This window comes from Bubalus kerabau, chromosome 1, assembly GCF_029407905.1.
Source record: "Bubalus kerabau isolate K-KA32 ecotype Philippines breed swamp buffalo chromosome 1, PCC_UOA_SB_1v2, whole genome shotgun sequence".
Classification (NCBI taxonomy): domain Eukaryota; kingdom Metazoa; phylum Chordata; class Mammalia; order Artiodactyla; family Bovidae; genus Bubalus; species Bubalus kerabau.
The window spans coordinates 224,745,355-224,889,533 of NC_073624.1; positions in this window are offsets into that span (position 1 = coordinate 224,745,355).

The following is a 144,179-nucleotide window of genomic DNA, read 5'->3' on the forward strand; positions in this document are numbered from 1 at the left end:
ACCCTGGCAGGCTACAGTCCTTGAGGTCATAAAAGAGCCAGACATGACTTAGTGACTAAACAATAACAACAATACTGAGTACCCCTAATAGGAAAAAAAAAAAAAAAAAAAAACAACTTTTAGGGAAAGGAAATATCCAGAACAAAATTTGATAATGTGACTTACAGGCCCCTCTATCTTCTTCCCCTTTCCGCATCTGTAACAAAAATTATTATTCAATTATATTAAACCTATTAACAGCCTCAGAATCTCTCTCAATATATGGCTTCAGAAAGCTAAATCAGTATATCATATCTGACTTGTGAGATGAGGTCTGTTTTTAGGCAAGAAGCTTAATTCCTATACTGCATAAGTGGCTATGATCTTGCGAGACTTCATTCACATTTAGGACAGATCTGCTATCAAGAGTTTTCTGACATTCTAGCCCACTTACAGATTTTTAATCTATCTTTCCTTAATACTTGTTCCTGTTTTATTTCCAAAATTCTCTCCTATCACTCACCCCAGCAATTTTAGATAATGAGATATTTTTGTTCATAGCAGTTTAGAGCCTTGTGCATAAATGTAGTGAGTGGCTGCCTACATAATGTGATGGAGGATAGGTATATCAAGTTATCTGTTCCATGTTTTTTTAATGATAACCAACAATTGCAGCTCTGTTCATTTGTGTTGATACGTTTTTACCATGGTTCGTATACCTGGCGGGCTACAGTCCATGGAGTTGCAAAGAATCGGACACAACTAAGTGACTTTTACTCACTCATTCACTCAGTGCTTTATAGTTTGATATTCCCTCCATTAATACACCTAAACTTGTAATATTGTGCCTTTTATAGTATGCTTCAAACCTACAAGTTTACCCTGGCCTCCTGAAGCAATGATGTTGGGAATACTGGTACCTTATGAACTTATTTTTCACTTGTCCACAGTGACTTTTTTCATCCCCATTCTATTAAATTAAAAGACAAGCAGCTCAACTCTCATACTGCTTAAGTGGCATGCTAAATTACAAGTGTCCCCACACTCTGTAAATAATTGTTTAGGACAGAAAATGCAGAACCTGTACTATTGATTCAGGAACTCAGGCTTTTTAAGCACAGTATAAAAAATCAAAAGGGAATCAAAGCCAATTGCTTTGGAAAGGAAAAAAAAAGAACAGTGAGTTGCCTCATCATTACAGACCATTTTGAAGGTTTTATAAAAGCTTTCTCCAAACTCATTTATGGTATTTGGATCAAGAGAATAAAAATGTTTACCACCATGAAGCAAATTTCATTAAGTGAATGTCAAATTTGTGGGGGGAACTAAGTCTCTATTGAAGCTGTTGCCCTGCTTCTTGAAAAGTTGCATGATGGTGTTCTGAAAGAAGATGCATATGGGCTATATTTTTAGAGTGCCACGTGCCCTCTCTATGTGGCAACAAAGTCAGAAACCACACTTTGTAGGAGATGAGATATGGTGGAGAGCAGTGCTTGGAAGAGCATTTTGGAAAAACCACACAATCCCACTTGTATCAGGCCTACACAGCGAGGCTGCTAGAGAGCTAATCATATCTGTGTGGTCGTTGTGGTGCTCCTGTGTTCAATGTATGCATAACTAGAAATATGAATTGAAAATAATGCACACACAAATGCAGGTGCAGAGTGAAAGAAAGGGAGGAGGGGGTGGGGAGGATTCTATAAGCAGAACATAAAACATAGGAGTAATGATTACATTTAAAAGAAATCTGAAAACAGGAAGTCTGTGATGGCAAATGAGAAAAATTAGCATTAAGACTAGCTTACATGGGTATAAGTAAGAGAACGTGTGTATGTATAACTAAGTATGTAGATTTCCAACCTACCACTGGTACTTAAGAGAATGTTTGGTTTATGTTCCTAGGCCCTAGAGGAAAGACCTGCAGTTCAGTGGAGAGCTCATTATATTGGGAATTAAGACTTTGAAACCTGTTCTACTTTTCTGCCATCATCCAGTGGTACTGTCATGGACCATGGTCTTTCTCACTCTGATTCTCAGCTTCAGTGTTGGTAAACTGAGATCTTACAGTTCTCACTGTCCTTTATAAGTTGAATTAGGTCTTAATTCAAAAACATGTGTGTTCACATATTTATATAGTCAAGCACTTAATGTGAAGCCAGTATCCTGGCAAAAGGATTTTTTAGAATTTCCTCATGTCATTCTCACAATCACCATTAGGGTGAGATGCTATTAGCATTCTCATTCTTCAATTTAGGAAACAAACTTGAATGGGCTTTGTTACCTTACTCATAGTTACTCTGTTACCAGAGAGTGCAGACAAATTTTAAACCCAAGTCCTTAACAGAGGAGTGGTGTTTCTAACTGTTACCTATTTCTGCCCCTGCAATATTCCATGATACTATAAAGGTGATTATTTTTATATGGTCCAAGCCTCTAAAATATTTTTTTGCACCATCGTAAGGTACATAAACAATTGGGGATAGATATCCTGGGCCTCTGTAGCTAAGGTGAGACAGATACTATATATATATATATATATATATATATATATATATATATATATATATATATATATATATATTTTTTTTTTTTCCCCCTCTATTTCTGGTTTGAATCTCTTAATGGGAAGAGTCAGAAAATATGGTCTTGTCATTCTGTGGTGGCAAGAGTTGGGGATGAGGAGGTCTTTAATGATCAGAGAATACTGATTTTCAGTTGTTAAGCCACATCACAAACACTTGGCTATCTGGATACACTGCACATACCTCTAAACAAGTATAGAGATGTAAACATAGAGAACAGACAGGTGGACACAGAAGGGGAAGAGGTGGGGCAGGATGAATTAAGAGATTGGGAGTGACACATATACACTAGGCCCTTGGAGAGTAAGGAGATCAAAATAGGGCTCGATAAAGGACAGAAATGTTATGGACCTAACAGAAGCAGAAGATATTAAGAAGAGGTGTCAAGAATACACAGAAGAATTGTACAAAAATGATCTTCACAACCCAGATAACCATGATGGTGTGATCACTCACCTAGAGCCAGACATCCTGGAATGTGAAGTCAAGTGGGCCTTAGGAAGCATCACTACGAACAAAGCTAGCGGAGGTGATGGAATTCCAGTTGAGCTATTTCAAATCCTGAAAGATGATGCTGTGAAAGTGCTGCACTCAATAGGCCAGCAAATTTGGAAAACTCAGCAGTGGCCACAGGACTGGAAAAGGTTAGTTTTCATTCCAATCCCAAAGAAAGGCAATTCCAAAGAATGCTCAAACAAATGCACTCATCTCACACGCTAGTAAAGTAATGCTCAAAATTCTCCAAGCCAGGCTTCAGCAATATGTGAACCATGAACTTCCAGATGTTCAAGCTGGTTTTGGAAAAGGCAGAGGAACCAAAGATCAAATTGCCAACATTCGCTGGATCATCAAAAAAGTGAAAGAATTCCAGAAAAACATCTATTTCTGCTTTATTGACTATGCCAAAGCCTTAGACTGTGTGGATCACAATAAACTGTGGAAAATTCTGACAGAGATGAGAATACCAGACCACCTGACCTGCCTCTTGAGAAACCTGTATGCAGGTCAGGAAGCAACAGTTAGAACTGGACATGGAACAACAGACTGGTTCCAAATAGGAAAAGGAGTACATCAAGGCTGTATATTGTCACCCTGCTTATTTAACTCATATGCAGAGTACATCATGATAAATGTTGGTCTGGAAGAAGCACAAGCTGGAATCAAGACTGCTGGGAGAAATATCAATAACCTCAGATATGCAGATGACACCACCCTTATGGCAGAAAGTGAAGAGGAACTAAAAAGCCTCTTGATGAAAGTGAAAAAGGAGAGTGAAAAAGTTGGCTTAAAGCTCAACATTCAGAAAACTAAGATCATGGCATCTGGTCTCATCACTTCATGGGAAACAGATGGGGAAACAGTGGAAACAGTGTCAGACTTTATTTTTCTGGGCTCCAAAATCACTGCAGATGGTGATTGCAGCCATGAAATTAAAAGATGCTTACTCCTTGGAAGGAAAGTTATGACCAACCTAGATAGCATATTCTAAAGCAGAGACATTACTTTGCCAACAAAGTTCTGTCTAGTCAAGGCTATGGTTTTTCCAGTGGTCATGTATGGATGTGAGAATTGGACTGTGAAGAAAGCTGAATGCTGAAGAATTGATGCTTTTGAACTGTGGTGTTGGAGAAGACTCTTGAGAGTCCCTTGGACTGCACGGAGATCCAGCCAGTCTATCCTAAAGGAGATCAGTCCTGAGTGTTCATTGAAAGGACTGATGCTGAAGCTGAAACTCTGATACTTTGGCCACCTCATGTGAATAATTGACTCATTGGAAAAGACTGATGCTGGGAGGGATTGGGGGCAGGAGGTGAAGGGGACGGCAGAGAATAAGATGGCTGGATGGCATCACTGACTTGATAGACATGAGTTTGTGTAAACTCTGGGAGTTGGTGATGGACAGGGAGGCCTGGTGTGCTGTGATTCATGGAGTCGTAGAGAGTTGGACACGACTGAGTGACTGAACTGAACTGAACTGAAAGGCAATCAATCCTGAAAACTCATTGGAAGGGCTGATGCTGAAGCTGAAGCTCCAATACTTGGGCCACCTGATGCAAAGAACTGACTCATTAGAAAAGACAAAGATGCTGGGAAAGATTGAAGACAGGAGGAGAAGGGGACGACATAGGATGAGATGGTTGGATGGCATCACTGACTTGATGGACATGAGTTTGAGCAAGATATAGATTTGGTAATGGACAAGGAAGCCTGGCATTATGCGGTCCATGGGGTCTCAAAGAGTTGCACATAACTGAGCAACTGAACTGAACACTACCATGTGTAACATAGATAGCTAGTGGGAACCTGATGTATAGCTCAGGGAGCTCAGCTCAGTGCACTGTGGTGACCTAGAGAGGTGTGAGGGAGGTCCAAGATGGAGGGGGATACATGTATCCATACAACTGATTTACTTCATTGCATAGCAGAAACTAACACAGCATTGTAAAGCATCTATGTGGGTGTGTTAGTTGCTCAGTTGTGTCCAACTCTTTGCAACCCCTTGAGCCCACCAGGCTACTTTGTCCATGGAATTCTCCAGGTAAGAATACTTGAGTGGGTTGCTATCCCTCTCCTCCAGGATATCTTCCTGACCCAGGGATTGAACCTGGGTCTCTTACATTGCAGGCAGACTCTTCCCTGAGTCACTAGGGAAGCCCCAAAGCAACTATACCCCAACTATATATATGATCTGTGTCAATTAAAAAAAAAAAAGAAAGTCTCTCCTCTAAAGTATATTAAAAGAAAATATCGCCATTAGAAAATGTTACACACATCATCCAATAATTTTTGTTTTTTCAATTACACTAGCAACACTAGAAAATTATGATGGGGACTTAGAGGAAGTGCTTAGAGCCTGAAAACAGGCTTTGCCAACACTGCTAACGAATTCTTCGTCCTCAAACATTTTGTCCCCATCCTTTCAACCTGTCACCATCACCATCACTACCATCATCCTCATGGTTGGTTCTTTCCACATCTGTTTAGTATATTGCTCTTGACTTAGAACTGCTGTTAGCTTAAATTCAACAAATGGCTATTAAGCACCAATTAAGTACAGCTTAATAGGAAACTTAATATAAAATACTTTTAGCTTCCACTAAAAGGTGAAACAAAGGTGAAAGGTGAAACAAAGTTATTGCTAGTTTTACTTATGGATTCAACTGGAAAAATACTATTAACTATTCAGGAGGAAATATTATCCAAATAATTTGATTTGATCAAGTAGTAAAAAGTTACCCTTCCTTTATAGAGTCAGCTAACATTCTCTGTTACTTTAACTCTCCCTTTCCTCTCTCAATTATCTTTTTTTCAAGCATATGTGGATATTTGCATGAAAATACTGATCATAGAAAATAGTTTGTCTTGTGTAAACTGTAAGAAAGCACAAAACCCAAATAGTTATTCAGTAGGATTAGGATCACAGTTATGGTTGCAATATTATCATGACTTTGCTGTCCTGATAGTAACCAACCAATCACTGCAGAACTAACTTCCTCATGGGTGATGGGGGTGCTAGCTGTGGTTTGAGATAGTGAAGATCCAGATAATTTGTGAGATCTGGAAAGCCAAGGGAGGGAAAAATAGTTATGGCTCAGTCAGTCTTATTTAAAAATTAACTTCAAAAACCCTATGCCTTAACCAAGTTGACAACATTAATGATGTTATGTCCTTCTCAAAAATGTTGTTGCTGCTAATTTGAAACAAGCACTTTCTTTAGGGCTAATTAAGCTGATGAATGACATTTCCAAAGACCACAGAGTTAACCTGTTCAGTGTACAGCAAAGCCAGGGATGTTAGTTACTATGACTTAGAATTTGCACTTCCAAAAATAACTACTCTCTTTACTCTGGGAAAGCACGGATTGGGTGAAAGAAAAAAAGAACTGCTTAATTAATGTTTTTATTTTGTTTTCTTTCGGCATTTCCCCTTTTTCTACCAAAAAAATGAATATAGACTTAACAGTTCAGTTCAGTCGCTCAGTCGTGTCTGACTCTATGACCCCATGAATCGCAGCATGCTAGGCCTCCCTGTCCGTCACCAACTCCTGGAGTTTACCCAAACTCATTTCCATCAAGTCAGTGATGCCATCCAGCCATCTCATCCTCTGTCATCCCCTTCTCCTCCTGCCCCCAAATCCCTCCCAGCATCAGTCTTTTCCAATGAGTCAACTCTTCGCATCAGGTGGCCAAAGTATTGGAGTTTCAGTTTCAACATCAGTCCTTCCAATAAACACTCAGGACTGATCTCCTTTAGGCTGGACTGGCTGGATCTCCTTGCAGTCCAAGGGACTCTCAAGAGTCTTCTCCAACACCACAGTTCAAAAGCATCAATTCTTCAGCGCTCAGCTTTCTTCACAGTCCAACTCTCACATCCATACATGACCACTGGAAAAACCATAGCCTTGACTAGACAGACCTTTGTTGGCAAAGTAATGTCTCTGCTTTTGAATATGCTATCTAAGTTGGTCATAATTTCCTTCCAAGGAGTAAGCGTCTTTTAATTCCATGGCTGCAGTCACCATCTGCAATGATTTTGGAGCCCCAAAAAATAAAGTCTGATACTGTTTCCACTGTTTCCCCATCTATTTCCCATGAAGTGATGGGCAGATGCCATGATCTTCATTTTCTGAATGCTGAGCTTTAAGCCAACTTTTTCCCTCTCCTCTTTCACTTTCATCAAGAGGCTTTTGAGTTCCTCTTCACTTTCTGCCATAAGGGTGGTATCATCTGCATATCTGAGGTTATTGATATTTCTCCTGGCAATCTTGATTCCAGCTTGTGCTTCATCCAGCCCAGCGTTTCTCATGATGTACTCTGCATATGAGTTAAATAAGTAGGGTGACAATATACAGCCTTGATGTGTTCCTTTTCCTATTTGGAACCAGTCTGTTGTTGCATGTCCAGTTCTAACTGTTGCTTCCTGACCTGCATACAGGTTTCTCAAGAGGCAGGTCAGGTGGTCTGGTATTCTCATCTCTTTCAGAATTTTCCACAGTTTATTGTGATCCACACAGTCTAAGGCTTTGGCATAGTCAATAAAGCAGAAATAGATGTTTTCCTGGAATTCTCTTGCTTTTTTGGTGATCCAGCAGATGTTGGCAATTTGATCTCTGGTTCCTCTGCCTTTTCTAAAACCCACTTGAACATCTGGAAGAGGGCATTTATTTGTTGCAACATTGACATCTATTAATTTTTCCCACCCAATAGTAGTTGTTTCTCTTGTAAGAAATTTACCCCATTCGTAGAATAGTTTCTGTGATATTGATCTCACCCTAAGCTTCAGGACTGGGTCCTGACTGGCTTAAGGCACTAGAAGAGTCTTAGTCTCTTGTGATTAAATCAGAAATAGACACATGGTCTAATTGGTGGCCATGAGCTAGTAAGACACAGATTGTTTCAGGAAAATGAAAGTTTACTTCTTTAGAAGGAACTATGACAGCATTCCACTCACTGGGTCCAGACAGGATCTTTTTATCATAAAGTGAAAGTGAAAGTCACCTAGTCATGTCCAAGTCTCTGTGAGGCCATGGACTATTCTCCAGGCCAGAATACTGGAGTGGGTAGCCTTTCCCTTCTCCAGGGGATCTTTCCAACCCAGGGATTGAACCCAGGTCTCCCACACTGCAGGCAGATTCTTTACCAGCTGAGCCACAAGGGAAGCCCAAGAATACTGGAGTGGGTAGCCTATCCCTTCTCCAGAGGATATTCCTGACCCAGGAATTGAACTGGGATCTTCTGCATTGCCCATGGATTCTTTACCAACTGAGCTATGAGGGAAGCCCTTTTTATCTTAAGGTATGATTGTATCTGTGAACGAAGCAGAAGCAGAGTGACTAAATGCAAAGTATGGCACGCGCGGGTAGGGGTGGGGGAAACCAAAAACACAACACTGGTTCTGATCTCAATGAGTCCTAAATTATTTTCTTCTGAAGAGGAACTGCTCCTGAACTAGACAGATCTGGAGCCAGTAAATTTATTTTCTTTATGTAGACAGTTTAGACAGATTTAAAGAGGTAGGAAGAGTCCTGATATAGTTAAACCACAAGGATCTGAAGAAGAAAGTGAAAAATTATCCATACCCCACTCACCCAGACATATCAATCATTCCAATATTGGTGAGATGTTAAGCTCTTTTGGATTCTTCCAGACAGATTAGAGGAAAAGTTAGATAATTATTTCTGTACTCTTGAGACAAAGGAGGACTTTTCAAGTATTTCACCGGAGCTGGAAACTATAATGAAAAAGGTCAATCTAACCTCATAAAAGTTTAAAACTTTTTATATAGAGAAAAGTAGTAGCAAAGTTAAAAGACATGATAAACTGGAAAAAATAAATGCAACAGTACATGTGTGTATGTTAGTCTCTCAGTTGTGTTCGACTCTTTGTGACCCCATGGATTGCAACTCACCAGGCTCTTCTGTGCATGAGATTCTCCAGGCAAGAATACTGGAGTGGGTAGCCATTTCCTTCTCCAGGGGTTCTTCCCAACTCAGGGATCAAACCCAAGTCTCCTGCATTGCAGGCAGATGCTTTACCATCTGAGCTACTAGGGAAGCCCTGAGCTAAAGGATTAATACTATTAATATATAAACAACTTTCTCAAATTAGTAATTACAAGTTGAATAAAAGTAAAAAGCATGGAAAAGAAATAGGTGATTCACAGAAGAAGAAACATATATGTGTATGCTGCTGCTGCTAAGTCGCTTCAGTCGTGTCTGACTCTTCCTGATCCCATGGACTGCAGCCCACCCGGCTCCTCCGTCCATGGGATTTTCCAGGCAAGAGTACTGGCGTGGGTTGCCATTGCCTTCTCTATATATGTATATATGTATCTCCAAATAATCAGCTCTACTCTGGCTAGCTTTGGGACTTTGAGCAATGAATCTTACTTCTCTACTTTGCACCTCCTTATTGGTTAAAACAGGGCTTCCCTGGTGGCTCAGATGATAAAGAATCTGCCTGCAATGCAGGAGACCTGGGTCTGATCCCTGGGTCAAGAAGATTCCTTGGAGAAGGGAATAGCTACCCTCTCCAGTATTCTTGCCTGAAGAATTTCATGGACAGAGGGGCCTGGTGGGCTATGGTCCATGGGGTCGCAAAGAGCTGGACATGACTGAGTGACTAACACCTTCACTTCACTTTTCATTGTTTAAAACAGGGATAAGGTCACCTGCTTCATAGCATTTTTATAAACTCAAAATGAAAAAAGATCATGTGAAATATTTTATAAATATGAAGAATAAGATTTAGGAAATGGCCTCCAAATTTACTTGTATGGTTGTCTTATCTCTTGTCATTTTGCTTGTGGAAGAAAAGGAGTAACCAAGAAGCCCTTGTGATTCAGAAAGTTCGTTTGCAACTTCTGATTGCTAAGTTTTGATCATAATACCATACCCTGTTTGGGTCAATGGATTCAATGACCAAAATAGTTAAGCTACAACTAGAGCAATAAGTTTAATGTGCAAGTGATTGATGTGTTGCTACAAAGTACTCATGGCCAAGACTGGGGAGGAAAACAGTTGCTACCATCAAGAGCCAATTCTAGATAGATATATTTTAAATACTTTTCAAGTGTTATCTCTGAATCTTTACAATGACCCTGTAAGGGTATTATGTAACCTTTTTTTTTTTTTTTTGGAAATTCTCACTCTCAAAGACTAAGTAACTTGCTTAACTAATAAAGAAGAGAGCCAAATAGTGGGTTCAGGTCAGAGTCACACACTCATGCTGCTCTTTTACTTCTAATGTTATAGTCAGGTAGTTATTTTGAATGAAAAAAGGTACTAGAATATCGGGATTATATATGCAACATTTTTCTTGTATTTTCTCTACTTTACATATATATTGGTGTCCCAACCTCAAATCAAGACTGGGTATGGAACAAATCTTTCAGAAGCCAATGAGTGCTAAGCACTATGCTTGATGTTGGAAAGTTTAAAAAATGAGATTAGGTGATGTTTCTGCCCAGAACACATTATTTCTTGTTTTCTCAGCTTATAGCACAGGCTGCTTTATTGTTAGGTACTCATTTCATGCATCACCATTTGCAATTGCATTATTAACCTCTCTAAAACTCAGGGCTATGAAGTTTAACATTCTTAGGTTGAAATCATCACTTTGCTACTTGCTCACAGCTAACTAGTTTGCTACTTGCTAACTGTATAACTCTGTTTAAGTTATAAACAAAGAACAGAAAGTATAAGCTTCCTCCTTATCAAATGAGGAGAATAACAACTTTTTGATAGCACTGATATGAGAATTGAGATACTTTACACTTACCAGAATACCTATACACAGTGAGCACCCAACAAATGATGCATTTGATAACAGTTATTATTATGGTGGATTTCTATATTCAAGTCTGAAGGTGGTGCATTTCAATGAAAAACTTTAGTCTACTTTGGTTTCATCAAAATCAGCAATGAGTTGAATTAATAGAGCTCTATATAGGGGACAATAATTTTAGTTTGACCTTTAGGACCTTCAAATTTCAGTTTTCATTATATTGATAAAAAGAAAAGCAATATATTTAACTGAATTCTACCACAGAGTTAGAAATTCTCATGAACTCTTGATGGGGCTAAAGTGCCCATGGATTTTATCTCAGGGCAAAGTCAGCAGCAGAGAACAGCAACAGTTGGAATTCTCCTAGGTCACAGTATTTTAAAAGATGTCTCATGGTCCATTGCATTCCAAATTGTATACATTTTTATTTTAATATTGAGATCTCTGACAACCTGACTGGTTCCCAGAGGATTCTACCCAGGATAGAGCAGAATCACATTGCACCTCTCCCCGAAATGAAAATGTCATCTGTTATTATATCAACATGACATTGTGTGCATTAGCATATTTCAGATATACACCAATTTACATAATGCTTAGAAAACCATCTTTCTGTGTTGCATAAAGCTTTCCATCTCTCCCCTTTATTTATTGCTGTTATTGGAGGCTGACACACCTATGCATAGGAGACTCTGTGTGCAAGTTAAATGTGACTGTGAGCAGTGGGAGTCTAGTACGGACTTCAACTCTGGCCAGACAGAAGCAGCCAGGTGCACTGTTCTCCCTAAAAGGACACTGGGGGACTCTTCATTTATTATGATCTGTGTCATTTTATGCATTTCCTATTTATTTCCACTATTCTGTAAATCTATGAACTTCTGGCAGCACTTAGAAGTATTTGAACATTATTTTCTATTGTTTTTATTGGTGGTAGATTTTACCTGTAAATAATTTTTAGAGAACTTTGGCTAAAGTTCGGTTCAGTTCAGTTGCTCAGTTGTGTCTGACTCTTTGCAACCCCATGGACTGCAGCACACCAGGTCTCCCTGTCCATCACCAACTCCCGGAGTTTACTTAAACTCCTGCCCATTGAGTCGGTGATGCCATCTAACCATCTCATCCTCTGTTGTTCCCTTCTCCTGCCTTCAATCTTTTCCAGCATCAGGGTCTTTTCTAATGAGTCAGCTCTTCGCATCAGGTGGCCAAAGTATTGGAGTTTCAGCTTCAACATCAGATCTCCCAGTGAATATTCAGGACTGATTCTCCTTAGGATGGACTGGTTGGATCTCCTTGCAGTCCAAGGGACTTTCAAGAGTCTTCTCCAACACCACAGTTCAAAAGCATCAATTCTTCTGTACTCAGCTTTCTTTATAGTCCAACACTCACATCCATACATGACTACTGGAAAAACAATAGCCTTGACTAGACGGACCTTTATTGACAAAGTAATGTCTCTCTTAGATATCTGTTTTTTCTGTGTCAGATTTTTCTCATCCCAGATGGAAATTGTTTCCAGATATGTCTTTGAGACTCCTGGGAAACAAACACTGAGATTGAATCAGGAGTGCAAAACATGTGTTTGGTAGAAAAACCTGTGGAAGGAAAAGGGAGCAGATAGGGTTGAGGAGGGAGACCTGGCAGACTGCAGTGCAGGTCTCATAAAGGCTATAGTAGCACAGAGGAAGGTTATCCATTAGAACATCCCTATGTTGGACAGAAATGGCTTGGGCCTTGTCCCATGGCTTTGCCCAGTCACCAGCTTAGGTTACTTATGGCTGAAAACGTGAGATGGACCCAGAGGAACTAACCCCTGGGAGCTGGCAGCTAACTAGTGTTGCCAGAGCTGGGTAGCAAGTCCTTTCTTGAAGTGGGATCTAAGTGCCTCTTTGGGCTTGTCACTTGGCTGCTGTCCTCTTACTGCAAAGCAGTATTTGTTTTCCCTTAAAATTGGAGGTTTGGAAGACATAAGTAAATGTAAGGAAACATGTGACTCTCCTCTCGTTCCCAAATACTCTTATAACTGTGAATTTTTAATGCCTATTTGTGGGCTGTTAGGGAAAAGGCTGATCACCACTGTTAGCTTGCAAGTCTTTGGGAGGCAGTGTATGGCATGGACAATTGCTGAATTTTCCTTTAGTCTTTCAAAGCCAAGTGGAAGCAAAAGTGGGTGCCTCTTGTTGTTCCAAAGAAGCTAATCACCAAACTGTTTTCACAGTTCATTTAGAATTTACTGCAGAATAATATTCATAAGTCATCAGAGATATTGAAACTTCTGGCCATGCATTTCAGGGAACTATCTAGCTATTAATCACTCAACAATCCCTGCTTGATTGGTGAAATTGAGTGTAAGGAAAATGGCACTATCTCTCAGAGGATAAATGTGTGTGTTTCTGTGAATGCTTGTGACATACGATACTTTCCCACAACTCATCTTCTTCCCACCTCCATACCTTGCTCTGAACAAGAAGTTTTTTATATGTGTGTTTATTACTCAGTGGATCACACTGTGGATCCAGCATTCTGTGTGTTCAGGTGGTATTTGGCATCTATCAGTTGCACTGTCTGCTTACAGATGTTCCCTATAATATTTCATTAGATAGTTGAGCTGACTCACTTGATGGTTCCTTTACAAATTGAAATGTTTTATTGCTTAATTATAGACATATTTAGAAATGCTGAAAATCCTGACTTTGGACTCAGAGTAGTTTTCATCATAAAGCCCTTGTCTCCTGGGCCATCTTCTTCTCTTTTTTATATTAGAAAGCATTCTGTAAAGACCCTTAAAAAAATATGTACTTCCATATTCCCCTTCCACTCGAGAGACTCATTCTTCATCTGTAAAATGATGGAATTGGACTAAGGGAATTTTAATGTCTCATGTAGGCCTGTACCCATGTGTTTCAAGGGAAATGCCTTTCCTCTCTGAAGACTAATAAAAAATAATGACTGGGCTGATTCTGCTAGACTCATTCCACTCACTGACATAGGTGCAATAAGGTACCAGGCTCTAGGAGGGAAAGAGAGGGCTCTTATATCCAGAGGCCTCAAGAAAGGTTTGACAATGTGACCTCTATAAGACAGCCTAGAAATAATAGTAGTTATTCCTCATTTTGTGCTTATAATGTGCCCCTATGACTAGTGTTTACATTTATAACATGGGTAAAAACCCTATAAGAACAGCATCACTGACCCCATTTTATAGATGTCAAGAATGAGTCTAAAAAGAATAAGCAACATGGCCATGGTTACTGGACTTTCAGGGCGCTGAGCAAGGTACGGACAAGGGTTCCACCTGACTCTGCTGTTCTGAGTCATCACACTCTACTTCTCTGATCATTTTATTGGTCCATTCATTCTATGCTTGGGATCAAGATCCTTCATCATACCAGGGCTGATCAAAGAAAGGGTGAAGATTTGGTGGGATGAGTCTGTGGTGGAGATGAGGAAGTTCTCTGTGTCCTTTGTGGATGAGATCACGTTGTGCTTCTGCTGCCAGTTCAGTCGCTCAATCATGTCTGAATCTTTGCAACCCCATGGACTGCAGCACACCAGGCTTCCCTGTCCATCACCAACTCCCAGAGCTTATTCAAACACATGTCCATCGAGTCGGTGATGCCATCCAACCATCTTATCCTCTGTCATCCCCTTCTCCTCCTGCCTTCAGTTTCTCCCAGCATCAGGGTCTTTTCCATGGAGTCAGTTCTTCGCATCAAGTGGCCAAAGTATTGGAGTTTCACCTTCAGCATCAGTCCTTCAGTGAATATTCAGGACTATTTTCCTTTAGGATGGACTGGTTGGATCTCCTTGCAGTCCAAGGGACTCTCAAGAGTCTTCTCCAACACCACAGTTCAAAAGCATCAATTCTTCAGCGCTCAGTTTTCTTTATAGTCCAACTCTCACATCCATATATGACTACTAGAAAAACCATAGCTTTGACTAGATGGACCTTTGTTGGCAAAGTAATGTCTCTGCTTTTCAATATGCTATCTAGGTTGGTCATAACTTTTCTTCCAAGGAGCAAGTATCTTTGAATTTCATGGCTGCAGTCACCATCTGTACTGATTTTGGAGCCCCCCAAAATAAACTCTCTCACTATTTCCACTTTTTCTCCATCTATTTGCCATGAAGTGATGAGACCAGATGCCATGATCCTAGTTTCTGAATGTTGACTTTTAAGCCAACTTTTTCACTCTCCTATTTCACTTTCATCAAGAGGCTCTTTAGTCCTTCACTTTCTGCCATAAGGGTGGTGTCATCTACATATCTGAGGTTATTGATATTTCTCCCGGCAATCTTGATTCCAGCTTGTGCTTCTTCTAGTCCAGCGTTTCTCATGATGTACTCTGCATATAAGTTAAATAAGCAGGGTGACAGTATACAGCCTTGAAATACTCCTTTCTCTATTTGAAACCAGTCTGTTGTTTCATGTCCAGTTCTAACTGTTGTTTCCTGACCTGCTTACAGGTTTCTCAAGAGGTAGATCAGGTGGTCTGGTATTCCCATCTCTTTAAGAATTTTCCATAGTTTGTTGTGATCCGCACAGTCAAAGACTTTGGCCTAGTCAATAAAGCAGAAATAGATGTTTTTCTGGAACTCTCTCGTTTTTTCCATGATCCAACGGATGTTGGCAATTTTATCTCTGGTTCCTCTTCCTTTTCTAAAACCAACTGGAACATCTGGAAGTTCACAGTTCATATACTGTTGAAGCCTGGCTTGGAGAATTACAAACATTTCTTTACTAGTGTGTGAGATGAGTGCAATTGTGCAGTAGTTTGAGCATTCTTTGACATTGCCTTTCTTTGGGATTGGAATGAAAACTGACCTTTTCCAGTCCTGTGGCCACTGCTGAGTTTTCCAAGTTTGCTGCCATGTTGAGTACAGCACTTTCACACCATCATCTTTTAGGATTTGAAATAGCTCAACTGAAATTTCACCACCTCTGCTAGCTTTGTTCATAGTGATGCTTCTTAAGGCCCACTTGACTTTCCATTCCAGGATGTCTGGCTCTAGGTTGATAATCACACCATCATGATTATCTGGGTCATGAAGATCTTTTTTTTTATAGTTCTTCTGTGTATTCTTGCCACCTCTTCTTAATATCATGTGCTTCTGTTAGGTCCATACTATTTCTGTCATTTATTGTGTCTATCTTTGCATGAAATGTTCCCTTGGTATCTCTAATTTTCTTGAAGAGATCTCTAGTCTTTCCCATTCTGTTGTTTTCCTCTATTTCTTTGCATTGATCACTGAGGAAGGCTTTCTTACCTCTCCTTGCTCTTCTTTGGAACTCTGCATTCAAATGGGTATATCTTTCCTTTTCTCCTTTGCCTTTCGCTTCTCTTCTATTCACAGCTATTTGTAAGGCTTCCTCAGACAACCATTTTGCCTTTTTGCATTTCTTTTCCTTGGGGATGGTCCCTGCCTCAGGGATCAAGACAGTCCTCAGGGCTGGACATTCCCAATATAGATAAACTCATAAAACTTTTTTTTTAAATTTAATTTAATTGTTTAACTTTACAATATTGTATTGGTTTTGCCATATATCAAAATGAATTCGCCACAGGTATACATGTGTTCTCCATCCTGAACCCTCCTCCCTCCTCCTTCCCCATACCATCCCTCTGGGTCGTCCCAGTGCATCAGCCCCAAGCATCCAGTATCGTGCATCGAACCTGGACTGGCGACTCGTTTCATATATGATATTATACATGTTTCAATGCCATTCTCCCAACTCATCCCACCCTCTCCCTCTCCCACAGAGTCCAAAAGACTGTTCTATACATCAGTGTCTGTTTTGCTGTCTCGTATACAGGGTTATTGTTACCATCTTTCTAAATTCCATATATATGCGTTAGTATACTGTATTGGTGTTTTTCTTTCTGGCTTACTTCTTAATTTAGCTGCTCTTAGTTAGGGCATACATCATGTGTTCCCCAGTCTCTAATATCTCTTATGGCATTATGCCTGGTTCTTGGGTATTTGGGGATTATTTTACCAACACTCCTATAAAAAGCTATGAGTTTATCTATATTGGGACTGTCCAGCCCTGAATTGATAACCATAGCCATTGGATTGCCCTAGATTATTGGCTCACTACTGAAGAACAAAAGTGTGAGAGGGTACCCAAGATTATATTATCAGGTAATTCCCAAGCAAAAGCATGTCTATTGTAGAAAAGAAAGACAGACTGAATGCTAAGAGGACAATAAAATAATTTTCATATATAATCATATCTATCACATATTTACATACAAATATATAATTTTAATGTATATACTATATTCTATTTATGGAGTGCTATTTTGCTCTTTAAAGCTGTGTTAACACCCCTATGAATTAGGTGTGATTGTTCTTACTGTACAAATAAGAATTTAAAGAGAAACTGAGCCTCAGAGAAGGCAAATAACATTCACAAGTTCATATAACTGGTAACAGAAATGGCTGGGGTTCTGATTTTGATGCCTTACTCTTACCCACTGCACTGTAACTACTTTGGCATAGAAGGTGGTGTCACCTATAACACCTATAGGTAGAGTGGGTCTGTTTTGCAGAGGAGAAATTGCTTTCAGCTACATGCCAGTCTTCTCCAAATTGCTGTTTAGCTTGCCTCTTAAAATTGTGTTAGCTTTATTGAATATTTGCCAAACATTTTGAGAAAATATTCCTTTTGCTTGATGCCAGTGGTACTAATGGGCAGGCTGTTCTTGCGGGATGCAGCAGACTCACTTCCCAGTCAAGGACTATCATTTGATGTTGAGCAGGATGATAGATAAAAGATTTTGGCTCTCAAAGAAAATTTAGAGGCAAAAGTCAAAAAGAAAAAGAAAAACAAACAAACCTGAACTTGTAAGTTAGCTTATCAAAGCAAGAGTGAATAAAATCAATAACAACACCAACAAATAAATTATGCACTCAAATTTGAGTTTTATCAGCAGAGAGATGCTGTGTAATGTCTTAAGATTATTTGAGTTCATGAAAGGATTGAGCATAAAGAGAGGACCAATGATGAAACTCTGGAACACTTCAATATTATGAAAGAGGAAGCCATCATATGGATCGATGAAGGAGGTTATCAGTAGAATAAGAGGAAAACCAAGGAACTGTGTAGCTCTGAAATCCAAAGGAAGGAAATATATCAAGAACATAGAACAACTGTGTAAAGTTCTGCTTACTAAGTCAAGTAAGATGAAGACTGAGAATAGAGTATAAAATTTAGCAACATGGAGATTGCCTGTGACCTTGATATGAACAGTTTCAACAAAGCCTGATTGGAATTGTTTTTAGAGAGAATGGAAAGTGAATAATCAGGGAAAATGTGTATAGAACTGTTTTTAGAAGAGTTTTGCCAAAGACAGCAAAGAAATGCGCAAGAAGCTGGCAACAGAAATTGGATAAAAAGAAGGGTTGCTACAGTGGGAGAAACAATAGCAGATTTGCATACTGACAAGAATGATGCAATAGTGAGCCAAACATAGATAATGTAAGGAATGTTGGTTTCTGAAGAGTTGTTCTTAAGTGGATGAAAGGAAGTAGAATTTAGTGTGCAAGTGGAAGGATGAGCTTTGAAGGGGATAATGGATACTTTGTCTGGTTAGAGGCAGAACGGCAGAGTATATAGATTCAGACACTGGCAGGTGGGGAGCTGTTGTAAAGGGCATCTGTGGAAGTTTTCTTATTGCTGCTTTCATTTTTCCAGTGATGTAGGACACAAGGGGAAACATTCAGTTCCCATACTATTTATACACCTTATAATTTCAAGCAAGTAATTCAGTCTGCTTGAATCTTAGTTTTTCCATCTGTGAAACTGGAAAATATTTGTCTCTATGGACCTCAGTGGTTAAGACTCTGCGCCCCCAATACAGGGGGCATGGGTTCAATCCCTGGTTGGCTAACTAAGATCTTGATTTCCTCATGGTGCAGCCAAAACAAACAAACAAAAAAACCCCTCATCTCTAAGTCTAGTAATAATGATTAAGTGTGACATTTATATAGAAAAAATACCAGCCTGGGAATCTGAACCATCAATTAATTTTGGCCAAACCTGACCTCGATATGAGCAAAAAAGAATTCGCATCTAAAATGGCATATGTCACCTAGATTTCACTTAGGAGGACTTGCTTCACTACAGGGAGGCAGACAGTAACTAACAAGAGCATGAACTGAAGGGGTTTGGCTTAATCGTTAAGAAGTACATTTATAAAAGACTTACTATGTCTGCCATCTGGTCTCTGACTGAGGAGAACTCACTAAAATGTTTAAGCCATAGTTCTTCTCCACACACCTATTGGTACCCACCAGACTGGAGTGACAGTGATCAACCGCACATGGGGAAAAAGCAAATGTCAGTGTTCAGTTTCCTGTCCCAGGCTAAGTGTTCCAGGCGTGTGAGATATCACCCTGATTAAAGTGTCAAATGCCCTCTAATCACATTAAAATGAAATGTGACCAGAGCGTACCAGGAAGTGGGGCATCCCTGTCACCTTTTCTCTTTTCCCTATAATAGCAATATCTATCTGCTATATACCAGATAATATGAATGTCTCCTCACATTTTAGGGACAATGAGATGACTTTCATTTGACAGATCTTATTATGCTGGAAATCAACTGCTCTGAAATTAACATGGGCTCTTATTAAAGTGATTATGTGAAATGTCTCTGGTTCCTGGGATTTTCACCAGGCAAATCCCTTCCTCTTATCCTTCCTCACTGATTTTTCTCTTTATGTATTTTTTAAGTGGTAATAATGCAGTGATGTATTACAGACATAACTAATTCCAAGAAGACTAAAATATTTATACACTACAGGTATTTACCATCATACATTGGGTGCCCATGATACTAGAGGAGTTAATATTGAAACTAAAGTTTGGAAGTCTGTGGTGCTTTATGAACAGAGCATTTTTCCTATTTTTGAGTCTATAAAGTCAGCACTATGAGAGTAGGGAAGGTTACATTATTCAGTGGTTCTTTTTTAGTCACTCAGAGTAATACCTAGTTTACAGTAAGTACTCCACAAATATCAGTTTGTTAAATTAGTATTAATAATTCTCTGATGAAATTAAGCCTGTCATTAAGAGTTGTTTATTAAGAATCATGGGAAAAATTGCAGCCCCTTAGGTTAGAATTTTTTCAGAACCTATCTCTAATAAGTATCTGAGAGTTACAATAAGAAGCCCAGACTCTGAACAATACATATTTTCTCTCTCTAAATCATAATTTAGGAGTAACTTCTCTTATATTTGACTGATTAAATTATGAAGAGGGTAGATGTCAAAAATATAAAATGTGTCCAAGATCTACTTAAAATCATGGGTGTTTTTAAGGTGCTTTTCTCAGTTAAATTCTTATATATGAACCTAGATTTTTTTTTTTCCAGTGAGAAAGATTAGGTTTGTCCTAATTTGGAATAGAGCACAAGTTTGAAATAACTAAAATGAAATAAGGAAACATAATATTATCTAGTGAATTCAATTTTGACATTTAAACGTGCCATTTCCTAACTTGAGTCAAGCAAGACTCTCAAGTGATTATCAGAAGGACAATGAGATGTATGATTTAAGCTAGAGATTATAAAATCAGATGCCTGCAGAGAGTAGACCAATGAATATGTGTGTGAGTCTGTGGGGGTAGGGAAATAGTTTGAGTTGAAAATGTGGTATACTGGCCCACAGCTTATTTAAAAGTATTCATATCAGTCTTTTTGTAAAAAATATTATACAGTGTGTCAACAAAAAACTTAATAGTCAATCTTTAAAAAACCCTACAAAATTGTATGTAAACCAATCTGAGTATTATAACCCAGGAGATAGTCCACAGAGGCCATATGTGTACCAGAATCTGGTACATATATGATTTTTGTGAGATGGTACATACAATCAAGTACACATCTCAGTAGAAAGTCACTGCTAATCACAAGGAACACACATCTTAGTTAATGGTTTTATTGCTTTTCTAAGGATGGGAAATGGAAGGATCCAGGTTCATAAAAAGTTTCTCTAAAAGTATCTTAACAATCTGAAGACCAGTTCTGCCAATTTTCTTAGAACACAAAGTACTTCCTCTTAATCTTTGCCCTGATCTTGTTTCAGGGTCTACGGTGTGTCATTGGCTGCAGTGGCTCATGACTTGTTCTTGTAGAACTGGATGATGGGCAACATTCTTTATTGTACAGTTCCTTCCTTTTTGATCTTAAAGTCCACCTAGTTTTGAGAGGCATTTCATGACCAATTTGTCTGACAGTGCTCGGGATGCTCATTCCCAGGTCAGGTGGCAGTTTCATTGGTAGGCCTCTCACTGTACTAACAAGACTAGGCCCCGTTAACAGTAGCCCTAAGCCTCTGGACTGCCTATCTTACTAGTCTGTTATTGTCCAGGAAATGGTTCCCTCTTGCTGCTTGTTCTTATATCTAGAATTCCACTATTAGAATCATTGAGTATATATAACAATCAGTATATATATGGGGCTTCCCAGGTGGCACTAGTGATAAAGAACCCACCTGGCAATGCAGAAGACATAAGAAATGTGGGTTAGATCCCTGGATTAGGAAGATCCCCTGAAGGAGGGCATGGCAACCCACCCGTCTTCTTGCCTGGATAGTATTCTATCCCATGGACAGAGGAGCCAGGCTACAGTCCATAAGGTCACAGAGTCAGGCATGAATGAAGCGACTTAGTGTGTGTGGACACACACACACACACCCACACACACCCACACAGTACATATTTGATCAATTGTTTCCAGTCATCTAATTATCATTAAGGTTTTCTGAGGCTAAGTACAACACTCAGTAATGCGAGAAACAATAATCTTGTAACACAGGCAGAATAAAAGTATTTGAAAGTATACAAGCTTAGAAAGTATTGTTGAGTGAACGAATGAATAAATCTACTCTTATTTCAAAGGAGAGACCTCAAGAGGGATGGTATGGGGAGGGAGGAGGGAGGAGGGTTCAGGATGGGGAACACATGTATACCTGTGGCGGATTCATTTTGATATTTGGCAAAACTAATACAATTATGTAAAGTTTAAAAATAAAATAAAATTAACAACAACAACAACAAAAAATAGCTTTTATGTCTCTCCTTGGATATTTTGTTGTCTAAGTAAAAGCTTGTTTTTACCTGCAGCCTATCTTCAAAGACATTGAAGGATAAAATTCACCATTATGAATTCACTGTCTTTATCTCAGCAAGTAATTATGCAGTTCCTAAATACTGCATCAACCTTAACCCAGCACATACTATAGAATAGACACTGTGCCAGGTGCTGGGAATTGTGTTGAAAAGATAACCAAAAGCCAATCTGCGGGGCAGGGCACAGATAATAGCAGAAGTCATTTTGTATCAGTTAAGTTCAGTCATTCAGTCCTGACCGACTCGTTATGACCCATGGACTGCAGCACGCCAGGCCTCCCTGTCCATCACCAGCTCCCAGAGCTTGCTCAAACTCATGTCCATTGAGTTGGTAATACTATCCAACCATATTATCCTCTGTTGTCCCCTTCTCCTCCAGCCTTCAATCTTTCCCAGCATCAGGGTCTTTTCCAATGAGTCAGCTCTTCGCATCAAGTATTGGAACTTCAGCTTCAGCATCATTCCTTTCAATGAATATTCAGGACTGATTTCCTTCGATTGACTGGTTTGATTTTCATGCAGTCCAAGGGACTCTTAAGAATCTTTTCCAACAGCACAGTTGAAAAACAACAATTATTTTGTGCTCAGCTTTCTTTATATTCCAATTCTAACATCCATACATGACTACTGGAAAAACCATAGCTTTGACTAGATGGACCTTTGTTGGCAAAGTAATGTCTCTGCTTTTTAAGACGCTGTCTAGTTGATCATAGCTTTTCTTCCAAGTAGCAAGCTTCTTTTAATTTCATGGCTGCAGTCACCATCTGCAGTGATTTTGGAGCCCAAGAAAATCAAGTCTCTTACTGTTTCCATTGTTTCCCCATCTATTTGCCATGAAGTGATGGGACCAGATGCCATGATCTTTGTTTATTTAATGTTGAGTTTTAAGCCAGCTTTTTCACTCTCCTCTTTCACTTTCATCAAAAGGCTCTTAAATTCTTCTTCTCTTTTTCTCATAAGGGTGATATTATCTGCATATCTGAGGTTATTGATATTTCTCCCGGCAATCTTGATTTCAGATTGTGCTTCATCCAGCCCGGCATTTTGCATGATGTATTCTGCATAAAAGTTAAATAACAAGGTGACAATATACAGCCTTGACATACTCCTTTTCCTATTTGGAACCAGTCTGTTGTTCCATGTCCAGTTCTAAGTGTTGCTTCTTGACCTGCATACAGATTTTTCAGGAGGCAGGTCAGGTGGTTTGATATTTCCATCCCTTTCAGAATTTCCCACAGTTTGTTTTGATCCACATAATCACAGGCTTTGATGTAGTCAATAAAGCACATATTTGTCTGGAACTCTCTTGCTTTTTCTATGATGCAACAGATATTGGCAATTTGATCTCTGGTTCCTCTGTCTTTTCTAAATCCAGCTTGAAGATCTGGAAGTTCAGAGTCTGTATACTGTTTAAGCCTGGCTTGGAGAATTTTGAGCATTACTTTACTAGTGTGTGAGATGAGAACAATTGTGCGGTAGTTTGAACATTGTTTGACATTGCCTTTCTTTGGGACTGGAATGAAAACTGACCTTTTCCAATCCTATAGCCACTGCTGAGTTTTCCAAATTTGTTGGCATATTGAGTGCAGCACTTTAGTAGTATCATCTTTTAGGACTTGAAATAGCTCATCTGGAATTCCATCACCTCCACTAGCTTTGTTCATAGTGATGCTTCCTAAGGCCCACTTGACTTCACATTCCAGGATGTCTGGCTCTAGGTGAGTGATCACACCATCATGGTTATCTGGGTCATTAAGATCTTTTTTGTACAGTTCTTCTGTGTATTCTTGGCACCTCTTCTTAATATCTTCTGCTTCTGTTAGGTCTATACCATTTCTGTCCTTTATCGAGCCCATCTTTGCATGAAGTGTTCCCTTAGTATCTCTAATTTTCTCGAAGAGATCTCCAGTCTTTCCCATTCTATTGTTTTCCTCTATTTCTTTGCATTGATCAGTGAAGAAGGCTTTCTTACCTCTCCTTGCTCTTCTTTCAAACTCTACATTCAGATGGGTATATTTTTCCTTTTCTCCTTTGCCTTTAGTTTCTATTCTTTTCTCAGCTGTTTGTAAGGCCTACTCAGAGAACCATTTTGCCCTTTTGCGTTTCTTTTTCTTGAGAATGGTCTGTATCACTACCTTTGTACAATGATACAAACCTCCATCCATAGTTCTTCGGGCCCTCCGTCAGATTTAAAGCCTTGAATCTATTTGTAACCTCCACTGTATAATCATAAGGGATTTGATTTAGATCATACTGAATAAGCTTGAAGTTTTCCCTACTTTCTTCAATTTGAGCCTAAATTTTCCAATAAGGGGCTCATGATCTGAGCCACAGTCAGTTCCAGGTCTTGTTTTTGCTGACTGTATAGAACTTCTCCATTTTCAGCTGCAGAGAGTATCATCAATCTGAGAATATCATCAATCTGATTTGGTATTGACCATCTGGTGATATCCATGTGTACTCACATCTCTTGTGTTGTTGGAAGGAGGTATTTGATATGACCATTGTGTTCTTTTGACAAAACTCTGCTTGCCTTTGCCCTACTTCATTTTGTACTCCAAGGCCAAAGTTGCCTTCCAGGTATCTCTTGACTTCACACTTTTGCATTCTAATCCCCTATGATGAAAAGGATCTTTTTTTTTGGTGTTAGTTCTAGAAGATCTTGTAGGTCTTCATAGAACTGGTCACTTTCAGCTTCTTCGGCATCAGTGGTTGGGGCATTAAACTTGGTTTATTGTGATCTTGAATGGTTTGTCTTGAAAACGGGCTGAGACCATTCTGTCAGTTTTGAGATTATACCCAAGTACTGCATTTTGGACTCTTTTCATGAATTTGAGGGCTATTACATTTCTTCTAAGGGATTCTTGCCCATAGTCATAGATGTAATGGTCATCTGAATTAGATTCACCCATTCCCGTTCATTTTAGTTTACTGATTCCTAAGATTTCAGTGTTCAATTTTGCCATCTCCTGCTTGACCAACCAATTTAATTTCATTCATAGACCTAAGATTCCAGGCTCCTATGCAGTATTTTTCTTACCGCAGTGGACTTGACTTTCACCACCAGACAATTCCACAACTGGGCATCATTTCCACTTTGATAGTCTCTTCATTCTCACTGGAGCTGTTAGTAATTGCCCCCCAATAAAACATTTTGGACACCATCTGACCTGTGAGGATCTTTTTCCAGTGTAATATAGGATCATTTTCCAGTGTAATATCTTTTTGTCTTTTCATAATGTCCATGGAGTTCTTGTGGCAAGAATACTGAAGTGAGGTATCATTTCTTCCTCCCATGGACCCTGTTTTGTCAGAACTGTTCACTGTGACCCACCTGTCTTTGGTGGCCCTGAGTGGCATGGCTCATAGTTTCATTGAGTTATGCAAGTCTCTTCGCCACAACAAGGCTATGATCCATGAAGAGGTCAAGTAATATAGTTTGTAACATTAATAGGTCATAAATAAGTATTGAAGCTAAGAACTAACATTAGGTGTGGCCTAGTATCTGTCCAGGTCATCCGACCAGTCTGTTTTACAGCAATCACTATCTTGAAGGAAAATGGTATATGGGCATTGAGCATAAGTTAACTAAAGATGACTGCACATGCAAGGCAAGGGGTCATCAGGACCCCTCATAGGATTGAGAAAGGAATGTTATCTTCTACAGAGATACATAGCTGTAGAAGGAAGAAAATTGATCTTTATGGTTGAGCAGGTATTTCTGTCACTGGGGAGGTCTGGTTAATGCATAATTCAGATGCATAGTGCATACTAGAGGGAGGGAGGAGGCCCCAAGAGGCAGAAAACAATTATTTTTTACATTTTTTTGTCTTGCGTTCAAGTAGATATTTTTATTTCATCACATGCCCTAAATAGATGCACAGTTAAATTCAACTTATTACCAATATCATTGTATCCTGAATAATTGGTAAACCAGAAGTAATCCAAGTAATACTATGTAAGAGATAGAGTTATTTGCTTAGAAGTAGGGAAAAAAGGCCACATCCTTGTCCTCTTAATTGTTTCCTTTAAAAGGATTCATGTTGATATATGGAAAAATCAATATAATATTGTAAAGTTAAAAAATAAAATAAAATAAAAAGGTGTCTCTACTTTTAATAATGGAAAGAATTTAAAGAAAAATCTCTTGAGTAGAGAGCTCTATTTATTTTCTCATGATAGCATGCCCTAAGAACTGAGTTATTATCCAGCAAAGAGCATGAGTTTGTAAAAGATAAGAAGTAAGGAGGAATAAAGCTTGTTAGCAATTAAGGGACTATTTAGCATAGGTATGTTTGACAGCGAGCATGAAATTGAAGTTCAGAAATGGAAATAAACAAAGCAAAGGTTCATATCATAGTGATTTATTCTCTGAGTCTTTGGTCCTGGAGGGGAAATTGGGGAAAAAAGCAATGCCATGTTCAATGGCATAGAATGGGCAGTAGTGTACAAATCTCACTGTGTGTCTGAATTACATGGCATATTTTAAAAACCACATTACAACTTACCTTCCTCCATGTATACACATATTTCAACACCCCTCCAGCCTCCAATATTTTGTTCTGTCATGGGATTTCTGTTTTCAAAACACTGCCCTGTTTACAACAGCTAAGACATGGAAGCAACCTAGATGTCTATTGGTAGACGAATGGATAAGAAAGCTGTGGAACATATACACAATGGCATATTACTCACCTGTTATAAAGAACACATTTGAATCCTTTCTAATGAGATGGACGAAACTGGAGTGTATTATACAGAGTGAAGTAAGTCATAAAGAAAAATACCAATACAGTATATTAACACATGTATATGGAATTTATAAAGATGGTAATGATGACCCTATATGTGAGACAGCAAAAGAGACACAGATATAAAGAACAGAGTTTGGACTCTGTGGGAGAAAGTGAGGATGGGACGATTTGAGAAAATAGTGTTGAAACATGTATATTACCATATGTAAAATAGATCACCAGTCGAAATTTGATGCATGATTCAGGGCACTCAAAGCTGTTGCACTGGGACAACCTGAGGGATGGGGAGGGAGTTGGGAAGGGGCTTCAGTATGGGTACACATGTACACCCATGGCTGATTCATATCAATGTATGGCAAAAGCCACTATAATATTGTAAAGAAATTAGCCTCTAATTAAAATACATAAATTAAATAAAAAAGAACACTGCCCAAGTAATTTAAATGCTAGTGACTTATGGATTATTATTTGTTTGAAGATGTATCATCCTTTCATAGGCTTAAAATTCATCTTTGACAAGAGAGTTTTGAGGTAAAAGTGAAGGAAATCCCCAATGTGGGGGAAAGGATGACTCCAATACAATAGTGGTATGTCAAATGAAGAAAGAGGTAAAAGAAGATTGAGAATTGTTCACTGAAATGTCAGTAAACAATGTTCACACTAATGTAAACATAGTGTGCAAATATTGGGAGGGGATAGAATGTTGAATTCATATGTTTATCAAACAAGCATATATTTAATGTTTAATCAGACTGACTATTAAAGGATTTAGAATATTTGTACTATATGGGGTTTGAAAAAAATATATAGTCTGAATGTTAGTATCAGAAGTAGGTTTTACTTCACACACTAACTAACACTTTGATTGTTAGTAGTTGTCTAGAGCACTCTGTTGACAGAGTGACCTAGATTCAGCCTAGGCTCAGAAGTGTGCAGTAATCAATTAGTGATGTCTGACCTGGAAATAGAGATGCATATGTTTATACCCATGACATCTGTCCCGTTTCCCTAAGACAGTATTATTTTTGTGTTTGTAAATCATATCAAGAAGTTTTTTTAATGTTTCCCTTCTACTCTCAAGTGTACATATTATAAATTGCCCTGACACCAGAGAAATTGTAAGCATTGATGCTGAATAATCTGTGTATACTTAAATTGATATTTTACATTTAATTCTTAATGGCAACACAGCAAGTTCTACTATTGTGTATCTCTTTGGAGAGAGCCACAGTTCTTTATTTCTCTTTGTCTTATTGAATATACAGTGGGGAGAACTTGTTAAGCAGTAAGTATTTACAAGTTGGAGATTCTAGAATCTAGAATTGTTACATGGTTAGTTGAACATCATTGAACAGCATGGCACTTTGAGGAAGGATGGCTAAGGGAGATGTCCCTGTTAGAGACCTGTTTTTTAAAACAATCACAAAGTGATGGCAGAATTGCTAGCTGAATGCAGGGAGAAAGGAGGAGTAAATGTACACTGCTGTAAGGCAGTTTCATCTGAAACTGAGAGATTCAAGTGAGACCCAAGATTGAGGACGAATTGGATCAGAGACCTCAAAAAGAGAAAATGGGCCTTGCTGGCTTGTAGTATAATTTATCTGCTCCCTTGCCTGACAACAAAGACTTCAGAGTCTAGAATACCTGAGGTTTTCTCAGACACTTTTGACCTCTTGTTATCTTTCTAACATATGTTTTAACACTTTGGGTAACTCACTGAGACTTGAGAGTGTGTTTGATTTTGAAACACCGATTTTGTTGCTTGGATAAAGCCAGAGAAATTGTATACCTATATAGTAGATGTTTCACCCTTGACTAGATTTTAACATTTTATTTTTTAGCTCCAGGGAGGAGACTGTGCTTTTTATCCACATGTGATGTCTTGCATGCCCACTTGTAGTTGGCAATGTTGTGAAAATTACATGCATATGGTTATATAACTGTTTAAATTGTGTCTTACTGAATAACATGCTAAATGGGATTTGATCATTCTCTCCAGGCTATAGAAAATGGTTTAGCTGCTTAGAACTTGATTGCCTTCCCTCCAAGCCCCTCTTCTCTTTCTCTCATGTTTACATTGTTGTTTCAGTTTAACAATAAAGTTGAAGTACTGAGGTATGTATACCCTGATCACATTTTCCAAAGGACAGGAAAACAAACCATAATAAAGAAGGACGCATTTCAAGCAGGAAATGCTTAGTACAGTTCTGTTAAGAGCAGCCTCTGTGATGGATGGTCTCTGATAGTCTAGTCCAGAATTTGAGGCTTAGTTGAGCATAATGTGAAATCAGGCTACTTTGTATGGTTTTTCTAGCTAGAGAGATCTTCATTTATAGATGTAAAGATAGAAGACTGAGAAATAATCCAGGAGAACCAGTTCTCTGGAGGGGCACCCATTTGTAGTAGGGTAGTTCCAGTCTATTTCCACCAGATGGTAGCTGGCTGTAAAAGCCCTTCTTGAACTAAGATTAGCAACTGAAGACTAGGTAGGCCACCTCATGTCCGTTAGGAAACTGGTAGTTATCTCTTACTGAACGGAGGCATAAGACCCAAAGACAGAGTCTAGGGACTGTAGAAAATAGATAATTCATACAGGTATTTCACTGGAGGCAGATAAATTCAAAGGTTAAAGAATCAAGTAGCAATTCTGGATGGCCAAAAAGTTTGAAACTGTCAGTCAAAATATGAGTGGAGCAAGGGCAAACTATAAAGATCTAAAGGCAAAGATTATAAATAGTTCATTGATATGACATCTGGAAAATTTCCTCTGACCAGAAGCCACAAAATACAACAGGATTTGGCATTATTTTCAGGGTGGACCTGGGGTAATCCAGGGACCACCTGAAATCAAAGTGATCTGATTTGGAGAGATTAAATCAAGAAAGAACCTTTCTGACTCTGAGAGCTCATAAGGTGAAGGTAAAGAGTGATTAGAAAACTTAGTAAATTAGAGTTAGTATACTGTTAATTTCTGTGGATGCCATCTATTAATTAGAAGTTTCAATGCTTATTCTGTACCCCTCTCAGGTGGTTTAGGAGAATCAAATTGAAAAATTTGAATATAAAATGTTATTCAGATCTCCAGTTTTATCTTTTGAAATATTATAATTAAATGTCAGTTGAAGTATAACTTATATGCAGCAAATTACCGCATCATTCATTTTGCTTCGTCATCTCCTCAAAATACTTAGGAAATTCAACCTGCTTTGGATTTCAAGGTCAACTTATGTCTTGCCTTCTTGAACACTTGACAGAGGGCCTTTGCTCACCTCTTCCCATACAGATCCATGAAATGTTTGTAAGTACTAAGGTTGGAATAATCTACTGGCAATTAGGTCTAATTAATGTATAAAGCTAGAATAAAAAAGTAATATATACTTGATATAGAAATGAGAGTAAGCCATTCTATTTGAGTTTCAGGCCTATCATAGTCTAGCCCTATTCTGTGAATGGTCTGAATCCCCACTATTCCCAAATGTAACCTCACTGCCACTACTGGCTGTGTCTACCCAAGAGGTCATTCCTCAAATTTAGCCATCTTTTCAGACTTGGACTATTATTTCTCATTTTTTTTTTTTTTAATCTCACAGCACTGCCATGAATTTCAAGTGAGGCACTTAGGTGGGCATGTTTTATAAACTATGGAGTACTATACAGATATAGAGAGAAAGTTAAAAGTTAGAAGATACAGGTTTAAGATCCAGTCCTGGCTGTTAATTGTTTGATTTTAAGGAGCCCTCCTTATGTCTCTTGATCTAAATCTTTTGTAAGAAAGAGTGAGCTTAATATTTCTGCCCTGTCAATAACAAAATGTAAAAGGTGATTTTTGTTATTTATTGTATAAATCTTCCTGTCTGGAGATACCTATTTACCCTGTTATTCATGTACCTATTTCTCTGTTTGCATTCTCCTATTTATTTATTTATTTACTTGAGAAGTATGTGTTATTTAAAAATACTTATGTAAGTTAATGAGATGAATTTATTCAAAATTACATACTAAAACAACATTGTATCAAATGTAATTTTCAGTGAAATAAACTATATTATATTCTTCAAAACATATTTTAGTAGATAACGTAAGGAAACTTTTCCAATGTTTTAATCCCATCAGACAATTGTATGGAATTTGGCACCAGATGAGAGTTCTACAAATTTTAGCTTTTCTTTTAAACAGAAATACTCATACTCATTTTTCCCATCGAATATTTCATTCTTAAGAACATTTATATAATTATTTCTGGCATTTTATATTTCACTATGATAGCTGGTTCATATATTATTAGGTTTCTATTATTAAATTGCTATTCTTTTTTCAAAAGTATTTTAACTTTCTTTCATTTTCTTTGACATCTTCCAAATTTATTTTCCTCTTCCCCTTACCATGATTATCATGTCTAATCTTGACTATGATAGTCAGATTCAATATCTTATTAATTAATATTTGCTATATTATTTGTGTGAAGTTCATAGTATCCTCTCATAGAACTAGTTTATTATCTTTTCTACCTCCATAATCTATAGCCATTTATGCAAATTAGAAGAATAGTATGTTAGTTTTTCCAAAATACCTTAATTCATTGTATAATCAGAATTAGTCTTTTGGTTCATAAAATCTTATTAGAAAAGGTAGATACACAAATCTTTTATTATTGAAAAATAATAAACACAAATGTTTTAGATTAGTTAACATTAATGAATGAGCCAGAGGGATAGGATGGGGAGGGACGCGGGAGGGGGATTGTATTTTTTAATAAAAAAAGAAAAAAAAAGTTTTTAACAAGTGATATTTCCTTTCCCTATTTGTGAATACAATATTATTTTATGTATTCATGATAGAATATCTCAAGCTGCCATAATCTACCTTAACTTTCTTACTTGATTCCTCATGATTCCTCATTTGAACTCTGAATATTCAGAAAAGCTGCAGTCACATCTGCTAAGATATTGTGTTTGTTATTGAAGGAAGGAATAAACATTATACATAGTAACAGACAGCATATCAATATTGTCTTCTATGTCTCTGGCCACCGACTGGTGAGTGAGTGAAATCATCCAAACCCACCTTTATCTGACGTATAATGTATAACATAGCTACTTATTTGAGATAGCTTTGGTTTATTGAACAGCATTCTTATGTGCATGCAAACACACACACACACAAACATCAGTACGACTCATATTTCCCTTCCTTACTGCCATGCAATTCAATATTTGAATGCATCTAGAAAGACTTCCCTTTACTGTCTCTTGGGTTTCTTTAGTTCATATCTAATTAATAACTCAAAGACCCCCACCTGTCTTCCTCTTCTTTTTGGTAAAGTTTCAAGTGTTTCCTTATATATAGAAACCCGGACAAAGGAGCACTGTGAAAGCTCCAAGTGGTGTACGGAATTGCTAGATACCTTTAATACTAAAATCAATCAACCCAGAAGGCTTTATTGATTTCATTGGCTACTAAGTGCTCTGTGGGTCCCTCAGGAAGATGAGGCATCATCTCTGACACTCAGAAAGCCTAAGACCAGCACGTATGGAACAAACTGGGGTCCTAAGACCAGCATATATGGAACACATTAGGTATTTTTTCCCTTAACCATTTTCTGATTCTGAAAAAAATGTTAACCTTAGTTTTTTTGTCCATCTTGCTCAGTCACAAATATACATAAATATATAGATTTTATATTTTTATATCTTCTCAGATTTTCTTTCGATCAGTCTGTCATCTGTCTACCTATAATATTGGATGAGCAACCACGCAGGTCATGGAAATGACCCTCCCATAATCTTACTCAATTATCTCTCTGATTTATATCCTTCACTCCAGCCATATCAGAATTTTATTCATATTATAGCCATGCACTATGCTCGCTTAGACTTTTGAATGTTCACACAGTTTCCTTTGTAACTAAAATATACTGTTTTAATACTGTATGATGTCACTTAAGGGCTTTCCTGGTGGCTCAGAGGTGGAACCTAAAAATACACCAAAGTAGCAAATATAACAAAAGAAACGAAGCAGACTCATAGATACAAACTAGTGGTTACCAGTTGTGTGGAGTCACATGGGGAGGTGCATACTACTGGCATAACACTACGAGTATGTATTGTACAACGCGGAAAATATAGCCAATATTTTGTAATAATTGTAAATGGAGTTTAACCTTTAAAAAGTGTATATGTATATATTTTTTAAATGTGAAACATAATGTCTTTTCCAAGTTTCCTGAAAAATTCCTAGTACTTATTTGTTAGGTCTCTGAATTTAAGCATCCCCTTTTCTGGGAAACATTTCCTGATATCACGTCCCCATACGTCTCAGGCTGGTGGACAAATAATGAATCTTAGTCCACAAATAAAGTATATAGAAATAGGCATTTCTTCAAATAACTCAGTTTATTTTATATTTGTAGTCCTCAGTATGAAGTGGAAGTAGAAAATTAGTTTTAGTCATTGTGGATCCTTCCCTTCTATTTGAAGGGGGCTTCTTTTTCTTTTTCTTCATCATCATCATCATCACGGAACTCACCTTTAGTCTTCATAACAGCCTTGGGGATAGATATTAGTACTGATGATAAATATAAATTACAGAGTTAAATAGTCTTCACTTGGTTCAGTTGCAGACACCAACACTCTGAATTTAGAGCCTGTGCATTTAATCACTCTGTTACACTGTACATTGCTCAAGGCGTCAGTGTGGCAGAGCTGTGTTCAACTGATGCTTTAGTCTGTCTACACAGATGCCATCTGTCCCTGGACCCATCATCTTTACTGGTCACAAAGGAGATGTCTCTCATTATCATCTAAGTGTTCCCTTTTGGTTCAGCAATATTTTTCTCTGTTTCTATGCTATTCTCAAACACAAGAATCTGATTCTCAGCATGGCAATAGAATGAGGGAACCACTGGGACTCTATCTAATATTATACCTGTCTATAACCACTGAAAATATGTGTTCTTGTGTCCTATCTCTTGGCTCTTGTTGGACTCTTCTTAGGATGCAAGAAACTGTCCCGAGATCCAACATGTTCTCCAGGGATTTTGTCCTATGAACTAGTTTACAGAGTGTCTTTCTTTGGGATTCAAAAGTGCCTACTCATTTATGAGTTCCCTTGCACTCTTCTCTTTTCCTACATCTAAGGAATTATTTTCTCATCTGGTAGGAGAAGACCTTTGCTCTTTCTCATGAGGCTTTCCTTTGAATCTTTTTATGGACCAGGCTGCTGTTGCTGCTAAGTCACTTCAGTCGTGTCTGACTCCGTGCAACCCCATAGATGGCAGCCCACCAGGCTCCCCTGTCCCTGGGATTCTCCAGGCTAAAACACTGGAGTGAGTTGCCATTTCCTTCTCCAGTGCATGAAAGTGAAAAGTGAAAGTGAAGTCACTCAGTCGTGTCCGACTCTTTGCGACCCCATGGACTGTAGCCTACTACGCTCCTCTGTCCATGGGATTTTCCAGGCAAGAGTACTGGAGTGGAGTGCCATCGCCTTCTCTGCATAAATAACTGAAGGATATGTAATTAAGTGAATCATCTAAGCAGACCACCACTGAAGCCTTTTAGCCTAGCTTAATATCATTATACGATTTGGAAAAAAGTGCCCATTTTGAATTGGATGAACTCATTCAGTCTTGGTCTCTCAGGCTTTATCTCCTGTTTTTATTTGGGTTGAAGATGATGTCTTCTCACTCTAAGGGACATCCACTGGCCTGGAGTGAGAGCCCTATGTACCAGGGTGGTTCTGAGGACTGAAAAATCTCTTGGCATGAACAGTTTGTTCAACTTCTGCACTGAGAGACTTCCCCAGACTTAACAGGGCTTCTAGCCATCTAAGACCATGTTCCTGGGACGACAAGCCTCCTCTTGAATTTCTCCCTGGAAAAGCTCAGGGATGGAAAAAAGTTTATTGTTTGTTCTAGCCAACTCCTTAAAGTAGGCCCCTGACCTCCTCATCTTTTTTTTTTTTTTTTGAATTTAATTCTTATTGAAGTATATTTGAATTAAAATGTTGTGTTAATTCCTGCTGTACAGAAAAGTGACTCTGTTACACACATACACATACACACACACACGCACACGGACACACACACATACACACACATATATATATATATATATATATATATATATATATTCTTTTCATATTCTTTTCCATTATGGTTTATCTCAGGCTAACAGATATAGTTCCTTGTGCTATATAGTAGGATTTTGTTGTCTATCCATTCTATATAAAGCAGATTGCATCTGCTAATTCCAAACTCCAAATCCAAACCTCTCCCACCCTCCACCCACTTGGCAACCACTCGTTTATTCTCTATGTCCCTGTTTCTGTTTCATAGATAGGTTCATTTGTCTGATCTCCCTTTCTTAGAGCATTTACTGAAAAGGGCTTATAATTGGGGGTCTTTTTTTTCTCCCTTTGAGATATGTATCAGGATGAATCACCCAGTACCTGGCAGTGTCTTTCTCGAAGACTTGAAAGTCATTCCTTTGAAATTAACCTTCAGGAAGGAGATGGCCTCTGTCTTCTAGTTCTGTGGAATGACAGCATCCCACCCTCCATAACTGCTAGCAAGCAGACCCACCACCCTAATCACCTGTATTTTGATTAAGCCTTTGCGATTTTTCACTTGGATCCCCCTTCTCTCCCTCCCTACATCTTCATTCTCCCTTTAAAATGCCCAGTCACCTCAGTGTAAATTAAATCAAATGTTGTTTAGCTCTTTCTCCTACTGCCAGTGTGTGTGTGTGTGCTCAGATGCTCCATGTCTGACTCTTTGTGACCCCATGGATTGTAGCCCACCAGGCTCCTCTGTCCGTGGGATTTTCCTGGCAAGAATACTAGAGTGGATTGCCGTTTCCTTCTCCAGAGGATCTTTCTGACCCAGGGATCAAACGCACATCTTCTGCAGCTCCTGCATTGGCAGGTGAGTTCTTTATCACTGAGCCACCTGGGGAGCCCTTCTACTGCCAGTAGTTATTGAATAAAATCTATTTCCAAGGCTTTAATTAACATCTGGCTTTGTTTATCTTTGGCAGTTTTCATGTGTATATCTATCTACTATGCAGATAAAATAGATGGTCTTGATTTTCAAAAGGACTACAAAGAAATTAGAAGAAAGGGCTCATACAGTATAGAAACAGAGTACCAGTTTTAAGTACCCCAATGTTCATCACAGCACTGTTTATAATAGCCAGGACATGGAAGCAACCTAGATGCCCATCAGCAGATGAATGGATAAGAAAGCTGTGATATACATATACACAATGGAGTATTACTCAGCCATTAAAAAGAATACATTTTAATCAGTTCTAATGAGGTGGATGAAACTGGAGCCTATTATACAGAGTGAAGTAAGCCAGAAAGAAAAACACCAATACAGTATACTAACACATATATATGGAATTTAGAAAGATGGTAATGACAACCCTGTATGCGAGACAGCAAAAGAGACACAGATGTATAGAACAGTCTTTTGGACTCTGTTGGAGAGGGAGGGGGTGGATGATTTGGGAGAATGGCATTAAAATATGTATAATATCATATAAGAAATGAATCACCAGTCCAGGTTCGATGCAGGATACAGGAAGCTTGGGGCTGGTGCACTGGGATGACCCAGAGGGATGGTATGGGGAGGGAGGTGGGAGGGGGGTTCATGATGGGGAACACATGTACACCCGTGGCGGATGCATGTTGATGTATGGCAAAACCAATACAATATTGTAAAGTAAAAAAAAAATAAATAAATTTAAAAAAATTAATAAAGAAGAGGTGGGAAACCTACCATATCAAAAGTATTCCTATAGCTCCTGCCCTGTGTAGCTATGTGGTGTATGTGCCCTATGAAGCTCAGAATATACACAGGTAAATAATTTGCTGGTCACATGCTAGGATGATTGTTTTTACATAAAGTCATAATTTCACAGTAATGGCAACATTAATATTTATTGGTTGCTCACTCTATATGTCCCTGGTACTGTGCTAAAACACTTGTCACGTATGCCCTCATTTAATCTCTCTAATGTCCTGCAGTATAGGTGCTATTGTCATCTGCACTTCATAGAAAGGATACTGGAAATCTGGGAACGCAAGTGATTTTCCCCAAATCATATAGTTAACTTAAGAGGCTAAACTAGCACTAAACCAACTCTTTGACCTGAAAACCCATAGACTTCATCACCAAGCCTTGCTGGCTCCCTTTAATACTGGGAAATGGACAAGTACACAAATAACCGTAATCCAGGGTAGAATATTGTGCGTATCAGAGATACAGGAGGGAAAGATAATGCTTGTTCAGGGAACTTTAAAAAATCATAATGAGATTAATGAAGAGGAACCAATTAACACTGTTTTTGCTATCCTTCTCATGAGTCTAGAAAATTTTACCATTTTTCTGGAGAATCTGAACTTTAAATTTAGGAATGCACTTGATTACACCTGTGCTCTATCGGTTACTGGGTAACATTCTATTTGTGTTAACTTCCTCTTTCTCTGTCCCTTCACTGTTGCTTCCTCTGAATCATTTTCATAGAGTTGAGTAAATTTGAAAGCTGATTTTCAGCAAGGCCCACCACTTCAGCAGAGAAATAGAGGTAGATAATAAAATAACTTTGAGTCAGGGTTTACAGCAGTGCGGTCATCCTTAGATGTGGCTAGATTGGCTGGATTCATCACTCTATCTGAGCCCTGAGTACTGGGAATCATTATCTTTGCTCTCTTGACATTAACTGAAGAAAATCCAAGTCAGACATTGTCTCTTAATCAGTCAGTGTCAAGAAGTGTTACAATTACTCAATGATCTTTTTATTACTAGTCTTATTGAGGAAAAAAAAAAAAAAGACAAACTCAGGGTGGCTTTCTCTCTTACCCATAACTAGCATGTCTGAAAAGAATGATTTTCAAAAGCACTCTTCAAGTCTCATGGCCTTCAGACCTGGACAAAGATGTGCCAGGCCCTATCTCCTTAAAGATTCATTGGCTTTTTCCATTTAACTAGATCCATGAACTGAATCGTTCTACTTCAGAAATCATAAAGTTTATTTTACCATTTACTAAAAGCAGCATCAGCAAACTGAAGGTTCTGGAATTTGAACTGCATTCCCCATGTGGGGCACCATACATTTGTAAAGGCACTCATAGCCCCAATAATGACAATGGAATGAGATAATAAGATAGGTACTTGCCAAAGTAAGGTTCAAGAGACTGTTTCCTATAAACTCATTTCTGCAGTAATTGTCAAAGGATGACATAGCATTGCAGCTGGAAAGAGTCTTAGGAAGTTCTCTAGACAGTAAGGAGGGGAGAAGAAGAGAAAAATGTTTTAGTCAGAAACATTCTAACTGGAAGACGTTGGGGGAGGTACTTGACATTCTGAGGCTTAGCTTTTTTAATCTATAATAATGGTAAGAAATATTCTTGTCTTATATTCCTATTAAATAATATTCAGTGCAATACCTGGCATTTGGTAGTGCCCAAAAGTTTTAGTTACTGCTTCAGTATCATCATCAACCTTTTCACTATCATCTACATCAGACTGGGACTTCCCTGGTGGCTCAGACAGTAAAGAATCTGCCTGCAATGCAGGAGACCTGGGTTTCATCTCTGTGTTGGGAAGATCCCCTGGAGAAGGGAATGGCAACCTACTCCAATATTCTTGCCTGGAGAATTCCATGGACAGGGGAGCCTGTTGGGCTATGGTCCATGGGGTCACAGAGTCAGGTACGACTGTGCGACTAACACCCACACCCACACACCCACCCACACACCCACCCACACTCACACACACAGAGAACATCAGACTATAGCCAGCAGGTAAAATCTGTAAATAAAATGTTATTTGAACAGTCAAACCCAACAGATAACATATGTCTATAGCTGTTTCTGTCATAGAGGACAGGATGATTAGTTGTAGTAGAGATTTAGAGAAAAAACATCCACTCCTCCCAATCAGTGATTTTAAAGCCCCTAGTAAATAATACAAGAGCCAAGAAACAACTCTGGATTCTAGCCCTGCCCATTGTATATACTGGGGTTTTACATATGATTTTATTATAGAAAGACTTAGGAAAGGGGAAATAGAAGGCCTTAAGTTGAGGAAAGTAGCCTGGTGATGTTTTGTTCTTTGTTTCTTTCCTGAGAGAAAGAGTTGCCCCTTTGAATTACTAGGTGAGGGGCTGGAAGAAGGAAGAGAAAGATGTATCAGGGAGGTTAGGATCACCCCAGTAAAGACAGACTAGTAAGAAAGAAAATGGAAGATTTGTGAAACTGTAGGTAGTTTTCAGTTGATGGGGCATTGAATATGGTGTTGGGAATGTGGAGTTGGAAGATGAAATTAGCCAGCTGGATGGCTTCTATATTATGGTTGATTCCAATATTACTTTAAGGAACCGTGACTCGACCTTGTAGGAGATGGGGGATTTCAAAGAGTGGGAGACAAAAACTGACATTCTGAGTTTTCCTTTTGGATTGGACAATTGTGACAGAGATAATGCCCCCTCAATGGGCTGATAATGAAATGGAGGCAAGAAGAACAACTGGGAAGTGATGTTGCTGGTACATGAAATGTATATTTTCCTAATTCACATGTCTGTTAGCCAAATATTGCCAGGACTAGAAAACTCTGGAAAATTCAGACTGACTATAAGGTAAATGTAATTTTTTTCTGAACTTTGAATTATTTTTAATTTATGGAAGTCCAGATCAAAAGAGCTACCATGTCCCATTATATGCTATCATATGGTATATCATGATATGGTATGATATCTCATGATATGGGATGGCAGAGGATGAGATGTTTGGATGGCATCACTGACTCAATGGACATGAGTTTGAGCAAGCTCCAGGAGTTGGTGATGGACAGGTGTGCTGCAGTCCATGGGGTCGCAAAGAGTTGGACACGACTGAGTGACTGAACTGAACTGAACTGATGTCTCATGAAGAGTGGATTAAAGAAAGAACAGCACATGCTCTTTAAAATGAAAAAAGTAGTGTTCACATATGATTCTATGAATGTCAGGCTCATGGTGGTAGTTATCACTACCAGCATTTAATGTACTGAAAGCTAAACTGTGAAATAGTGATTTTATAGGCATTAGTTCTTAGGATACAAGAACTTTTGAGGTAGTCACTGGTATCATTCCTATTGTACATGTAAAGAGGCTTAGAGAGGTGCAGTAATATGCCAAAAGTTACATGAGTTATAAATAGCATAGCTCAGATCTGAGCTCAGATTTTGTCTCTCTTCCATAGAACACACTATTCATGAGTGCAGAATAATTTATTTTCTTCTGTTTTTGAAGAATAACTTCTAAGCAGTGGACAGTTAAAAAGTACTTGCCAGATGATGAATGAAAATTTTAATCAATAATTTGAAGTTTTATGCCCATGACCTGAAGTGATACAGTACATCTTCAATGCTATAAAATGTGAGCAGTGGTCATTTATTTCTCAAAAAAATTATAGATATCTTTACCGTACCTGTAATGGTGTTAGATACCCTTCAGTTCATCCAAAAAGTATTGTTTAGAGCCTTTTCCTCTACTAGGATAATATATTACTACTACATTTTATTGGTTGCCAAGAACTTAATCATGCATCATCACATTTAATCTTCACAACAAACTTATATGGTATTTGTTCAATTTTACAGATATGAAATGTAAATTCACAATAACTGTCAAAGGTTACAGATCTTCTGAACCCAAGTCTGTATGCTTTCCCCTGTATCAGAATTATTTCTTAGGTAGGTGACAAAACTGAGAGCTGTAGGGATGCAAAATATGTTTTTGAAATATGATACACATGTGCTGCTGCTGCTAAGTCGCTTCGATTGTGTCCAACTCTGTGCAACCCCATAGACGGCAGCCCACCAGGCTCCCCCGTCCCTGGGATTCTCAAGGCAAGAACACTGGAGTGGGTTGCCATTTCCTTCTCCAATGCATGAAAGTGAAAAGTGAAAGGGAAGTCGTTCAGTCGTGTCTGACTCTTCGCGACCCCATGGACTGCAGCCTAGCAGGCTCCTCCATCCGTGGGATTTTCCAGGCAAGAATACTGGAGTGGGGTGCCATTGCCTTCTCTGATAATATATATGTGAGTATGTATATATTCTTTATAATCTCTCCCTCTAGCATAAAATACTCTGTCTTCTAATAGGATAGATGTGCTTTTTTTTTCTGTTTTATAGTTTATATAATGGTACAAATAATTGTATATAGCTTTTTGTGTCTGAGTAGTTTTATTCAGTATTCTGTTCAAGACATTAATTAATATTGTGTGTAATTATAATTTGTTTATCCTTATGACTTTAGCATATTTCACTACATTTAAATATATCATCATTATTTAAAAACATCTATTTCACTGTTAAATGCCATTTGGGTAGTTTCCAGTTTGAAATTTGAAAAGTATTTGATTCCATATAATGTTGCTATGAAGATTTTTACACAGTCTCTTTTGGTGAACACTTATACATTTCTGTTAAGTGTATAATTAGCAATAGAATTTCTAGGTCAAAAAGATATAGTTTTGTTGCAGAGATCTATGCAGATATTCTCTTTTTTTCTATTATTTTTTATAGTCTTACTCATCAATTTAGGCTTGATTATGTTCAGTTGAGGAATGCTGTAAACACATTTAAGGGGAAGCTCAGCCTAATTTATGTCAGCTACTCTAAGAGATGGTCATGATATCCCATTTAATACTTATTATCACATCCTGAGATCAGTGGTGTATCTGCCTGCAGAAGACCTCTTATTTCATTCTACTCTCATCTTCCACACATCAATCAGCCTCTGTTCTTGCTCTTGAAATGTTGAAAGGCTGTTGCTCTCGAGAATTACAATATCTCATGAGGAATAATATTTCAACCATTCAGTATCTTGATAATAATCACTGGGTTTTCTTCTCTTTACATTAGTAAAACAGAAAGGGGAAAAAGTCCTCATAGAAACAGAAAAAAAAAAAAATGTTTGCCTTTCTTCCATTACAGGACATTGTCTCGACCTCTGTCTGTGTATTTTCATAATGACTTTTTCTATGTTCTCTATTACTTTAGATATTAGAATACTTTTCTTATGGGCTGATGCAATCTTAGTTAAAGACTAGTCTTAGGCCTCCATGGATATGCATATATATTGGAATAGAGTACTATCATTAGCATTTTCTACCTAGACATCTAGATAATTTAGAATTTTTTAATACACCAAGGGTTATCAAGTGTCTGGTCTTGGCTAATTTGGAAATATAAGATGAAACAAGACTCTTTCATAGTCATAAGTATATTCCTTTGCTCCACACATTAATAAGAGGAAGACTGAAATATCAGAGAGTAGGAGACCCATGTGTAAAATACTGAAATATTAGTATTTATTCAATGGTGGAATTTTTTTCCAGCTGAGTCAGGGCTGAGCAAAACCCTATCTCATTGCAATATTCTGGACATATTGTACACCCAACAGAATCATCTAAGATTTACCCAGTAAATTTTATCTGTGAGAACATTTTAATAAGAGATAGAGAGCAGTTAAACTATGCTGTTTAACAGTGGTAAATGAAGGCAGCGATATCTTCTCTTTCTATTATATAAAATTTTGAGACCATGGCTACTGAGTCAGATTCCTTAAAAATGAGAAAATGTTGGGAAAAATCATTATTTGTTCTCTACAATGAGTCAGTGTCATTTTAAAAAGAAGGAAAAAAAAAGAATTGCGCTTCATTGGAAGAATGGCTGAGAACAAAAGAATCAGATGCAGCATATGGTTTTGGATTAGATACTGGTGTAGATAAACTATACAGACTATTTGGGACCATTTGGGAAAAATAGAATGTGATCTAGATATCAAAGCTATCAGCTCAGTTCAGTTGCTCAGTCGTGTCCGACTCTTTGCAACCCCATGAATTGCAGCACACCAGGCCTCCCTGTCCATCACCAACTCCCAGAGTTCACTCAAACTCACGTCCATCGAGTCAGTGATGCCATCCAGCCATCTCATCCTCTGTCATCCCCTTCTCCTCCTGCCCCCAATCCCTCCCAGCATCAGAGTCTTTTCCAATGAGTCAACTCTTCGCATGAGGTGGCCAAAGTACTGGAGTTTCAGCTTTAGCATCAATCCTTCCAAAGAACACCCAGGACTGATCTCCTTTAGAATGGACTGGTTGCATCTCCTTGCAGTCCAAGAGACTCTCAAGAGTCTTCTTCAATACCATAGTTCAGAAGCATCAATTCTTCAGCACTCAGCTTTCTTCACAGTCCAACTCTCACATCCATACATAACCACTGCAAAAACCATAGCCTTGACTAGACGGACCTTTGTTGGCAAAGTAATGTCTCTGCTTTTGAATATGCTATCTACGTTGGTCATAACTTTCCTTCCAAGGAGTAAGAGTCTTTTAATTTCATGGCTGCAATCACCATCTGCAGTAATTTTGGAGCCCAAAAAATAAAGTCTGACACTGTTTCCACTGTTTCCTCATCTATTTCCCACAAAGTGATGGGGCCAGATGCCATGATCTTCATTTTCTGAATGTTGAGCTTGAAGCCAACTTTTTCACTCTCCACTTTCACTTTCATCAAGAGGCTTTTTAGTTCCTCTTCACTTTATACCATAAAGGTGGTGTCATCTGCATATTTGGGGTTATTGATATTTCTCCTGGCAATCTTGACTCCAGCTTGTGCTTCTTCCAGCCCAGCATTTCTCATGATGTACTCTGCATATAAGTTAAATAAACAGGGTGACAATATACAGCCTTGATGTACTCCTTTTTCTATTTGGAACCAGTCTGTTGTTCCATGTCCAGTTCTAACTGTTGCTTCCTGACTTGCATATAGGTTTCTTAAGAGGCAAGTCAAGTGGTCTGGTATTCCCATCTCTTTCAGAATTTTCTACAGTTTATTGTGATCCACACAGTCCCAAAGAAAGGCAATGCCAAAGAATGCTCAAACTACCACACAATTGCACTCATCTCACACGCTAGTAAAGTAATGCTCAAAATTCTCCAAGCCAGGCTTCAGCAATACGTGAATGTGAACTTCCAGATGTTCAGGCTGGTTTTAGAAAAGGCAGCGGAACCAGAGATCAAATTGCCAGCATCCACTGGATCATGGAAAAAGCAAGAGAGTTCCAGAAAAACATCTATTTCTGCTTTATTGACTATGCCAAAGCCTTTGCCTGTGTGGATCGAAGCTATAAATATTTACTAATGTGAAAATATTGAAATTAATAAAAAAAGGAGATTGTAGAACAGTATTTAGAGTATGCTATTACTTCAGATTAAAATATGTTACATATGTACATGAGCATGCTCATGTTAGAAACCCAGAAAGATATGAGCTGAAGATATTATCAGCAGTGATTTTGGGGTGGTAAAATGTAAGTCGTAATTATTAGTGTTATTATTTTTATTATATTTATTACTTATTATTAGTGTTATTGTTTTTTAACAATTTTCTTTTGTTTATTTTCAACATTTCTACAGTGTACAGCATCTTATGTTAATAAAATATGATTTTAAGTATGCTATGCTATGCTATGCTAAGTCACTTCAGTCGTGTCCGACTCCGTGTGACCCCATAGATGGCAGCCCACCAGGCTCCCCTGTCCCTGGGATTCTCCAGGCAAGAACACTGGAGTGGGTTGCCATTTCCTTCTCCAATGCATGAAAGTGAAAAGTGAAAGTGAAGTCGCTCAGTCGTGTCCGACTCTTCACAACCCCATGGACTGCAGCCTACCAGGCTCCTCTGTCCATGGGATTTTCCAGGTAAGAGTACTGGAGTGGGGTGCCATTGCCTTCTCTGGATTTTAAGTATAAAAAATACATAAGTATACTGTTAAGTCATCAGCACCACAAATTATCCAGTAGCTGATTAACACAGAAGGTTAATGTAATAATGGCAGTAGGAGTTAAAAACTATGTTAATTAGCATTGACTGTGTACCAGACACTTATAAGGTTTATACAAACATCACGTTAGTTGATTCTTATTAAATATGTAGTATGTACTGTTCTCATTTACATTTTATAAATGAGGAAGCTGAAGATCACAGATTTACCCAGGGACACAGCTAGTAAGTGATAAGAGGTGAGATTTAAGCCAAATCTGTCTGAATCAAGTCATTCTCACTTAGTTACCAGTTACATTGCCTCTTGTTTCCTAATACCAACATTATCATCTCACTGGTGGCCCCAGTGCTAGTTTCTCTATTCTATTAGCTGTGGCGATTACTTCACAAATTGCCAAATATTGCATGTTAGATTTAACAAATGCTAGGTCTTTGAACATAAAAATCTGGAAATTTCAAATGAAATCTTTAGTAAGAAGTGACTGGCCTTGCATTTGGTATGGGAAGGGAGGTGGGAAGGGGGTTCAGGATGGGGAACACGTGTACACCCGTGGCGGATTCATGTTGATGTATGGCAAAACCAATACAATGTTGTAAAGTAAATAGCCTCCAATTAAAATAAATAAATTTATATTTAAAAAAATTTATAATCTAGGGACTGTAGAGTCCCTATAATCTGTGACTATAGAGAAAGAATTTGAATGTATTTATTTTTTGAAAAGTCAATTTTAATGCCAACAAAAAAACAAATAAATTGAAAACAGTTTTCTAGAGTATATGAATATCTAATAAATTAAGATAAAACAGAATCTTTTTATATAGATGTTTATGTAAATGCCAATAGATACTTATTGAAGAATGAATGTGTTGATAGAAATATATTAATGTTTTCAGTATATAGGAAAAGTGTGAACTGAATCTTTGTTAAATGCCTTCATAAATATGCATTAAATATGCTTAAGAAGATTTTAGATATTCCCGCTGGTTGAAAAGAGTCATTCTGGGAAATGCATTTTGCAGAATCACGTATATTTCATGTATGTGCCTAATTTCATTTTAAAGTTCACTGGGATTTATATTGCAATTAAACTAAATTGAACAATATACAAGTACACAGGAAAGTCAGCAGATGTAAAAAGCTAAGGAAAAGAACTTGTGTTAATTTTTTTAATGACACTGAAATGTCAGGTTATTCCACTAAAAAGGGGATTTTAATTTTTGCTGTTCAGTTTACGACTCTTTGCGACCCCATGAATTGCAGCGTGCCAGGCCTCCCTGTCCATCACCAACTCCCAGAGTTCACTCAAACTCACGTCCATCAAGTCAGTGATGCCATCCAGCCATCTCATCCTCTGTCGTCCCCTTCTCCTCCTGCCCCCAATCCTTCCCAGCATCAGAGTCTTTTCCAATGAGTCAACTCTTTGCATGAGGTGGCCAAAGTACCGGAGTTTCAGCTTTAGCATCAGTCCTTCCAAAGAACACCCAGGGCTGATCTCCTTTAGAATGGACTGGTTGGATCTCCTTGCAGTCCAAGGGACTCTCAAGAGTCTTCTTTAACACCACAGTTCAAAAGCATCAATTCTTCGGTGCTCAGCTTTCTTCACAGTCCAACTCTCACATCCATACATGACTACTGGAAAAACCATAGCCTTGAGTAGACAGACCTTTGTTGGCCAAGTAATGTCTCTGTTTTTGAATATGCTATCTAGGTTGGTCATAACTTTCCTTCCAAAGAGTAAGTGTCTCTTAATTTCATGGCTGCAGTCACTGTCTGCAGTGATTTTGGAGCCCCAAAAAACAAAGTCTGACACTGTTTCCACTGTTTCCCCATCTATTTCCCACAAAGTGATGGGACCAGATGCCATGATCTTCATTTTCTGAATGTTGAGCTTGAAGCCAACTTTTTCACTCTCCTCTTTCACTTTCATCAAGAGGCTTTTTAGTTCCTCTTCACTTTCTACCATAAGGGTGGTGTCATCTGCATATCTGAGGTTACTGATATTTCTTCCAGCAATCTTGATTCCAGCTTGTGCTTCTTCCAGCCACAACTCAAATAACAAGAAAGAAAAATATTTCAAGAGTGTGGCAGAGCTATTCATGAAGTGGGCTGCCTTGACTCTGGAGGTTTTAGGTAGGCAAAGAATACTTTTGGAAAATCCATGGAACCATTTTGAACCATTGGTATTTAGGGTCTGGGACATTTATTGATTCCATGGAAACAGAAAAGAGACAAATATTTCCATTTAAGATCAAATTTGTTACTTGATATTACTACTGTAAATTTCTCCCAACAGTCACTTTAAAGAAAATATCACTTCTAATTACTTGAAAAATGTAGTTTCAAACATCTTCCTTTAGACTCTTTGGTAGCTGTCCTGTGAATTGACTGGTTATAGTGATTTTCTTCCCTGGAGGAAGGCATGGCAACCCACTCCAGTATTCTTGCCTGGAGAATCCCCATGGACAGAGGAGCCTGGCGGGCTCCAGTCCATGGGTTCGCAAAGAGTCGAACATGACTGAGCGACTAAGCACAGCACAGCACAGTGATTTTCTTAAGGAGGGAATGGCTGCCCACTCCAGTATTCTCACATGGAGAATTTCATGGACAGAGGAGCCTAGTGGGTTACAAAGAGTCAGACGTGACTGAGTGAGCAGCAGCAGCAGCAGCAGCAGTGATTTTCTGAAAGGATAAGGACAGTTTTAACAAAAACAACTCACCTTCTCTCAGAATGTTGTACATTCATTGAGGGAAATGTAGAGTTTAAAAGAATTAGATGCCAGAGGCTTATTTATTTATTTATTTTAAGGAACCAAACATTTGCTTTCCTGCTGGACAGAGGTGTCTGTCAGTGTTTCTGACAGCACTGTGCTAAAATAGTAAACATTTTCGAGTTACAGTTATCTATCTGTACTACTCATTCCTCAGGCACACACCTACAATAAGCTATACTGAGCTTCATTGGATATTTCAAATGGATCACGTGCTAGTATCTAACCTGGAATGAAAGTAATAAGATGTAAAGACAATAGAGAGTGTTCTCCTTTCCGACATGTGATGTAAAAGATTAAGTGTGAACTATTATTTTTTAAAAGCCACAGTCATCATGGGCAGCCATAATATTTGGGAAGCATACAGGTAAAGCCCATAAATAAAATCTGAAACTTTTGGGGGATGATTTTTCTCCCTCACAGAGAGAGATGGTACTAACAGATTGTGCCTGTTGTTCTAAAGTCAAACATGACAGGTCTTTGTGGCTCATCTCAAAGATGAACTGTTTTTCTGTCCAGTGGAGGAGAACATATACTATAGGGAAATGCAGAAAGACTCTGATAAAAAAAATTTGTACTTTCTTAGTTACGCGTTCTGCTTTGTAGGCAGTCACATATGTACACAGGTAAATGTGACTTTTATATACTAAGAAAGATTTTTTAAAAGCATTTAATAGATGTAACTAAAGACCAACAAATTTTGCTGAAAAAAGTAGGACAAAAAATTAGAACTTTCCCCCATTTCCCCTGAACAGCCTCTCCTTAGTATGTACATGGAATTTGGCTGGCTCCTGTGCTAATTACCCCTTTATTGGCTGTCCCCATTCGCCATGTCTAGAGCCCAGAATTGTTCATATGACTGAAAATTCCCTCCTTCAGACAGACAGCTAAGATTGATTCTGATAGCTTGTTATTGCTTGGTCCAATTTTAATCAGTGCTTGTAAGACTGTTTTCTAATCTGGAGAGTCTATAAGACAGGGAAATTGTAACTGGGTTACTTTTAGGCTGTGAGTGGAATATGTCTATGTGACACAGTAAACCTGTCCTTTGAAGATATATGAAACCTTTGAAGATATATGAAAGCAATGTCTATACCCACTACCATACTTAAATAATGTACGTGTGAAGACTGGACCAGACTGAGGAACTTAAACCACTCTCCCAAAGGCAAATTAAACAAAAGGAAAAGAATTAGTTGCCAAGAGACTTGATTCATTGGAAAAAGTCCAAATACTATCATATCCCAAATAGTTCACACAGAAACATGGAACCCAGACAGAACAGGGATGGAGTGCCCTTAATTTCTGAGAAATGAGTACTGACAACTCATAATGGCAGGATGTTTGACATTAAATACTTATCCAATCACTACTTCTACTGCTTTGATTATAAGCAACAGGAAGGAAGTCAGCACTACATAAGAAAAGTGTTTTTTTTCCTTGTGAACACAAATTTGCTATAAAGATTCAGTGTCTTAAGAAACAAAAATTTAAAGACCCAGACTTAGAAAGAGCAAAAGAATGAGAGAATTATGCCACTTTTTAGGATATAATAGAATTATTGGGCTAATGTTATGCGTCAGTGTTGACATAATTGTCGTGATTATTTCTGTACTTAAATCACTTTATTTAGGACTCAAGGTCTTAGATTACAGAAACCAACTAAACTGACTTTAGTGCTAGTCACTTATGCAGGTTTGGGGAAGATATCTTATGTATTAACTTGATTAAAATTGCAGCCAACAAATTTGAATTATTTCAACAGGACATCAGGATACTATTACTAAAATAATGGTAATCGATGATGTAGAAAAAGGCAACAAATATCTATTAGACCAAACATCTACTCAGCATATCCTTAAATTAGCTAGTGTATCTATAAGGAATACTAGGGTCACCATATTATTTGTTTACTCCAATTATCTTACAGTTGTCTTACTCCAATTACTTACAGTTACCTTACTATATATGTTTCATATATATACTTATGTTCATGGTCCAGGGTGGTCTACCAGCTTGGTTTTGGTCTATGTTAGACATGATCTTTAGTTCTAATGTGTGGTTCTTTGGTGTCTCACCTAGATGGCTAGGCTATTAAACAAGATTTCTTCAGTCAGGCTGGTTTAGATTTGCAGTATCTTCTAACACTATTTAACTCTTTTATCTCCATTCTGCCCTTAACCCCAGAACAGTTACTCCCTGGTAAGCTTCAAAAAGTCTGATCCTATGCTTATGCAGCCCAATCTCAGCCAAATAATTTACTGGAGACTCAAACTTCTAGATTCTTGCCTCTGTGTAATTTTCTCCTAAGTGCCCTATGCTACAGTTTCCAGACATTTCAGATGTCTGCCCTTTCAGCTCAATGGGAGTGCCATGGTGTGCTTGTAATTCAACAACCTCTGTACTGTTTGGGAAATATTCCCTGAACATAAAGCTGGAAAAATGAAGAACTTACTGATAAGTTTCTCTTCTTTCAGAGATTAACATGTATTGTTGCTGTTCAGTCTGAAAAGAGTTACCTCAAATATGTTGACCAGTATATGTGTGTGTGTGTGTGTGTGTGTGTGTGTGTGTGTGTGTATTTATTTATTTAAGGCATAGTTGATTTACAGTACTGTCTTAGTTTCTGGTGTACAATGTTGTTATTCAAAACTTTTATAGATTACCATCCATTTAGAGCTACTATAAAATACTGGTTATATTCATTGTGCTGTACCATATATCCTTGTTGCATATATTTTATACAGTAGTTTGCATCTCTTAAACCCCTATTTGCCCACCTCACTTCCCTCTCCACTGGCAACTAGTAGTTTTCTGTGTCTGTGAGTCTGCTTCTTTTTTTCATTAGTTGTATTTGTTTAGATTCCACATGTAAGTGATACCATATAGTGTTTGTCTTGTTCTGTCTGACTTATTTCACTAAGTATAATACTCTCCATGTCCATTCATGTTGTTGCATATGACAAAATTTCATTTTTTTTGACTGGGTAGTATTCTATTGTATTATTTGTCTGTTGATGAACACTTATTTTGCTTTCATATCTTGGGTATTATAAATAATACTGTTATGAACATTGGAGCACATGTATTTTTTGAATTTCATTTTCTTTGGACATATACCCCCATTAGTGAATTTTTTGGATTATATGGTAGGTCTGTTTTTGGTTTTTAGAGGAACCTCCATACTGTTTTCCATAGAGGCTGTACCAATTTACATTCCCACCAATAGTGTACAAGGGTTCTCTTTTTTTTCACATCCTCATCAACATTCATTATTTGTAGTCTGTTAGTTGATGGTTGCTCTGATAGGTGTGAGGTAATATCTCATTGTATTTTGAATTGCATTTCTCTGATAATTAGTGATGTTGAATATTTTTTTTTAATATGCTCATTGTTCACCTATATGTCTTTGGAAAAGTGTCTGTTAGATCTTCTGCCCATTTGTAATAGAGCTGTTTGTTTTTCTGATGCTGATTTATATGGGCTATTTATACATTTTGGATATTAACTCCTAATCAGTCATCCTTTGCAAATATTTTCTCTCATTCAATAGGTTGTCTTTTCATTTTTCAGGTGGTTTCCCTTGATGTGCAAAACCTTTTAAGTTTAATTAGATTCCATCTGTTTCATTTTGTTTTTGTTTCTTGTGCCTTAAGAGAAAGATTCAAATAAATTATTGCCATGATTTATATCAAAGATTGTTCTGCCTATGCTTTCTTCTAGAGGTTTTATGACTTTCAGTCTTACATTTAGGTCTTTAATTTAAGTTAATTTTTGTATATGGTGTGAGAAAATATTCTAATTTCATTCTTTTACACATGGCTGTCTAGTTTTCCTAGCAATATTTATTGACGCAGCTATCTTGCCTCTTTTGTGGTATATTAAATGGTTGTTGTGAAGAAGGCTGAGCGCTGAAGAATTGATGCTTTTGAACTGTGGTGTTGGAGAAGACTCTTGAGAGTCCCTTGGACTGCAAGGAGATCCAACCAGTCCATTCTAAAGGAGATCAGTCCTGGGTGTTCTTTGGAAGGACTGATGCTAAAGCTGAAACTCCAGTACTTTGGCCACCTCATGCAAAGAGTTGACTCATTGGAAAAGACTCTGATGCTGGGAAGGATTGGGGGCAGGAGGAGAAGGGGACGACAGAGGATGAGATGGCTGGATGGCATCACTGACTCGATGGACGTGAGTCTGAGTGAACTCCAGGAGTTAGTGATGGACAGGGAGGCCTGTCGTGCTGTGATTCATGGGGTCGCAGAGTCGGACATGACTGAGTGACTGAATTGAACTGAACTGAAATGGTTGTTGTTAAGTGTGTAACTTGTTTCTGGATTCTATTCTGTTCCATGAATCTATGTGTCTGTTTTTATGTCAGGACCATTCTGTTTTTATTAACTGTATTTTTGTAGTATAGTCTGAAGTCAGGGAGAATGATATCTCCTTCTTTGTTCTTCTTACTCAAGATTATTTTGGCTATTGAGGATCTTTTGTGTTTCCATACAAAGTTTAAAATTATTTGTTCAGGTTCTGTGAAAAAAGCCACTAATATTTTGATAGTGATTGTTTTAGATATTTATAGCAAAGGGACTGATCTAATACCAGTTACTACATCATGGCCATAGCAGAAGTCATGAAAATAATATTTAATGAAACTGTAAGTTCTGAAACAAAAATACAGTATGTATGTTTTTATAAAAATTTAGGAATATCTTTTTATTTATTTATTTTAATATAAATTTATTTTAATTGGAGGCTAATTAATTTACAATATTATATTGGTTTTGCCATACATTGACATGAATCCACCACGGATATATATGTGTTTCCCATCCTGAACTCCCCTCCCACGTCCCTCCCCATAACATCTTTTTAAAAACACATTTTTGGAGCCCATACATAGATGAAATCACATGAAAAAGCAAAAGGTGAAAAATACAGAATTTAGGATACTATTAATAGTTAGCTCAGGTAGGAAAGGCAGGATTTCAATCTTCCTGCAGTAGGAGTTATAAGTAGATGTAAGTTATTGCCATTATTCTACCTTTTGTGTTAGTAGTTTTATAGGTGCTTACTATTGCTAAAGTAGAGAGCTGTGGCTAAGTAAATAAATGAATAAATTAAAAAGGTCCTTATGCTTATGAGTGATGAGATTGAATCATGAAAAAAGCAGTATGAGTTCTCTAATTATTTCCTCATGAGACCAGATTTCTTTAATTGCGTGTAAACTAGACCATAAAGATCCTTTAATTCTTTTTGCCAACAAATTTAAAAAATAATGTGAAAAATCAGTATTTGGATATTTCTCTTTGAGAAGCTAATGGCCTTTTCAAGGGACCCTGAGGTATAAACTGTTATATTCTTCCATAAATTGAGCCCTTCAAAATTCAACTTTATATGACTTAAAATATTTTTATCTTTGATCAGCATTCAGGCACTTAATTTATAACTGTTTAGGACAGGGTTACTATTTATAATAGCTCTTAATTAGAAAGAATCTATTTCCCTATAATTTAAAGTTGATACATAATTTGTGGTATATTTATATAGTGAAATACTTAGAACAATTTAAAAAATGAACTACTCCTAAATGAAACAACATAGGTAAATCCTACCAACAGAATATTTAGCAAAGAATTCAAACACAAAGAACATATGTTATATGATTATATTTATGGTCAAATCTATGATACTAAAAGTAGAGATAATAGTTACTTTTAAGAGAGTTGATGGGTGATGGATGGGAAGGAGGATGACAGAAGCTTTTGGATCCTTGTAACATTTCTGTTTGAGTTTGAATGCTGGTTGAATTGATGGTTCTTTTTGTGATAATTCAACAGTCTATTAAGTTATGTCTATTGTACTTTTATTTTTTTAATTTAAATTTATTTATTTTAATTAGAGGTTAATTACTTTACAATATTGTATTGGTTTTGACATACATCAACATGAATCTGCCACGGGTGTACACGTGTTCCCAACCCTGAACCCCCCTCCCACCTTCCTCCCCATACCATCCCTCTGGGTCATCCCAGTGCACCAGCCCCAAGCATCCTGTATCCTGCATCGAACCTGGACTGGCGATTCGTTTCTTATATGATATTATACATGTTTCATCTATTGTACTTTTATATATACATTATATTTTTAAGACTACACTTATTTGTTTTAGTGTTAAGTAGTGTTCAGAAATTAAACAGTGTTTTCTTAACTGGTAAAAAAAAATCCTTAAATTGTCACAAAATTGTAAGCAATGGGATTCTTTCTCTTAGGATAGACAAAAATTGTTATATTTTACTGCTAAGCCCTGTAGATATGATCTGCTCACCATATTTTAGTGAAGACTGCCTTTTTATAAAAAATCCAAGATGATTTGACAATGACACTGAAATTCAAATTACCTTCTCTAGTGGACACTTGGTAACAGGCTACCTGTTTTCTAACATCAACATTAATAAGCAGCAATAGTAATATTACCAATTTCAAAAAAAGTTAAGATATAAACATACCTCTTATTTTCTTCCTATTCCCTTGTAATAATGTATTTAAATTATTTTCTGACAATCAAATGGTAAAACTCGTGCAATGTCCTGCCATCCAAAGATCAACTCACTGCGACTACCTGTAAATAAGTGCAGTAAGCACTGCCCTGTGACAAATATCAAAGGCCTTACCTGCTAGGAAGAATGTTCCAAGGACCCTTGATACACTTTATGAGTTGGTGATTTGCTTTCTGCATCTGAGCTCTCTTTCTTTTGAGTTAACTTGTCTTGAATAAAATAAATGAGCACAAACTTTTCTCATGCTTCAAAGTGATTTGTCATAGAAGAGAAACTTCAATTTGACAAATTTTCAGCCATCACTCAAAGTGTCCATTTTTTCTGGAGATGACATTCCATTATACTTATGCACAAAAATCATATTATCAGGTAAAGGATTGAAGTCAAATCATGATTTTCATTAATGATTTGGCCTCCTTGGCCTCTAATAGAGAAGAAAGCCAATTTTTACTATGTGGTTTGGTGTCTTATTGAGTAAAGTAAGTGTTCTTAAGACAGACTTAAGGCAAGATGCACTTATTCATAAATATATGACCTTGAAATAGTAAAAATTAAAGCTGTTATGTCTACTATGTTTTACAAATTACACTACTAAGAACTTAATCAGCAAAAGAGGCACACTACAAGTATTATGTGACTAAGGTAGTTAATATGTGCATTAAGACTCATATAACTGTGGAAGTGTCTAAGGGAGTGAGGATCTGAAAGACTACATCAGGAGGATTGAACATATGTTCACTACACAGCCTGAAACCCTAGATTTGGGAAATGACGTGACCAATCATGAATCAATCTATACAGCACCATGACCATGAAGGGGTTGATCCAAACCTTTGAGAACTAAAATCATTAAACCATTTAGAGACCAATGTTGCAGACATGGAAGTGAAGTGAAAGTGAAAGTTGCTCAGTCGTTTCCAACTCTTTGCGACCCCATGGACTGTAGAGTCCATGGAATTCTCCAGGCCAGAATACTGGAGTGGGTAGCCTTTCCCTTCTCCAGGGGATCTTCCCAACCCAGGAATTGAACCCAGGTCTCCCGCATTGCAGATGAATTCTGGAGTGGGTAGCCCATCCCTTCTGTAGCAGACCTTTCCAATCCAGGAATCGAGCTGGGGCCTCCTGCTTGCAGGTGGATTCTTTACCAACTGAGCTATCAGGGAAGACCTATTGCAGACATAGTAAGGGGAAAATGTTGCTACTAATTCATACTGGTTAATAAGGACGTGCGTGCCTGCTCAGTCCTGTCTGACACTTGGTGACCCCATGGACCATAGCATGCCAAATTTCTCTGGTGAAAGGAGGCTACTCTCTAGCTGCAGTGCAAGGGATTTTCACTGTGGTGGCTTGTCCTGTTGCGGATCACAGGTTCTAGGCACGTGAGCATCAGTAGTTCTCGTGAGGGGGCTCAGTAGTTGTGGTTCTTGAGCTTAGTTGTCCTGCAGCAGGTGGGATCTGGACCAGGATTCCTGAACCAGGAATCAAACGACTGTCTCTTGCATTGTAAGGTGGATTCTTAGCCACTAGACCACCAGGGAAGTTGTATTTCTTTATTAATTGGAATTGGATCTTGCAAAATTTTGAGGCTGGCAAGTTCAAAATCTCCAGTGTGGTGGCCCAGCATTCTGGAAACTGAGGAAAGCTAATGAGAGAGTGAGATCTGAATGGATTATGCTGGAGAATTCCCTCCTGATTGGGAAGACTAGTCCTTTGGTTCTACCGAGCCCTTCAGCTAATTGGATAAGGCCCACCTACATTATGGAGAGAAATATTTACTCAGAATTCACTGATATAAATGTTCAGTTCAATTCAGTCACTCAGTTGTGTCTGACTCTTCGAGACCCCATGAATCGCAGCACGCCAGGCCTCCCTGTCCATCACCAACTCCCAGAGTTCACCTAGACTCATGTCCATCGAGTCAGTGATGCCATCCAGCCATCTCATCCTCTGTCGTCCCCTTCTCCTCCTGCCCCCAACCCCTCTCAGCATCAGAGTCTTTTCCAATGAGTCAACTCTTCGCATGAGGTGGCCAAAGTACTGGAGTTTCAGCTTTAGCATCAGTCCTTCCAAAGAAATCCCAGGGCTGATCTCCTTCAGAATGGACTGGTTGGATCTCCTTGCAGTCCAAGGGACTCTCAAGAGTCTTCTCCAACACCACAGTTCAAAAGCGTCAATTATTCGGCATTAGTCTCATCTAAAAATGCTCTCCAAGTTGACTCATGAAATTAACCATCACAGGTGTATCCACTACTCCTAATTTTTTTCATTAGACATGAAATTAAAAGACGCTTACTTCTTAGAAGGAAAGTTATGACTAACCTAGGCAGCATATTAAAAAGCAGAGACATTACTTTGCCAACAAAGGTCCACTGAGTCAAGGCTATGGTTTTTCCAGTGGTCATGTATGGATGTGAGAGTTGGACTGTGAAGAAAGCTGAGCACCGAAGAATTGATGCTTTTGAATTGTGGTGTTGGAGAAGACTCTTGAGAGTCCCTTGGACTGCAAAGAGATCCAACCAGTCCATTCTAAAGGAGATCAGTCCTGGGTATTCATTGGAAGGACTGATGCTGAAGCTGAAACTCCAATACTTTGGCCACCTGATGCGAAGAGTTGACTCATTGGAAAAGACCCTGATGCTGGGAGGGATTAGGGGCAGGAGGAGAAGGGGACAACGGAGGATGAGATGGCTCAATGGCCTCACTGACACGATGGACATGAGTTTGGGTAAACTCTGGGAGTTGGTGATGGACAGGGAGGCCTGGCCCACTGCGATTCATGGGGTCACAAAGAGTCGGACACAGCTGAGCAACTGAACTGAACTGAACTGAATGCCCTTTTATTGTTTCTTTACAAATAAGGATGTACAGATTTGATGAAAATCACCTATGAGTAAAAAGTGGAGCCAATATCTGAATCCAGGAATTCTGACTCCAGAGTCTTTTATCTACTACACTACTTTGGTAGAAATACAGTGACCACTGAGGTAACCCTACTTGCTTGTTTTAAAGGGATACATCTTTAGACAGTAACAAAGTAAAAAAGGTAATAGATAAAACAGAAATTTAGAATAGCAGTTAAAGATAGATTTGTGGCAACAAATTCCTGCTGATTTTTCTGAAGGAATGTCAAAGTGATTGAGATGTATTGAGACTCTTTTCTATGCCAGGTATGGAGGCTTTTGTGAAGACTTTTTATCTACATATCCAAATTTTAATCCTCTAGAACACCTAGCAGGATAGAAACTATTATTCTTCATTTAGGTGGGCTCAGTAGTAGAGAATTCACCTAGCAGTGCAGGGGATGTGGGTTCGATCTCTGGGTTGGGGAGATCCCCTGGAGAAGGAAATGGCAATCCACTCCAGTATTCTCACCTGGGAAATTCCTTGGATAGAAATGCCTAGCGGGCTACAGTCCATGGGGATGCAGAAGAGTCAGACACGACTTAGTGACTAAATGACCATGTAAGGAAAAAGATTGAGAAGGTGACTTGTGAAGTCATGTAGTTGCAAAGTGGCCAAGCCAGGACTCAAAACTAGGTTGCCTTCTCTCCAAAGCCTTAGAGTAGCAGACCCCAGGAACCAGTTTCGTGGAAGACATTATTCAAAGATATTGAATTATATCATTAGTATTTACCATGTCTTTATCCAAAATATTTTGTTTTCTCTATAATTTTTTCCACTCATCATATGTCTATTTCCAAATATTATGAGTACACTTTTGTTGTTAAATTTGGCATCAATTTACTTGACAAGTAACTGTCTTGAAAGTGGCTAGATATTAGACTTAAGCATCTAAAAGCTTCTGTTTATTTTTTCTCAGCCTTTTGACTAAGTGTAAATCTAACAATATTATAAGATATTAAGAAGAGGTGGCAAGAATACACAGAGGAACTGTATTAAAAAAAATATCTTCATGAACCAGATAATCATGATGGTGTGATCACTCACCTAGAGCCAGACATCCTAAAATGTGAAATCAAGTGGACCTTAGGAAGCATCACTATGAACAAAGCTAGTGGAGGTGATCGAATTCCAGTTGAGCTATTTGAAATCCTAAAAGATGATGCTGCGAAAGTGCTGCACTCAATATGCCAGTAAATTTGGAAAACTCAGCAGTGGCCACAGGACTGGAAAATGTCAGTTTTCATTCCAATCCCTAAGAAAGGCAGTGCCAAAGAATGCTCAAACTACTGCACAATTGTACTCATCTCACACACTAGTAAAGTAATGCTCAAAATTCTCCAAGCTGGGCTTCAAAAGTATGTGAACCGTGAACTTCCAGATATTCAAGCTGGTTTTAGAACAGGCAGAGGAACCAGAGATCAAATTGCCAACATCAGCTGGATCATGGAAAAAAGCAAGAGAATTCCAGAAAAACATCTATTTCTGCTTTATTGACTACACCAAAGCCTTTGAGTGTGTGGATCACAAAAAACTGTGCTAAGGTCTGAAAGGGATGGGAATAGCAGACCACCTTACTTGCCTCTTGAGAAACCTGTATGCATGTCAGGAAGCAACAGTTAGAACTGGATATGGAACAACAGACTGGTTCCAAATAGGAAAAGGAGTACGTCAAGGCTGTATATTGTCACCCTGCTTATTTAACTTCTATGCAGAGTACATCATGAGAAACGCTGGGCTGGAAGAAGCACAAGCTGGAATCAAAATTGCCGGGAGAAATATCAATAACCTCAGATATGCAAATAACACCACCCTTATGGCAGAAAGTGAAGAAAAACTAACGAGCCTCTTGATGAAAGTGAAACAGGAGAGTGAAAAAGTTGGCTTAAAGCCCAACATTCAGAAAACTAGGATCATGGCATATGGTCCCATCACTTCATGGGAAATAGATGGGGAAACATTGGAAACAGTGGCAGACTTTATTTTCGGGGGCTCCAAAATCACTGCCGATGGTGACTGCAGCCATGAAATTCAAAGATGCTTACTCTTTGAAAGGGAAGTTATGACCAACCTAGAAAACATACTAAACAGCAGAGACATTACTTTGCAAACAAAGGTCCATCTAGACAAAGCTATGGTTTTTCCAGTATCTTGTATGGATGTGAGAGTTGGACTGTGAAGAAAGCTGAGTGCCAAAGAATTGATGCTTTTTAATATAAATTTATTTATTCTAATTGGAGGTTAATTACTTTACAATACTGTATTGGTTTTGCCATACATAAACATGAATCTGCCATGGGTATACATGTGTTCCCCATTCTGAACCCCCCCTCCCACCTCCCTCCCCATACCATCCCTCTGGGTCATCCCAGTGCACCAGCCCCAAGCATCCTGTATCATGCATAGAACCTGGACTGGCGATTCATTTCCTATATGATATTATACATGTTTCAATGCCATTCTCCCAAATCAACCCACCCTCTCCCTCTTCCACAGAGTCCAAAAGACTGTTCTATACATCTGTGTCTCTTTTGCTGTCTCTCATACAGGGTTATTGTTACCATCTTTCTAAATTCCATATATATGTGTTAGTATACTGCATTGGAATTGATGCTTTTGAACTGTGGTGTTGGAGAAGATTCTTGAGAGTTCCTTGAACTGCAAGGAGTTCCAACCAGTCCATCCTAAAGGAGATCAGTCCTGAGTGTTCATTGGAAGGACCAATGCTGAAGCTGAAACTCCAATACTTTGGCCACCTGATGCGAAGAGCCGACTCATTGGAAAAGACCCTGATGCTGGGAAAGATTGAAGGCAGGAGTATAAAGGGATGACAGAGGATGAGATGATTGGATGGCATCACCGACTCAATGGACATGAGTTTGAGTAAACTTAAGGAGTTATTGATGGACAGGGAGACCTGGTGTGCTGCAGTCAATAGGGTTGCAAAGAGTCAGACATGACTGAGCGATTGCACTGAACTGAACTGAAGGTTTATATAGCAATGTATCCTGCTTGAGGACAGTTCCTCCTTCCTGAAAAACTTGTGGCTAATCCTTTTATCTTAAAATGTAAATTATTGGAATGGGTCTAGTAAGATCTTTACAACCTTGAGACATTCTTTTGATGTATTGTAATAATACATTTAAAAAAAGTATATAACTACTTTAAAAAGTATATAACTCCCTTGCTTAGACTAGCAAAGGGGGCACTCTCCGTCCCCCTTCTGATGTCTATGTCAGAAGCTTTCTCTATCCCCTTTTATACTTTAATAAAACTCTGCTATACAAAAGCTCTTTAGTGGTCAAGCCAGATCTCTGGTCCCGAAGCTAAATCTCCTTCCGAGATCATGAATCTGGCACCGTTCACCATAAGCTATCACTTTCTTCTTTTCTTCTCTTTCCTGTAATTTCATGATTTTCTCTCATTTTATATTTGGGTCACTTTTCCCTTGTGTGTGTGTGAGTGTGTACCTATTTTAAGTTTTAATTTGTAGTTATAGTGAGATGTGTATAGGAAAGTGTGTATCAGTTGTTTTAAGCTGATTATCACTTAAGATCAAACACTTTATAAATCATTACATTTTTATAGTTCCCCTTCCAATATTTTAAGTTTTTGACATCCTATTTTACATCATTTTAATTTGGGTATCACTTAACTATTTATTCGGAGAAGGCAATGGCACCCCACTCCAGTACTCTTGCCTGGAAAGTCCCATGGACAGAGAAGCCTGGTGGGCTGCAGTCCATGGGGTCACGAAGAGTCAGACAGGACTCAGTGACTTCCCTTTCACTTTTCACTTTCATGCATTGGAGAAGGAAATGGCAACCCACTCCAGTGTTCTTGCCTGGAGAATCCCAAGGACGGTGGAGCCTGGTGGGCTGCCATCTATGGGGTCGCACAGAGTCGAACACGACTGAAGCGACTTAGCAGCAGCAGTAACTATTTATTTTGACTACAGTTGCTCTTACTACTTTTGTATTTTGATCTCTATACTTTCCCATTGCCCTTCATTTACATTTACCTTTACTAGTAAGATACATACACACACACACACACATGCCTTTGAACTGTGGTGCTGGAGAAGACTCTTGAGAGTGCTTGGACAGCAAGGAGATCAAATCAGTCTGTCATAAAGGAAATCAATCCTGAATATTCATTGGAAGGGCTGATGCTGACCTGAAGCTCCAATTCTTTGGCCACTTGATGCAAAGGGCTGACTCATTAGAAAAGACCCTGATGGTGGGAAAGATTTAAGGCAGGAGGAGAAGACAACGACAGAGGATGAGATGGTTGGATGGCATCACCGACTCAATGGACATGAGTTTGAGCAAGCTCCAGGAGATGGTAAAAGAGAACAAAGTCTGGTGTGCTGCAGTCCACTGGGTCACAAAAAGTCAGACACGACTGAACAACTGAACAACAAATACATACACATACATTTCTGCTTGAAAAAGACCTTTTTACATTTCCCATAAGGATGATTTATTTAGTGGTGAGAACTCCTTCAGGTTTTGCTTGTCTAGGAAACCCTCTCTCCTTCAGAACCTCGTTCAGTTAGAGTATTCTTGGTTGTAACTTCTTTTTTTTCTCCAGCAGTGTGAATATATCATTCTACTCCCATCCTGGTCTACATCATTTCTGTGGACAGTCTTATGGGGGTTTCCTTATATGTGACTCTTCATTTTTCTCTTGATATCTTTAAAATTATGTATATCTTTAACTTCTGCCATTTTAATTATGATTTATCTTCTTGTGAATCTCTTTGGGTTCATCTTGTTTGGGACTCTTCTATGCTTTCTACACTTGAATATTTGTTTCTTTTTCCAGGTTAGGGACAGCTATTATTTCTTCAAATAAGTTATTGCCCCCTCACTCTTTTCTCTTTGGACCCCTGTAATGCAAATGTTAGTATTCTTGATGTCCCTGTCCCTTAGAGTATTCTTAGAGGTCCCTTAGACTATCCTAATGTTTTAAATTCTTTCTTCTTACTGGTGAATTCCATTATTTACCTTCCAGATGACTGATCTGTGCTTCCCTATTATTTAATCTGCTCTTGTTTCCCTCTAGTGTTTTTTCCCTTCAGTTATTGTTTTCTTCAGCTATTAACTGGTTCTTTCTTATATTTTCTAAACCCTTCATTGGAGTTCTTACTACATTTTTTCATGCTTCTCTAGAGTTTGTTGAACATTTTAATGATTATTGTACATCTAGTGTACATCTATTGTACATCTAGTGCATTACTATGTCTGTTTCATTCGGTTCTTTTTCCTCTGGGGTTTTACCTTATTCTTTCATTTGGAACAAAATCTACTGCTTTCTTATTTGTTTGACTTTCTGTGTTTATTTCTTTTTTTAAATTAATTTTTAATTAGGGTATAATTGCTTTACAGTGTTGGTTTTTGCTGTACAACTAGCTATATGTGAATCATACACACACACACACACACACACACACACACACACATACATAAATATACATATATCCCCTCTCTTTTAAGTCTCCCATCCCTCTAGGTCATCACAGAGCACTGAGCTGAGCTCCCTGTGCTATAAAGCAGTTCCCCCTTGGCTATCTGTTTTATACATTGTGGTGTATATATGTCAGTGCAATCCCTCAATTCATCCTACCCTTCCCCGCCCCACCCCACCCCATACATGTTTATTTCTATGGGTTAGCCACAGGAGCTTCCTCTCTCAGTCTTAATTGGGTGGCCTTATGTAGGAGTATATCCTGTGTAGAATTCTTGTATTGGCTGGCTTTGGTTTGCGACCTGGTCCTGGAGTGGGAAGAGGTTGGGCTAGGGGGATGTCTGGAGCATGCTTTGTCAGAGCCACCAAAACAATAAAACTTTTAAATCCATGAATCAAAGTATTTCCACTGGAATGGGTCACATAAACACTCATTTTAATGTGTGATTTTATTATATTACTGTTGATGTACAAAGTTACATAATTTTATGAACAAATCATGGGATATTCTTTCTGGATTCAGTTCCATCATTATAACCTTTCATGATTTCATGATTAATGTTTAAGAAGTAAGGTCCCATACCAGGTCCGCATGTATCAGTTAGTCGGTGAGTCAGTTCAGTTGCTCAGTCATGTCCAACTCTTTGCGACCCCATGAATTGCAGCACGCCAGGCCTCCCTGTCCATCACCAACTCCCGGAGTTCACTCAAACTCACGTCCATCAAGTCAGTGATGCCATCCAGCCATCTCATCCTCTATCGTCCCCTTTTCCTCCTGCCCCCAAATCCCTCCCAGAATCAGAGTCTTTTCCAGTGAGTCAACTCTTCGCATGAGGTGGCCAAAGTACTGGAGTTTCAGCTTTAGCATCATTCCTTCCAAAGAACACTCAGGACTGATCTCCTTTAGAATGGACTAGTTGGATCTCCTTGCAGTCCAAGGGACTCTCAAGAGTCTTCTCCAACACCACAGTTCAAAAGTATCAATTCTTCGGTGCTCAGCTTTCTTCACAGTCCAACTCTCACATCCATACATGACTACTGGAAAAACCATAGCCTTGACTAGACGAACCTTTGTTGGCAAAGTAATGTCTCTGCTTTTGAATATGCTGTCTAGGTTGGTCATACTTTCCTTCCGAGGAGTAAGTGTCTTTTAATTTCATGGCTGCAGTCACCATCTGCAGTGATTTTGGAGCCCCCAAAAATAAAGTCTGACACTGTTTCCACTGTTTCCCCATCTATTTCCATATCAGTGGGAACCAATTTACTAGACCCTACATACTATAGTCCTGGCTTCCAAAACTGACTTTGGAGCTTATTGCTATAGATAAATTCCAAAGACACAGGGCTATTTGCTTGAATGTGCTGCTACAGATGAAAGCATTGTCTTTGTTTTAAATAGAGTTACCATGTATTTCATTCAGTTATTTTGAATTAAAATATTAACCTCTAATGAGTATTGATGACACTTCACCATTAACCTAGTTTATATTTCACAACTTCTTAATATTTCTGTGTGAATACCATGGACAGGTGTGATGGCCCAACCTGACCTCCATTGCCAGTTCAGTTCAGTTTAGTCGCTCAGTCATGTATGACTCTCTGTGACCCCATGGGTGCAGCACTCCAGAATCCCCTGTCCATCACCAATTCCCGGAGCTTGCTTGAACTCATGTCCATCAAGTCAGTGATGCCATCCAACCATCCCATCCTCTGTCTTCCCCTTCTCCTCCTGCCTTCAATCTTTACTGGCATCAGGGTCTTTTCCAATGAGTCAGCCCATTGCATCAGGTGGCCAAAGTATTGGAGCTTCAACTTCAGCATCAGTCCTTCCAATGAATATTCAGGATTGATTTCCTTTAGGATTGACTGATTTGACCTCATTACTGTGCAAGGGACTCTCAAGAGTCTTCTCCAACACCACAGTTCAGAAGCATCAATTCTTTGGTACTCAGCTTTCTTTGTAGTCCAGCTCACACATCCACACATGACTACTGGAAAAACCATAGCTTTGACTATATGAACCTTTGTCGGCAAAATAATGTCTCTGCTTTTTAATATGCTATCTAAGTTTGTCATAGTTTCTCTTCCAAGGGGCAAATGTCTTTTACTTTCATGGCTGTAATCACCATCTGCAGTGATTTTGGAGCCCAAGAAAATTTTCAAACCCATTTCTTTTAACCATCTCTAGCGCAGAAGTTCAAAGAGTTAAAAAGGCACCCTCCCAGCCTAACTTGGAGGTCATGCACCATAGTTTCATCAAGGAAACTTAAGTGCATGCCTTATGAGAATACTGGGATGGCCTTTGGAAAAAAAAAAATCACTATTTTTTTTTTCAAGCTAAAAGTATCTTATAATCTTCTAAAAGTAATGTCAGATTATATTTGACAATTGCATCATTAAATTGAATGTTCTCGAAGAAACAGACTCAGAGTTTTAGAGTTAACCAATTGTTTTTAACAAAATATGTCCTTAAAAAGGAAAAAAAAAATCAATGAATGATTTAGGTACAAAATTGCATTATGTAATCACACCTAATATTTTTTCACTATTTGCATTTTAATGTATTTTGTTCAGGGCTTTTTAAATACATATTTTTAACATATTTATGTCCATTCTCTGTATACAATTTTAATCTTTTTTTTTCCAGTGACTATGATATAACAAGCGCCTCCTGTCGTATACAGACTGTAAACATTGCATTTTACAACTCCATAATGTTCCATGCTAGAATTATAGCATGGATTATTTAACCAAACATTTAGATTAAAAAAACTTATCGCACTATTACTTATGTTCTTTTGACAATGATCTTGTTGTATAAACTCACACCCTCATGGCCTCCAGCCCACCACCCCATATTGAACCCCTCAAAAAATTCACTTTTCTGATAAAGGGGATAGTCATTGCTTATACTACTTCTCTGGTCCCTTTCTCTTTTCTTTCTGAATTGAGTGTTAACTGTGAATCTTGGATGTCTGGCAACTATTCTGAGGCAATGAGACTAAAAAAGCATTATGATTAGCATAGTTGAGGAAAAAGAAACAACTTGTATTTTGTGGGTATCATTGGGCACAGAACCAAGGCCCAGCGCTGCCCAAATTCAGGCCTCTAATTACATGCTGCAGCTGCTGCTAAGTCGCTTTAGTCGTGTCCAACTCTGTGCGACCCCATAGATGGCAGCCCACCAGGCTCTGCCGTCCCTGGGATTCTCCAAGCATGAATACTGGAGTGGGTTGCCATTTCCTTCTCCAATGCATGAAAGTGAAAAGTGAAAGTGAAGTCACTCAGTCATGTTTGACTCTTAGCGACCCCATGGACTACAGCCTACTGGGCTCCTCCATCCATGGGATTTTCCAGGCAGGAGTACTAGAGTGGGGTGCCATTGCCTTCTCCGCTAATTACATGAGGAAGAATTTTATCACTATTTGCTTATGTCACTTAAAGTTAGATCCCTGTCACTCATTATATGCTTTAAGTAATAGTAATAATAATATTATTCATGACAACAGAAGAACACTAGTAAAAATAAACTTATGCATATAATACCTGTTTATAATATGACAGCTAGGTTCTAAATACTTTGGGCTTATTCACTTATTTAATCCTCTTAACCTTATTGAGCAGTTATTAGTGTTACCATGATGCTCATTTTACATTTGAGAAAAGAAAAGTTAAATATGAAAGGCCACACGATTATCATTTGACAACAGAATATGTTTACTTTAAACAAAGGTGCCAGGATATGAGACAAATACATAGATTGAGGGCTTTTCATTTATTGTAAGAGGTTCACTCACTTTCCCAATGTAAATGCTGCTGCTGCTACTAAGTCACTTCAGTCGTATCCGACTCTGTGTGATCCCATAGATGGCAGCCCACCAGGCTCCCCTGTCCCTGGGATTCTCCAGGCAAGAACACTGGAGTGGGTTGCCATTTCCTTCTCCAATGCAGGAAAGTGAAAATGAAGCCACTCAGTTGTGTCTGACTCTTAGCGACCCCATGGACTGTAACCTACCAGGCTCTTCTGTCCACGGGATTTTCCAGGCAAGAGTACTGGAGTGGGGTGCCATTGCCTTCTCCACAATGTAAATGAGACTGTGGCAAAAATATGGCAGATGAACCAAGAACATGGGCTGAAAAGTCAGTTAGATCTTGGTCTAAATATAAAAGTTATTTTACTTATAAGATGTCTAGAACAGTCTTATGGACTCTGTTGGAGAGGGAGAGGGTGGGAAGATTTGGGAGAATGGCATTGAGACATGTGTAATATCATGCATGAAACGAGTTGCCAGTCCAGGTTCGATGCATGATACTGGATGCTTGGGGCTGGTGCACTGGGACGACCCAGAGGGATGGTGTGGGGAGGGAGAAGGGAGGAGGGTTCAGGATGGGGAACACATGTATACCTGTGGCGGATTCGTTTTGATGTTTGGCAAAACTAATACAGTGTTTCAGGTTTAAAAATAAAATAAAATTTAAAAAAAATGTCTGATTTTGATTAATACAGTAAAAATCTCTTAGTCTTAGCTTATACATAGGCTTAATGTATACTTTCTTATTTAGAAGAGAGAAAATATAAAACTATCTTGTAGCATTCACCAGTGTATTCAATTCCGTTTGCAAATGTGGAAAATTGCAATCACATGGCTAATAAGCAGTGTAGCCAGGGTTCATATCCAAGAGTGTCTGATTACAAAGTTCATGTTTTTTATTACTATGCCTTTCTGTCCCCAGGAGGCACCAGCAATATAAGTAGTAACTGAAGTTCCTATTCCCTGAGGAAAGTCTACAAACGGACACTGATATGGAAACAATATTTCTAACACTATAATCAGACAATGCAAGATTAAGGTGGTGCCAATTTGATGTCTCATATGTCCTCTGATCTCATGTTTTGCCAAAAGGATATTGTAAATTTGCATATTGTGTGTGTGTGCATTCCTGTCACTGTATGTGTGTGTTTGTGAGAGAGAGAGACAGAGAAGAAGAGAATGCTTTTTGTCTTCTGCTGTTGCTTCTCATCATATACTGCGCTATGATTTTCCTAGATCACAAAAATCAAGTTTGTCATAGATTACTGGGTGCTACATCTTGGGGAACAATAGCATGAAGGGGTACAGGCAGGCTGGTGTGGGGAGGAGGGCGATGAAGTCCTCTCCCATTTGGTCCCTTCCTACCTTTGATTTCTGGAGTCAACACTGGTTGTGTCCTTGAAGAAAACAAAAGAATTAAGCCATTAATATTAAAACTTTCACTTGGGACATATGCTATCCTTTCCAGAAACTGGAATGAGTATTGTTCAAGTTGTTTAAATTCCCTAAAAGATCATTCTGCTGTGTTATTTCAAGACTAATGAGTTGAATATGAATAGTATGACAGTGAAAAGGAAAAAAAAAAATCAGTCCCAACTCCTCCTTCTATAGACTGACACTTGTCATCTGTATCTTACTATGGTATCCTAACTCAGGTCACGATATTTTCATTATTTTGACCATACGATTCAGTCACAGAATAGCAGCTTCTAGTTGCAAAATTTTGGAGAAGGCAATGGCACCCTACTCCAATACTCTTGCCTGGAAAATCTCATGGACAGAGGAGCCTGGTAGGCTGTAGTCCATGGGGTCGCTAAGAGTCAGACATGACTGAGCAACTTCACTTTCACTTTTCACTTTCATGCATTGGAGAAGGAAATGGCAACCCACTCCAATGTTCTTGCCTGGAGAATCCCAGGGACAGTGGAGCCTGGTGGGCTGCCATCTATGGGGTCACACAGAGTCGGACACAACTGAAATGACTTAGCAGTTTCAAAATTTAACACTTACTTTAAAAATCGCTTGGCAATTTGGAACATTTTAGACAAATAAAAATGAACATTATGCCCAGGCAAAATATTAATGGGAGACTATGGAACCATCAGTCTTTGCACAGCAATTTGGGAACATATGGTGATACATTCACACAAAAGGCCAAATTCAAGGTTGAAACAGCTCTTGTGCAGTGGGCCAGGCAGGAACTTATGGCGTTGATGACATGAAATGCTTCTTCTGGTTTCTTTCATGGCTCCCTGTTTCATTGGGAAACATTGGATAGGTAATGAAGAAAGCTGGATGTGTACTAGACATTTACAAGGCAAACTGTCCATCTCTTGGTTATTTATTTACTTCTTTGTTAATCCCGTTTTTTTTTTATCTGATCCTATGAGATAACATGGAGTGATTTAAGGGTAATCTGAGGTATGAGTTCAAAACAACCTTCTTTTCATTACCCCATTTCACTAACTGCCAAACAAAGAAAGGCAATGATTTGGAGACATTACAGCCTCTAGTATTGAAAATAATAGTTGTTTCTGTGTGAACCTTTTAAAATTATTATTAAAGAAACCGTGCACATGTACACTCAGCCATTTCCAACTCTCTACAACCTCATGAACTGTGAGCCTGCCAGTGTCCTTGATCCATGGAGTTCTCCAGGCAAGAATACTGGAATGGGTTGCCATTTCGTTTTCCAGGGAATCTTCCTAACCCAGGGATCAAACCCGTGTCTCTTGCATTGGCAGGTGAGTTCTTCACTAGATGAGCCACCATAGAAGCCTTCAAGAAACTACATCATGTTATAAAAACACATCTCATAGTTTAATCATAAATCAAGACTTAAAGAAGTCTACTAGCAAAGATAAAATAGAACAACTACCCCTGTGCCAAGAATTGTCAAAATTAATTAAAAAAATACAGACCTTAATTATAATAACCTAATAGCTTAATTAGTTAGAAATGTTTTTTCTGTTATCGTTTTTTGGTTGTTGGAAACTTTCCAAAACATACTAGTTTATTTTCAGCTTTATTAGGTATAATGTTCTAAAAATAATTTTATTGTTCTCGGATAAGTGGACTTGCACAGGCTTTTATTAACTATTCATACTTGCTCATTTAATTATTTACATATCTAAAAAGTATTTATCAGGTTCAACTATTTTTTCAGACATTATAATAGAATCAAAGGCTGAAATAATGAATGAGTTTGTACAGTCATTGCTTTCCTGTAGCTTACAGTTCTTGTGAGTAAGGTATAATATGCAAAAGTGTTTGTTACTGGGAGGCTTCCCTAGTGGCTCAAATGTAAAGAAACAGCTTGTTAATGCAGGAGATGCAGGAGACAGGGGTTCAATTCCTGGGTCTGGAACTCTCCTGGAGAAGGGAATGGCGACCCACTCCAGTATTCTTGCCTGGGCAATCTCATAGACAGAGCATCCTGGTGGGCTACAGTCCCTGGGGTTGCAAAAGAGTTGGACACATCTGAGCGATTCAACAACAGTGTTAATGGGATTGTAGGATGCCATGAAACCTTGTGGGAGAGCCATCAGATCCAAATTTGAAAAGTCAGGGAAGGCTTTCTGAGAGATATTTGACATGGAATGAGAATTATTAATAGTTATGCATAGCAAGAAGATGTGAAAGAATGTTTTTGACAAAAAGAACAATAAGAATCTCAGGAGGTAAAATGAAAAGGGAAAGTGTCATAGTTTCCAAGTATTTTTTTCAGTTTTTTATTGGAATATAATTGCTTTACAATGTTGTGTTAGTTTCTGCTGTACAATGAAGTGAATCAGGTGTAAGTAAATATACACATATCCCCTCTCTCTTGGACCTCCCTCTCACCTCCCCATCCCACTGCCTGCATCCCACCCTACCAGGTCATTACAGAGGACTGAGCTGAGCTTTGTGTGCTGTACAGCAGGTTCCCCTTAGCTATCTTTTTACGTAGGGTAGTGTATATAAGTTAATCCTAGTCTCCCAGTTTGTCCCACCTTCCCCTTCATTCCATCTGTCTGGACATTCATTCTCTATGTTTTCATCTGTACTTCTGCCTTGGAAATAGGTCCAAGTATTGAAATGCATTTAGTTATAAATGGATCACTGATTTTCAGGTGAGCATGAGAAGCAAGAAGGCTAGAGAGATAGCAGGAGGCCAGAATATGTGGGTCTTTAAAAACCATGTAAAAAGTTTAGATTTTATCCTAAGATAAATCCTTTGAAGGATCTTATAGAGAAGAGTGACATGAATAAGAGTGACATGTTTATCTTTCCTGCTGTGGGTATACAGGGATGAGGTTTTGGGAGGAGATATGGGCATATCACAGAAAATACTCAAGGATGTTGATTATTTAACTTACAATTTGATTTCTACTTTTTTATGCTTCTTCTCCCTTTATTCACAGTTAAAGCTAGCATTTCATATTATTATAAGAGGGAGGTTGGCGGGGGAGGTTCACGAAGGAGGGGACATATGTATACCTGTGGCTGATACATGTTGATGTATGGCAAAAGTGTCAGTCATGCAGTCGTGTCCAACTCTTTGTGACATCATGGATTATAGCCCAGGAGGCTCCTCTGTCCTTGGGATTTCCCAGGAAAGAATACTGGAGTGGGTTTTCATGCCCTTCCTTCTCTAGGAGATCTTCTTGACCCAGGGACTGAACTCAGGTCTCCCATGTTGCTGGCAGATTTTTTATAATCTGAGCCACCAGGGAAGCTCCATATTGCAGAAATAACATAATATTGTAATTATCCTTCCATTAAAAATCAATAAACTAAAAGAAAGAAAAACAAGGCTTATTTCTTGTCATCTTAAAATGAAAAACTAGGGCAAAGTTAGAGGAAGAAAAATTTCACCTCAATCATGATAAATAATGATCTCATGTTATAACTGTTTAAGGATGTACTAATATATGATATCAAGAAGTAAATCTACATTGCTGGAAATATATTTACAGAGATAAAGGGCAACTGATAAAAGGATAGTGAAGAAGAGATTATTGTGTTTCCAGGTGGTTGGACTAAATGACTCCTAGAGCTTATTCTAGTTCATAAATTATTTTAGGGTTCTATTTGTTTGAATTCTAATTAACCAAGATTCTAATATGCAGGTCAGGAAGCAACAGTTAGAACTGGCCATGGAACAACAGACTGGTTCCAAATAGGAAAAGGAGTACGTCAAGGCTGTATATTGTCACCCTGCTTATTTAACTTATATACAGAGTACATCATGAGAAACACTGGGCTGGAAGAAGCACAAGCTGGAATCAAGATTGCGGGGAGACATATCAGTAACCTCAAATATGCAGATGACACTACCCTTATGGCAGAAAGTGAAGAGGAACTAAAAAGCCTCTTGATTAAAGTGAAAGAGGAGAGGGAAAAAGTTGGCTTAAAGCTCAGCATTCAGAAAATGAAGATCATGGCATCTGGTCCCATCACTTCATGAGAAATAGATGGGGAAACAGTGGAAGCAGTGTCAGACTTTATTTTTTGGGCTCCAAAATCACTGCAGCCATGAGATTAAAAGACACTTACTCCTTGGAAGGAAAATTATGACCAACCTAGATAGCATATTCAAAAGCAGAGACATTACTTTGCCAACAAAGATCTAGTCAAGGCTATGGTTTTTCCAGTGGTCATGTATGGAGGTTGAGAGTTGGACTGTGAAGAAAGCTGAGCACCAAAGAATTGGTGCTTTTGAACTGTGGTGTTGGAGAAGACTCTTGAGAGTCCCTTGGACTGCAAGGAGATCCAACCGGTCCATCCTAAAGGAAACCAGTCCTGGGTGTTCTTTGGAAGGACTGATGCTAAAGCTGAAACTCCAATACTTTGGCCACCTCATGTGAAGAGCTGACTCATTGGAAAAGACTGATGCTGGGAGGGATTGGGGGCAAAAGAGGATGGGGCCAAGACAGAGGATGAAATGGCTGGATGGCATCACCTACTCGATGCACATGAGTTTGGGTGACCTCCAGGAGTTGGTGATGGACAGGGAGGCCTGGTGTGCTGCGATCCATGGGGCCGCAAAGAGTCAGACACGACTGAGCAACTGAACTGAACTGAACTGAAGATTTAAATGTAATTTTAGTTTGCTGTAGTGTTTTAATTTTTGAATCATTCTTAGTCTTCCTTCCTAGGCATAGAGGGAAGCTTCCCCACCCCCAAAATGTTAAGACTCTCTGGAGTGCTTATTGTAGGATATGCAATGAAATGGGTTAAGAAATGAATTGTTTGTTTGCTGCCCTGAATTTGTATAGATCTTGATGGCTGACACTGGATTATTTTCTTGGTTGCAGGTAGTTACATCTTTCAGAATTGCTGCTCCATTTTGAAAACACCTTGAGGAAGTAAAATGAGCAACATTAATCAAAGATACAATCCAAAACATAATATTTCCAAAGGCCTTATTATACACATTTGGACACAGTACTGCTTATCCAATTAACCACATTTGCAACCAAAACACTCTCCTCTTTTCTTTTCTCACTCCTCCAAATGCATTCACATATGAATAAATGTATTGGAGATGCATGGTTGATGTAACAGACAACTTTGGAAGATTCTTTCATGCGCTAAAAGGAATATATAGGGGAAAAAAGTTTAGCAGTCTCTGAATCGTCACTGGTATTTAGCACTTTGGTCTTGTTTTAATTCTGTACCTTTCAGTACTTTCAAATTCACCAGGTGAACTCGAGGTGCTACTCGCCATAAGTGAGACTCAAGGTAGAGTGAGCGAGGGTGACGTCGTTTCTGTCTGTACCATGGTACATACTTTTATTTTAAAAGGTTTTTTTATCCTTAAGATGTTTTTAGCATAATTTGCTATAATTTTACTTTGTTTTGGGCTTTAGAATAATAAACACAGAGGTTATGAACCAACTTGAATATTTTAGGATAAGACTTTAAGATTCAGCTACCTAGTTTCTTTCTTCTGAGGTAACTGTTAGGTCGAATCTTGGGGTGAGTTAATATTTATTATGCTCAAAGGACCAAATACTTTAAATATATTTTATTCTAAAGGGAGTTTTTATTTTGAAGTAATCTGTGTAGAAAATATGTTCTGTTTTGGTTGTTAGGAAGTGTTTGGGAGGATGGCAGTATGAGACAAATTATAATGAAAAATGTAAAAACAGTCACTGTAGAAACAACCTCCATAGCTTACTGCTATTCATAGTAGTAGTGAATCCAGTAAAGCCAACTGGACTTTCTCAGTTCCTTGGAATTAACTATGTGGATATTTCTCACCTATGCCTTGTACAGATTAAAAAGTAAGTTAGATAAAAGCTTATGAATAAAAAGTGAATTTCAGTTCAATCCAGTCGCTCAATTATGTCTGACTCTTTGCAACCCCATGGACTGTAACATGCCAGGCTTCCCTGTCCATTACCAACTGCTGGAGCTTGCTCAAATCCATCGAGCTGCTGATGCCATCCAACCATCTCATCCTCTGTCATCCTCTGTACTTTTTTAGTAAAAAAATGAATTCACTAGTACTCTTTTATTCTTTCTACCCTATCTCTTGTTCCAAAAGAGAAAGAGGGAATCATATAAACACAGTGTGATGGTAATTTTCTACTGTGAATGGTCCAGCTGAGATGATAGTAAGTGTGCAGAAAGAAATTTTCCCTGTCTGTTTTAAGAAGAAATACTAGCAAGCACCCTCTTAAACCCAGTGAAGAAAGGAAAAATTGCGTTGACTTGTGGATGGAATTTTTTTTTCATCACATCTAACAAAAGCTTATTGTGTTCAGGCTTTTATATATCCTTGCACATGCCAGAAGACAGTGGAATTTATATTCAGAAGCTAAGATCTAGGGGTTGGCTCATAGCAATAATCTCCCTTGATGATAATTGACTCAGGGATGGGAATTCATACCAATGAGTTGTAAGGAGAGGATCTAGGAGGTTCACATTAAGGTCATTCTTGTTTTTTTCTGGGAGACGACTCAGGAACAGCTTCTCCTTTGTACTGGTCTGGATAGGTTGGATTATATGTGGGTTACAGTAGCAATGGTTTGTGTCCTTTTTATATTCATTTCCATCACAAGTAGGATGGGAGTTCTCCTTTGTTCCACCCACCCTCTCCCATGGACATGATCTGGCAGAACAGCCATTCTCCAGAATAGAGCTCATCACTGCAGCAGAGGATATCTTGACCTTTAGAGCCCACACTCAGTAGTGATTTACAGATAACTTTCAATCACATCTCACTAGCAAAAGTGAGTCACATGACCACATCTAACATCATGGATACAGGAACATGCAAATTGACAGGTGCCAGGGAAGCAACTGGAGATATCTGTTGGTAAATACTAATGAATATCACATTTTTTTCTTTGAGTATCATTCTTTGTCTTGCTCATGGGCAAAGTAGGACACTATGACACTGAAGAAGGGATTGCCAAGAGACTGGCAGGAGAAGTGGTCCAGAGACCAGAGATTAAGTTAGTTTATAAGTCTATCCTCAGAGAAGGCAATGGCACCTCACTCCAGTACTCTTGCTTGGAAAATCCTATGGACGGAGGAGCCTGGTAGGCTGCAGTCCATGGGGTCGCTAAGAGTCGGACATGACTGAGCAACTTCACTTTCACTTTTCACTTTCATGTATTGGAGAAGGAAATGGCAACCCACTCCAGTGTTCTTGCCTGGGGAATCCAGGGATGGGGGAGCCTGGTGGGCTGCTGTCTATGGGGTCGCACAGAGTCGGACATGACTGAAGCGACTTAGCAGCAGCAGCAAGTCTATCCTATCTTTAGATTTCATGCCCCTTTTTTGGTAGCATATATCAATACTTTTGGAGAAGGAAATGACAACTCACTCCAGTATTCTTGCCTGAGAAATCGCGTGGACAGAGGAGTCTGGAGGGCTGCAGTCCCTGGGGTCTCAAGAGCCGGGAATGACTTAGTGACTAAACCATCAATACTTTATTCTTCTTTATTCTCTTTTTATTCTTTTAATATTTATTGTATGAATATATCACATTATATATTCCTTATCCATTCTTTTTATTATTGCTTTGGGGATATAATTGCTTTACAGTGTTGTGTTAGTTTCTGCTGCGTAACAGCGTGGATCTACTGTATGTATACCTGTATACCTTCCCTCTTAAGCCTCAATCCCATCCCTCATCCCGCACCTCTAGGTCACCACAGAGCGTGAGCTGAGCTCCCTGTGCTGTACAGCAGCTTCCTGCTAGCTAGCTATTATACCCATGGTAGTGGATATATGTCAGTGCTACTCTCCCAATCTGCCCCTCCCTCCCCTTCCCCTGTTGTGTCCACAGTCCATTGTTCTCTATGTCTGCATCTTTATCTCTGCCCTGTAAATAGGTTCATCTGTAACATTTTTCTAGATTCCACATATATGAATTGACATATGGTATTTATTTTTATCTTTCTGATTTACTTGACTCTGTATGATCTTTGATCCAATCAATATACACAGGTTTTAAGCCAGTCTTAGTTGATTTTTCTCTTAATTTTCAGCCAGAATTCCCTAACTAATACATGTGTATTATCAAATGCTTTTTGAGTCCATATCATCATCCAGGACCCATTCTAAAGAAAGGAGACCCAGCAACTTATTTTTCAGGCCACAGCCTCCCTTTGGGAACTTACATTCCTGTGAGATTTATATTGGAAACTCTGTAGTAAAATGTAAACTGAAGCTCTGCACACAGGAAGTGTACTATTTCCCTATGCTTCAGTAGAGCAGTTTCTTCCTTTATATCATATCTAAAATCCTTACAAATAAGCAAAGGTGAACTTGCTATATCTCATTGTAAAAACTGCACAGAAAGGCAGATGCTTGCTATTTATTTCCTGGCTCTGGGCTCTGAGGCTCTGACATGATTGGCAATTGGACACTGGAAACTTGGCCATCTCATCAAATTCTACTATTTTTGAAATGTCACAGAACAGCAACAAAGTTTTAGTGAGAAGCTTGTTCAATAGTGTAAGTTCTATCTAGGGTATATTTTTGATCCATTCTGAATTATATCTTACACCTAAAGGCCAAATAAAGCAAAATTAGAGGTTATTGTTTTCTTTACTTTTTTAAGGACATAAAAAATTCAGTACTGTGTGTTTTAGAGACAGGAAAGAGAAAGTGAGTCAGAAGTGGACCTTTAAGGTGGAGAACCAATGAAAGCTTTGCATGTTCTCAGCCACCTTAACAGTCTCTATTGATTGTGACTCTCCTTCATCTGCTTTATGAGTACCATCATATCAGTGTACCCTAGAGATATCAGCATGCTCAGAAAAAAAATTAGCAATCTGTCTACACGAAAAGACTGACTAGCCCTGGACTTCCAACCCTGCCTCAAGAACTATGATGAGAAGAATTCTGATTCCACATTTCATGGGAAGTAGTGCCATGTCTGATTAATAGCATCTGTGGTGGGGTCAGAAAGGAGGATTAATTACACAGAATTTTCCATTATTTGTTATCCTTGATCAATATATTTGCTTACAGGTGAGTGAAAAATTTGATTTCATCTTTTGGCAGAAGAGAGAAAACATATTAGTTATGCAGATTTCAGGGTCCAAACTAAAAATACAAATATACATACCGTTTAGGAATATGAAGTCAAGTGGGCCTTAGGAAGCATCACTGCGAACAATGCTAGTGGAAGTGATGGAATTCCAATTGAACTATTTCAAATCCTAAAAGATGATGCTGTGAAAGTGCTGCACTCAATATGCCAGCAAATTTGGGAAACTCAGCAGTTGCCACAGGACTGGAAAAGGTCAATTTTCCTTCCAATCCCAAAGAAAGGTAATGCCAAAGAATGTTCAAATTACCACACAATTGTACTCATCTCACACTAGCAAAGTAATGCTCAAAATTCTCCAAGTCAGGCTTCCATAGTATCTGAGCCATGAATTTTCAGATGTTCAAGCTGGATTTAGAAAAGGCAGAGGAACCAGAGATCAGATTGCCAACACCCATTGAATCATCAAAAAAGCAAGAGAGTTCCAGAAAAACATCTATTTCTGCTTTATTGACTATGCCAAAGTCTTTGACTGTGTGGATGACAACAAACTGTGGAATTTTTCAAGAGATGGGAATACCAGACCACCTTATTTGCCTCCTGAGAAATCTGTATGCAGATCAAGAAGCAACAGTTAGAACTGGACATGGAACAAGACTGGTTCCATAATGGGAAAGGAGTACATCAAGATGGTATACTGTCACTCTGCTTATTTAACTTATATGCAGAGTACATCATGCAAAATGCCAGGCTGGATGAAGCACAAGCTGGAGTCGTGATTGCTGGGAGAAATATCAATCACCTCATATATACAGATGACACCACCCTATGGCAGAAAGCGAAGAAGAACTAAAGAGACTCTTGATGAAAGTGAAATAGGAGAGTGAAAAAGTTGGCTTAAAACTCAATGTTCAGAAAACTAAGACCATGGCATCTGGTCCCATCACTTCATGACAAATAGATGGGGAAATAATGGAAACGGTGAGAGGCTTTATTTTCTTGGGCTCCAAAATCACTGCAGATGGTGACTGCAGACATGGAAATAAAAGATGCTTGCTCCTTGGAAGAAAAGCTATGACCAAGCTAGACAGCATATTAAAAAGCAGAGACATTACTTTGCCAACAAAGGTCCATGTAGTCAAAGCTATGGCTTTTCAAGTAGTTATGTATGGATATGAGAGTTGGATTATAAAGAAAGCTGAGTACCGAAAAATTGATGTTTTTGAACTGTGGTGTTTGAGAAGACTCTTGAGAGTCCCTTCAACAGCAAGAAGATCAAACCAGTCAATCCAAGGAAATCAGTCCTGAATATTCATTGGAAGGACCGATGCTGGAGCTGAAACTTCAGTACTTTGGCCACCTGATGCAAAAAACTAACTCATTGGAAAATACCCTGATTCTGGGAAAGATTGAAGGCAGGAGGAGAAGGGGATGACAGAGGATGAGATGGTTGGATGGCATCACCAACTTGATGGACATGAGTTTGAGCAGGCTCCAGGAGTTGGAGATGGCAGCCTGGCGTGCTGCAGTCCACGGGATCGCAAAGAGTAGGACACAACTGAAGGACTGTTTAGAAGCCCAATTTTTCTTGGTAGTCAATAAGAGGGAACCTTTTCTGTAAATTATTATAAAGTAGAGAGTCATATGGAGTATTATATCTGACATTCTAAAAGAGGATACAATAACACAGCTTCTGTTTATTGCTATTATATTTATTTTGGGGCCTTCCCAGGTGGCTCAGTGGTAAAGAATCTGCCTGCCAATGCAGGAGACACTGGTTTGATCCCTGGGTTGGGAAGACCCCCTGGAGGAGGAGATGGCAACCCATTCTAGTATTCTTACCTGGAGAATTCTATGGACAAAGGAGCCTGGTGGGCTACAGTCTATGGGGTTGCAAAGAGTCAGGCATGACTAAGCAACTGAGCATACATATTATAATGCATATTATTTTTATTTCTTACACTGACTCTAAGTAAAGATTAAGGGGGGATTATATGGCACAATTAATTGAAAATAACAGTTGATATGACAGTATGATGATGTAGCCTAGGTAAACTATTCTCTATCTATATAAGTAGATTCAAGAAATTTCTGGAGGGATTGACACACTGAATGTACTTTAAGCACCTTCTATGAAGATTCTTTCTCCCAGATAATCTTTTGATGTATAAGCTTAGTATTTTGATACTACAAGCTTTGTATTATATTTAGTGACAAGAGGACACATACCTAAAATTTAAATATCTATGTGGCCAGGTAGTTGTGGGAAAACTGTATGTATAATAAACTATATGTATAAGAAATAATATATATGTAATAAAATTGTAATAATATCTAGAATCTACTTTATATACAAATATCAGAGATCTGACTTTTCTCTTCACTTGCCACTGAGGCACACACCCAGAACTAATGCTAGTGTAAATTTTTTTTTAACATTGTCATCGGATGCAAGCAATTCACCAGGATCCAAAATGAGTCCATTTATATCTGATTGCTAGGCTTCTAACCAGAGAGTCTAGCAAAGATTCTAGAAACACTAGAATATTATTTATTTCAAATAAACTCAATGGTGGGAAATTATTTATATATAGTTGAACTCAATCAAACTCTGAACAATTGGTGGAAATTTGATTATAGTGAAGGTAGGGGACTGCCCCTGATATGTGAAGATAATATTGGCATTGGCAGCCACTGGTCTGAACTGTATCCCTTTATCCCTCTGTGCCATCTTCAGAGACAAAATTCTGATCCTCCTCATTTTGTGTTTTTGGCTTTTCTTGTTTTATTTATTCTTTTAATTTGGCTGTGTTGTGTCTTAGTTGTGGCATACAGGATCTTTACTTGCAGAATGCAGACTCTTAGTTGTGGCATGTGGGTTCTAATTCCTTGACCAGGGGTCGAGCGTGTGCCCCCTGCATTGGGAACATTAAGTCTTAGCTACTGGACCACCATCAAAGTCGGATTTTCCCCACTTTGGACAAACACAGAGCAATAGTTTTAATTTTCTCATAGTTGACTTGAATCTCCACATGAGTGTTGTGATGGGCATTGATGCTTGCCTCTTTAGTATTCATCTCATCTTTCCTCTTCTTAGCAGTGCTCCAAACTTCTCAGTCATGATCATGAATGGAATTGATCTCACTCCTAATTTCTGTAATTTTGCCCCAGTTTTCTTAAGTCATTCAAAATATGTTACCTTCTTGGCCACAGCCTTAGACTCATGCATAGTCACAAGACCCAGAAAAGGTCAATAAGAGTCAGTGAGACTCAACTAAAGGTTTTTAGTTAAGCTTTGAAACAGCAGGTTGATTTTTCCCCCAGTGGAAGTGGACCAGGAGGTACAGTGCTGCTGACATGCTGCTATTACTTTTGGGATCATGTAGAAAGAGCTTTATGAGTAAGGAGCTGATTCTGAGAAAGCATTGCTTAGAAATCACATGAAAAGACGCTCAACATCACTCACTATTAGAGAACTGCAAATCAAAACTGCAATGAGCTATCTCATGCCAGTCAGAATGGCTGCCATCAAAAAGTCTACAATCAATAAATGCTGAAGAGGGTGTAGAGAAAAGGGAACCCTCTTACACTGCTTGTGGGAATGCAAACTGGTTCAGTCACAGTGGAGAACAGTATGGAGAATCCTTAAAAAACAGCCATACAACCTAGCAATCCTAGTGCTGGGCATACACACTGAGGAAACCAGAATTGGAAGAAACACATGCACCCCAATGTTCACTGCTGCACTGTTCAATAGCTAGGACATGGAAGCAACCTAGATATACATTGGCAAATGAATGGGTAAGGAAGCTCTGGTACATATACACAGTGGACTATTACTCAGCTATAAAAAGAACACACGAGTCAGTTTTAATGAGGTGGATGAAACTGGAGCCTCTTATACAGAGTGAAGTAAGTCAGAAAGAGAAACACCAATACAGAATACTAACGCATATGTATGGGATTTATAAAGATGGTAACAACAATTCTATATGCAAGGCAGCAAAAGAGACACAGATGTAAAGAACAGACTTTTGGACTATGTGGTACAAGGGGAGGGTGGGATGATTTGAGAGAATAGTGTTGAAACATGTATATTACCATATGTAAAATAAATGACCAGTGCAAGTTTGATGAATGAAGCAGGGCACTCAAAGCCGGTGCTCTGGAACAACCCAGTGGGCTGGGCTGTGAAGGGAGGTGGGAAGGGGGTTCAGGGTGGGGGGACACATGTGCACCCATGGCTGGTTCGTGTCGATGTATGGCAAAAACCACCACAACATTGTAAAGTAACTATCTTCCAATTAAAATAAATTAAATAATTTTAAAAATCCTTTTTAAAAAGGTAATAACAACAGCAAAAAGAAATGGTGGCAAGTTTGGTTAGGTTGGGGAAAAGAAAGAGGGGGAGTTAACTTCTTGTGAAAGTAGAAAGTGTTGCCAAGAAAAGGAGATGAAAAGAAGAAAATGGATCTGAGTTCACATAATCACATAATGAGTCCTTGGTAAATTCACAGTGAAGCTCTTCTAACCCCTAATGTCATCAATTTATACCGTGTAGGTGTGTTTATGTTGTTGGTGTCTACTCTGGAAGCTTCAAGCCCAGGCTTACTTAATGGAAGTCTGTGGGTTTTATTTTAAACTCTCAGGTTTTGTGTTTTTGAAAAAAAAAAAAAAAGGTCAGTATAGGAGATAGAGCTTTAGTAAAGTTTATACTTTATTTTTTTTATTTTTTTTTTCCTTTAAATACCAGATAGTATATTTTATTGAAATACTTGCTTAAGGAAAATGTCTTTTTTGTTTTTGTTTTTGTTTTTGTTTTGTTTTTTTTAATTTTACTTTATTTTTAAACTTTACATAACTGTATTAGATTTGCCAAATATCAAAATGAATCTGCCACAGGTATACATGTGTTCCCCATCCTGAACCCTCCTCCCTCCTCCCTCCCCATATGAAACTGAAATAACTATTTCTTTATTTTGAACTGTACCTTCACCGTGTTGCAATCTGTTGCCTTTTTTCCTAGTTTTTCCAGCAAATCATTTGAAGTCTTATTAATATTCATTGGTATCTCAGAAATAGAACTTCAGGGTGTTTGAAGAGTCAACTGTATTAAATTGTTCCCAAAATTTTCCACTAAGTAAAGTGATAAAAATGAAGCTTTTAAAAGTCTCATTCTCTTTTCTTCTGTGACCCCTTTAGAGACAAGATACTCGTAAAGGATAAAATGGAACTGTCTGCATGAATATAAAAATTAGTCCAATTTGCAATGAACTGAAAGAGCCTAGGAAAGGAAGTTGGGAATGAGATGCAGGGAAATAGCCACCCCAGGCAGTGTCCCTTGGAACTTTGCTATCATTGTGGCCTCATCTGCATATCAACAAGAAATTATATAGATTAATTTAACTTATTAAATGTACTCCTATTTCAGTTTTACAAACTTTTGCTTATGCGGCCAAAACAAAGCTTGTCAAAAAAATAAAGGCCATAGCCTGCTGGAGTTCATTATTTGTACATTGTGTACCCCAGCCAGCTGTACATAATGGGGCACATCTGGAATGTGGGATCTAAAAGAGTCACTAGTGGTAAATTATACAGATGGATCAGTAGTTTCATCTGTGAAGAGGCAGTAATACAAATAAAATTAATCTTGGGTTTTTTAAAAGGCAATATCTGGCAATTCTCAGAAACAATCATTCTGGAGACAGATGAAGCAGGGCTTGAATCCTGACTCCTGTATTTTTCATTTGTGTGACCTCTCCAGTCTTTCACCATCTGTAAATTGAAAATAAAAATTGTACTTCCCATGTAGGTTTGTAGTGAGGATTCGAGACGATTCATTCAAAGTGTTCATCTGTGTCAGACATTGAACTAAGAAGAGGAAGCATATCTTGGTGACTATGAGCTTGTAGGTTAACAATCATTCTTAGCACAAAACAAAAACCAGGGATGCAGGAAAGCTCAGGGAGCTGTTGGGTATGTCTGTGATTTGGTGGTGCTGATGGTGGCACAGGTGTTTACTGGTGGCCAGACTCATCAAACTGTGTAAGTTAAATGTGTGTATGCACTAATTTGTATATCAGTTATACTGCAATAAACATGTTTTAAAATGACATAAAGAAAATAAAAATAAAACAACTTTGAAGGGAAAGTTGCTGTTAGAAAAAATTTCATTTATTAATATGCATAGTGAAAGTGAAAGTCACTCAGTCATTTCCGACTCTTTGTGACCCCATGGACTATACAGTCCATGGAAATATCCAGGCCAGAATAATGGACTGGGTAACCTTTCCCTTCTCCAGGGGATCTTCCCAACCCAGGGATTGAACCCAGGTCTTCTGCATTGCAGGTGGATTCTTTACTAGTTGAGCCACAAGGGAAGCTGACTAATATGTATGAATATATATTTATTGATTAAGACCATAGGCTCTTGCGTAATTCTCCCTAGATTTGAATCTCAGTTCTTCCATTGAATTCTCATATTATAAGATGCATCATACATAGAAATGTGTAAAATACATTACAAATGTATATTTATGTGTAAATGAATACTAATCAGATGAGCAATAGTGATTGTCAACAAATTTAAGGATTAGAGCATTGCAGTAAATAATCTCTTTCAGTGTCCCTCTTTAATTTTATAACTTCCTTTTCCCCTTCACAGGTGTAGCTTGAATTTTGAACATTGTCTTGCTTTCCTGCATAGTTTTCTTTCTGATATACATTAATTATATGCATATGTCTCCAGTGGTATGGGCAAGAGTTTCTCTAAGGTATACTTAGTGGTAGAATTACTGAGTCATATTTACTACTAATGCCAAAACTATTGCCTAAATAATTGTTAATAAATGACTTCCCCACTTGCAGTGTGTGAATTTTAATTTATCTGGCTTTACCAACACCTGATATTATTTTATTTGATTTTGGGAGGGTGGAATGGGTATATGGCATGGGGGAGAGGAATTAGATGAGTGTGAAATAATACCTCACTGCATTTTCCATAGCTTTATGAAAGTATAATTGACAATTTAAAATGATACATATTAAAGTACATCACTTGGTAATTTGATATACATATATATATGAAATAATCATCACAATCAAGGTAATTATTATATTCATCATCTCACTTAGATTTTCTTTTCCTTTTATTAATTTTTAACATTGTATTTATTTTTTAATTTTAATTTTTATTGAAGTATAATTGATCTACAATGTTGATTTAGTTTTATGTGTACAGTAAAATGATTCAGTTATATATACATATATATCTTTTTTCAAATTCTTTTCCCTTATAGGTTATTATAAAATATTAAGTATAGTTCCCTGCTCTATACAATAGGCCCTTGTTGGTTATCTATTTTATATATAGTACTGTACATGTTAATCCCAACCTCCTAATTTATCCCTCTGCTCTTTCCCCTTTGGTAACCACAAGTTTGTTTTCTATGTCTGTTTATCTACTTATGTTTGGTATATAAGTTCATTTGTATCATTTTTATAGATTCCATATATAAGTGATATCATATGATATTTGTCTTTCTTGGGCTTATTTCACTTAGTATAATAACATCTAAGTCCATCTATCCTTTATTGATTCTTCTTTCCTTTCTTCCTAACACTTAAGATCTACCCTCTTGCCAAATTTACCAGTGCAGTATTGTTTTATTCGTTGTGTATAACTGAAACATCTCCCTTAACCAATATCTCCTCATATTTTCCTGCCCCCAGTGTCTAACATCCACCATTCTACTCTCTGCTTCTATTAACGTGATGATTTTGGATTCCACATATAAGTGAGATTATGAAGTATTTATCTTTCTGTGTCTGACTTATTTCACTTAGTATAATGCCTTCCAGGTTCAGCCATGTTCAAACAGATGGCAAGAATTCATCCTTATTCTTGCTGAATAATATTCTATAGTATATATATTACATTTTCTTTATCCACTCATTGCTAACAAACATTTGTTTCTATATCTTGACTAATGTGAATACTGCTTAAATGAATATGGGAGTAAGACTATGTCTTCAAGATTCTGATTTTATTTTCTTCAGATAAATACCCAGCTGGGGGATTGCTGGATTATAAAATAATCTTTGGAGATAGCATTCTGAATGAAGCTAATCTCATCTGATTATGGAAGCTAAGGAGGGTCTATTGTCCTTTGTCCTGAGTTGTGATTGTCCAAACTTACACATTTTATTTTCTCCCTCTGATATCTTCAACAGTGTAGGGTCTGCTGGATGTTATGGATCAAGCAGGAAAACTATATCCCTGCAGCCTGGGCTGTTGCTCTTTTCTTTCCTACTCTGGGTGTCATTCTTAGTTGAAAGTTATCCACATTGTTGGATATATTAATATGAGCCCAGAAAGCATCCTGAGGTGCAAGTGGATTAAAGTGAAATGAAGTGAAGTGAAGTTGCTCAGTCGAGTCCAACTCTTTGTGACCTCATGGACTGTAGTGTACCAGACTCCTCCGTCCATGGGATTTTCCAGGCAAGAGTACTGGAGTGGATTAAACTACCCACATAATCTAAAGAGGCCCACCAGGCAATATGCTTTCTTCATGACAAGAGATGAGAGATGCGGTGATTTATTTTTTACTTAAGAGAGAATGGCCCTCCACCATCACGACCCCTTGAATTCTAAATGTTATAGATGTGAGTGGCCTCTACACCAGAATAGAGCATCTTTCACACTCTAGATGACATATGTTTTACCAAGGGCTTCAGCACACTGAGTTCTCTTCTCATGTGTGTCTCTGTGTCTTCATGTGATTATCCTTTCTCTATGTCTTTTCTCTCCTTATAAGATCAGGCACATTGGATTAAGGACTTACCCTACCTGACTTAAGTCACCGCCTGTTAATTTATCCTATTGATATGAATGAACTAGACTCTGTCATAGCTTCTCCTATGTCAGTCCTACGTTCTAGAAGAATGGTCCCCAACCTTTCTGGCATCAGGGACAGTTTTCATAGAAGACAGTTTTTTCAGAGATTGGGATGGAATGGTTTGGGGATGATTCAAGCACATTAACATTTATTGTGCACTTTATTTCTGTTATTGTTACATCAGCTCCACCTCAGATCATCAGGCATTAGATCCCAGAGATTGGGGATCCCTGCTATAGAGGAGAGCCACTGTTAAAAATTTTAGCAATGTTTATTCTCCTCTCAACACATTTGTTATGGCTTTGGTAACTGGCATGTCTTCTGGGTCTTGTGAAGCATAATCATTTGGTGGGTCTTCTGATTATACATAGCACACCTATTTCAACATGTCTATTTCATTAATCCCTTAATCCATTCTTCCACCACCTGCCACATAGTGATTCTAGCTGTTTAATTTCAGTCAGTGCAGTTTTCTTTGCACCTGAGAGCATTGTAGTAAGAGTTCATACACCAGGGTGTTAAATTCCTCTCCAGTTTTACTTCCATTGTTCTTGATCAAGCATTTTCATGCTTACCTTGCCATGGCTAAGTCTCATAGCTTCTTTGATTGTTTCATTCTTATTTTTCTCAGTCTCAGCACATCCTCAGCTGTGCTCTGCTAGGACTTAACCTATTAATAGGTCTACTGACTTGGAGGGAAAATGGGAAGGGGGATGCTGTAGGGGGAGGTGCTGGAGGGGGATACACATTGCCTTGCATGTGTGAGAGAAAGAGTCCTGCAATACCTTCAAGTACTTATAGGAAAGGTGCTGGCCATTTCTGAAGACTCAGAAATTTCATTAGATTCTGAATGATCAGCATCTTCAGAGCTTGCAATTAAATGTCCTGTCTGTTTATATTTCTGGTTACAATCACACCTGCTTCCCTCTCATGCTTTTGTTCCTGTTTCCAACCATAGGCAGCCACGAATCTGACCTTCTGTGGAAAAATTTTTCTCATTTCAAGAATGTTATATAATGTAGTCATGCAGTATAAATATTTTACAGTTGAGCTTTTCACACAATACAATTCCCTGGAGACTTGCTCTGTGCATCTGTAATTTTTTCCTTTATATTGCTGATTAGCATGCCATCATATGATTATACCGTGGTTTGATCAAACAGTTCACCCATTGAAGAATATCTAAGTTGTTTCCAGTTTCTTTTTTTTCATTATGAATAAAGTCATTCAAAATATCAGTGTACAAGTTTTTATGTGAAATATACAGGCATTATTGTGGAGTAAATACCTCAGAGTGCAATTGCTAGATCTTATCGTAAGTACTTATTAAGTTTTATAAGAACATAGCAAACTGTATTCCACAGTGACATATCATTTTATGTTCCTATCAACAATGTATAATAAAGCCAGTGTCTCAGTATCCAACATTTGATGGTTTTTATGTTCGCCATTTGACAGATAACTCACTATAGTTTTAATTGGCAAGTTTACTAATAACTGATGATGTTGAACCACATTTAATGTGGTTGGTGGTCAGTGGTTTAGTTGCCAAGTTATGTCCAACTCTTGACTCCATGGACTGTAGCCCACTGGGCTCCTCTGTCCATAGGATTTCCTAAGCAAGAATACTAGAATGGGTTACCGTTTTCTTCTCCAGAGCATCTTCCGGACCTAGGGATTGAACCTGCATCTTGAATCTGTGTCCCCTGCATTGAAGGTGGACTTTTTACAGTTGAACCACAAGGGAAGCCCAATAATTTGGTTATACATTATTATATTTATTCCCTGTGCTCTGTGTCTGCCCACTCAGTCCTGTCCAAATTTTTTGTGATCCCATGACTGTAGCCAGGAGTGAGGGGAAAGACTACTGGAGTGGGTTGCCATTGCCTTCTCCAGGAGATGTTCCCGACCCAGGGATTGAAACCGGGTCTCCCGCATTGTAGGCAGATGCTTTACTGTCTGAGCCAACAGGGAAGTCAGATTCAGACTCAAATTGAAGCAAGTAGGGAAAACCACTAGACCATTCAGGTATGACTTAAATCAAATCCCTTATGATTATACAGTGGAAGTGAGAAATAGATTTAAAGGAATAGATCTGATAGATAGAGTGCCCGATGAACTATGGAATGAGGTTCGTGACATTGTACAGGAGGCAGGGATTGAGACCATTCCCATGGAAAAGAAATGCAAAAACGCAAAATGGCTGTCTGGGGAGGCCTTACAAATAGCTGTGAAAAGAAGAGAAGTGAAAAGCAAAGGAGAAAAGGAAAGATATAAGCATCTGAATGCAGAGTTCCAAAGAATAGCAAGGAGAAATAAGAAAGACTTCCTCAGCGATCAATGCAAAGAAATAGAGGAAAACAACAGAATGGGAAAGACTAGAGATCTCTTCAAGAAAATTAGAGATGCCAAGAGAATATTTCATGCAAAGATGGGCTCGATAAAGGAAAGAAATGGTATAGACCTAACAGAAGCAGAAAATATTAAGAAGAGGTGGCAAGAATACACAGATGAACTGTACAAAAAGGATCTTCACGACCAAGATAATCACGATGGTGTGATTATCTTGACCTAGAGCCAGACATCCTGGAATGTGAAGTCAAGTGGGCCTTAGAAAGCATCACTACGAACAAAGCTTGTGGAGGTGATGGAATTCCAGGTGAGCTATTTCAAATCCTAAAAGATGATGCTGTGAAAGTGCTGCACTCAATGTGCCAGCAAATTTGGAAAACTCAGCAGTGGCCACAGGACTGGAAAAGGTCAGTTTTCATTCCAATCCCAAAGAAATGCAATGCCAAAGAATGCTCAAACTACCTCACAATTGCACTCATCTCACATGCTAGTAAAGTAATGCTCAAAATTCTCCAAGCCAGGCTTCAGCAATACGTGAACTGTGAACTTCCAGATGTTCAAGCTGGTTTTAGAAAAGGCAGAGGAACCAGAGATCAAATTGCCAACATTCGCTGGATCATGGAAAAAGAAAGAGAGTTCCAGAAAAACATCTATTTCTGCTTTATTGACTATGCCAAAGCCTTTGACTGTGTGGATCATAATAAACTGTGGAAAATTCTGACAGAGATGGGAATACCACACCACCTGACCTGCCTCTTGAGAAACCTATATGCAGGTCAGGAAGCAACAGTTAGAACTGGACATGGAACAACAGGCTGGTTCCAAATAGGAAAAGGAGTACGTCAAGGCTATATATTGTCACCCTGCTTATTTAACTTATATGCAGAGTACATCATGAGAAATGCTGGGCTGGATGAAGCACAAACTGAAATCCAGATTGCCGGGAGAAATATCAATCACCTCAGATATGCAGATGACACCACCCTTATGGCAGAAAGTGAAGAGGAACTAAAAAGCCACTTGATGAAAGTGAAAGAGGAGAGTGAAAAGGTTGGCTTAAAGCTCAACATTCAGAAAACGAAGATCATGGCATCTGGTCCCATCACTTCATGGGAAATAGATGGGGAGACAGTGGGAACAGTGTCAGACTTTATTTTTCTGGGCTCCAAAATCACTGCAGATGGTGACTGCAGCCATGAAATGAAAAAACCCTTACTCCTTGGAAAGAAACTTATGACCAACCTAGATAGCATATTAAAAAGCAGAGATATTACTTTGCTAACAAAGGTCTGTCTATTCAAGGCTATGTTTTTTCTAGTAGTCATGCATGGATGTGAGAGTTGGACTGTGAAGAAAACTGAGCACTGAAGAATTGATGCTTTTGAACTGTGGTGTTGGAGAAGACTCTTGAGAGTCCCTTGGACTGCAAAGAAATCCAACCAGTCCATCCTAAAGGAGATCTGTCCTGAGTGTTCTTTGGAAGGATTGATGCTAAAGCTGAAACTGCAATACTTTGGCCACCTCATGCAAAGTGTTGACTCATTGGAAAAGACTCTGATGCTGGGAGGGATTCGGGGCAGGAGGAGAAGGGGACGACAAAGGATGACATTGCTGGATGGCATCACTGACTCTATGGACATGAGTTTGAGTGAACTCTGGGAGTTGGTGATGGACAGGGAGGCCTGGCGTGCTGCGATTCATGGGGTCGCAAAGAGTCGAACACGACTGAGCGACTGAACTGAACTGAACTGACTGTAGCCTTCCAGGCCCCTCTGTCCATGGCATTTTTTAGGCAAGAATTCTGGAGTGAGTTTCCATTTCCTACACTAGGGGTTATTCCCCATCCAGGGATTGGACCTACGTCTTTTGAGTCTCCTACTTTGGCAGGCATAAGTATTTACCATTGCGCCCCCTGGGAGGCCCTTAATGGGCTTATATGCTATTTAAGGTGCTCATATTGCTATCTGTGGGCTTCCCTGATGTATATATCCTCTTCAGTGTAATGTCTTTTCATGTCTTTTTCTACTTTCTAATTGGAATGTTTGATTGTTTTAAACTGAGTTTTTTAATTAATAAACTTTATTTTTAGAGCATTTTTGGGCTCACAGTAAATTTGAACAGAGAGTACAAAGGGTCCCCATATTTCCCTGTCCCCCTGCCCCCAGCCTCATACAACCTTACCAAATACCAACATCTTGCACCACAGGGCTGTATTTGGAATGACTGATGAACTTATATTGACACATAAATGTAACTCAAGAAACACAGTTTATGTTAAGGTTTACTCTTGGTAGTGTTCTTTTGTTAAGCTTACTTGCCATCTGCATATCTTCTTTGGTAAGATGTCTTTTAATAGATTTTTAGTCAGTTAATTTTCTTACCACTGAGATTTGAGAGTTCTTTGTGTAGTCCTTTGTCAGATATGCTTGTTGAAATACTTTCTCCCTAATTGTGGTTTACAGTCTCATTATCTTAACATTGTGTTTTGCAACACAGTTTTTCATTTTAACCATGTCCAGCTTAACAATTATTCCTTTTGTGAAACATACATACTTGTCATATTGTATATAAGAAAGATCCAATGTCATATAGACTTTCTCCTATGTCATCTGCCAGTTTTATGGTGTTTCATTTCACATGTAGGTCTGTGATCCATTTTCAGAAAATTTTTGTCATAAATTCTGTGTCTTGCTTTTATTGTTCTTTGTGCATATGGATGTCCAATTATTCTAGGACTGTTTGTTGAATAGATGATCTTTGCTCCATTTTATTAACTTTGTTTCTTTGTCAGAGATCATTTGATATTATGAGTATATATTTCTAGGGGAATATGACTGGTTTCTCTTCTCTGTTCATCTAGTTGTCTGTTCTTTCATCAATGTCATATATCTTGAATATTATAGCTTAATAGTAAGCCTTGAAGTTGAGCATGTCAGACCTCCAGCTTTAATCTTATCTTTCAATACTGAGTTGGTTATTTTGAGTCTTATACCTCTCCATATAAACATTAGAATCAGTTTGTCAATATCCACAAAACAACTTACCAGAGTTTTTGTTAGGATAGCATTGAATTTATAGATTAAGTTGGAAAGACATAACACCTTGACAATACTGAGCCTTCTCATCCTCAAACTCTATCTACATTTATTTAGCTCTTTTTTCCTATGTTTCACCAGAGATTTGTTTTTCTTCAAAAAGACCTTGTACCTATTATGTTAGATTTATATCTGAATATTTTCACTTTTTTTGGAGCTAATGTAAATGACATTGTGTTTTTATTTCCAATTCCACTTGTTCATTACTAGAATATATTATAGAAGAGGAATTGACTTCATACCTTAGTTCAGTTCAGTTTCTCAGTTGTGTCCAACTCTTTGCGGCCCCATGAACCACAGCACGCCAGGCCTATTTTGAACCAGTCTGTTGTTCCATGTCCAGTTCTAACTGTTGCTTCCTGACCTGCATACAGGTTTATTAAGAGGCAGGTCAGGTGGTCTGGTATTCCCATCTCTTTCAGAATTTTCACAGTTTATTGTGATCCACACAGTCAAAGGCTTTGACATAATCAATAAAGCAGAAATAGATGTTTTTCTGGAACTCTCTTTCTTTTGCGATGATCCAGTGGATGTTGGCCATTTGATCTCTGGTTCCTCTGCCTTTTCTAAAACCAGCTTGAACATCTGGAAGTTCACAGTTCACGTATTGCTGAAGCCTGGCTTGGAGAATTTTGAGAATCACTTTACTAGCTTGTGAGATGAGTGCAATTGTGAGGTAGTTTGAGCATTCTTTGGCATTGCATTTCTTTGGGATTGGAATGAAAACTGACCTTTTCCAGTCCTGTGGCCACTGCTGAGTTTTCCAAATTTGCTGGCACATTGAGTGCAGCACTTTCACAGCATCATCTTTTAGGATTTGAAATAGCTCACCTGGAATTCCATCACCTCCACAAGTTTTGTTCGTAGTGATGCTTTCTAAGGCCCACTTGACTTCACATTCCAGGATGTCTGGCTCTAGGTCAGTGATCACACCATCGTGATTATCTGGGTCGTGAAGGTCCTTTTTGTACAGTTCATCTGTGTATTCTTGCCACCTCTTCTTAATATCTTCTGCTTCTGTTAGGTCTATACCATTTCTTTCCTTTATCAAGCCCATCGTTGCATGAAACGTTCCCTTGGCATCTCTAATTTTCTTGAAGAGATCTCTAGTCTTTCCCATTCTGTTGTTTTCCTCTATTTCTTTGCATTGATCACTGAGGAAGGCTTTCTTATCTCTTCTTTCTATTCTTTGGAACTCTGCATTCAGATGCTTTTATCTTTCCTTTTCTTCTTTGCTTTTCACTTCTCTTCTTTTCACAGCTATTTGTAAGGCCTCCCCAGACAACCACTTTGCGTTTTTGCATTTCTTTTCCATGGGGATGGTCTTGATCCCTGTCTCCTGTACAATGTCACAAACCTCATTCCATAGTTCATCGGGCACTCTATCTATCAGATCTATTCCTTTAAATCTATTTCTCACTTCCACTGTATAATCATAAGGGATTTGATTTAGGTCATACCTGAATGGTGTAGTGGTTTTCCCTACTTTCTTCAATTTAAGTCTGAATTTGACAATACGGTCTTCTTTTTGCTGACTGTATAGATGATATCTTAGAACTCCCTAATCTCATGTTTAAAAAAATATATTTTTGAGGTTCTGATTGGGCAATTTCCATTATTATATCTTCAAGATCATTTACACATTTTCCTATATCACCTGACCTGCTGTTAATTCTCTCTAGTGTATTTCTAATTTCAAGTGTTCTTCAGCTCTGACTATTTCTTTTTTATATTTTTCTAGTGCTTCATTAAAATCCTTGCTGTATTCATCCATCCCTTTTCCAACTTCAGTTAGCATTCTTATTACTATTGCTTTGAACTCTTTGTCAGGAAAATTATATATCTGTATCATTAGGGTTCAGATTTTTTCCCTTGTTCTTTTATTTGGAACATAATCCTCTGCCTTCTCATTTTGTTTCATTTTCTCTGTCTCTATGAAGTTTGGTATAACAGTTACCTTTCTCAGGCTTGAAGACATGTTCTTGTGTGGAACCATCCATCTGCAGTCTGACTAGAGCAAGATCTGAAGTAAACATGTGCCCCATCTTCCCCCAATGTATGCTGGCAGCCACTGCCTTGATGGGAGGTAGAGCTGGAGTTGGAAGGGCTAGAGCCAGAGCTAGGTACTGTCTGGGGTATTACCTATGCTCAGCTGACTTTACAGGTTTTTTTTCAGGAGGGGGGTTGAGGCCAAAGGTGCTGAAACAGGAGCACTGAGGGAGTTGGGTTTCTCCCAGGTTTGATGGCAGTCTCTACCTTGGGAACTTAGGGACTGGGGCCTGAGGGCTTGGGGCTGTGTTTCTGTGCTGATTTCATTTTTGCCCCTGATGTGTGTGCCTTGACTAGCAGCTGAGTTGGGGCCATAGAGATTGGTGACCTCCTACTGACTTGATTGTGCTCCCTCCCAAGTGTGCACAGGTATGCATGCGTGCAGTGATGGTTCTGCCCTTAAGCTAGTATTGCTTCTTCCTGAGTGTATACACTGACAGTGTATACACTGGTTCTGACTGCCTCCACCCTGGTCAGAGACAAGGCTAGCACTGGAGCAGGCTCTGTTCCCTCTACACGTGCTTGCTGTTGTTGGCAATGGCAGCCTCCGCCTTAGTGGGGAACAGTGCAGGAGCAAGAGAGGTTGAAGCAGGATCCCACTGGGGACTTGGGGATGGGTTGGAGTGGTCCTTGCAAGCTGGGCAGAGGCTAAGGCAGTTTTCAGTCAGCTGTCTCTGAACTCCAATTGGGAGTAAACAAGTTTCTGCGGGGAAAGATCTTCAAGAGCATGGTTTGGTTTTCTTACAACCCTCCTGTAAACTACACTGGTGTTCAAACCAGTTAAGGGATTGTCTTCCTGGTGTCAGACCCCAGGGCCAGAGTGACTAATAAGTGATTTGAACCCTGTGCTCCCTAGGAAGGACCCCCCATATCTGTAATATACCCCTCTTCCTCTGTATCCTCTGCCAGGTGTGTGGGTCCCCAACGTGTTACTTCTCCTTCCTTCCTCTCAGACTCCATGTGGGGATTTCTTGACAGGTTTCACTGTAGAACAGTCCTTCCAATCCTCAGGTCAATGTCAGCAGAACTCTGCTATAGTTGTAGTTTTGATATGTTCATGGGAGAAAGTGAGCCTAGAGTCCTCCTTCTCTGTCATCTTGATCTCCATCCTGTTGAGTATCTTTGAACTGTGTCTTAGGCCCTGTATTTTTGTTATTGTTGAAAGTAGACATGATGTACTGGATAAAGACCAAAGCAAAAACCATGTAATATACAGGCCTTTAAGAATAGAATGATGATGTTGAGGGGGAAACATTCTATGATCCTATGATTACATCTTAGTCCTTTGGTGAGTCTGGGACCCTGGACTGTGAACTTCACCAGTGCTTCTTTGTTTTGTCTGTGTGTGTGTGTGTGTGTGTGTGTGTGTGTTTCCTTTCTTGGGTGGAGCCAGATAGCTAGAGGAAGCTGGTTGGGTAATTCTCTTTCACATCCTAATTTCCCAGCTATGTCTCCCACACAGATTAGGATATGACGGGAGTTGTCGACTCATTGGAAAAGACCCTGATGCTGGGAAAGATTGAAAGCAGGAGGAGAAGTGGGTGACAGAGGATGAGATGGTTGGATGGCATCACCAATTCAATGGACATGAGTTTGAGCAAATTTTGGGAGATATTCAAGGACAGGGAAATCTGGTGTGCTGCAGTTCATGGAGTTGCAGAGTCAGACACAACTTAGTGACCTGAACAACAGGCTCTGGTGAAATAGTTTCTCCTTAGGGCACATTTTTTTGGGGAATAGATTGCTCTCATATATTGCAAAAGGCTTATTTTTCCTCCCTCTGCTGGAAGCAGAAGGAGATTTTTCTCCAATCACTGAGAACTTGGTAGAGCTCCCTGAGGTAAAAACTCACAAAACTCAGGGTGACTAGGTCCCCCTAAAATTTTTAATCTCTCAGACTTGTCCACATTGAGCCTACAGCAATCCATTGATTATAACTCAAGTTTCCCTACCCAGGCACTGTTTCTTCTGCTTGCGGTTTTTGTTCTCTGATAATTTGTGATTCTCAGTCTCTTTTGTCTCCAACTTCTAGGGCAGCACTTTGCCCTGTGACCTTACTTTTCTAATGCATCTAAAAAGCTTGTTGATTTTCCAGTTTGTTTAACATTTTACTTCTGCTCATTTGTTCTTTGTTCATTGTTATTTCTCTTCTGCTTGGCTTGTTATCTTGCAGAATGTAGGCACTTTATAAACATATGTTGAATGAGCATGTGAAAGAAAGAATATATTAATGCATAAAAGAATAACTACATATGACTCTTGATTTACTTTGCTGCTCTGATCCTGGAGGACACAAGTTGATTTCATGCTGGAGCAGCAGACACTTTGTTTGGACTACTGACTTTGGACACCCTCTCCCCCCCTACACCCTGTCCCCTTCTCCCTGGGCCTCATACAGTTCACGGAGATGCAACTCCAGGAGTTAAGATATGAGACATAGGATAGAAATCTCTGTCCCTCCTCCTCCTCAATCCTCCTTTCTTCTCCCTTCATTTATTATAAAGGAGTGAGAGCCAATCATTTCCAGCAAGGGAAGAACTTGTGTGTCTTGGAGATGCTCAAGTTCAGTCTACTCATCACATGACAGACCGATAATTGGGAGACAAGGTGTTGAAGCAAGGAAATTGGGGCATCCAAGAAGATGGTGGACTAGTGTCCTGGAGTGTCATCTTGTCTGGATATGGATGCTAGTATGTTTTATAGAACAGATAGGGGGAGGAGGTGAGGCCATTAAACAAAAAGGTGTAAGTCTTGTGGAATATCTTCTGGCCTGGCCAGTTTTGGGGAGGGGATGTGATAATATTTTTTTTCTTTTCTGCATCCATTCATAGGTGGGCAGTGTCAGAATGTCTCCCTGTGAGCTGAACAAAGGCACTTTAGTTTAATACTCAAGTACATGGAGCAGGGTTCCCCTAGGCAGGTCTTTTTCTATGCTCAGAGCTATAGACAGCATCCTTTCAGTAATTATAATAACAAAAGCAACAGAGAACAAAGGTTAAAGTAAAAAAAACAGATCCAACATGGAGTTAGATTCTGTTCTTCCCTATTACACGTTGAAGAGTGGGAGGTCTCTGTTAATGAGAATTTGAGCATTAGACACAAGGTGAGATAGGAAGATTAAAATAAGACTTTGGAGGAAATGGCAGAGGGTTTTAAAAAAATGAGGTTGAAAGGAAGACCAAGGTGTGGAGGATCCTCTCTGTGTCATCTAATGTGACATATAATCCCACACTGACATATGATCCAGTGGAAAGAGTCACCTTTAGGCATCCTTCAGGAAACACAGAATATTATTTAATCAAGGATAAGTACAACTGGGCTTTCTCTTTAGGAAATAATAATAATAATAAAAGCTCTTTTCACATCCTTTTAGACATCGTAGATCATACTGACAGGTTTACAAAGGCCTAGGCATTCCTATCTTTTGGGGGGATCTCTGACTATTGGAAATGGCCACCGCCTCCTGTACTCTTGCCTGGAGAATCCCATGGAGGGAGGAGCCTGCTAGGCTACAGTCCATGGGGTCCCATGAGTCAGACACGACTGAGTAACTTCACTTTCACACTTTCTTACTATTGAAGGGATAATACACACATTAAGAAGAGGCAACCTGCTGCTCCATTGCTAACAACCCCTGGGATTTGGTAAGCAAAAAGCTATAGGATGTTTTTGACCATGCTTCTTGTTTGGTATCCTTTTTTTTTTTTAATTTAAATATATTTATTTTAATTGGAGGTTAATTGCTTTACTTTTGTTTTTGTTTTTATTTTTTTTTAATTTTATTTTATTTTTAAACTTTACAAAATTGTATTAGTTTTGCCAAATATCAAAATGAATCCACCACAGGTATACATGTGTTCCCCATCCTGAACCCTCCTCCCTCCTCCCTCCCCATACCATACCTCTGGGTCGTCCCAGTGCACTAGCCCCAAGCATCCAGTATCGTGCATCGAACCTGGACTGGCAACTCGTTTCATACATGATATTTTACATGTTTCAATGTATTGTATTGGTTTTGCCATACATCAACATGAATCCACCATGGATGTACATGTGTTCCCCATCCTGAACCCCCCTCCCACCTCCCTCCCCATACCATCCCTCTGGGTCATCCCAGTGCACCAGCCCCAAGCTTCCTGTATCCTGCATCAAACCTGGATGGGGATTCGTTTCTTATATGATATTATACATGTTTTAATGCCATTCTCCCAAATCATCCCACCCTCTCCCTCTCCCACAGAGTCCAAAAGACTGTTCTATACATCTGTGTCTCTTTTGCTGTCTCGCATACAGGGTTATCGTTACCATTTTTCTAAATTCCATATATATGCGTTAGTATACTGTATTGGTGTTTTTCTTTCTGGCTTACTTCACTCTGTATAATAGGCTCCAGTTTCATCCATCTCGTTAGAACTGATTCAAATGTATTTTTTTAATGGCTGAGTAATACTCCATTGTGTATATGTACCACAGCTTTCTTATCCATTCATCTGCTGATGGACATCTAGGTTGCTTCCATGTCCTGGCTATTATAAACAGTGCTTATTTTGGGAAAGCAAAACATGTTTTATTTCTTTGACAATTAAAACATTAAAAATAAAAGGTGGTTCAAGTGCTGGCATGTCCAACTGCAGGGCCTGTGAGTAAAGAACAGATTCTTCCCTCTCACTTGTGCCCACCAGAAGCAGATAAAGGGGAAAATAATAAAAACTGAGATAAGCTACTTTGTCAGGGTAGCATTTTAAATAATATTATAATATTGAAGTTTTATTTTTTCTTTATTCTGTTCCTGAGAACATTTGCTAGGTTCTTATTTATATAGGCAACCTTGAGATGAACATTCAACAATGCTGAGTCCAAACACACACTTTATTGTATAGACTTTTGGTATGTGAAGACTTACTGTCCCTGCTTTTTCATCCTCCAGTTTAATAGCTTGCAGAAGCTATGGGCAGAGGAGATACAGTAGGGCCTAGCAGCATCTAGAGCCACTCCATTAGGGTTAGACTGGTATCAAAAGTCCTGTCATCTGTTTCTTTCCACTCAGTTCAGTTCAGTCGCTCAGTCGTGTCCGACTCTTTGTGTCCCCGTGAACCTGCAGCATGCCAGGCCTCCCTGTCCATCACCAGCTCCCGGAGTACACCCAAACCCATGTCCATCGAGTCGGTGATGCCATCCAACCATCTTATCCTCTGTCATCCTCTTCTCCTCCTGCCCTCAGGGTCTTTTCCAATGAGTCAGCTCTTCACATCAGGTGGCCAAAGTATTGGAGTTTCAACTTCAACATCAGTCCTTCCAATGAACACCCAGGACTGATCTCCCTTAGGATGGACTAGTTGGATCTCCTTGCAGTCCAAGGGACTCTCAAGAGTCTTCTCCAACACCACAGTTACCCTTGAATCTAATTGCCCAGTTGTGATCTGGTTTCAACCCAACTTGACAACCCATGTCCAGAATACTCATGGAATATGTATGTAGCTTTTGTTGTTGTTTAGTCACTAAGTTGTGTCCAACTCCTTGCGACCCCATGGACTGCAGCCCTCCAGGCTCCTTTGTCTCTGGGCTTCTCTAGGCAAGAACACTAGAGTGGGTTGCTATTTCCTTCTCCAGGAATATGTAGCTTAGGGCATGTATTTTAGCTTTGAGCTGACTGCGTTCCACTTTGATTGACTCACTCTGCTTATATTACTCAATTAGAAACTCCGGAGCCTCACACTTTCAAAGGCATAGGACCCCCTTTTGTTTGCTATTAAGCATCTTGATGAATGGATTGTTGTGTAATGTAAAATCACCATCTATTTGCGATTAAACAACTGTGGAGAAAACTAGTAACCTCTGCAGTGTCAGTTTCCCCATTTGCAAATGGAAAGGCTAATAAGAATTGCACTGTTGAGCAGTTAGGAAGACCTGTTATACTGTCAGGCATATTAGTAGTTGCCCAGAATGGCTTTTAAAATTAAATGAATTCAAATAGAAACCTAAATAGTTCCAAAACTTAGGGTGTGGGGGAAGCATAACTGAACCATGTAAAGCCAGTGTTTTAAAGGACATAATTGGTTAATGAGATGTTTATATCTGAACCAGAATTTTAGGATGAAGTGTAATGTATCCAAACTTTCATAACAGATTAAACATAACGCTGATTGCTGATACTTTAATTCTGTGCCAGATATTTACAATACTGTTTATGTCAACATAGGTCTAGCATAATTTTAGAACTATGCATGAAACGTTTTTTTTTTTTTTTTCAATTTTGGAGGCTGCAAGAGATTTTCTTGGATATCAAAATGGAATGGGTTAGTCTGATCAATAATTTGGCAAAATAATGCTACAAAAAGAAAGGCACATTGAGTTGACTTTTTTTTTTTTCAGACTGGTATTTTTCTCTGAATGAACAGTCATAGCAGTCACTGTGTTCTTTTTTGTTGTTATTCTTTTTGCTTTGTCCTTTCTTTTCCACTTTTTCCCTCAAGAGGCCACCTTTCTCTCAGGATGTGTTCTGACACTCTGTGCACTGTCTGTTCACATCTCTCTCCGTTTCCACTGACACTAATAGAATTGGAATATTGACTTTCCCCTAGTGGGCTGGCAGAGGGATGCTCTGACCATTTTCAGCTTGAGAAATCCATTTTGGAGGCACTCTTCATAGTCAGTTCAGTCTTCTGAGGCTGAAAAAACACACTATACCCTGCTCACGCTTTTGGAAAAAAAAAAATCACCTGTAAAGGCAGCCCAGTGCTATATTTTCTAATTGACAGGAAATGGACCCACCAGGTTACATGGCTATTGATGTTATATCCCAAAGAAGACATCTTTCTAAACGTAGGTGTCTGTGTGAGATACTTCCTGGAGGAATTTGCTCTTGGATGTGTTTCTAGATTGAAAGTTGGTTTTCAGTCTGTTTCAGAATTTGGACAAGTTCTTTCTCTTTTACTTTTTACCTGTACTAGGTTCATCATCAGAGTCTTAATCATAGCTGATCTGTGAATATAACTACATTGTTTCTAAGCAACCTCATGAATAAAAAAAACACAATGGTATTTGCATGTGATTGTGGGGGCGAAATTTGATAAGGAAACAGATGGTACTTTGTTGCTTCCAGGAATTTTCAATAAACAAGCTGATATTGAAAGTGGTTTGCCAAAAAAGAAAAAAAATCAAATAATACTAGTAATAGTATACATTTTTTTCAAATTGATTACAATTTTGAGTGCTGAATTCCATCAGACTCAGAGCTTATAAACCTCAGAATTTCATACTTCTGAATACAAACTTCAAGGCATCCAGGGCTGATTATAAATATCAGCCTTCCATTGAGTTGATAGATGACCTCCCCTAAGTCAGAAGCCTGAACACCCTATTAATTCCACAACAGGTGGCAAGCCTCCTACTACCCAGTGAGTCAAGAGTGAAGCATATTTTAAGCAAATATTAGGGAAGTTGTCTCCCCTCACAAGAGATGTATTTTAGGGGACACCAATGTTTTCAAATGTGAGTACATTAAATATAAGTATTTTGAATTTTTAGAAGCATGCAGTAGATAAATACAAGAGTATCATCATAGAAGCATGTAACATACATTAAGGCAATGCATGCAGACCTCTTTCTTATGGTATATTATAAACTTATATTTTTCTATGCACACTATTATCTTATAATATTCTATTTAATCTATATACACTCGATTCTAAAGATTGAGTATATTCAATCATACACACACATACACACACAGCCCACAGCTCAGTTCAGTTCGGTCGCTGAGTTGGATCTGACTCTTTGCAACCCTATGGAGTGCAGCACGCCAGGCCTCCCTGTCCATCACCAACTCCTGGAGTTTACCCAAACTCATGTCCATTGTGGAGAAGGCAATGGCAACCCACTCCAGTATTCTTGCCTGGAAAATCCCATGCAAGAAGGAGCCTGGTTGGCTACAGTCCATGGGGTCATGAAGAGTTGGACACAACTGAGCAACTTCACTTTCAATTTTTATGTTCATGCATTGGAGAAGGAAATGGCAACCCACTCCAATATTCTTGCCTGGAGGAAAGGAGCCTGGTTGGCTGCTGTCTTTGGGGTTGCACAGAGTCGAACATGACTGACACGACTTAGCAGCAGCATCGGCATGTCCATTGAGTCAGTGATGCCATCAAACCATCTAGTCCTCTGTCGTCCCCTTCTCCTCCTGCCCTCAATCTTTCCCAGCATCAGGGTCTTTTCAAATGAGTCAGCTCTTCACATTAGGTGGCCAAAGTATTGGAATTTCAGCTTCAACATCAGAATCCAGTGAACACCCAGGACTGATCTCCCTTAGGATGGACTGGTTGGATCTCGGTGCAATCCAAGGGACTCTCAAGAGTCTTCTCCAGCACTACAGTTCAAAAGCATCAATTCTTTGGTGCTCAGCTTTCTTTATAGTCCAACTCTCACATCCATACATGACTACTGGAAAAACCATAGACTTGACTAGATGGACCTTTGTTGGCAAAGCAATGGCTCTGCTTTTTAATATGCTGTCTAGGTTGGTCATAGCTTTCCTTCCAAGGAGTAAGCGTCTTTTAATTTCATGGCTGCAATCACCATCTGCAGTGATTTTGGAGCCCAAAAAAATAAAGTCTGACACTGTTTCCCCATCTATTTGCGATGAAGTGATGGGGCCGGGTACCATGATCTTAGTTTTCTGACTGTTGAGCTTGAAGCCAACTTTTTCACTCTCCTCTTTCACTTTCATCAAGAGGCTCTTTAGTTCTTCACTTTCTGCCATAAGGGTGGTGTCATCTGCATATCTGAGGTTATTGATATTTCTCCTGGCAGTCTTGATTCCAGCTTGTGCTCTATCCAGTCCAGTGTTTCTCATGATGTACTCTGCATATATGTTAAATAAGCAAGGTGACAATATACAGCTTTGACATACGCCTTTTCCTATTTGGAAACAGTCTGTTGTTCCATGTCCAGTTCTAACTGTTGCTTCCTGACCTGCATACAGATATCTCAAGAGGCAGATCAGGTGGTCTGGTATTCCCATCTCTTGAAAAATTTTCCACAGTTTATTGTGATCCACACAGTCAAAGGCTTTGGCCTAGTCAATAAAGCAGAAATAGATGTTTTTTTGGAACTCTCTTGCCTTTTTGATGACCCAGCGGATGTTGGCAATTTGATCTCTGGTTCCTCTGCCTTTTCTAAATCCAGCTTGAACATCTGGAAGTTCACAGTTCATGTACTGTTGAAGCCTGGCATGGAGAATGTTGAGCATTGCTTTGCTAGCGTGTGAGATGATTGCAGGGATAGGGGTGCCTGGTGGGCTGCCGTCTATGGGGTCACACAGAGTCAGACACGACTGAAGCGACTTAGCAGCAGCAGCAGCAGAGATGATTGCAATAGTGTGGTAGTTTGAGCTTTCTTTGGCATTGTATTTCTTTGGGATTGGAGTGAAAACTGACCTTTTCTAGGCCTGTGGCCACTGCTGAGTTTTCCAAATTTGTTGGCATATTGAGTGCAGCACTTTCACAACATCATCTTTTAGGATTTCAAATAGTTCAACTGGAATTCCATCACCTCCACTAGCTTTGTTTGTAGTGATGCTTCCTAAGGCCCACTTGGAGCCCACATTCTGGGATGTCTGGCTCTAGGTGAGTGATCACACCATTGTGATTGCACACACCACATACATATATACATACATACATATATATATATATATATATATATATATATGGAAAATTTTTAGAAATTTTCAAAAATAAAATTATCACAGTGAATTTGCCTATGCACTGTTTAGAGCCCAAACACTTAATTTAATGTTTCTTTGAAGAAGAGAGGTGAAACTTTCTTATTTGTCAGCATGAAGAAAAGTATATCTTCCTTATTAATTATAGTAAAAATTCTAAATAAAATGGTTGTAAATTTAACAGAGATACATTAAGTGAACAATATATTACATGGAGATAGGTATTATTCCAGCAATGCTGTTTACCTTAATATTGGTTATTTTCATATTCTTTTCCATTATGATTTATTACAGCATTTGAATATAGTTCTCTCTGCTATACAGTAGGTCCTTGTTGTTTTATCTATTTACTTATAGTAGTATGTATCTGCTAATACCAAACTCCTAATCTGTCCCTTCCCAATCTCGTCCCCCTTGACAACCACAGCTCTGTTCTCTGTCTGAGTCTGTTTCTGTTTTAAATAAGTTCATTTGTGTCATATTTTAGATTCCACATATAAGTGATATCATAATGGATTTGTCTTTTTCTTTCTGATTTAGCTCACTTAGTATAATCTCTAACTCTGTGTTGCTGGCAATGGTTATTTCATTCTTTTTTATGACTAATATTCCACTGTATACATATACCACATCTCTCTTATCCATTCTTGTGCTGATAGACACTTAGGTTGCTTCCATGTCTTGGCTATTGTACTTCTTCCATGTCAGCTATTGCTTCTTTTAACATAAGGGTGCAGGTATCTCTTTGAATGATAGTTTTGTCTCAGTATATACCCAGTAATGGGTTGCTAGATCCTATGGCAACTCTTATTTTTAGTTTTTTGAGGAACCTCATACTGTTCTCCATAGTGGTTGTACCAATTTACATTTCCACCATAGTGTCGAAGGGTTCTATTTACTCTACACCTTCTCCAGTATTTATTTGTAGACTTTTTAATGATGGCCATTCTGACCAATGTGAGATGGTACCTCACTGTAGTTTTGCTTTGCATTTATCTGATAATTAGTGAAGTTGAGCATCTTTTCACTTGCCTATTGGCCAACTGCAAACACTACTTTACATTCCTGTCAACTACAAATACTTGTTCTCACTTCCAGACCCTGTTTTCCCATGTTCCTTGTTTTTCTTCTGCCTTATAAACAACTGACATTTTTTACTCATAATTCTGGAAGCTGGAAATCTAAGATCAAGGTGCCAACTTGATCAAATGAGGGCCCTCCTCCTCAAGGTTCATAGCTGGTACCTTTATGCTGTGACCTCATGTGGTGGAAGAAATTCCCTGTTCCCCATTTCTCACCTCAGACTCCTGCCTCTCGCTTGAGTCTCTGCTTCTTCATCCTCTTCCTCCCTGCTTCTTCATCCTCTTCCTCCCTTAATTCTCTTCCTTTGAGTCTCTGCTTCTTCATTCTCAGTCTCTCCATTCTACTTCAGGTATTTGAACTTTATCCTCTGTTCATCCTCTCACACATAGATATTACTTGCATTAGTTGCTTTTGGTGTTTTGTTCTTACTGTTTCTATGCTTTTCAGCATATTTTCTCTTTCTCTCCTCCTTCTATTCCAGTCTAGGATTAGTAGCAAGAGTCTAAAATATCCTCAAGGAGGTGGCTGTCCTCTCAATCCTAAAGACTTTGCCTCTCTCCACAGGGTCAGGGTATGTGAACCCCACCATGCAGGCTTCTGTTCTCTGAAGCAGATGTCTTCTGTGGGTATCCCCATGCCTCCTGTGGGTTGCAAATCTTTCATGGAAGATTTTCTTGGTCCTATTAGGCTGGTCAACATTCTCATTTTTTATCCCCAATATCCTTTTTATTCCTAACTCAAAGAGTTATTTATTTTACTGTGCATTTAAGACCTTAGAAATTGTTGTGCAGTTACAACCTCATTGTTTGAAAAGCCTTCTTCATAAGAGAGGAAAGAGAGAGATAAAAAGGTCCAAACACTTCTGAACCAGCCCTTCAATTACTTATGGATTTTCCATGAGAAAAGAACAGTGGGAATGAACGCTATCCCAGGGACATGCCCAGGGGTGTCATTTCAGAGCAGTTAGAAGTCCATGGTCTTGGATGCCACCAAATGCAGAAACTGCTCCAAGACGTAAATGGTCTAATAGAGGAAAAAAGATACCTGCTCTTCTTCTAGACCATATCTTCAGACTTGAGGGGTGAAGGTCTACATAGTAACCCCACACTAGAGCAATACCTGTTGGGATTCTCTGTGCATTTTCTGTGTGCCAGGCTCAGAGCTGAGGGAGCTGACATTTCCTCTTTCCCTTTTCATTTTCACAGTGACCTTCTTGGATGGGTTTTGGGTGGGACACTGCTATCTTCTGGGCCCTATGTCTTGCATATGCCGCTATTGTAGTGCTGGTCCTGAGCAGGCTTCAGTGAGTTTTGTGTAGGTGCAGAGCTTCTCATTGGCCTAAAGTCTCCTACCTGTCTCCTCCCACCTTGAGCCTTCTCTAATACCTGGGCTTGGGATGCAAAGCTCAACTCAGAAAAGCAGGAGTCAATGCTCAGTTTACCACCCTTGATCAATAGGGATGAGAGTCAATAGATAAATACTTCCCCCATATGTCTCAATTTGAATTTCCATAAAAGTGGACCCTGAGACAGAGCTTGAGTACAATGTAGAATATTTGGGAAGTGATCACAAGAAACAAAAGTGAGTGTAAGTTACTTAGGCCCTTTAAATTTCCTAATCCTCATTATCACTTGGTTTATGGGTATAAGGATTTCATGGAGCCAATGCATGCAAATTGCTCAGGGCAAAACCTGACATGTGGTAAGAATTTCTGCAAATTTAGCTTTTATAACAGATTATCACTGATGTTATTCTGTCATTCATTAATCCTTCCAACAACCCTTAATTACATCCTTTCTAAGTGTCAGACTCTATGCCAGTTACTGGGGAAATTAAGCAAGTCAACTTCCATCAAGAACTATAGAGTTGAGACTTAGATATAAATAGGCAAATAAATAAAGCCAAAGTGTCACCAAGATTGGTGCTCCCACCCTGCCATATTTGGCCAGCCTGGCTTTCCCTGGGGATACGTATTTAAGGGATGTTTGCAGACTGACCAAGAAATCAGTAGAAGATGCCTCAGAGTGCCGGGAGCCGGCATATTGCATATTGAGTGCAGCACTTTCCACAGCATCATCTTTCAGGATCTGGAATAGCTCAACTGGAATTCTATCACTGCCGGGAGCCAGCGTGAGGAACTCCACCCATGACAAAGGTCATGAGGAAGGAGGCTCGGCATACGCAAAGGCGGGATTGAGCCTCAGGAGTCCCCCTGGAAAATCTCGAGCATCTACCCCCAAAACCAGAGTCTGCCTACTTTCTGCTTTGTGCTTTCACCTACACCTCTGACTTTACAGGGGGCTGTCCCCCACTACCTCTCTCTGAAAAAAGAGTTAGCTTACAGCTCCAGTTAATAATTCCTGGGTGTGACAATGTTTAACCTACAAACTCCTTTGGAAATCCTCTAGCCTGCCTGAATAGGTTTTTCCAGCCACATGTGATTGTCCAGAGCCTCCCAACTGTGAGAGGCAGGAGATGTTCTAAACTGTCTAAACACAGATTCCTTTGAGTAGTTAAAAGATTGATTAGAAATTGTATTGGTGAAGGGTTTTTCACTTGTTGGGCCAATGTTTGCTGCTAAGTCTCCATACTCCTTACCTACTGTGTCCTTGGCAGTGTATTGATTGATATAATGGGTGTATAGAAATGTAAGTAGTAGCCTCAATGTTTGTAACGTTGGACCCTTGAGTTAATTCTTTTCTTGATTGAGCCCACCTCACCTTTGCCCTATAGGAATGCAGCTTTGTCCAATGCTTTTTTGGAGGCTGGTGCCTGACTTTGGAATAATCACCTTTAGAGAAAAATAAGTTTCTTAAAATGTTAACAGGCCTCCTGGCCAGAAGATGATGTAATTCACCTGAACTTTTGAATATGATAAGTTTGAAAGCCTGGCTTCGATTAGGACCAGGAACTGCTGTCCTTGCATGACTCCACCCCTTCCCCCATTATCCTCTATGCACAACTTAAGGTATAAAAACTACTTTGGAAAATAAAGTGTGGGCCTTGTTCACCGAAACTTGGTCTCCCCATGTTGCTCTTTCTCTCAAACTATGGCTGAGTCTCCATCTGGAGCGTGGAACCCGCCATGCTTGCTAATTATGCCTGGGCTTCTAAGATCCGACCGGGGAGGCCTCAGTGTCTCCTCTCCTTTGGGAGAACGGAAGGACGCCTGCAGCCTGCGTAAGTGGTGCAAACTTCTTGTCTTGAAGTTTTATTGGTCTCCCGCGTAAACCAAGCTACTCAGCCTCTTTTCTCCACTGAATTTTCCTACTGAGCTATCCTCATTCTATGACTCTTTATATCTTTGATAAATATTTATAAATAAATAGGTCGCCTAATGCCATCTCTCCTTCGAATACCCTGGATCAGCCGGGGCTGGTCCCCGGCATCAGAGAGTAGATGCTTCAGAAGGTAGTGTCATCCGAGACACTGAGATCTGGGATTTTTACCCAAGATTTGGAGGTCATGGAGAAAGGGACTCCTCTCCTTGGACACAAGTGTGAAGTGTGTGACAGAAAGAACAGCATCTCCTGAGACGTTCTCATCAGACACCACATTTATTGCATCCCCCGTGGAAAGCCAGAGTTTGGTTATGAAGAATGGAAAAGGAAGGTTCTGTGAACAGATACAAGTAGAGAGGAGTTTTCATTTTGCCATGTGCCTGGTATACAGAGGATCTCAAATAAGGATTACAGAGAAGCGAGCCATGGGAAATTGTGTTAGGAGAAAGAGAGCACTGCCAAGCATTAACATGAGAATATCAGGTTGTAAAGACTGCTGACAGTACTTATAATTTAGAAAGTGACCAGGGCTGACAATGATATGACATGTTGTAAGATTAATTGCCTGTAAATTTTCACACAGAGCTCTTCGCTTAGGCTTTTTGAGTCTTATTTTCTAGTACTATTTCATGAATGCAATATATTTTCCAAACTAAGAGATTGAAACTCTTGAGGTCAAGGCCAAGTCTTTCAAACAAAAGAGCAAATTCTCTCAGCCGCTTAAGAGGCCAAGTAAATTTTGATACAATTTACCCATGTGAGAACAAAGACAAGAATTTTATATTGTTAAAGGAAACACTCTGAAACTTAAAACAAAATTGAACTTACTGATTCATAGCCTCCTATTGGAGCATTCACAAATACTCAAGCTCCCTGCACTGTCCTCAATTAAAATGACTTGTTTTCCACCATGAACTCAACATTTAGCTCATTTGAGAATAGTTCTTGGGAACTGGTTAATTTTGTCAAGTAAATTATTAGTTATTGTATGATATTACTACATAATAATGTATAAGCCCTAAAGCCACTTCAAATGCAAAGAATTATTTCCTTAATAATTGTGCCTATAAAAGAGAACAAATTATACTTTTCTAATTTGTTAACTCACTATTGTTTATTTTAGAACTTATGAATGGTGAAAAGTCAAAAAGAGTAAGTGTACAGTTCTTGGAATCCCAGCAAATCAGATACATGTAATTGTCAGAACCAGTCAGAGTAGTTGAGCCTTGGAATCATTGTCCAACTATTGCTAGAGATACCAGGCTTTGGCAACAATGAAAACAAGAGGCAACTTTTCTAGCTCACAAAGGAGCTATTGAAAAGCCTGGGAATGTAAGATATCACTCATTCTGATAAATACATCTCAGCTAATGCTCAGTAGAAAAAAATTAATTCCCAAAGCAAAATGATAGTCAGGTTTACTCACCCTACACAATATGTAGGAAGTCATTCAGATGCTATTTTTGTATACCCATGTATTACATTTGCTTTTCTGGGATATGTTATAAGTGTAAAGGTGTATTTAAATAAGTCAAGTCACTTCTTGGGATAGTTGCCCCTAGGTGAATGGTAGATCCTGCTGCTGCTGCTGCTAAGTTGCTTTAGTCGTGTCTGACTCTGTGTGACCTGATAGACGGCAGCCCACCAGGTTCCCCATCCCTGGGATTCTCCAGGCAAGAACACTGGAGTGGGTTGCCATTTCCTTCTCCAATGGATGAAAGTGAAAAGTGAAAGTGAAGTTGCTCAGTTGTGTCCTAATCTTTGCAACCCCATGGACTGCTGCCTACCAGGCTCCCCCGTCCATGGGATTTTCCAGGCAAGAGTACTAGAGTGGGGTGCCAGTGCCTTCTCCAGGTAGACCCTGGTAGATGTTAATTTAAAATATTTAAATATAGATAGTCACCTGTAAAATACATGATATATTCATTTGGCATTATTTATTTAAAATTGTGGCTAAGTCCCAAAGACCCAGACATTAGCTAAAGAGGACTTTAAAAATATTTTTTGCAGTGGTGGTTGGGGTGAGGGAAGGCAGGGTTATAATATTTCCAGAGTCTGATCCCCTTCAACACTGATTTTATAAAAGTCAGTGTTTAGACATTTAACTTTATAATTTCATCAAAAAGTGATCAAGTTCTGGGGAAATATAACTGGGCTATGAGAGAAGCCCATTAACTAAATAGTAACAAATTAATGATTTATTAACTAAATAGTAGTTTGGAAATTGTTTATCTAGCAAATTTAATACTGTTATTTGTTTGAATGGTAGACCTTCTTCTGGTGTACTCTGGAAAGTAAATGAAGATTAGGAGGTGAGTTAGTATTTGTAAAAGTTAAAAGCAATGAAACCAAAACAAAACCAAAAATAAATTGCATTTAATGAAATGAGCTACAGTATCCATGACTTGATGACTGAACAGCAACAACAGAAAGATAACTGGAAAATCACAAAATAGGTGGAGATTAAACAGTACATTTCTAAATAACACATGAGTTAAGGGAAAAAAAAAAACTCAAGATAAATTAAAAAAATTTTGAATGAAAATGAAAACACATCAAAATTTATGGAATGCAGTGAAAGCAGTGCTTAGAAGAAAATTTATGGCATTGAATGCATATATTAGAAAAGAAGACAAATTGCAAATCAATAATCTAAATTTCCAATTTAGGAAACCATAAAAGAAGGATAAATTAAATCCTAATAAATCAGAAGAAAGGAAATAATAAGAATTAAAGCATAAGTCAATGAAATAGAAAAGTTTACCAATGGAGAAAATCAATGAAACCAAAAGCTTGTTCTATAAAATCATCAATAAAGGCAAATACCTCTAGCCAGGCTACCTAAGAGAGAAAAGAGAGAAAGTATAAATTACTAATATCCAGAATGAAAGATTAAGCACCCTGATTCCAGAAATATTAAAATGATAATGCAGAGTACTATGAATAACTCTATGTCCACAAATTTGATACTTAGATTAAATGGAGCAATTCCTTTAAAGACACAGTATCCCTAAACTCACACAAGAAAACATAAATGATCAGAATATGCCTATGTCTAATAAATAAATTGGATCAATAATTAATAACCTTCCAAAACAGAAAGCATCAAGCCCTGATGGGTTCACTGGTGAATTCTATTAAACATTAAAGGAAGAAATTGCACCAGTTTTCTACAATCTTTTTCAGAATGTAGAAGCCAAAAAACACACATCATAATTTATTCTGTGATGTGAGCAGTATGCTAGTACCAGAATAAGGCAAAGACATTACAGGAAAAGAAAACTATAAGCCAATATCTCTCATGAACATAGATGAAAAAATCCTCAACAAAATATTAGCAAATCAATCCAATGATGTATAATAATAACTATAATAAACAAATAGAAATTATATATGCAAGTCTATTTCAACATTTGAAAATTAATGCAGTCCATCAAAAAATACTAAAAAAAAATCATAGTTGTATCAATAGGTGCAGATAAAGCATTTGTCAAAATTCAATGCTCATTCATGATAAAATATCTCAGTAATTTAGGAATGGAGAAGAATTTCCTCAACTTGATAAGAAATATATACAAAATATATACAGCTAGTATATTCAGTAATGAAGAAATTAAATTTTCCCACTAAAATCAAGTATAAGGGAAGGATTGATCCTTCTCACTCCTTTTCTGCATTGTACTGGAAGTTCTCGCTAATGCAGTAAGACAATAAGAGGAAATAATAGTTATATGGATTGAGAGAGAAGATGCAAATTATCATGTTTTTGTTGCATATGACATGATCATCTATGCAGAAAATCCAAAAGAATGACAAAAATTTCCTGAAACTAATAAGCAGCTATAGCAAGGTGAAAGATACAATGTTAATATACAAAAGTGCATTGCTTCCCCATATACCAATAATAAACAAGCAAAATTCAAAATTAAAAGCATAATATCATTTACATAAGTATTCCAAAATATGAAATTCTCGGGTGTGAGTCTAACAAAATATGTGCAAAATCTATATGATTTGCATGCATGCTTGGTCATGTCCAACTCTTTGTGACCCTATGGACTGGGACCCTCCAGGCTTCTCTGTCCATGAAATTTTCCAGGCAAACTACCAAAGTGGGTTGCTGTTTCCTACTCTATGAAATCTTCCAGACCCAGGGATTGAACTTGAGTCTCTTGTGTCTCCTGCACTGGCAAGTGGATTCTTTATCAATGAGCCACCTGGGAAGCTATATAAAACTTTGATAAGTGAAATCAAAGAAGAACCAAATAAGTAGAGTGATGTTCCATGTTCATGGATAAGAACACTCAATATTTTCAAAATGGCTATTCTTCCTAATTGAATCTGTAAGTTAAACAATCCTAGTCTAAAATCCCATAAATAAGCTGTTTCTAAAGTTTAAGAAATTGGTAAATCTAAAACTACTCAAAATATATATTTAAAAAAAAGAGTGGAGAAGACTTTTGGTGTGTTATTCTTCCATATCTCTTGTGATAAAATAGTCTTGATAAATGTGTTAGTAATTATATTACCTCTCATCATAATTTTATTCAATTACCAAGTTGTGTCCAATTCTTACAATCCCTTAGGATGCAGCATGCCAGGCTTCTCTGTGCCTCACCAGCTCCCAGAGTTTGCCCAAGTTCATGTCATTTGAATCAGTGATACCATCTAACCATCTCATTCTCTGTTGACCTCTTCTTCTGCCTTCAATCTTTTCCAACATCAAGGTCTTTTTCAATGAGTCAGCTCTTTGCATCAGGTGACCAAAGTATTGGAGCTTTAGCTTCAGCATCAGTCCTTCCAATTATATTCAGGATTTATTTCCTTTAGGAGTGACTGATTTAATCTCTTTGCAGTCCAAGAGACTCTCAAGAGTCTTCTCCAGCATCACAATTTGAAAGTATCACTTCTTCGGCAGTCTGTCTTCTTTATGGTCCAGCTCTCACATCTGTACATGGCTACTGTAAAGACCATAGCCTTGAGTATATGGACCTTTGTCGGCAAAGTGATGTCTTTGCTTTTTAATACACTTGTCTATGTTTGTCATAGCTTTCCTGCCAAGAAGCAATCATCTTCTAATTTCGTGGCTGCAGTCACCATTTGCAATAATTTTGTCATAAGGTCCTACCCTATTCTCTCAGGTGAAATTTAAAAGATACCCTTATCTCCAGTAACCAAGTGAGTTTGGCAAGTGATGGGATAAACAAATTTTCATTTAAGAACTTCTTCAAGTCTTTGTCCTGATAGACTTGTGTGAATCTCTAAGAGGGGAAATTTAAAACACAAACACCTCAATTTATTATATTTTAAAGCCTAAGTCTTTCTATGCTTTTGATCTTGTTTTTTTTTTTCCCTTAAATTCTTATGAAATGTATTCTTTAGAATAGACATATAAAAAATTAAACCTAGATTCCTGACAGTGATGAAACGTGCTTATTAAAGTTATGCTTCCATGGTTCACAAAACTCACTTTAAAAGAATTATTTATTTATGTATTTTTGGTTGTGCTGGGTCTTTGTTGTTGTGCGAGCTTTTCTTTAGTTGTGGTGAGCTGGGGCTACTCTCTGGTTGCAGCACATGGGCTTTCCATTGCAATGAGTGTTTTTGTTGTAGAGCATGGGCTCTAGACACTTGAGCTTCAGTAGGTGTGGCACATGGGCTCAGTGGTTGCAGCTCCTGCTTTTGAGAGCACAGTCTCAATAGTTGTGACTGTAAGCACACATGTGCTTAGTTGCCCTGCGGCATGTGGGATCTTCCCAGATCAGGGATCACAGTCACGTCTCCTGCATTAGCAGGCAGATTCTTTACCACTGAGCCACCAGGGAAGCCCTAAGCTTCCTTTTTTTCACATCAATTTTAGATAGTTCTAATTACACACAGCAATATTGTTCTTTGATCACTTTCCAATGGAGGTGACATTTGAGCTTGCAACAGTTTTCTTAACTATGTATAACATCTTTAGGGTCTCCTTTGGAGCCTCATATGCAGTGAATACCAGTTGGGACTAACAGTCAAGGAGCCTTACACCTCTTTTCTTTTTAACTGAAATAGCAATAGAATTTAAGGAGATTTTAAAAAGAGTTCAGGGAGACTTTTTTACCCCTCACTCACTTTCCCCAGTGTAACATAGTACATAACTATATTATAATATCAAAACAAGGAAATTTACTTTGGCAAAATCCACACACTTTATTTGGATTTCACCCTTTTTACATGTATTTATTTGTGTGTATGTGTGGAGATGTTTATACTTCTCTGGTGCCTTGCATGTTTTAAGAATTTGAACTTGGTAAGTTCTGATAAGATATTACTGGGACAAATGTATGAGGTTTTATTCTTTTTATGTGTAATTCCAGAAGTGCCTGACAGATTCTCTTTACATAACTTCCTTAGAATGTTTTATGATGCCTGATATGCTTTTAGTTAGTAGAAAACACAAAAATACAATAATAGTTTTTTATTTACTTACCAATTACTTATTAGCCACTTTTTTAGGAACTGGGAAAATTATAGTGAACAAAACTGTAAATCTTTGCTCTCATGAATTTTCTGCCTTAGAGGAAATCAGAAAACAAAAGACCAATTATAAAACCTACTAGGTGACAATAAATGCCATGAAGAGAACTAAAGTAGGATGAGTGGAGATGGTGACAAGTTCATACAGAGTGGTTAGAGAAGGACTTTCTGGTGGCATTTAGGAAATGTGGCTGAAAGGAAATATGAAGAGCCTTGTTAAAAGCATTCCTGGTCAAGGAAAGAGCACATACAAAAACCTAAGGGTGGATGAACCTATAGATTGTCACACTGAGTGAAGCAAATCAGAGAGAAACAAACACCATATGATACTATTTTTCTGTGGAATCTAAAAACAATGGTACAAATAAACTTATTTACAAAACAGAAATAGAGTTACAGATGTAGAAAACAACCTTATGCTTATCAAGAGGGGAAGTGGGAGAGGGATAAATTGGGAGTTTGAGATTAGCAGATTCACACTACTATATATAGAGTAGATAAACAACAAGGTCCTGCTGTATAACACATGGAACTCTACTCAATACTCTATAATGGTCTGTATGGAAAAATAATCTAAAAAGGGTGGATATATGTATAACTGACTCACTTTGCTATACAGCAGAAAGTAATACAACATTCTAAATCAACTATATTCCAATGAAAATTAATTTAAAATAGCCTAAGTCAGGAGTATTTGTGGTGTATTTTCAGACATGAAGGGCAGTGTGACTAGAATATAGAGAAGGGACTGTAGTGGGATTTGAGGGCCAGTAAGTGACAGGATCAGGTTACGTGGGGTTTTGCAAGACATGGTGACAGGTGGGATTTCGTTCTGAGGGATCTAAGAAGGCACTGGGTGGATTGAAGAAAACACTTCATGTAACTTAATTCATGCATTAGAAGTATCATAATGTCTCTATGGAGAATTGGTTAGAGAAGACAAGGGTTAAAACAGGAAATCAATTAAAAGACATTTGATAACACTGCAAGGGAAAGTTGATGGAGTCTTGCCCAACAGTTTGTAACAAGAGGTGGAGAGGAGTCATCAAATTCTGTGTGTATTTCAGAGAATCAACAGACTTGCTATCAAATGCATAATACATAGGAAGTGAGATAGAGAGGAATAAAGGGTGAATGCACAATTTTGGGGCCTGAGCAATTTCAAAGGTGAAATTGCTGTTTACTGAGTTGAAGAGGACTTTGAGGATTGGTAAAATAGGGGGAAAATGTAGGGGAATCAATAGTTCACTTTTGACTGTGTTAAGGCCGGAATAGCTATTATGTGCCCTACCAGGTGGGCATGCAAATGTGGAATTCAGGAGAGCAGTCTGGGCATCATCAGCACAGAGTTGACATTGAAGAATGTGGGACTAGATGAGAAGAGGCAGGGAGAGGGTCTAGATAAAGAGGAGAATCTCTACTGTGAACTATGCCATGCACTAATTTCTTTGTTGCTCATTTAATCCTCAAATAACCCTGTATGGTAGGAAATATTATATGCTTCCATTATCTTTTCTTTCCTTCCCTCTCTCTCTGTTTTTTTTTTTTTTTTTTTTTTTAATGGAGGCATTAATGCAGCAAAGTTTGGGGAAACTTACAATGCCACCCCATGGGCTCTAATCAGACGGCCTGGGTTTCCAGAGTTTTCAATCCAGCATTATTCAGAACTCTTTTGAAAAATGCATAGAGAGAAAGCTCTTACTGTACTTTAGGTACACATTTTTAACATTTCCACTAAGTCAGCACCCTAGGGTTTTAATCACCAAAAAGCTAATATCAAAGATGTAACAACTGTGGGCTTCTTTATGTGTGTGTGTGTGTGTGTGTGTGTGTGTGTTTACAATGGTAAATTTAATGATAAATTCAAATGCTTTTTTATTTAATACTGAAGATACCAGGAAGCCACTTACGAGTTTTAAAGAACTTGATGGCTTACTTATGCCTCCTCTTTTTTTTCCTTTTTTAAAAAAATTTATTTATTTTTTAATTGAAGCATAATTACTTTACAGAATTTTGTTGTTTTCTGTCACACCTCAACATGAATCAGCCATAAGTATACATATATGCCCTCCATTTTGAACCTCCCTCCCATCTCCCTCCCCATCCCACCCATCTAGGTTGATATGGAGCCCCTGTTTGGGTTTCCTGAGACATGCAGTAAATTCACATTGGCTATCTATTTTACATAATGTAAGCTTCCGTGTTACTCTCTTCATACATCTCACCCTCTTCTCCCCTCTCCCCATGCCAATAGGTCTATTCCCTATGTCTGTTTTTCCACTGCTGCCCTGAAAATAAACTCTTCAGTACCATTTTTCTAGATTCTGTATATATGCATTAGTATACAATATTTATTTCTCTCTTTCTGACTTACTTCACTCTGTATAATAGGCTCTAGGTTCATCCACCTAATTAGAACTGACTCAAATGCATTCCTTTTTATGGCTGAGTAATATCCCTTTGTGTATATATATCACAACTTCTTTATCCATTCATCTGTCAGTGGACATCTAAGCTGCTTCCATGTTTTAGCTATTGAAAATAGTGCTGCAATGAACAATGGGATACACATGTCTTTTTCAGTTTTGCTTTCCTCAGGGTATATGCCTAGGAGTGAGATTGCTGGGTCATATGTTGGTATTATTCCTACCTTTCTAAGGAATCCCCATACTGTCTTCCACAGTGGCTGTATCAATTTACATTCCCACCAACAGTATTAGAGGGTTCTCTTTTCTCCACAACCTCTCCAGCATTTAATGTTGGTAGACTTTTTGATGATGGCCATTCTGACTGGTGTGAGGTGATATCTCATTGTAGTTTTGATTTGCATTTCTCTAATAATGAGTGATGTTGAACATCTTTTCATGTGTTTGTTAGCCATCTGTATGTCTTCCTTGGAGAAATGTCTGTTTAGTTCTTTTTCCCACTTTTTGATTGGGTTGTTTGTTTTTTTAGTATTGAGTTGTATGAGCTGCTTGTATATTTTGGAAATTAATCCTTTGTCAGTTGTTTCATGTTCTATTTTCTCCCATTCTGAGGGTTGTCTTTTCACAAAACATCTATTTCTGCTTTATTGACTATGCCAAAGCCTTTGACTGTGCGGATCACAATAAACTGTGGAAAATTCTGAAAGAGATGGGAATACCAGACCACCTGATCTGCCTGTTGAGAAATTTGTATGCAGGTCAGGAAGCAACAGTTAGAACTGGACATGGAACAACAGACTGGTTCCAAATAGGAAAAGGAGTTCGTCAAGGCTGTATATTGTCATCCTGTTTATTTAACTTATATGCAGAGTACATCATGAGAAACACTGGACTGGAAGAAACACAAGCTGGAATCAAGATTGCCAGGAGAAATATCAATAACCTCAGATATGCAGATGACACCACCTTTATGGCAGAAAGTGAAGAGGAACTAAAAAGCCTCTTGATGAAGGTGAAAGTGGAGAGTGCAAAAGTTGGCTTAAAGCTCAACATTCAGAAAACGAAGATCATGGCATCCGGTCCCACCACTTCATGGGAAATAGATGGGGAAACAGTGGAAACAGTGTCAGACTTTATTTTTATGGGCTCCAAAATCACTACAGATGATGACTTCAGCCATGAAATTAAAAGACGCTTACTCCTTGGAAGGAAAGTTATGACCAACCTAGATAGCATATTCAAAAGCAGAGACATTACTTTGCCAACAAAGGTCTGTCTAGTCAAGGCTATGGTTTTTCCAGTGGTCATGTATGGATGTGAGAGTTGGACTGTGAAGAAGACTGAGTGCCGAGGAATTGATGCTTTTGAACTGTGGTGTTGGAGAAGACTCTTGAGAGTCCCTTGGACTGCAAGGAGATCCAACCAGTCCATTCTGAAGGAGATCAGCCCTGGGATTTCTTTGGAAGGAATGATGCTAAAGCTGAAACTCCAGTACTTTGGCCACCTCATGCGAAGAGTTGACTCATTGGAAAAGACTCTGATGCTGGGAGGAATTGGGGGCAAGAGGAGAAGGGGACGACAGAGGATGAGATGGCTGGATGGCATCACTGACTTGATGGACATGAGTCTGAGTGAACTCCCGGAGTTGGTGATGGACAGGGAGGCCTGGCGTGCTGCGATTCATGGGGTCGCAAAGAGTCGGACACGACTGAGCGACTGATCTGATCTGATCTGATAGTTTCTTAGTTGTGCAAAAGCTTTTTAACTTTAATCAGGTCCCACTTGTTTGCTTTTGTTTTTATTTCCATTACTCTAAGAGGTGGGTCATAGAGGGTCTTGCTTTGATTTATGTCATTGAGTGTTCTACCTATGTTTTCCTCTAAGAATGTTATAGTTTATGGTCTTACATTTAGATATTTAATCCATTTAGAGTTTATCTTTGTGTATGGTGTTAAGAAGTGTTCTAATTTCATTCTTTTACATGTAGCTGTCCAGTTTTCCCAGCACTATTTATTGAAGAGTCTATCTTTGCCCCACTGTATATTCTTGCCTCTTTTGTCAAAAATAAGGTACCTATAGGTGCATTGTTTTATTTCTGGGCTTTCTATTTCATTCCACGGCTCTATCTTTCTGTTTTTGGGCCAATACCATACTGTCTTGATGACTGTAACTTTGTAGTATAACCTGAAGTCAGAAAGGTTGATTCCTACAGCTCCATTCTTCTTTCTCAAGTCTGCTTTGACTGTTTGGGGTCTTTTGTGTTTCCACATGAGTTGTAAAATTTTTTGTTCTATTTATGTGAAAAATTCCATTGGTAATTTCATAGAGATTGCATTGAATCTGTAGATTGCCTTTGGTTTTATAGTCATTTTCACAATACTGTTTCTTCCTACCAAGGAACATGGAATATCTCTCCATATGTTGATGTCATCTTTGATTTCTTTCATCAGTGTCTTATAATTTTCTGTGTACAGTTCTTTCATCTCCTTAGGTAAGTTTATTGCTGGATATCTCGTTCTTTTTGTTGCAGTGGTGAATGGTATTGATTCCTTAATTGTTCCTTCTGATTTTTCATCGTCAGTGTATAGAAATACAAGTGATTTCTGTGTATTGATTTTGTATCCAGCAACTTTGCTAAATTCACTGATTAGCTCTAGTAATTTTCTGATACTATGTTTAGGGTTTTCTATGTACAGTATCATGTCATCTGAGAACAGTGAGAATTGTACTTCTTCTTTTCTAATCTGGATGCCTTTTATTTCTTTTTTGTCTCTGATTGCTGTAGCAAGGACTTCCAGGACTATGTTGATAATAGTGGTGAAAATGGGCAACCTTGTCCTGTTCCTGATCTTAGGGGGAATGCTTTCAGTTTTTCACCATTGAGAATAATGTTTGCTATAGGCTTATCATATATGGCCTTTCCTATGTTGAGGTAGGTTCCTTCTATGCCCATTTTTTAAAGAGTTTTTGGTATAAATTAGGGCTGACTTTTGTCAAAGGCTTTTTCTGCATCTATTGAAATTATCATATATTTTTTGTCTTTCAATTTGTTAATATGGTGTATCACATTGATTGATTTGTGCATCTTGAAAAATCCTTACATTCCTGGTATAATCCCAACTTGATCATGGTGTATGAGCTTTTTGATGTGTTGTTGAATTCTGTTTGCTAAAATTCTGTTGAAGTTTGTTGCATCTATGTTCATCAGTGATAATGGCCTGTAGTTTTCTTTTTTTGTGTGTTGTCTTTGTCAGGTTTTGGTATCAGAGTAATGGTGGCCTTGTAAAATGAGTTTGGAAGTGTTCCTTTCTCTGCAATTTTTTGAAAGAGTTTTAGAGGGATAGGCATTAGCTCTTCTCAAAATGTTTGATAGAATTCTTCTGTGAAGCCATCTGGTCCTGGGCTTTAGGTTTTGGGGAAATATTTGATCACAGTTTCAATTTCAGTGCTTGTAATTGGGTTGTTCATAATTTCTATTTCTTCCTGGTTCAGTCTTGGAAGATTGAACTTTTCTTAAAATCTGTCCATTTCTTCCAGGTTATCCATTTTATTACCATATACTCTCATAATCCTTTGTATTTCTGCATTGTCTGTTGTAACCTCTCCTTTTTCATTTCTAATTATGTTGATTTGATTCTTCTCTTTTTTTTTTTTCTTGATGAGTCTGGCTAAAGGTTTGTCAATTTTGTTTTTCTTCTCCAAGAACCAGCTTTTATTAATCTTTACTATTGTTTATTTCATTTATTTTCCAATTATTTCTGCTCTGATCTTTATGGTTTCTTTCCTTCTGCTGATTTTGGGGCATTTTTTGTTCTTCTTTTTCCAGTTGTTTTAGGTGTAAAATTAGGTTATCTATTCAATGTTTTTCTTGTTTCTTGAGGTAGGATTGTATTGCTGTAAACTCCCCTCTTAGAACTGTTTTTGCTGAATCCCATAGGTTTTGAGTTGTATTTTCATTGTCATTAGTTTCTAGAAATAATTTTTGATTCCCCTTTTGATTTCTTCAGTAACATGTTGGTTATTTAGAAATGTATTGTTTAATCTCATGTGTTTGTGTTTTTTACATGTGTTTTCTTGTAAGTGATATCTAGTCTCATAGCGTTGTGGTCGGAAAAGATACTTCATAAGATTTCAATTTTCTTAAATTTACTGAGGTTTGATTTGTGATCCAAGATGTAGTCTATCCTGGAGAATGTTCCCTATGCACTTGAGAAGAAGGTATATTCTTCTGCATTTATATGGAATGTCATCAGTGAGATCCATCTCATCTAATGTATCATATAAGACTTTTGTTTCCTTATTAATTTTATGTTTTGATGATCTGTCCATTGGTGTGAGTGGAGTGTTAAAGTTTCCTACAATTATTGTGTTACTGTCAATTTCTCTTTTTATGTCTGTTAGTGTTTTTCTTATGTATGAGGTGCTCCTATGTTGGGTGCATAGATATTTACAATTGTGATATCTTCCTCTTGGATTGATCCATTGATCATTATGTAGTGTCCTTCCTTATATCTTGTAATTTTCTTTAAGGTTGATTTTGTCTGATATGTGGATTGTTACCCCAGCTTCCTTTTGCTTTCCATTTGCATGGAATATATGTTTCCATTCTCTCACTTTCAGTCTATATGTGTCTTGAGACCTGAAATGGGTTTCTTGTAGACAGCATACATATGGGTCTTTTTGTGTCCATTCAGCCAGTCTGTGTCCTTTGATTGCAGCATTTAATCCATTTACATTTAAAGTAATTATAGATATATATGTTCCTATTGCCATTTTCTTAGTTGTTGGGGTTGGATTTTGTAGATCTTTTTCTTCTCTTTCGTTTCTTGACTATACAAATCCCTTTACCATTTGTTGTAAAGCCGGTTTGGCGGTGCTGAATTCTCTTAACTTTTACTTGTCTGAAAAACTTTTGATTTCTCCATCAATTTTGAATGAGATCCTTGCTGGCTACAGTAATCTTGGTTGTAGATTTTTCCCTTTCAGTACTTTAAATATATCCTGCCACTTCCTTCTGGCCTGCAGAGTTTCTGCTGAAAGATCAGCTGTTAAACATATGTGGTTTCTCTTGTTTGTTACCTGTTGTTTATCCTTTGCTGCTTTTAATATTCTTTCTTTGTGTTTAATCTTTGTTAGTTTGAATAGTATGTGTCTTGGCGTGTTTCTCCTTGGGTTTATCCTGTATGGGACTCTTTGTGCCTGTTGGGACTTGATTGACGATTTCCTTTTCCATGTTGGGGAAATTTTCAACTATAATCTCTTTGAAAATTTTCTCATACCCTTTCTTTTTCTCTTCTTCTGGGACCCCCTATAATTCAAATGTTAGTGCGTTTGATATTGTCTCGGAGGTCTCTTAGACTATCCTTAGTTCTTTTCATTCTGTTTATTTTATTCTGCTCTTCAGAAGTTATTTCTAGCATTTTATCTTCCAGCTCACTGATTTGTTGTTCTGCTTCAGATATTCTGCTAGTGATTCCTTCTAGAGTATTTTTTATTTCAGTAAGTGTGTTGTTTGTCTCTGCCTATTTATTCTTTAATTCTTCTAGGTCTTTGTTAATTTATTTGTGCATTTTCTCCATGTTTTTCAACGTTTTTGATCATCTTCACTATCATTATGCTGAATTATTTTTCAGGTAGTTTGCCTGTTTCCTCTTCATTTATTTAGATTTCTGTGTTTCTAGTTTTTTATTCATTTGTGTAGTATTTCTCTGCCTTTTCATTATTTTTTTTAATTTATTGTTTTTGAGGTCTCCTTGTCCCAGCCTTAAAGGTTGAATTCTCTCTTCCTTTTGGTTTCTGCCACCCCTAAGGTTGGTGCAGTGGTTTGTGTAAGCTTCACATAGGGTGAGATTTATGCTAAGTTTTTGTTTGTTTGTTTGTTTTGTTTTTCCTCTAATGGGCAAGGCTGAGTGAGGTGGTAATCCTGTCTGTTGATGATTGTGTTTGTGTTTTTGTTTTGTTTGTTGTTTGGATGAGGTGTCCTGCACAGGATGCTACTGGTGGTTGGGTGATGCCAGGTCTTGTATTCAAGTGGTTTCCTTTGTGTGAGTTCTCACTATTTGATACTCCCTGAGCGACTTCACTTTGATTTTCACTTTCATGCATTGGAGAAGGAAATGGCAATCCACTCCAGTAATCTTGCCTAGAGAATCCCAGGGATGGGGGAGCCTGGTGGGCTGCCGTCTATGAGGTGCCACAGGGTCGGACACACTGAAGCAACTTAGCAGCAGCAGTAGAAGCAGCAATAGCAATGTTAGTTCTCTGGTAGTCTAGGGTCTTGGAGTCAGTGCTCCCACTCCGAAGACTCAGGATTTGATCTCTTTCTGCCTGACCCTTGGACAGTTTCTCCAGACATAGTGATAACATGGATCCCAGTTTCCAAACAGCTTAGGGTCACAGCGGTGTCCACTCCAGGTTAGAAGATCTCAGGTAATGAGTTCCCATTTTCAAATGCAGGGTGACAATGTACAGCCTTGATGTATTTCTTTCCTGATTTGGAACCAGTCTTGTTGTTCCATGCCCAGTTATAACTGTTGCTTCTTGACCTGCATACAGATTTCTCAGGAGCCAAGTCAGATGGTATGGTATTTCCATCTCTTTAAGAATTTACATAACTATACCAAAGTGGCACAGCCTAAACTGACTCTGAAGACCTCAGGCCTTAGAGAGATTACTTTTAATCGCTCTACTTTATTGATCAAACTTGAACTTCAAACCGTGTAAAAGATTAGGGACTTACTTAAATGGCTACCTAGCTGAAAGTTACTGGTTGAAACAGTTTTAAGAACAGCAAGCTTTTCCAGGGCAAGGCAATAGGAGATTTTATCTTCTGAGAAGGAAAGCCTATCCTGTATGATCCTAGTCCTCACATTATTATTAGGGATCCTCAGTGAAGCAAAGCAGAGATCACATGGGCTGTCCTCATAGAATGGTACTGGGACCCCGTAGGTAGTCCAGGGAGCTGAGCATAGAGTAGCACTCCAGTCAGATGAGTTCTGTGGCTGAGTATGTAGAGCTGTATACCCTGCTTGTAACTTGTACGGCAGTGGCTCTTTTTGTGTTGGTGTCACTTTTTGGCAAATCCTTCTTACAGATGGTTTTACATGGGGGCCCATGAAGAAAACTCAGACCCTATCTTCTACAGGATTCATTCTCTGATCTCAATGTCCTGTTTTGGTTGGGATAGGATCATTCATGCATAGACACATATTTCTGGTATGCCAACTACAAGGCAAGAGTTGGAGATAGAATGATGTATACAGTAAAAATGATCTGTTCTTCTAGGCAAGTTTTCCTTATAGGAGAAAGTAAAAAATCATGGACAAATATGCAAGCCAATAAATAAAACAATTATAAATTGTGACAAGTTCTATAAAGAAAAGAATGAGGCAGCTAAAACTTAACAACAAGGAGATCTAATTAGGATAGACAGGAAAGTCTTTCAAAAGAAGTGCTATTTGAGTCAATACCTGAGGCCTGAGCAGAAAACGTCAATGAAAAAAGTAGTGTAAGGGCATTTCATACAGAGAAGTGTCCAAGAGATTAGAGATTTCAGCAAGCTTTGATATTCTGGAATAGCTAGGTCAGTGTGTTTGGAGAAGAGTTAATGAAAAAGGGGTTGCTACAATTTTTTTTTTAATACTAGAGAAAAAAAGTATGAAAGGAACTAATGTAAAATGACTTGGATATTGCTTTACTTCTATAATTCCATTTAGCCAAAACTAAATTACTTCTAATTCAACAAATCCAATATTTTTCTGACAGAGCAAAATGTATTAGTTTTGAAAAGGCCACCAAGACCCGGACTATGTGTGGTCACTTGAAGTTAATATATATTCAGTCTAATTGTTTTACAAAATGTTCTTCTGGCAATCTCAATAACCAGTTGCTGCATAATAAGCTGAATTTAGCCTCCAGTTATTGGTCAGGATGAGCAGGCTATAACTAATATTCCATTTTTCATCACCCAGAAAACCTCAGGGTTGGGTATTTCTGTGCTACTTTGGCCAAGTCCTTTCTAATCATGTGCAATAATCATTTTTATTAATCACATTGCAAGATGTATAAGAACCCAATACATTTTTCCATGTAAGAAGGAATAAAATTTAAGTTCATTTCTAAAACATACATATGGATAAATAGTTTAATCAGCCTAATATTCTGTTTTAAAAGATATAGGAATCAAGTTCAAATAATCATATCTTTGCTCTTTTACTGGTTTACATGGCCAACCTATGGAAAAGGGAAGAGTAGAAACGGTCTTGTGTAGGGTGGATCCTAGAGGTTGAACACTATCAAGTTTCTCTCTTATCCTCTGTCTGTATATAGACTTGATTCTCCCTGCTACATTTGAGTTTGTCCCACATTGATGTTTTAATTATTCCCATAAAAATTTAGTGAGTGCCTACATATGTAAGCCATGTTGTGTTAAGAGAGAGAGTAGTCCTCAGGATATCCATGCATGTGACAATATAAAACTTTATGCCTTATATAGTCTATGAAAATGAAAATGTTAGTCATTCATTCATGTCTGACTCTTTGCAACTCTGTGGACTGTAGCCCACCAGACTTCTCTGTCGATGGAATTCTCTAGGAAAGAATACTGGACTGGATATCCATTCCCTTCTTCAGGGGATCTTCCCTACCCAGGGACCAAACCCAGGTTTTCTGCATCACAGAAGGATTCTTTACCATATGACCCTCTAGGGAAGCTCTGTTACATATCCTATAACAGAGGTCGAAGACAGAATTCAAATTAAAAATAAATCCACAAAAATCTTGCTTCAAATAGTAATATGTTCTATAAAAGGAATAAGTGCAAAAGATAAAGTAATGGCCTATGACTGGGAGAAGAGAGTACTTTGCTTTATATAGGGAAGCTTTTATGATGAGGTGATGACCTCTTCAGAGTTTGAGCTGAGACATGGAGAATGAAGCAGAAGCATTCATTGAGACCTCTAGGGCAAGGGAATTGCAGAAAGCAGGCTCAGCAAATGTAAAGACCCTAAAATGAAAATGGTCTTAGAATATGTAAGAGGTGGAGGCAAGACTGGTGTGAGTGAAACAAAGAGATCTGTGGGGAAAGTAGGTAAATATTGAATAGACATGGTCTAGTAGTCCATGGTAAAAAGTATGAATTTTATTTTAGCTTCATCAGAAAGTTGCTGGAAGATTTCAAAGCAGAAACTGAAAAAATTAAGTTTAATTTTTAAAATATATCTTTCTAGTGGAGAATAAAGTGACTTCTCTGGTGGCTCAAAGGGTAAAATATCTGCCTGCAATGCGGGAGACCTGGGTTCAATCCCTGGGTCAGGAAGATCCCCTGGAGAAGGAAATGGCAACCCACTCCAATATTCTTGCCTGGGAAATCCCATGGACGGAGAAGCCTAGTAAGCTACAGTCTATGGGGTCGCAAAGAGTCAGACACAAATGAATGACTTCACTTTCACTTTCAGTGGAGAATAGACTTTAACAAGTCAAGAGTAGAAGCAGAGAAACTGGTTAGTAGGCAGATACTTCAGTCCTAGTAAGAAGTTGCAATGGTTTGGATTAAGGTGAAAACTTTTTTTTTTCCTTTGTAACAGCAAGAAATTAATTCAGAATATGTTTTTTAAATAGATTTTAAGTAAGGCTTAATGATGGATTGGATGTGGGAACTCAGAGAGAAATAAACTATGCAATTCTTAAGATCTTTCCCTGAGCAGGTGGATGATTAAAAAGGGGGTTGCTGCTGCTGCTGCTAAGCCACTTCAGTCATGTCTGACTCTGTGCAACCCTATAGACAGCAACCCACCACTGTCCCTGGGATTCTCCAGGCAAGAATACTGGAGTGGGTTGCCATTTCCTTCTCCAATGCATGCACACACGCTAAGTTGCTTCAGTCATGTCTGACTCTGTGCGACCCTATGGACAGCAGCCCTCCAGGCTCCTCTGTCCACAGGATTCTCCAGGCAAGAATACTGGAGTGGGTTGCCATTTCCTTCTCCCAGAAAAGTGGGGGAGTGGGGTGGGGTTAGTTGTGCCATTAACTGGAATGTGAAAAAGAGAAATGGGCAGATTTGAGGAACATGGTTGGGAGAATCAAGAATATAGTTCTGAATGTTTTAAGTTCAAGATGTATAACATGCATTTTGGAGAGACGGTGAGTGGACTGTAGCCATCAGAGTCTAACATTCAACAAAAGAACACTGGAAATAGAGATTTAGGAGCATCAGTGTTATAAATAAAACCTCATAACAAAGAACGTGAATGAGGGCAATTCTTAACTTACATCCCTTTAACTCAGGAAATCAGTGAGCTCCTGATTTCAGAAAGAGAGTTCCTCTTTTGCAGTTTCCATTAGGAGAATCCTGGGTAGGGATTTTTATGGATCTGGCTTGGATAAGTAAGAGAAAATGGAATAGAACACATGTCACAACTATATTTATACTACAGTGCAAAATGTAAGATAACCTAGAAGGTAACATGTACTTTGCCTCACCTTTTTTATTTGCTATTTCCATAAGCACACCCTCTCCAAAAATGTTGTATTCCCTGCACTTTAGAATAATTAATGATTTATTTTAAATAAACAATCAGTACTGCGACACAGACCAAGTAATTTGAGAGATTATCAAGATTAGAGGGTCTCAAACTCAGGCCCACATTAGGATCACCTGGAGGACTTAGTGAAAAAGACTTCTGGGACCATGGCCAGAGTATCTAATTTAGGAGATCTGAGGTAGCCCAAGAATTTGCTTTTTTAAAAGTTACAAGATGATGCTGATGCTGCATGGGTGAGAGTGACTAATCTGGATAGAACATTAATAATCAAATAGCTGAGGCAAGAGTTCTGTCCTGTGTCCTGATACTTACTTTCTTCTTTTAAGCTTATTCTGTACATATCTTTGGTCTCCCCAGGTGACTCAGTAGTAAAGAATCTACCTGCCAATGCAGGCAATGCATGTTTGATCCCTGGGTGGGGAAGATCCCTTGAAGAAAGACATGGCAACCCACTGAGAAATTACATAGACAGAGGAACCTGGTGGGCTACAGTCCATGGGGTTTCAAAAGAGTTGGACAAGACTTAGTGACTAAACAACACCAACAATACATATCTTTAATACCAGATTTCCAGGTAATGGAAAAGTGCATGTGATACTTCAGCCTATTGTTAATATTTTCTCTGCATGATTTGGAAGAACTGATTAATTGATTAGTCAGATGTTCTTTTTTGTTGTTGTTCTGCAGTGTGTGTGTGTGTGTGTGTGTGTTGTTAATGTATTAGGGTTCTCCAAAGAAATAAAACAGGTAGCACTGAGATATATATATATATATATATATATATATATATATGTAGAGAGAGAGAGAAATGCTAGCGCCTTCCCATATATAATACCTCTATTATAGTTATTATGGTATATCTATAGTAATATCACTTTGTATCTAATATCTATCTATTTATATTTACATCTTTATCTGTATATAGTTATCTCTCACCCCCACCCATATATATCTTTGGAGAAAGAGAGGGATTGAGACATTTATTTAAACAATTGGCTTCTACAATTATGAAAGCTAAGATCCATAATCTCAGCCATCTGCAAACTGGAGACCCGGGAAAGCAGATGTGTAATTCTAGCCAAAGTCTGAAAGCCTGAGATCCAGGAAAGCCAGTGGTATTCAGGCCCTCAGTAGATCAGATGGTGCTTCCCCACACTGAGGAGGGCAACCTACTTTACTGAGCCAAGTGATTCAAATACTAATCTCATTTGGAAACACTTTCATAGAGCCATGCAGAAATACTACTTAATCTGGGCACATCTTTTCCAGTCAAGTTGACACATGAAATTAACCACACAGTTACTATTGCCTAATTCTTTAAGCTCGTTGTTCTTCTCCTCAGAAATTTAGTTTATGGCACAGGACAGTAAATCCATGCAGTTGACCAATTTTACAATAAGGATAAAAAGTGCAGCATTGGGATACTGGAATCTAAAAGGGAAGAATAAAAAATATTATCTCTGAATGCTTTCAGAGGATTGACACCATTTCTTTTTTCATTTTTCATAAAACAGTTATTCATAAGTGCCAAGCCCTATGCTAGAGCCTAGGGAGACAAAGATGATCTGCAAATTTTGTCTGATTTTTAAACTAAAAAATTCTTATAATCAGTCATATTGGCATAGTTACAGTATATCCAAAAATAATTTTAGGTATAAGACATCAAAGAAAGTAAATGAAAATAAAATATTTTATTCTTTTTTTTGGTTGAAGAAGGATTTTCAGAGCTGAATAATTTCCTCTGTTCTCTTTTCATTTCATGTACAGCCATGGGCAAGAAACTCCCAATAAAGCATTTCTATTCCCACAACAGGTTGTAACTTCCGCTGGCATGTTATAAAACTTCATTTCATGTGCACCAGGCAGCACTATTTTCCAAAGCTTGAGCTAATTATGTGAGATTTATCTATGTGGAAACACAGGGATTAAGCAAGCAGGAAAAATAGGGAGAATTTATTTAGTGGCTGTGTTTAACAAAGGATAATGAAAACAAGGGTTGTAGGAAACAAAATATTTCCTGAAATTAATACCTAACCAGTGAAGGAAGTCATGAGGATTCTGTTGGTACTTTAATCCTGGTCTAACAGAAACTGCTACCAATCATACAGAAATGCAAAACAGACATTTTTGCTTTTAAACCAGTCCTGAAGCTCCATTTACCTATCACTTTGGCATACTTGTTACTAAGCTGCTTGGTTCTTATTTTCAGATTATTCTGTAGTAGAACTGTTGCTAAAATACCTTATCATTGTGGTATGCTAATTTTTTGTGCAAAGCATATTATTTAAAAAATACCTTTAACCTGCAAATAATTACTTATAATTGTTTGGTCTGTAAGCCTTCAGTTTATTTGTCCAGCTTCGCGGCGCCACCCTCTCCCTGCCCAGAATTACTTGTTTTCCTCTTATTGCCTAATTGCACATTATATCCTGCTCTAATTTTCTTATTACACAATTAATTTATCTGGGGGAAAGAGAGACTCCAATATTTTATTTCTTTTAATTCAGAGTTTTAATTTTCTCAGTTTGCAATCTTAATATTTCTCTTTTTCTTCATAGGCTTGTTTGTAATATTTATTATCTGTGATGACCCTAATCTTTCAAACATGAGACAATAATCTTGAAAGTGCCGCATCATAAGCATCTATTATTTCTTTGGATGATAGGCTTTGTAGTAAATCAGGATTTTAAAAAATGCCTATTATTTGTTCAGGTGAAGGAAAATTACCATATTTTCAGAATTTAATTAGCAGCAACCTCTTCATCTTTATTTACCAGTCTTCTCCCAGAATAGCCAATTCCTCAAAGTAAAAACATTATTTCCATTTTGAAAGATAGCTTCACAGTGGATATAAGCATCAAGACCCTAAGCGTCCTCTTGAGAGTTAGGATGAAATCAAATCGTACGAACCCCAGAGTAGTTTTCTTCCCCTACAAGACAATTGCTCTGAATTGCCAGTTACGAAGCAGTCGAAATATAACTACTCTTTTGGGACCTGAAGACCTGGGGTGCGTTCCTGGATCTAAGATCTTGACAAGTGTTATTTCCACCCTCTTTTTTGGTTTCCTCCAACTCGCCTCAGTAGCTTCTCCTTTCTTACCGTTTCCTCATTAGTTGTTGTTTACTTGCTGAGTCATGTTGGACTCTTTGTGACTCCATGGATTGTCAGGTTCCTCTGTCCATGGGATTCTCCAGGCAAGAATACTGAATGGGCTGTCATTTCCTTCTCCAGGTTCCTCATCGGTAAATTAAAAAAATAAAAAATAAAATAAGTGAGTAGATTAGTGAGACAAAAGAATATGAAGAGAAGTGTGTCATATAAAGAAAGAAAACAAATTATGTTTTTATGTTACTGTAATATAAAAACTGACTAAGCATGTAGGTAGTGAACTCTCAGTGTTGAATGCTGTGATTACCAACAGTGCTGGATCTAGAATTTCTATAGAGACAGATGCTCAGAAGATGCAGGAATCTGACTCGAAGGATAGCAGTATGTCATCTTGAATTGCACTTGTACTGTTAAGACAGATTTTAATCACATTATGATGTGTTTGTGGATGGCAGAACTCTGAGCACTTGCAGACTCACTCTCCACTCTCTGCCACCCTGTGCCTCTGAGACCAAGGCTGATGCAGCTGCTTCTCACCAAGAAGTTCCCTTGCATTCCAGCCTCCTACAGGGTTTGACAGTAGTAGGAGCTGGCAGAGTATTGGATGGAGGGTGAAGAGTGAAATTGGGATATTCTTCTCCTAGATTCCTTCTTGAAAAGCCCTTCTAGCTTGGCTTCTTTCTTTCTTTCTTTTCTTTCTTTTTTTTTTTTTTTTTTTTTTGGTGGGGGGAGGGGCTATGCTGGGTCTTTGTTGCTGCGTGGGCTTTCTCTTGTGGACAGCAGGGCTACTCTCTAGTTTCAGAGTGGGCTTCTCATTGTTGGAGCTTCTCTTGTTTCAGAGCATGGGCTTTATTGTGCATGGGCTTCAGTTGTGGCTCCTAGGCTCTAGAGCACAGGCTCAATAGTTACGGCATACATGGGTTTAGTTGCTCTGCAGCATGTGGGATCTTCCTGGATCAGGGATTGAACTCTTGTCTCCTGTTTTGGCAGATGGATTACTATCCATTGCGCCACCAGGGAAGCCCTTAGCTTATTTCTTGACCAAAGTCACAATTACTGATGCTCAACCTCTCCGCTCAACTCTCCCTCTTTGTCTGAGTTCCATTTTCTTCTCCTTGTTCCTTCAGGACTAGTACTTATTGTCCCTGATGCTGCTCATTCTGATACACTGTCTATTGTGTGTGGGTTCCTTTTACCCACTAGCAGGCACTGCTTTAGATTTCTCAAATTACCTCCTTGTGGTTTTGCTTTTGTTGTTGGTGCCTGGACAGGGAGTATAAATGAAGGTAATTGGAGAGGCAAGTTTAATGTTGTAAGTTAGGTCCAAAAATAGTTCAGGTATTTTTCTCTTATAGATACTTCTTTGGTGGGGGAAATATGGGTATACAAAAAACTATTTCCAAAAGATTCTTGAAAGCTCAAAAGTTGGAGTTGGCCCTAGCATCCTATAATTCCTTAGCATGAGCTGTGACAGTGATCTTTGTAACCTTGCAAAGAGGAGCCAGACCCCAGTTGTCTGTTACCTGAACTGTCCCAACAGCCTCCCAATTCCTCTCGAGGCTGCCTATCGGATAAAAACCGCCCTTCTGTTTACATCATGCAGTGATGTTTCTCATTGCCCTTGGGATAAAGTGTGGTGTCCTTGTCATGACAAATATGATGTTCTCCTACATTTGGCTCTTGCTTGCTACTCTGGTCTCACCTTGAACCCTCACTTATATTTTTAGCTATTTGGCAACACTGAACGTTTAGTGATATCCCAGAAATACTTTCTGCTGATTATCATCTATAGGTCTTTTCTGCTGCTCTTTCCTCTGCTTGTTATTGAACTCCAGCCTGTCTGGTGAATTTTTCCTTATCACATAATCATACAAAACATCTACTTCAGGAAGACTTGTCTGAAAATTCCTTCCACTACCCTTCTACCTCACCCAATATAAATGCCTCTCTACTACGATCCATGAGAGGCTTCCCATGTGGCTCAGTGGTAGAGAATTTGCCTGCCAATGCAGGAGACACAAGAGACACAGCTTTGACCCCTGGTTTGGGAAGATTCCCTGGAGAAAGAAATGCCCACCCACTCCAGTATTCTTGCCTTGAAAATCCCATGGACAGAGGAGCTTGGCAGGCTATAGTCTATAGGGTTGCAAAGAGTCAGACATGACTTAGCAACTGAGCACACACACAAACTATGATCCATAACATTCAGGGCACTCACTCTTCCCAGCTAACACACTGATTTGTATTTATCCAGTTAGGTCTATCTTTAACTACAAGTGAATGAGTGCACATCAGCCAGATACATTAAAGCATCATCAGAACCTATCATTAATTAGTCCTTAATTGAATCAATTGATTAATGGAATTTTCCAGTGGATCACTTGTTACAGATAATAGATTAGTTAACTGCTTTATCAATTGACTTAATTAATTGGATTCATTGCTTTTGACTGTCTAATCTCACCAAACACAAAACAGCCTGAGTATAGGACAAAAAAAATGAGGCACTAAAATGGAAAGCATTACCCAACAGCTCCATTGAGAAATGGGGAGTTTCATTTTTTTTTTTTTTTTGGTGTTCTTTTCAGTTCATATTAAGCTTAAATTTCCTCTGTTGTAGAAATCCTGGCTCAGACATATGTTATTACATTATGCATGGGCCTGAAGCCCATCCACTCATACTCCCTGGGTGTAGTCATGTGTAAACTGGTGATGTCATAATTTAAACTCATGTGGAAATAAGTAATATAGGATTAATAGCTCATATTATATCCCCCAATGATTTCTGTGTGGACTAAAGACTTAAGTATAAATATCATACTTTAGTATTTTCAGGCAAATGATATGGGAGACAATCTTTAGGCTTCTAGAAGAAGCCTAGAAGACAAGACTTCTAGGCAGGAAATGACTTTAACATAGACATAATAAGTACAAACCATGAAGTATGTTTATAAATTTAAATGGTCTCATCAAAAAGTATATTAAGCAAAAAGTAATTAAAATTAAAAGATTCAAAGACTGGGAGAAGATATTAGCAATACAAATAATAAATGTCCAGAATAAAAATGGCATCAACATATTGATAAGAAAAATACAGTAGCTTGATCACAAGAAGAACAAGTGTTAGCAAAGAAATGTAGAGGAGGAAAAAAACTTGGATCCCAAATAAATATGAGCAAATGTAGTCCGCCTCACTAGTAATAAATGAAATGATATTTAAATTCAATTAGATTCTATTGTACACTCAACAGATTCACAAAAATGTTGATGTTTGATAATTCCATTGAGTATTTTTGAAACTCTTATACATCAGTGTACCTGTTTTGGAGAATAATTTGGCAATACCTAGAAAAGAAAACTTGAAGAAGTGAAACATTTTGTATGTTAAACAAACATTTTGTATGTTAAAAACATACATTGCCTATAAAGCAATTCAGTTCCTAGGTGCAGGTCCTAGAGAAAGTCCTGCAAATGTATACAGGGGCCCTATGTAATATATAGAAAATATAAAGAGAAAAACTTATGAGTAGTAGTGGTGAGAAAAGTCTCAACAAGGAAAAAATAGTTAAATGAACTGTGGTGTTTTCTTAAAATTGAATAAATAAAATGTGATGTTTCATTAAAACTGAGAAATGTACAATGGTGAAATTGAAGGAATTAGAGCTATGCATATCAAAATGAATAACTATTATATGTTTCAGTGAAAAAATGAACACATGAAGTACAATGCCATATATGAAGTGAAATACACTAAATACTGTTGTTATTATTTGGGATAGATACATGTAAGCATACTAAAAATGATGGAAATATTAAGCACTAAATTCTGAGTGTTAATTACTTGTGACAATGAACAGGAAAAGGACTTCATGGGAGTTTTCAGCAGATCTTAATTCTGTTATCAGTACATTTTTTCTTGAAGTGGATGGGAACTCTGTCTTACCATTTAAAATCGATGTAATGATTTCTTAAGAATTTAGATAGAATTAATTGGACAGCACAGGTAAAACAATTAGCACCATGTTAAACACATGGAGAAAAAAGTTTCAGTTTCCTTCTCTTTCCTGTTTATCTTATAAATAGAACTCATTTTCCCCTGCTATTTCTATTTAGGTAAGTGGGGAGCATGGGGATGAATGCATAGGCCCTAACATATAATGTTTAATGTCAGTCAAACCTGATCCTTCACCTAGATTCAATTAGTTGACCTCTTTGAGCCTTGATTTTTCTCCCTCTGAACAAGGAGAAGAATTGTGTTGATACTGAAAATTCAATTTTATTTTAATTTAATCCAGATAAAAAATTTTTAATATGGACTCTGGCCCCAAATAAGAATTTATTAACCTATTATTGTTATCAACCCGCAGAAATCACATTGCTGGTTAGTGACATAGTTAAGTCTACTGAGACTGTGTGTGTGCTAAGTCACTTCATTCGTGTTCAACTCTTTGTGACCCTACGGACTGCAGCCCACCAGACTCCTCTGCCCATGGGGAGTCTCCAGGTGAAAACACTAGAGTAGGTTGTCATGCTGTCCTCCAGGGGATCTTCCCTACCCAGGGATCCAACCTGCATCTCTTGTGTCTCTTGCACTGGCAGGTAGGCTCTTTCCCAGTAGCACTGCTAAGATTAAGAGCTATCACTTTTGAGTTTTATTATGTGTTGTGTAATATGTGAAATTGCATTTTTTGTATACTATCTCTTTTAATACTCACAACTTAAGAGTTAGATACTATCATCCAGTTTACAGATGCAGAAATGAAAGCCTAGGGTCTAAATGAACCCAGAGATAAAGTAGAAAAATTCAGGTACTAATTTGGTTGACTTCAAAGCCCAGTATTTTAATCATTAACTCCCCTGTCTGCTAGTTTTAGGCTCTTTTTTGGATGTCATCTTGCTGCCTTAAAAATATGTCTTAATGGCAGGAAATGAAATGTTGGCTCTATAAACAGACCAATGAAGTCATTGGTTAGTGAAAGAAGTGGGGGCCTTTCTTTATTTTCTCCTTGTATAAACTAATGATCATTTTGACCCAAATTAGTATTACATGTAGAAACAACCACTAATGTAGTTTCTGTCCACTGGAGTTTGAGTCAACTGGTTAATTCCAGCAGTATTTTTACATAGTGGTCTGTTTGGAACGAAAATCTGATAGTAGTACAGGTAATTTGGACAATTAAATCTGTTGCATATGGTCTGACTGGTAATTGGTTTGGATTTAACCGATTTTTTTAAAAATAAAATACTGTTTGGGATTTGTATAAATATCTCAGCAAAGAAAAAATAAATGAAACTTGTTGCTTGACATTGTGTCAGTAAATGGCTAGCTGATTTTTTTTTTCAACCAGAGACTGTTCTATATAGATAATGTATTTACTTTGTGAAAAGAACACCTTACACAGTTTGTAAAACAGAACATAGTTTGCAGGAGAGAATTATATATTTTTGTGTTGGAAGGAGGGTACATGATGAGTGCACTCATCTAGAATTGCTACAGTCAGCTTTTCCAAAGTCATATTTCATCAGAGTTTGTAGAGATTCTGGAAGGCACTGTCTAGAAGGTAATCAGACTATCAATCTCCCCATCATCCCAGATCACACAGATTCTATATCAGAAAAAAACAAAACCATTCTATAGTTGGTTGCTTAGATATGCTTTAAAACTCTGTAGGTCAGAGTTAAATAATATCATGAATATTAATAGAAAAAGATCATATATTAATATCTGTTTTTATTTTCATGATGCAAAGGACTAAGATTCAGTATGCAGTAACTGTGAACTCAGTGCAGGCTGACTAGTTAGTGCTCAAGTTATTGCCAATCTTTAGCTATGTTTTTAGTCAGCTAGGCTTCAGCCAGACTGTTTTTCCCCCTTGGATGTTCAGAGATATGTGACAACATTTTTTTTTTTTCCACCTTAGGCTGAAATACACCAAGTTGTTCTAGTCATCAATATCTATTTTATGGTTGCAGTCATTTTCCAATGATGCATGCCAATGGCATGAGTGGAGTCTGCAGCACATAAATCTCTCCCCCATTCCTGCACCATGTGGAGAGTTAAACATGCATCTTACTTATCTCCTTCTATTTGTACTGTCACAGTCTCTGAATAATGCGTTTTTACTCTATCTACAGATATAAATCTTAGAGAACATGTATTTTTAATGTTCTTCTTTAGAAGCATTTTAGTTATACAAAATGGTTTCACTGAATTTATGAATTAAGAGCCCAGTAGATTGTTGGTTATGTAAAATTTATGAGATCTTTGTTGAACTTTAATTTGAATGAAGCTGACTACTTGTTACTTTTTCAAAGTCCCATTACTGGCTTTTTTTAATGAACAAATCTTAACATGTTTATTGTTGGTGGTTTTTTTCTGTTGTGCTTAATAATGAGAGTTTCACTTCATGGATCATTTATTTGAAAACTTGTTATGTCTCAGACTATTGGCTGAGCAATGAACACACAGTGAGAAATATGATAAAGTCCTTGCAGTTGTAAATCTTACATTTTTGTAGAGAAAAAAGACATCTGACAAGTAATGACAAGTACTTTTCAAACATCAAATGTTAAACTGCCTTTAATAATATGAATGTGGAAATTCCTTTCATTGTATCTAAAAAGAGAGAATGAGCCTTACATTTTCACAGCTAATTTGTAGTATGCCGAAGTTATAATTATGGACTTGACTGTGTGTTGTCCATGGTCCTGAATGCATCCTATAGCTACAGAATACATGGGGATATTGCTATTTATTTGACTGCTGGATTGAGGTTAATAAAACTAGTTTTATTAACTGGATGCCAGAAATGTAAAAGTATTTATGCCAGAGTCATGACTCTCAAAAAAGCTCACAGTTTTGGTGTGAAAATTACACTACATCATTATTAATTTTCAGAGTTTTTCTTTTAGTTCTGACCTAAATATATGTTGCTTGAGAAGCTCAAGTGATAGAATAAAGATAGCTATTATTTATGGACAAAAACCAGAGTAATCAATTTTATTCATCTAAAAGTTTTGCTACTGGTACAAGTGAGAAGGGATAAATTGATAAATGATATAATGATAGGTAAGCTTATTTTTTGACCGTTGAGGTGCAGTGGTAGTGGATACCTAGGCTATTTCAGGACTTTATGGGTAGGTAGGCTGCAACTTCATAGTAGGATGAATTTTGTTTACTGTCTTGGAATCAAGTGTTTAAATGTGATAGGAATCTGGACACTAATATGATTTGAAAGTGACACTTTATAAATTTAAATTTAAATGACCATTTCAATGCAGTCATTATTTTATATATGACACATCACAGGAGTCATTAAGATAGTCAAAACTTATGTAATGAACACATAAAATGATATGACAGGTAATAATATAGAAATAACACATATGCACATCTGGAGAAGGAAATGGCAACCCACTCCAGTGTTCTTGCCTGGAGAATCCCAGGGACAGGGGAGCCTGGTGGGCTGCCATCTATGGGGTTGCACAGAGTCGGACACGACTGAAGTGACTTAGCAGCAGCACATCCAGGATAAAGTTTCCACATGGGAGAAGATTTTTTTCAAAAGTCCCTAGGTCATAAAATATTGAGGTGAACCTTGAAATATTAATAGAGACAACTGTAAAATTTTCTTCAGTTCAGTTGCTCAGTCGTGTCCAACTCTTTGCGACCCCATGAACCGCAGCATGCCAGGCCTCCCTGTCCATCACCAACTCCTGGAGTCCACCCAAACCCATGTCAGTCGAGTTGATGATGCCATCCAACCATCTCATCTTCTGTCGTCCCCTTCTCCTCCTGCCCTCAATCTTTCCCAGCATCAGGGTCTTTTCCAATGAGTCAGGTCTTTGCATCAGGTGGCCAAAGTATTGGAGTTTCAGCCTCAACATCAGTCCTTCCAAAGAATACCCAGGACTGATCTCCTTTAGGATGGACTGGTTGGATTTCCTTGCAGTCCAAGGGACTCTCAAGAGTCTTTTCCAACACCACAGTTCAAAAGCATCAATTCTTCAGTGCTCAGCTTTCTTGATAGTCCAACTCTCACATCCATACATGACTACTGGAAAAAAAAATTTCTTAAAAGGAAACAAATTACCTGATTGTATCGGAGCTTAATTTATTGAATACTTACAGATTTCTGATACAGGATGAATATTGATGAAAAGTAAATACTGATGAAAGGCAAAGTCACAACATGTTCTTTTGTTAGCACCATATGAACAATGTGTGAATGGCTGTTTAATGGCAAATTACAGTTCTAATGCAGGAAATTGAAAGGAGTATCACTCTTCATTCTGTTAGTTGTGATTTTATGACAGCAAAAGCATCTCAGAGAATATTAATACTCTTTTTAAATTTTTTTTTTACCTTTACATTAAAAAAAATTAATTATAGGATAATTGCTTTACAGTGTTGTGTTGGTTTCTGCCATACAGCAGCAGGAATCAGCTGTAAGTATATATATATCCACTCCCTCTTGAATCTTCTCCCCTTGCTCTCCATCCCACCCCTCTAGGTTGTTACAGAGCATCAGGTTGAGCTCCCTGTGTTATACAGAAACTTCCAACTAGCTATTTTACATATGTTAACATATATGTTTTAATGCTACTTTCTTCCCACCCTCCCTTTCCTCTGCTCTGTCCAGAAGTCTATTCTCTGTGTCTGCATCTCTATTCTTGTCCTGCAAATGTGTTCATCAGTACCATTTTTCTGGCTTCCATATGTATGCATTATTACACAATATTTGTTTTTCTCTGACTTACTTCATGCTATGTAACAGTCTCTAGGTTCATCCACCTCACTAGAACTGATTCAAGTTCATTCCTTTTTATGGCTGAATAATACTGCATTGTATATATGAACCACAACTTCATCCATTCATCTGTTGACGAACATCTGTATTAATACTCTTTTTTTTTTTTACAACATTCTCACAGTGGAAACTTCAGGCTCACAATTCCATAAGCACAATGATTATCATTCTCATAGTTACTTATCTTAATGAACAGAAACAAGTTTGAATATCTGCACTAGGAAAGATGTCCGTTGTGCCTTTCTGTTTCTTTAGGGGAAAGAGAAAACTGGGACAGCATATTTCTCGTCATTCCTGTCCTCTTTCCTGTTTCTCTTTCTATTCATGCTTCAGGTGTAAATACCTCCAAATCTTTAAATTGGAAGAAAAGAGAGCTTGAACTAATAGTGTTGTCTTTAAATATATTTGTTGAGATTTTATTCCTGTTTCTTCTTCAGTGCCCCTCACAACCAAAATCACTATCATTGTGATCATAAACACTTCATTTATCAGGGATATAAGTATATTAAAGATATGCTTGCCGTGTAAACTAGAAATCATCAAAATGCTCAATGCTGATTTTCAACTGTATAGACAATTGAAAGAGTTGTCTATAGACAACTGTATAGACTGTGATTTAAAGCTTATGGCATAATATATGTGAAAAGTTTCTCAATTTACTTTTCTACTTTTTATATATTGATAATTTTAAAATTTATTTAATGTCTCGAGGGCCATGTTAATGGCTGTAGGATATTCTGTTATATGTATGTAGCATAGTTTATCTAACCAATATCTTCTTCCTGGGCATTTAGATATATTTTGTTACCATAAATTATCCTGCAGTGAAACAAAATACATACAGCGTGTACATGTTCACTTCTTCTCTGAGTCTTTTTTGATCTCTGATATCATAGGAGTCTCATACACACCAGTATGGAAGGATAGATGTCCAAGCCTCAGTATAATAGAAATAAAACTTATATTTCTTTCTCATATTTATCACAGTTTAGCAATGCTCTTCTAACAAGAAAATGTATTCTTGCATCCATTCATGCATTCAAAAAACAATTCAGTGCTTGTGATGTATAGCCATTCTTTGAGGAACCTGGGATATATTAGTGAGGAAAAACATTATTCCTGTCATAGATGTGTTTCCTTATCAGAAATTCTGGTCTTATATAGTTAGCTGATTGGAAATTCTGACATGTATTATTTTTAATACATAATAAAATACATAATAAAAACATTATTATGAAAAAATTCTGCACTGACATGGCTCAATGGTAAAGAATTTACCTGCCAGTGTAGAAGATGTGGGTTTGATCCCTGGGTCAGGAGGATCCCCTGGAGAAGAAGATGGCAACCCACTCCAGTATTCTTGCCTAGGAAATCCCATGGACAGAGGAGCCTTACAGGCTACCGTCAAAGGGGTCTCAAAGAATCAGACAGGACTTAGCAACTAAACACCACCAGCAACTTCTGAATACACCCTAGGCCATATCCTGTATTTGTGTCAGAAGATGGTATAATTCTGTTCCATTATGTTGTGATAGGAAGCATGTAGATGAGCAGATTTCTTTGGCAGGTCACCAACTACTTGGAAGGGGAGAGTAGCAATTTAAAGACTTGCATACTCCATGTTTTAAAATTACTTTATACTCAGGATTGTAACTAAAGATAGTCTGCATATTCTACATGCAGGATGCCAGTGGGAATTTGCCTTCAAATGTAAAAAATTGGGGTCTTTCCATTTTACACTGATCCCAGTGCTTTGTATAAATGAATTTTGTCCTGGAATGGTCAAATAATATGAAGTTAGATTTCAAATCCAAAGGAAAATAATCATCTGTAAAGATGAATCCAATTTTTTTAGTGCTAGGTCCTAACTATAAAATCAGTACAGTTGCATTTGCTCTCTTAAATTTTTTTCATAATACTAAACATACAAAATCCTTTCAATGACTATGTAATGCTTTGCAAATACTCTTTTTTCATTTCTTTTTTAAAAAAATTATTGGTGGATAGTTGATTTACAGTATTGTGTTAGTTCTGCTGTACAGGGAAGGAATTAGTTATATAATCCATCTGCACTGCAGGAGACTGGGTTTGATATCTGGGTTAGGAAGATCCCCTGGAGGAGTGCTTGGCAACCCACTCCAGTATTCTTGCCTGGGAGAATTCCCAGAGGAGTCTGGTGGGTTACAGTCCATAGGTTCACAAAGAGTTGGACACAACTGAGTGCCTAAGCACATGGTGCGCGCGCGTGCGCGCGCGCACACACACACACACACACACACACACACACACATTCATTTACTTTTAGATTCTTTTCCCATAGATAACTGATAGGGACCTACTCTATAGTGCATGGACTCTACTCAATACTCTAATAACCTCTATGGGAAAAGAATCTAAAAAAATGAATATGAAGTGAAAAGTGTGAAAGTGAAAGTCACTCAGTCGTGTCTGACTCTTTGTGACCCCATGGACTACACAGTCTATGGAATTCTCCAGGCCAGAATACTGGAGTGGGTAGCCTTTCCCTTCTCCAAAGGATCTTCCTAAGCTAGGGATCAAACCCAGGTCTCCCACATTGCAGGCAGATTCTTTACCATCTGAGCCACAAAGGAAGCCCTCCAAAAAATTCAATAAAATGAATATATGTATAACTAATTTCTTTGCTGTACAGCAGAAACTAACACAACATTAAAAATCAACTATTCTCAAATAAAAATTTTTAAAGGAAATTAAAAAAGATGGTATTTGCAAAATAGTACTGAGACATTGAAAGGATTTTGCGTGTTTAGGGTTATGAAAAAAAATTATATATATATTAGGGCTTCCCTGGTGGCTCAGATGGTAAAGAATCTGCCTGCAATGTAGGAGACTTGGGTTTGATTCCTGGGTTGGAAAGATCCCCTGGAGAAGGGAATAGCCACCCACTCCAGTATTCTTGCCTGGGAAATCCCATGGACAGAGGAGCCTGGAAGGCTACAGGCCATGGGCTCTAAAAGAATTGGACAACTGAGTGACTAACACTTTCACTTTATATTCTTTTTTTTTTTTACATTTATTATATCTCATTTTGAATCCTAATTGTCTCATGGGGCAATACAAATAGTAAGTAGTTTATGCAGAGTATTCAAAAACAGGTTTTCAAAGACTAAGGAGATAAATCATATTCATAGTGGTTCATAAGCCTAGGAAATCCAGAGGTTCATCCACCCTTAAGCATTGTAAAACCACATGCTCAATGTCTTAAAGAAACTGTGTCTCTCCATTTTTGGCTCAGTGTTTCCCCATTTCTTAATTCAGCCTCAGGAAAACTCTTTCCATGTAGTGTAAATGGCTACTAGTAACTTATTGTTTATATTCCACCACATTTATGGTAACAATTAGCAACTCAAAAAAAAAAAAAAGCTCCTTTTTCCCAGTAGTTCCAGTGGAAGTTCTATAACTGTACTTATTGCTCCATCTTGGGTGGTATATTTAACCTTGACCCAATTAATATGAATGATTTGCTTGGTTTCTACCAAAGACCAATTGTTATATCTAAAGAAATATTCACTTTTATGTGAACCACGGTTGAATGCTGGGGAGGGCTGTCCACAGTGGAACAGACTGCTCTTAACAGCAAGAAAGAGAATGGATATTGAGCAGGGAAATACAAAAGTCTTCTATATATTATCTCATTTAATCTTTCCAACTATCCTCTGAGCTAGTAATTATTTTTCTCCAATAAGAGAAAAAAGCTGATGGTCCAAAGATGGTAACTTTTGCAAAGTCATTACACCAATAGGTGGTGAATATGAGATTCAAATTCTATTCTTAGCCTATTCCTTAACTGCTATATGACACTGCTTCCATTACATTTATTGTTACTTAATTTTTTAAATGGTCTATTTTCTTTTAGCACAGTACTAGGTTCATAGCAAAATTGAGCAGGGGGTACGGAGATTTTATATAGTAAAGTCAATGTAGATTCATTAATGTAACACATGTACCACTCTATTGAAATATGTTGTCAATGGGGGAGATTATACATATATACCCACAGCTCACATATATGTATAGCATCCCCCATCATCAGCGTATCTCAATAGAGTGGTACATGTGTTGCATCGATGAACCTATGTTGACACTTTGTTAATATTATCACTGAAAGTCTATTGTTTGCATTAGGATTAATTCCTGGTGTTGTGACTTCCATGGACTTTAACAAATGTATAATTACTTGTATCCACCACTACAGCATCATACCAAGTAGTTTCACTGCCTTAAACATTCTATATGCTCCACATATTCATCTCTCCCTCCCTCCTAAACCTTGGCAACCACTGATCTTTTCACTGTCTCCATAATTTTATATTTTTCAGAATGTCATATTGTTGGAATTTTACAGTATGTACCTTTTTACATTGGCTTCTTTCACTTAGTAATATGCATTGAAATTTCCTCCAGGTCTTTTCATGTTTTAACAGCTCATCTCTTTTTAGTACTAAAAAAATTACTCTGTCTGGATGTATCACAGTTTGTTTATCCATTCACTTACTGAAGGACATCTTCGTTACTCCCAATTTTTGGAAATTATTAATGAATCTGCTGTAAACATCCATATGCATAAGACATAAGTTTTCAACTCCTTTGGGTAAATACCAAGAAGTATGATTGACTCTTGCCTGGAAAACCCCACGGATGGAGGAGCCTGATAGGCTACAGTCCATGGGGTCGCAAAGAGTCGGACACGACTGAGCAACTTCACGTTCACTTTTCACTTTTATGCATTGGAGAAGGCAGTGACAACCCACTCCAGTGTTCTTGCCTGGAGAATCCCAGGGACAGACAGGGGAGCCTGGTGGGCTGCTGTCTATGGGGTCGCACAGAGTCGGACACGCCTGAAGCGACTTAGCAGCAGCAGCAGCAGCATGATTGTTGAATCATATAGTAAAAGTATGTTTAGTTTTGTAAGAAACTATCAAAGTGTGTTACAAAGTGCCTGTACCATTTTACATTCTCACCAGAAATGAGATTTTCTTTAGCTCTCCATCTTTACCAGCATTTAATGGTGTTAGTGTTTTGGATTTGATCACTCTAATAGGTGCACAGTGGTATCTCATTGTTGTCCAAATTTTTATATCAGTAACTGGTGAACAGAGATGCAACCAAGTGTTCCAAACTACGTATTCAGGCTCAACTTTTTTTTTTTTTTAATTTGAAATAAAGTTAATTACAATATGGTGTTAATTTCAGTTGGACAGCAAAGTGATTCAGTTATATATTTTTTCAGGTTATTTTCCATTATAAATTATTATAATATATTGAACATAGTTACCTGTTCTATACAGTAAATCCTTATAACTTATCTTTTTTTTTTAATTGGAGGATAATTGCTTTACAATGTTGTATTGGTTCTGCCTCAACTTTTCTGCAAAGATTCAGGTCAGAGCATCTTTCACTTATATTCTTTCATTCTGTTCATTTTAATCTGATTTAGGGCTTTTCAGATTCTGTTTAGAATTTTGGTGTCCTGAAATAAAATTCAAGGCAATAGGATGCCAATATCAAGCAACTTATCATCATCTTGTTTTTGTCCACAGAGTTAGCTCCTTGACTGTGGATATCCTGAGCACAAAAGCTTGCTCTTTGACTCTGGTATTCCTAATACATAGAACAGTGTCTTTCATTTGGTACACATTCCTCACTATGCTGAGAAAAAATAAAATGAAAACATTTCTGATTCTGTGAG